The sequence below is a fragment of the Carcharhinus amblyrhynchos genome, chromosome 20 (genome assembly GCF_965287045.1).
Source record: "Carcharhinus amblyrhynchos chromosome 20, sCarAmb.v2.hapA, whole genome shotgun sequence".
Taxonomy (NCBI): Eukaryota; Metazoa; Chordata; class Chondrichthyes; order Carcharhiniformes; family Carcharhinidae; genus Carcharhinus; species Carcharhinus amblyrhynchos.
Genome location: NC_137343.1, coordinates 49,945,514 through 50,089,692, shown reverse-complemented (window position 1 = coordinate 50,089,692; position 144,179 = coordinate 49,945,514). Strand labels below are relative to the sequence as shown.

Below are 144,179 nucleotides of genomic sequence, written 5' to 3'. Positions count from 1 at the left end.
GTATGGATATGATTGAGGGTTATAGATAGGCCTGGTAGGTATGGATATGATTGAGGGTTATAGATAGGCCTGGTAGGTATGGATATGATTGAGGGTTATAGATAGGCCTGGTAGGTATGGATATGATTGAGGGTTATAGATAGGCCTGGTAGGTAGGGATATGATTGAGGGTTATAGATAGGCCTGGTAGGTATGGATATGATTGAGGGTTATAGATAGGCCTGGTAGGTATGGATATGATTGAGGGTTATAGATAGGCCTGGTAGGTATGGATATGATTGAGGGTTATAGATAGGCCTGGTAGGTATGGATATGATTGAGGGTTATAGATAGGCCTGGTAGGTAGGGATATGATTGAGGGTTATAGATAGGCCTGGTAAGTATGGATATGATTGAGGGTTATAGATAGGCCTGGTAGGTATGGATATGATTGAGGGTTATAGATAGGCCTGGTAGGTATGGATATGATTGAGGGTTATAGATAGGCCTGGTAGGTAGGGATATGATTGAGGGTTATAGATAGGCCTGGTAGGTAGGGATATGATTGAGGGTTACAGATAGGCCTGGTAGGTATGGATATGATTGAGGGTTATAGATAGGCCTGGTAGGTATGGATATGATTGTGGGTCATAGATAGGCCTGGTAGGTATGGATATGATTGAGGGTTATAGATAGGCCTGGTAGGTATGGATATGATTGAGGGTTATAGATAGGCCTGGTAGGTAGGGATATGATTGAGGGTTATAGATAGGCCTGGTAAGTATGGATATGATTGAGGGTTATAGATAGGCCTGGTAGGTATGGATATGATTGAGGGTTATAGATAGGTCTGGTAGGTATGGATATGATTGAGGGTTATAGATAGGCCTGGTAGGTAGGGATATGATTGAGGGTTATAGATAGGCCTGGTAGGTAGGGATATGATTGAGGGTTACAGATAGGCCTGGTAGGTATGGATATGATTGAGGGTCATAGATAGGCCTGGTAGGTATGGATATGATTGAGGGTTATAGATAGGCCTGGTAGGTAGGGATATGATTGAGGGTTATAGATAGGTCTGGTAGGTATGGATATGATTGAGGGTTATAGATAGGCCTGGTAGGTAGGGATATGATTGAGGGTTATAGATAGGCCTGGTAGGTATGGATATGATTGAGGGTTATAGATAGGCCTGGTAGGTAGGGATATGATTGAGGGTTATAGATAGGCCTGGTAGGTATGGATATGATTGAGGGTTATAGATAGGCCTGGTAGGTATGGATATGATTGAGGGTTATAGATAGGCCTGGTAGGTATGGATATGATTGAGGGTTATAGATAGGTCTGGTAGGTAGGGATATGATTGAGGGTTATAGATAGGCCTGGTAGGTATGGATATGATTGAGGGTTATAGATAGGCCTGGTAGGTATGGATATGATTGAGGGTTATAGATAGGCCTGGTAGGTATGGATATGATTGAGGGTTATAGATAGGCCTGGTAAGTATGGATATGATTGAGGGTTATAGATAGGCCTGGTAGGTATGGATATGATTGAGGGTTATAGATAGGCCTGGTAGCTATGGATATGATTAAGGGTTATAGATAGGCCTGGTAGGTAGGGATATGATTGAGGGTTATAGATAGGCCTGGTAGGTAGGGATATGATTGAGGGTTATAGATAGGCCTGGTAGGTATGGATATGATTGAGGGTTATAGATAGGCCTGGTAGGTATGGATATGATTGAGGGTTATAGATAGGCCTGGTAGGTATGGATATGATTGAGGGTTATAGATAGGCCTGGTAGGTAGGGATATGATTGAGGGTTATAGATAGGCCTGGTAGGTAGGGATATGATTGAGGGTTATAGATAGGCCTGGTAGGTATGGATATGATTGAGGGTTATAGATAGGCCTGGTAGGTATGGATATGATTGAGGGTTATAGATAGGCCTGGTAGGTATGGATATGATTGAGGGTTATAGATAGGCCTGGTAAGTATGGATATGATTGAGGGTTATAGATAGGCCTGGTAGGTATGGATATGATTGAGGGTTATAGATAGGCCTGGTAGCTATGGATATGATTGAGGGTTATAGATAGGCCTGGTAGGTAGGGATATGATTGAGGGTTATAGATAGGCCTGGTAGGTAGGGATATGATTGAGGGTTATAGATAGGCCTGGTAGGTATGGATATGATTGAGGGTTATAGATAGGCCTGGTAGGTATGGATATGATTGAGGGTTATAGATAGGCCTGGTAGGTATGGATATGATTGAGGGTTATAGATAGGCCTGGTAGGTATGGATATGATTGAGGGTTATAGATAGGCCTGGTAGGTAGGGATATGATTGAGGGTTATAGATAGGCCTGGTAGGTATGGATATGATTGAGGGTTATAGATAGGCCTGGTAGGTATGGATATGATTGAGGGTTATAGATAGGCCTGGTAGGTATGGATATGATTGAGGGTTATAGATAGGCCTGGTAGGTATGGATATGATTGAGGGTTATAGATAGGCCTGGTAGGTAGGGATATGATTGAGGGTTATAGATAGGCCTGGTAAGTATGGATATGATTGAGGGTTATAGATAGGCCTGGTAGGTATGGATATGATTGAGGGTTATAGATAGGCCTGGTAGGTATGGATATGATTGAGGGTTATAGATAGGCCTGGTAGGTAGGGATATGATTGAGGGTTATAGAAAGGCCTGGTAGGTAGGGATATGATTGAGGGTTACAGATAGGCCTGGTAGGTATGGATATGATTGAGGGTTATAGATAGGCCTGGTAGGTATGGATATGATTGTGGGTCATAGATAGGCCTGGTAGGTATGGATATGATTGAGGGTTATAGATAGGCCTGGTAGGTATGGATATGATTGAGGGTTATAGATAGGCCTGGTAGGTAGGGATATGATTGAGGGTTATAGATAGGCCTGGTAAGTATGGATATGATTGAGGGTTATAGATAGGCCTGGTAGGTATGGATATGATTGAGGGTTATAGATAGGTCTGGTAGGTATGGATATGATTGAGGGTTATAGATAGGCCTGGTAGGTAGGGATATGATTGAGGGTTATAGATAGGCCTGGTAGGTAGGGATATGATTGAGGGTTACAGATAGGCCTGGTAGGTATGGATATGATTGAGGGTCATAGATAGGCCTGGTAGGTATGGATATGATTGAGGGTTATAGATAGGCCTGGTAGGTAGGGATATGATTGAGGGTTATAGATAGGTCTGGTAGGTATGGATATGATTGAGGGTTATAGATAGGCCTGGTAGGTAGGGATATGATTGAGGGTTATAGATAGGCCTGGTAGGTATGGATATGATTGAGGGTTATAGATAGGCCTGGTAGGTAGGGATATGATTGAGGGTTATAGATAGGCCTGGTAGGTATGGATATGATTGAGGGTTATAGATAGGCCTGGTAGGTATGGATATGATTGAGGGTTATAGATAGGCCTGGTAGGTATGGATATGATTGAGGGTTATAGATAGGTCTGGTAGGTAGGGATATGATTGAGGGTTATAGATAGGCCTGGTAGGTATGGATATGATTGAGGGTTATAGATAGGCCTGGTAGGTATGGATATGATTGAGGGTTATAGATAGGCCTGGTAGGTATGGATATGATTGAGGGTTATAGATAGGCCTGGTAAGTATGGATATGATTGAGGGTTATAGATAGGCCTGGTAGGTATGGATATGATTGAGGGTTATAGATAGGCCTGGTAGCTATGGATATGATTAAGGGTTATAGATAGGCCTGGTAGGTAGGGATATGATTGAGGGTTATAGATAGGCCTGGTAGGTAGGGATATGATTGAGGGTTATAGATAGGCCTGGTAGGTATGGATATGATTGAGGGTTATAGATAGGCCTGGTAGGTATGGATATGATTGAGGGTTATAGATAGGCCTGGTAGGTATGGATATGATTGAGGGTTATAGATAGGCCTGGTAGGTAGGGATATGATTGAGGGTTATAGATAGGCCTGGTAGGTAGGGATATGATTGAGGGTTATAGATAGGCCTGGTAGGTATGGATATGATTGAGGGTTATAGATAGGCCTGGTAGGTATGGATATGATTGAGGGTTATAGATAGGCCTGGTAGGTATGGATATGATTGAGGGTTATAGATAGGCCTGGTAGGTATGGATATGATTGAGGGTTATAGATAGGCCTGGTAGGTAGGGATATGATTGAGGGTTATAGATAGGCCTGGTAAGTATGGATATGATTGAGGGTTATAGATAGGCCTGGTAGGTATGGATATGATTGAGGGTTATAGATAGGTCTGGTAGGTATGGATATGATTGAGGGTTATAGATAGGTCTGGTAGGTATGGATATGATTGAGGGTTATAGATAGGCCTGGTAGGTATGGATATGATTGAGGGTTATAGATAGGCCTGGTAGGATTGGACATGATTGAGGGTTATAGATAGGTCTGGTAGGTAGGGATATGATTGAGGGTTATAGATAGGCCTGGTAGGTAGGGATATGATTGAGGGTTATAGATAGGCCTGGTAGGTAGGGATATGATTGAGGGTTACAGATAGGCCTGGTAGGTATGGATATGATTGAGGGTCATAGATAGGCCTGGTAGGTATGGATATGATTGAGGGTTATAGATAGGCCTGGTAGGTAGGGATATGATTGAGGGTTATAGATAGGTCTGGTAGGTATGGATATGATTGAGGGTTATAGATAGGCCTGGTAGGTAGGGATATGATTGAGGGTTATAGATAGGCCTGGTAGGTATGGATATGATTGAGGGTTATAGATAGGCCTGGTAGGTAGGGATATGATTGAGGGTTATAGATAGGCCTGGTAGGTATGGATATGATTGAGGGTTATAGATAGGCCTGGTAGGTATGGATATGATTGAGGGTTATAGATAGGCCTGGTAGGTATGGATATGATTGAGGGTTATAGATAGGTCTGGTAGGTAGGGATATGATTGAGGGTTATAGATAGGCCTGGTAGGTATGGATATGATTGAGGGTTATAGATAGGCCTGGTAGGTATGGATATGATTGAGGGTTATAGATAGGCCTGGTAGGTATGGATATGATTGAGGGTTATAGATAGGCCTGGTAAGTATGGATATGATTGAGGGTTATAGATAGGCCTGGTAGGTATGGATATGATTGAGGGTTATAGATAGGCCTGGTAGCTATGGATATGATTAAGGGTTATAGATAGGCCTGGTAGGTAGGGATATGATTGAGGGTTATAGATAGGCCTGGTAGGTAGGGATATGATTGAGGGTTATAGATAGGCCTGGTAGGTATGGATATGATTGAGGGTTATAGATAGGCCTGGTAGGTATGGATATGATTGAGGGTTATAGATAGGCCTGGTAGGTATGGATATGATTGAGGGTTATAGATAGGCCTGGTAGGTAGGGATATGATTGAGGGTTATAGATAGGCCTGGTAGGTAGGGATATGATTGAGGGTTATAGATAGGCCTGGTAGGTATGGATATGATTGAGGGTTATAGATAGGCCTGGTAGGTATGGATATGATTGAGGGTTATAGATAGGCCTGGTAGGTATGGATATGATTGAGGGTTATAGATAGGCCTGGTAAGTATGGATATGATTGAGGGTTATAGATAGGCCTGGTAGGTATGGATATGATTGAGGGTTATAGATAGGCCTGGTAGCTATGGATATGATTGAGGGTTATAGATAGGCCTGGTAGGTAGGGATATGATTGAGGGTTATAGATAGGCCTGGTAGGTAGGGATATGATTGAGGGTTATAGATAGGCCTGGTAGGTATGGATATGATTGAGGGTTATAGATAGGCCTGGTAGGTATGGATATGATTGAGGGTTATAGATAGGCCTGGTAGGTATGGATATGATTGAGGGTTATAGATAGGCCTGGTAGGTATGGATATGATTGAGGGTTATAGATAGGCCTGGTAGGTAGGGATATGATTGAGGGTTATAGATAGGCCTGGTAGGTATGGATATGATTGAGGGTTATAGATAGGCCTGGTAGGTATGGATATGATTGAGGGTTATAGATAGGCCTGGTAGGTATGGATATGATTGAGGGTTATAGATAGGCCTGGTAGGTATGGATATGATTGAGGGTTATAGATAGGCCTGGTAGGTAGGGATATGATTGAGGGTTATAGATAGGCCTGGTAAGTATGGATATGATTGAGGGTTATAGATAGGCCTGGTAGGTATGGATATGATTGAGGGTTATAGATAGGCCTGGTAGGTATGGATATGATTGAGGGTTATAGATAGGCCTGGTAGGTAGGGATATGATTGAGGGTTATAGATAGGCCTGGTAGGTAGGGATATGATTGAGGGTTACAGATAGGCCTGGTAGGTATGGATATGATTGAGGGTTATAGATAGGCCTGGTAGGTATGGATATGATTGTGGGTCATAGATAGGCCTGGTAGGTATGGATATGATTGAGGGTTATAGATAGGCCTGGTAGGTATGGATATGATTGAGGGTTATAGATAGGCCTGGTAGGTAGGGATATGATTGAGGGTTATAGATAGGCCTGGTAAGTATGGATATGATTGAGGGTTATAGATAGGCCTGGTAGGTATGGATATGATTGAGGGTTATAGATAGGTCTGGTAGGTATGGATATGATTGAGGGTTATAGATAGGCCTGGTAGGTAGGGATATGATTGAGGGTTATAGATAGGCCTGGTAGGTAGGGATATGATTGAGGGTTACAGATAGGCCTGGTAGGTATGGATATGATTGAGGGTCATAGATAGGCCTGGTAGGTATGGATATGATTGAGGGTTATAGATAGGCCTGGTAGGTAGGGATATGATTGAGGGTTATAGATAGGTCTGGTAGGTATGGATATGATTGAGGGTTATAGATAGGCCTGGTAGGTAGGGATATGATTGAGGGTTATAGATAGGCCTGGTAGGTATGGATATGATTGAGGGTTATAGATAGGCCTGGTAGGTAGGGATATGATTGAGGGTTATAGATAGGCCTGGTAGGTATGGATATGATTGAGGGTTATAGATAGGCCTGGTAGGTATGGATATGATTGAGGGTTATAGATAGGCCTGGTAGGTATGGATATGATTGAGGGTTATAGATAGGTCTGGTAGGTAGGGATATGATTGAGGGTTATAGATAGGCCTGGTAGGTATGGATATGATTGAGGGTTATAGATAGGCCTGGTAGGTATGGATATGATTGAGGGTTATAGATAGGCCTGGTAGGTATGGATATGATTGAGGGTTATAGATAGGCCTGGTAAGTATGGATATGATTGAGGGTTATAGATAGGCCTGGTAGGTATGGATATGATTGAGGGTTATAGATAGGCCTGGTAGCTATGGATATGATTAAGGGTTATAGATAGGCCTGGTAGGTAGGGATATGATTGAGGGTTATAGATAGGCCTGGTAGGTAGGGATATGATTGAGGGTTATAGATAGGCCTGGTAGGTATGGATATGATTGAGGGTTATAGATAGGCCTGGTAGGTATGGATATGATTGAGGGTTATAGATAGGCCTGGTAGGTATGGATATGATTGAGGGTTATAGATAGGCCTGGTAGGTAGGGATATGATTGAGGGTTATAGATAGGCCTGGTAGGTAGGGATATGATTGAGGGTTATAGATAGGCCTGGTAGGTATGGATATGATTGAGGGTTATAGATAGGCCTGGTAGGTATGGATATGATTGAGGGTTATAGATAGGCCTGGTAGGTATGGATATGATTGAGGGTTATAGATAGGCCTGGTAGGTATGGATATGATTGAGGGTTATAGATAGGCCTGGTAGGTAGGGATATGATTGAGGGTTATAGATAGGCCTGGTAAGTATGGATATGATTGAGGGTTATAGATAGGCCTGGTAGGTATGGATATGATTGAGGGTTATAGATAGGTCTGGTAGGTATGGATATGATTGAGGGTTATAGATAGGTCTGGTAGGTATGGATATGATTGAGGGTTATAGATAGGCCTGGTAGGTATGGATATGATTGAGGGTTATAGATAGGCCTGGTAGGATTGGACATGATTGAGGGTTATAGATAGGTCTGGTAGGTAGGGATATGATTGAGGGTTATAGATAGGCCTGGTAGGTAGGGATATGATTGAGGGTTATAGATAGGCCTGGTAGGTAGGGATATGATTGAGGGTTATAGATAGGCCTGGTAGGTAGGGATATGATTGAGGGTTATAGATAGGCCTGGTAGGTATGGATATGATTGAGGGTTATAGATAGGCCTGGTAGGTATGGATATGATTGAGGGTTATAGATAGGTCTGGTAGGTATGGATATGATTGAGGGTTATAGATAGGCCTGGTAGGTATGGATATGATTGAGGGTTATAGATAGGCCTGGTAGGATTGGACATGATTGAGGGTTATAGATAGGTCTGGTAGGTAGGGATATGATTGAGGGTTATAGATAGGCCTGGTAGGTAGGGATATGATTGAGGGTTATAGATAGGCCTGGTAGGTATGGATATGATTGAGGGTTATAGATAGGCCTGGTAGGTATGGATATGATTGAGGGTTATAGATAGGCCTGGTAGGTATGGATATGATTGAGGGTTATAGATAGGCCTGGTAGGTAGGGATATGATTGAGGGTTATAGATAGGCCTGGTAAGTATGGATATGATTGAGGGTTATAGATAGGCCTGGTAGGTATGGATATGATTGAGGGTTATAGATAGGCCTGGTAGGTAGGGATATGATTGAGGGTTATAGATAGGCCTGGTAGGTATGGATATGATTGAGGGCTATAGATAGGCCTGGTAGGTATGGATATGATTGAGGGTTATAGATAGGCCTGGTAGGTATGGATATGATTGGCGTACTTGTAGGCCGAAGGGCCTGTTTGTGCTGTAGCGTTCTATGTAACTCCTGTTCAATAATTCCATTTCCGTGTTTTGCCTGAAGTTTCTCTCTATTCCCAGGCTATAACCTCACTTCCGAGAGCGTTTCCTCCCCTCAGCAGAAAGCCTTGACGTATCATCGAATCATTGAAGCTTTTAAATTTGCGTACGCGAAGAGAAGCATGCTGGGAGATCCACAGTTTGTCAACATCACTGAGGTAAAGTAAGAGTTCAAATAACGCTCCAGCCCATCAAGAGCTGTTTCCTTGTCCCGTGACTGGGAGTAACTCAACGGGAACCAATCCCAATTCCCATTTCAATTCTGACCAGTTGGGAAGAACCAAGAGAAGGACGGCACCGGGACAGGCCGTTCGGCCCCGCCAAGCCTCCATGATACCCGCCGAAACTAAAACCGTACGCACTTACGGAGTCCATACCCTTCCCTTCCCATCCTATTCATGGATTTGTCTCTTAAGTGCCTCTATCGTACCTGCTCCCAACCCCCTTCCCCTGGCAACACATTCTAGACACTCACCACCCTCCGTGTAAAAAAACTCGTCTCGCACATCACCCCTAAACTTCTCCCCACACACCTTAAACCCCTAGTACTTGACTTTTCTAACCAAGGAAAGAATATTTGACTATCCATTCTCCCTGGGTTTTAACATAGAACATAGAGAGTTCCACACAAAGTTTCTCTCAGAGTGTGGTGAGTCTCTGGAACTCTCTTCCTGAGAAAGGTGGTGGAATCCGAGGCTTTGAACATGTTAAAGCAGAATCATAGAAACCCTACAGAGCAGAAAGAGGCCATTCAGCCCATCGAGTCTGCACCCAACACAATCCCACCCAGGCCCTACCCCCATATCCCTACATATTTACCCACGAATCCCTCTAACCTACACATCCCAGGACACTAAGGGACAATTTCTTAGCCTGGCCAATCAACCTAACCCGCACATCTTTGGACTGTGGGAGGAAACCGGAGCACCCGGAGGAAACCCACGCAGACACGAGGAGAATGTGCAAACTCCACACACGGACAGTGACCCGAGCCGGGAATCGAACCCAGGACCCTGGAGCGGTGAAGCAGCAGTGCGAACAAAGAACAACACAGCGCGGGAAACAGGCCCTTTGGCCCAACGAGCCTGCGCTGCCATCTTAAGAGCGCCCTCCTCTACCCATGACCTTTCCCTACGTCTATTGGGGAAGATTGAGGGAAGACTAATTTAGGGACAATTTGTTACACCAATCAGCCTAAGAGCACATCTTTGGGGTGTGGGAGGAAACCGGAGCGCCCGGAGAAAACCCACGCAGACACGGGGAGAATGCGCAAACTCCCGCAGACACCACTGTGCCGTCCTGTAGAAGTGGAGAGAGTCTCGGGAAGCAAAGAGGGTGATATCTTATTGGGGATAGGCAGGATGGAGATCTGAGATTACTGTCAGATGAGCTGTGTTCTGACTAAATCGGTTAGACAGTAAGCCCACCCTGCCAGTGTCGCTCCGCGGGACCCTCCTCCTGGTCTCTCTTTGGGCACAGTGTTTGAAAATACGGCGGGAAAAGCCGGCAACCGGCTCCCTCCTGCTCCTGCCCAAGTTCCCACTTTGCTGTAACGTGGTTAAAATTCCATCCCCGATCCCAGAGGCAGAAGGTTAATGCTTCACCCATTCCACTGATCATGTTGTTCTCTCTCTCATTGACAGCTCGTCGCCAATATGACCTCAAACAACTTTGCGACGCAACTTTGGAAAAAGATCAGAGACGATAAGACGCATTCTATGCAGTATTACGAGCCTGATTTCTACAGCACTGATAATCACGGGACTTCCCATGTGTCCCTGGTCGCAGAGGACGGCAGCGCAGTCTCAGTAACCAGCACCATTAACTTACAGTAAGAGCTTCTAATCATTCATCAGTAATGACAACATCTCCTTCACATCTTTCTCCTCACGTCCCTCCTTGCTGCACCTCAGTGTCGGGGGGGGGACAGTGGGGTGGTTTGTGAGTGTTTCGGTGTTTGTCATGACGTGGGGATGCTGGTATCGGACTGGGGTAAACACAGTAAGAAGTCTGACCACACCAGGTTAAAGTCCGACCGATCTATTTGAGAGTAAACGCACATTCGCCTGATGAAGGGGCAATCCCCGAAAGCTTGTGAGTCTAGAACATAGAACATTCTGTTCTAAAGATAGAACATAGAACATTACAGCACAGAACAGGCCCTTCAGCCCACAATGTTGCGCCGACCAGTTAAAAAACAATGACCCACTAACCTAAACCAATCCCTTTCCATCCATAAACCTATCCACGGATCTCTTAAACACCCCCAAACTAGGCGCATTTACAACTGCAGCAGGCAGGGCATTCCAGTCCCTCACCACCCTCTGGGTAAAGAACCTACCCCTGACATCCGTCCTATAACTACCCCCCCTTAATTTAAAGCCATGCCCCCTCGTGCTAGCTTTCTCCATCCGAGGAAAAAGGCTATCACTGTCCACCCTGTCTAAACCTCTAATCATCTTATATGTTTCAATAAGATCCCCTCTTAGCCGCCTTCTTTCCAATGAAAACAACCCCAAATCCCTCAGTCTCTCCTCATAGGACCTCCCCTCCATACCAGGCAACATCCTGGTAAACCTCCTCTGCACCCTCTCCAAAGCCTCCACATCCTTCCTATAATGTGGGGACCAGAACTGCACACAATACTCCAAGTGCGGCCGCACCAGAGTTTTGTACAGTTGCAACATGACGCTGCGACTCCTAAATTCAATCCCCCTACCAATAAACGCCAAGACACCGTAGGCCTTCTTAACAACCCTATCTACTTGATTCCCAACTTTCAGGGATCTATGTACACATACCCCTAGATCCCTCTGCTCATCCACACTATTCAAAGTCCTCCCGTTAGCCCTATACTCGACACATCTGTTATTCCTACCAAAGTGAATTACCTCACACTTCTCCGCATTAAACTCCATCCGCCACCTCTCGGCCCAGCTCTGCAACCTGTCCAAGTCACCCTGCAAACTATGACACCCTTCCTCACTATCTACCACACCTCCGACTTTGGTGTCATCAGCAAATTTACTAATCCACCCAACTATACCCTCATCCAGATCATTAATAAAAATCACAAACAGCAGTGGCCCCAAAACAGATCCCTGAGGCACACCACTCCTAACCGAACTCCATGGGGGGGGATAAGGGCTGGGTGGGGTTGTCGTAGGTGCAGGCTCAATGGGCTGAATGGCCTCTTTCTGCACTGTAGGGTTCTGTGGTGAGGATAAGAACACCTCAGGTGAGGGGGCGAGGCTGAGACGGCGCGGCCTTCATGAATAACCTCTGCCAGTACGGGATTTGAACCCACACTGTTAGCATTGCTCTGCATCACTAACCAGCTGCCCAGCCAACTGAGCTAAACCACTCCCCCCCCGTTGGGTAACAGAACATTCCAGCGCAGTACAGGCCCTTCAGCCCTCGATGTTGTGCCGACCAGTGGAACCAATCTAATGACCCTCTCACCTAAACTATTCCAATGTTATCCATGTCCCTATCCACTGACCATTTGAACACCCTTAAAGTTGGCGAGTCCACAACTGCTGCAGGCAGGGCATTCCATGCCCTTACTACCCTCTGAGTAGAGAACCTACCTCTGACATCCGTCCTATAATTATCACCCCTCAATTTAAAGCTATGTCCCCTCGTGTTAGCCATCACCATCCGAGGAAAAAGGCTCTCACTGTCCACCCTATCTAACCCTCTGATCATCTTGTATGCCTCAATTAGGTCACCTCGTAACCTTCTTCTCTCTAACGAAAATAACCTCAAGTCCCTCAGCCTTTCCTCATAAGACCTTCCCACCATACCAGGCAACATCCTGGTAAACCCCCTCTGCACCCTTTCCAAAGCCTCCACATCTTTCTTATAATGCGGCGACCAAGAACCGTACTTTACAATTGGTTGGACTTAATCCTGGTGTTGTCAAACTTCTTATTGTGGACGTTTCCACAGCTTCCTTCAGCTACAATAGGAGGCGCACTAATGGACATTGTGGACAAGGGAGATAACTCCATGAGAATAAAAGGAAACGATAATTGCAGAGACACTTGTCAGTCATCATAACGTCAACTCCAACTGTATTTCAGCATTGTTCAGGTGGATGGAATATCTGGGGCTTGTGAAAGGTGTGATAGGAATGAAATTAGTTTCATATCATAATCCTGATAGGATCTCACCTCGCTCCCTCTCCTGTCTAAACTCCGACCCAGTGGCTGGAATTCTCCCATCTCACCCACGGCTGGGTTCTCTCGTCCGGCTGCTGTGAATGGGGATCTGGTGGGGTGTTGTGAGAGCAGAGGACTCCAGTACATCTCTCATCTTTGTGCGTACGATCCCCACCCACTCAGCCTTTCCATAGAACCTCCCTTTCTAGCTTGCATTGCCTTTTCTCGCGGACCCTACTTAATCTCTCCAAACGTGAGCTACGATAGATAGAAAGCAGAATAAAATGTGAAAATTGGCGTGGCTGTGTTACTGGGGAGTTGAGTTCAGGAACAGGACAAACTAGGACGGGGTCCTGTCTCTCGATGGTTGTGCTGGAATGCTCCCCTCCCCCCCCCCCCCAACAAGCCAGTCTCCAGTTTTTATTTAGCTGGCCTGCTTTCTCAAGCTAATCATTTTCATTCTGCAAGGAACTTGGTGGAACACAGTTGGGTCGAAATGTCTTTCCCAGTACTGTAACACATTGCATTCTCTACCAAAGTTTCTCTTCTCCGAGAAAGAAGTTCTCCAACCTCTGGAAGTTGGAAATCTAAAACTTAAAAAAAAATCTCTGCAGGTTAGTCAGCATCCTCTCCACTCCCCTTTAGAATTGTGCTCTTTGTTTTATATTGCCTCTCTGTGTTTCTCCCACCAAACTGACTCACTTCTCTGAATGAAACTTCATCTGTCGCTTGTCTGCCAACTAGTTCTTCTGAACTCTCCACACACACATGGATCACATTCCGTCAAAGTTTTGTACTTTCCACGAACTTTTGAACCTGCCTGCTGTAAGCCGAGTCATTAATAAATCTGGGAAAACAACGATTCCTGGGAACACATCGCAAATCTTTTTCCAGTCATTACTCTCCGCTTCCAGTTTTGTGTCCATGTGGCTCCTGTTCCATGAGTTATAATTTAGGTCACAAGAATGTGATCCAGCACTTTATCAAACGCCTCTCAGATATCCACTTACATATCCACACAATCCTCAATATCTTCTCTGGTAACACATCAAAATTTCCAGCAATTTGTTAACTAGGATTTTCCATTGACAAATCATTGAATCATAGAAACCCTACAGTGTAGAAGGAGGCCCATCGAGTCTGCACCGAACACAATCCCACCCAGGCCCTAACCCCATAACCCCACATATTCACTGTGCTAACCCACTGACACTAAGGGGCAATTTAGTATGGCTAATCCGCCTATCCTTCGGACGGTGGAAGGAAACTGGAGCACCCGGAGGCAGATACGGGGAGAATGTGCAGACTCCACGCATGATGTGGGACTGGGGTAAACACAGCGAGAAGTCTGACAACACCAGGTTAAAGTCCAACTGATTTATTTGATAGTAAACTCACAAGCTTTCGGGGTTTGACCCTTCGTCAGGTGAATGGAGAGTTCTGGCCTTCACAACACACAACATAAGAACATAAGAAATAGGAGCAGGAGTCGGCCATCTAGCCCTTCGAGCCTGCCCCGCCATTCAATAAGATCATGGCTGATCTGTCGTGGATCAGTTCCACATTCCCGCTTTCTCCCCTTAATTCCCCTGTCTATCAGAAACCTATCTACCCGTGACTTCAATATATTTAGCGAGGCAGCCCCCACCACTTCAACGGGCAGAGAATTCCAGAGATTCACCACCCTTTGAGTGAAGAAGTTCCTCCTCAACTCCGTTCTAAACTGCTCCCCCCCCTCCTTATCTTGAGGCTGTGCCCTCTAGTCCTACTGTCTTTTCTAAGCGGGAAGAATCTCTCTACCTCTACCCTATCCATCCCCTTCATTATCTTAAAAGTCTCTATAAGATCCCCCCTCAGCCTTCTAAATGACAGCACAGAGTCGCTGAACAGAGACTGATAGCCAAGTTCCACACACATGAGGACGGTCTCAACAGGGATCTTGGGTTCATGTCGCACTATCTGTAACCCCCGTGACTTGCCTGGGTTTGCAAAACCTCACTTACTGTACTGTCTGGAGACAATACACATCTCTTTAACCTGTGATCAGTGCTCCTTCCACTCACATTGTCTGTAGATGGGTTTTTGATAAGAGAGGGGATTAAGGGTTATGGGGAGAGGGTGGGAATGTGGAACTGAGCCACGACAGATCAGCCATGATCTTATTGAATGGCGGGGCAGGCTCGAAGGGCTAGATGGACTACTCCTGCTCCTATTTCTTATGTTCTTATCTTTACGACTTGAATAGCAGGTTAGGTGTAAAGATTTGCATTCTAATCAGTAATCTGTAAACTGTCTGTGCTGTTATATGCTCTGTCTGAGGCCAGAACTCTCCATTCACCTGACAAAGAGGGGAAACCTTGAAAGCTTGTGAGTTTACTACCAAATAAATGGGTTGGACTTTAACCTGGTGTTGTCAGACTTTTTACTGTGTTTACCCCACACAGACAGAGACCCAAGGCCAGAATCGAACCCGGGTCCCTGGCCCTGTGAGGCAGCAGTGCTAACCCACTGTGCTCCCACGCTACCCATCCATGCTGGCTTTTCGTAGTTGACTTGCATTTTCCCAAGTGACTGTTAATTTTGTTCCAAATTATGGTTTCCAAAAAGTTCCCCGCCATTGAGGTTACGCTGACTCGCCAGTTGCTGCTGGGCTCATCTGCAATCCCTTTATTTATTGAACCAGGGAGTAGCTTTGCCACTCTCCAGCACCAGCTGAATGTGAGGGAGATTGGAAAGTTGGGACCAGTGGGAATATAGAACATAGAACATAGAACATAGAACATTACAGCGCAGAACAGGCCCTTCGGCCCACAATGTTGCGCGGACCAGTTAAAAAACAATGACCCACTAACCTAAACCAATCCCTTTTCGTCCATAAACCTATCCACGGATCTCTTAAACGCCCCCAAACTAGGCGCATTTACAACTGCAGCAGGCAGGGCATTCCAATCCCTCACCACCCTCTGGGTAAAGAACCTACCCCTGACATCCGTCCTATAACTACCCCCCCTTAATTTAAAGCTATGCCCCCTCGTGCTAGCTTTCTCCATCCGAGGAAAAAGGCTATCACTATTCACCCTATCTAAACCTCTAATCATCTTATATGTTTCAATAAGATCCCCTCTTAGCCGCCTTCTTTCTAACGAAAACAACCCCAAATCCCTCAGTCTCTCCTCATAGGACCTCCCCTCCATACCAGGCAACATCCTAGTAAACCTCCTCTGCACCCTCTCCAAAGCCTTCACATCCTTCCTGTAATGTGGGGACCAGAACTGCACACAGTACTCCAAGTGCGGCCGCACCAGAGTTGTGTACAGTTGCAACATGACGCTGCGACTCCTAAATTCAATCCCCCTACCAATAAACGCCAAGACACCGTATGCCTTCTTAACAACCCTATCTACTTGATTCCCAACTTTCAGGGATCTATGTACACATACACCTAGATCCCTCTGCTCCTCCACACTATTCAGAGTCCTCCCGTTAGCCCTATACTCGACACATCTGTTATTCCTGCCAAAGTGAATTACCTCACACTTCTCCGCATTAAACTCCATCCGCCACCTCTCGGCCCAGCTCTGCAACCTGTCTAAGTCACCCTGCAAACTATGACACCCTTCCTCACAATCTACCACACCTCCGACTTTGGTGTCATCAGCAAATTTACTAATTTCTTATTTATTAATTTACTAATCCATGGAATGGTGCGAGTTAACGTGCATTATTGGAATGAACCTGTGAAGTGTCAATGTGAAGAATCCGCTCTGGTGGCTGGGATGTTGGCCAGCCAGAAGCTCCAGTGCCTAATTTGGGTACACTGACGATCGCCCCTCAGAACCAATGGTTGGAAACTGACAGATTAACGTCTGAACATTATTCAGGACAGCTGCACGTGGAGGCTCCCACCGATTTAGAGAATCACCTCCTGAACTCCGTACCAATGATTAGAATTTGTGTGAGAGTGATAAGTGGAGTATAGTGTCAGCGAATGTGAGGTTATCCACTTTGGCGGGAATAATAGTCGGAGGGATTACTGTTTAAAGGGCGAAAAACTGCAGCATGCTACGGTGCAGAGGGATCTGGGGGTCCTAGTGCATGAGTCGCAAAAACCCAGTCTGCAGGTGCAGCAGGTGGTCAGGAAGGCGAATGGGATGCTGGCCTTCATAGCGAGGGGGATTGAATATAAAAGTAGGGAGGTCTTGCTGCAACTGTACAGGGCACTGGTGAGGCCGCAGCTGGAGTACTGTGTGCAGTTTTGGTCGCCGCACTTGCGCAAGGATATATTGGCCTTGGAGGGAGTGCAGAGGAGGTTCACTAGGCTGATACCGGAGATGAGGGGGTTGGATTATGAAGAGAGGCTGAATAGACTGGGTCTGTACTCGTTGGAGTTGAGAAGGGTGAGGGGGGGATCTTATAGAGACGTATAAGATAATGAAGGGATGGATAGGGTAGAGGTAGAGAGATTCTTCCCGCTCAGAAAGAACAGCAGGACTAGAGGGCACAGCCTCAAGATAAGAGGGGGGGGGGCAGTTTAGATCGGAGTGAGGAGGAACTTCTTCACTCAAAGGGTGGTGAATCTCTGGAATTCTCTGCCCGTTGAAGTGGTGGAGGCTGCCTCGCTAAATATATTTAAGTCACGGGTAGATAGGTTTCTGATAAACAGGGGAATTAAGGGGAGAAAGCGGGAAAGTGGAACTGATCCACTTCAGATCAGCCATGATCTTATTGAATGGCGGGGCAGGCTCGAAGGGCTAGATGGCCGACTCCTGCTCCTATTTCTTATGTTCTTGTGATATTTGGTGCCAATCTGTCACGGGGGGGGTGGCTCTTTATGCAGAACATAAACATAAGAACATAAGAAATAGGAGCAGGAGTCGGCCATCTAGCCCTTCGAGCCTGCCCCGCCATTCAGTAAGATCATGGCTGATCTGTCGTGGCTCAGTTCCACTTTCCTGCTTTCTCCCCTTAATCCCCTGTCTATCAGAAACCTATCTACCCGTGACTTAAATATATTTAGCGAGGCAGCCTCCACCACTTCAACGGGCAGAGAATTCCAGAGATTCACCACCCTTTGAGTGAAGAAGTTCCTCCTCAACTCTGATCTAAACCGCCCCCCCCTTTATCTTGAGGCTGTGCCCTCTAGTCCTGCTTAACTAGAAGGTGGTTGCTCCTATCTCTACACAGGGTGGTGGGAATGAAGGGTGTTTGCTGTAATCGGGTCTATTTTGTTGTTTTTGCAGCTTTGGTTCGAAGGTGAGGTCCAACACCACTGGGATCATCTTCAATGATGAAATGGATGACTTTTCCTCACCAGGAGTCGTGAATGAGTTTGAAGTCCCACCTTCCCCAGCCAACTTCATCCAGCCAGGTATGGCTCTGTTTGGATTCAACTGATACAGAACGGAAGAGACCATTTCAACAGAGACCGTGACATACCTGCCGTTCACGCTGCCAAGTAATAGAACCCTACAGTGCAGAAAGAGGCCATTCAGCCCATCAAGTCTGCACCCAACACAATCCCACCCAGACCCTACCCCCATATCCCTACATATTATACCCACTAATCCCTCTAACCTACACATCCCTGGACACTAAGGGGCAATTTCTTTCTTAGCACGGCCAATCAACCTAACCCGCACATCTTTGGACTGTGGGAGGAAACCGGAGTACCCGGAGGAAACCCACGCAGACACGAGGAGAATGTGCAAACTCCACACACACAGACAGTGACCCGAGCCGGGAATCGAACCCAGGACCCTGGAGCTGTGAAACAGCAGTGCTAACCGCTGTGTTAGGAGAAAACCCACGCAGACACGGGGAGAATGTGCAAACTCCACACACAGACAGTGACCCGAGCCGGGAATCGAACCCAGGACCCCGGAGCTGTGAAACAGCAGTGCTAACCCACTGTGCTACCGTGCTGCCCCACTGACCTACACATCCCTGGACACTAAGGGGCAATTTCTTAGCACGGCCAATCAACCTAACCCGCACATCTTTGGACTGTGGGAGGAAACCGGAGCACCCGGAGGAAACCCACCCAGACACGGGGAGAATGTGCAAACTCCACACACAGACAGTGACCCGAGCCGGGAATCGAACCCAGGACCCTGGAGCTGTGAAGCAGCAGTGCTAACCCACTGTGCTACCATGCCTCCCACAAGGACCCATGTTCAATTCTGGGCTTGGGTCACTTTCTGTGTGGAGTTTGCACATTCTCCCCGTGTCTGCGTGGGTTTCCTCCAGGTGCTCCGGTTTCCTCCCACAGTCCAAAGATGTGTGGGTTAGGTTGATTGGCCGTGCTAAGAAATTGCCCCTTAGTGTCCAGGGATGTGTAGGTTAGAGGGATTAGTGGGTATAATATGTAGGGATACGGGCCTGGGTGGGATTGTGATGGGTGCAGACTCAAGGAACAACACACAGCACGGGAAACAGGCCCTTTGGCCCAACGAGCCTGACTCGATGGGCTGAAGGGCCTCTTTCTGCGCTGTAGGGTTCTATGGGCACCTAAGGCAGGCCTGGTGATGGCCTGCCAGTGGTGGGGAGGTTCCTTGGCAACCCTACGGTGAAGAGTTGTTGTCTTGGGGGGAGGGCGTTGCTGGTTACAACAACTGAGGGGCAAGGAGGGCTAATACCAGCGAGTGGGGGGGGGGGGGGGGGTCTGAACTGGTAAGTCGGATGGGGGGACATGGGGCGGTGTTAAGCATTGTCTGAAAGTTGGAGTGCTCCGAAAAACCTCACCCCGATCTCTGAGATTTCAGCCCCGCTGGTGTGTTTAGGACCCCACTCCAGAAAGAGACCCTAAGTGCGTGTGAGATGGTAACAGCAAGCTTTCTCTCACCAGGTAAGACCCCCCTATCTTCTATGTGCCCCGCCATTATACTGGATCGAAACAAGGCAGTGAAGATGGTCGTGGGAGCCTCAGGGGGAACAAAAATCACCACAGCAACTGCTCTGGTAGGTACTGCCAGGAGAAAGGGACCAACGCACTGTAATACCAGGGGAGAGAAGTGCCAGGAGATTGTTTAGTCGGGAAGCCTAACATCCTGTCTGATTTATTCCTCTTGTGTTTCTAGGTGATCATGAATGCGCTGTGGTTCAATTATGACATTCGGAGAGCTGTGACTGAACCCAGGGTTCACAACCAACTGTTCCCCAACGTGACCCACGTAGAGGAGGATGTGGAGAAGGTTGGTGCCTGTCCGCGCACGCCTGGATATTCTTTCCGTAGGGACCCGTCCGTCAGAATTCACCCTCGGCCTTCTCCCCACAACCCCAACACCGCCCTGCAATGGAGAATGGAGATGTGACGAGTGCGGTGGATAGAGGGGAACCAGTGGATGTGGTCTTTCTCGATTTTCAGAAGGCGTTTGATAAGGTGCCGCACAAACGGTTGTTACAGAAGGTCAGGGGACATGGAGTTGGGGGTAGGGTGTTAGTGTGGATAGGGGATTGGCTGTCAAATAGGAGGCAGAGAGTGGGGGTCAATGGGTGCTATTCGGATTGGCGGATGGTGACTAGTGGAGTGACCCAGGGGTCGGTGCTGGGGCCTCAGCTATTTACCATTTATATAGATGATCTGGAGGAGGGAACCGAGTGTATGGTGTCGAAATTTGCTGATGACACAAAGATGAGTGGAAAAGCAAATTGTGCGGAGGGTGTAGAAAGTCTGCAGAGGGATCTAGATAGGCTGAGCGAGTGGGCGAGGACCTGGCAGATGGAATACAATGTTAGCAAGTGTGAGGTTATCCACTTTGGCAGGAATAATAGTAGGAGGGATTACTATTTAAAGGGCGAAAAGCTGCAGCATGCTACGGTGCAGAGGGACCTGGGGGTCCTTGTGCATGAGTCGCAAAAACCCAGCCTGCAGGTGCAGCAGGTGGTCAGGAAGGCGAATGGGATGCTGGCCTTCATAGCGAGGGGGATTGAATATAAAAGCAGGGAGGTCTTGCTGCAACTGTACAGGGCACTGGTGAGGCCGCAGCTGGAGTACTGTGTGCAGTTTTGGTCGCCACACTTGCGCAAGGATATTTTGGCCTTGGAGGGAGTGCAGAGGAGGTTCACTAGGCTGATACCGGAGATGAGGGGGTTGGACTATGAAGAGAGACTAAATAGACTGGGTCTGTACTCGTTGGAGTTTAGAAGGATGAGGGGGGATCTTATAGAGACGTATAAGATAATGAAGGGGATGGATAGGGTAGAGGTAGAGAGATTCTTCCCGCTCAGAAAGGACAGTAGGACTAGAGGGCACAGCCTCAAGATAAGGGGGGGAGCAGTTTAGATCGGAGTTGAGGAGGAACTTCTTCACTCAAAGGGTGGTGAATCTCTGGAATTCTCTGCCCGTTGAAGTGGTGGAGGCTACCTCGCTAAATATATTTAAGTCACGGGTAGATAGGTTTCTGATAGACAGGGGAATTAAGGGGAGAAAGCGGGAAAGTGGAACTGATCCACTTCAGATCAGCCATGATCTTATTGAATGGCGGGGCAGGCTCGAAGGGCTAGATGGCCTACTCCTGCTCCTATTTCTTACGTTCTTACTTTAACCTGGTGTTGTGAGACTTCTTACTGTGCCTACCCTAGTCCAACGCCGGCAAACCCACACCATGACTACATTGTTGCTGTGAATGTGTGCATGAGAGCTCTCACCTTCTATCAATTTGTCCATGATCGAGAGTGCAGTGGGATAGTAATTGGTCCGATTGCGTTTGTGATCATACCTGGCATCCTTCCACGGAAGAATCAGTTGCCCGAACAGCTTGGCTAGGTGTGAAGCTAGACGTAGTATTAGACTGGGATATTGCCAGGGCCAATGTATTCAGGCCTTTAGTCGTTACTTGCTATCACACAGGGTGAATCAAATTGGCTGAAGACTGGTATAAAGAACAGCACAGCCCAGGAAACAGGCCCTTTGGCCCTACAAGCCCGCACCGCCCACTTTAACACACAGCCAGTGCCTCATTCCAATCCCTCCCCCACCTACGACACCTACTGACCACTTTGGATGGGTCGCTGTGAATATTTGTCTTTAGCACAATGTGCCAAGCTTCCCAATCACTGAGGACGGGGATTGAGATGGATCCTCCTCCTTCGATGAGTTGTTTAATTACCCAGCAGGAGGAGGCGCGTGTAGCTGTATTGTAACAATCCAGAGATCCAGGGTTCGAATCCCACCAATGGCAGATGGTGAATTCAATACAACTCGATAAATAAAAGTCTAAGGGTGATCATGAAACCATTATCAACTGGGATAGAAACCTAACTGGATCGGTAATGTCCTTTCGGAGGTCATCCCTTGCCTGGTCTGGCCTATATGTGACTCTAGAGCCAGAGCAACACGGTCCACTCTTAAATGTCTTTAGGGTTGGACAGTAAGTACTTGCTCTGTCACATCCCATGATGGAGACGGCAGGACTGCAGAGATCTTGGAACATGCAACTCTGTCTCCAACGTGTTTCTCCCACTGTTTAACATGCGTGTAGTGTGTTGCATACTTCACTTATTTTTAGATATGCCTGGCACTGCTCCTGGTATTCCCTTCTCCTTGAAGCAGGGTTGGTGATCACGGCTATTTCCCAGGGCTGAAATGCCAGGTTGTGCTTGAGCACAGTTTTATGGTTGAACTGATCCACAGTGCGTCACAGATACCCATATTAAACTGCTGGAACCGTTCCGAACCTATTCCATTAATATAACGATAACATCCCACAGTGAACGCAATCTTCAGAGTGAAGACAAGACTTGGTCTTTACAGGAATTACGTAGAACACTACAGCACAAAACAGGCCCTTCGGCCCACAAGTTGCACTGATCCTATCCCTACCTACCAGGCCTATCTATAACCCTCAATCCCATTCAATCCCATGTTCTCATCCAGAAGTCTTTTAAAAGACCCCAGCGAGTTCGCCTCCACCACCGATTCCACTCACCCTCTGAGTGAAAAACTTACCCCTAACATCTCCTCTGTACCTGCTCCCCAGCACCTTAAACCTGTGTCCTCTCGTAGCGACCATTTCAGCCCTGGGAAATAGCCTCCGAGAATCCACCCTATCTATTCCTCTCAACATCTTATAAAAGGTCACTCCTATCAATATGATCTCACTAATACCTTGTGCAGTGGCAGCAACACTTCCATATTTTTATACTCTATTCCTTTAGTAAAAGTGCCAAAATTCCACCTGCTTCCCTTCTTACCTGCTGTACCTGCATACTTGTGACTCTTACACAAGGACATCCAGATCCCTCTGCACTGAAGCACTCAGAGGTTTCTCTCCGTTTAGATAATAAGTTGACTATTTTCCCTACCAAAACAGATAATCTCACACTTATCCACATTAAGCCCCATCTTCCACATTTTGGTCAATCCACCAATGTATCCATTTGTAAATTCCTTTTCTCATTATCACAATTTCGATCCGCCTTGTTGTCCAACGAGGGGCACACACGCGGTGAGTCGTACGAGGGCTGCTCTTGGATGTTTCGAGAGTAGCCTAGTGCTTCACGTCGTTAGTGTACGCTTAAACTGGACCAGCAGATGGGCAACACCACAGCTCAGTGACTATCACTGTTTTCTGTGTAGATACATGGATTTGGGCCGGTGTCTGCGGGAGTTTGCGCATTCTCCCCGTGTCTGCGTGGGTTTTCTCCGGGTGCTCCGGTTTCCTCCCACACCCCAAAAACGTGCTCTTAGGCTGATTGGTGTAACAAATTGTCCCTAAATTAGTCTCCCCTCAATGTGGAATGCCATAAGCATAGATAAGGGTCACGGGTGGAGGGGGAACTCATAATGTTAAAATGGCGACGCAGGCCGAGGGTCTGTTTCCCGTTGCTGTGTTGCTCTCTGTACAACTTAGTTTTGGGTTTTTGTGTCAATTCAAGTTTCGCTGTGGAATTTATTATCCCTGTGTCCAGGTTATTAATACAGATTGTAAATAGTTGGTGCCTGAGGACTGAACCGTAAGACATGGCTCTAGTTACATCTTACCAACCAGAAAAAAACCCATGTGTTCCAACTCTCCGCCTTCTGTCACTTAGTGTGGGTAGTGGGTCAGACCTCAAACAGTGACGGGACAGAGTGCAGGAATGAGATAGAGAACAAAGAACAAAGAACAAAAACAGCCCGGGAAACAGGCCCTTCGGCCCAACGAGCCCGCGCCGCCATCTCAACACCACCAGGCCCCCCTCTCCACCCACGATCCCTGTCTAATGTTTTATGGCCATCCAGATTGAGGGAATCTGATTTAGGGACAATTTATTCCTGCCAATCAGCCTAACAGCACATCTTTGGGGTGTGGGAGGAAACCGGAGCACCCGGAGAAAACCCACGCAGTCACGGGGAGAATGCGCAAACTCCCACAGACACCGGCCCAAATCCATGTGTCTGCACAGCAATCGGCGATAGTCACTGAGCTGTCGTCTTGCCCAGTATCTGGTCCAGTTTAGGCACACACTAATGACATGAAGCACTAGGCCAATCTCGAACAACCAAGAGCAGCCCCAGTACGACCCATCGCGTGTATGCCCCTCGTTGGACAACAAGGCGGACCGACTTAAAACCTGTGAATGAAGGAGAAAAAACATTATTATCATACCATATCCATTTACATTACCAGGGACACTCCAATGCTAATGAACCTTATTTAAAACAATCTCCTATATCCACCCATCTCCAACCCACTCATGTGCCTGTCTAAGTTACTCTTAAACAACTCCAGCATGTTTGCCTCCACCACCTTACTTGGCAGAGCATTCCATACCCCCACTATCCTCTGTGTGAAAAACCTCCCTCTAATATCTGTGTTATACCTCTCCCCCCTCACCTTAAGCCCATGGCCCCTCGTACTGTGTGTCTCTATCATAGGAAATAGCTTACCTCTGTTTACTCTATCTATACCCTTCATAATCTTATATACCTCTATTAGATCCCCCCTCAGTCGCTGTCTTCCTGGTGAACTGGTGCGGCAACAATAATCTCTCCCACAATGTCAACAAAACGAAGGAAATTGTCACCGACTTCAGGAAACGTAAAGGAGAACATGTTTGCCTACACCAATGGGGACAAAGTAGAAATGGTCGAGATCTTCAAGTTTTTAGGTGTCCAGATCACCAACAACCTGTCCTGGTCCCCCCCCAGTGCCAACACTATAGTTAAGAAAGCCCCACCAACATCCTCTACTTTCTCAGGGGATTAAGGAAATTTGGCATGTCCGCTACAACTCCCACCAATGTTAACTGATGCCCTATAGAAAGCGTTCTTTCTGGTTGTATCACAGCTCGGTTATGGGCCCCTGCTCTGCCCAAGACCACAAGAAACGACAAAAGGTCATGAACGTAGCCCCAATCCATCACACAAACCAGCCTCCCATCCATTGACTCTGTCTACACTTCCCACTGCTTTGGAAAAGCAGCCAGCCTAATTAAGGACCCCCCCACGCACTCCGGACATTCTCCCTTCCACCTTCTTCCGTCGGGAAAAAGATACAAAAGTCTGAGGTCACGTACCGACCGACTCAAGAACAGCTTCTTCCCTGCTGCTATTAGACTTTTGGATGGCCTTACCCTCGCATTAAGTTGATCTTTCTCTCCACCCTCGCAATGACTGTAACACTACATTCTGCACCCTCTCCTTCCCTTCTCTGTGTCCTCTCAAGAAACAATTTTCACTGTATGCCAATACATGTGACAATAATAAATCAAATCAAATGTAGCCAGTCCAAGCTAATTAATTGCTCCCTGACCCTGTGTAATCTTACCTTGTGTATTATATACACTGTGTCGTAGTCCCTTTAACATTTTGGATAAGTACAGCCCACATCTCTTGCTTCTACGAATACCAGTGTTCCAGCAGCTAAGGTGCATTTTCTGGGCAAACCTGGGAAAAGATTTATGTTTCTTTTCCACTGTGAATGTGACAAACCCTGCTGAGCTAGGTTGTCCACCAGATTGGCAGGTTAAAGCGATCAACTCCACAATCGCCCAGGGCTGGAGTGTTTCCCCGAATTTAATTTCTTTAATGCTTTATTCGCTGGTCGAACTTCTCCGGCTGTAGCATGTTACATCATCGTGCTCAGTGCCAGTATTCCCAACCTAGGATCAGGTCTAGAACGTAGAAAAACTACAGCACAAACAGGCCCTCCAGCCCACAAGTTGTGCTGATCATATCCCTACCTACCAAGCCTATCTATGACCCTCAATCCCATGTACTCGTCCAGAAGACTTTGCCCACCACCGACGGCAGCCGACTCCACTCACCCACCCCCCCTCTTGAGTGAAAAAAGTACCCCTGACATCTCCTCCGAGATATTAGAACCAAGGAGAAAAATCTGGCAGGAATTTTTCACCCAGAGATAGAAGTAGAGGGGGGCGATTCTCCCAGAATTGGTGGGAAATCTGTCTCTAAGTCCCGACTTTTGTCAGTTCAGCTTCTCGCCTGAGTCTCTGCGCACTGCAGAGGTCCCAGTTGGTATATCATTCAACACCCAGGGCATTATACCCGGATGTTTGCACCAGAGTTTGACGGTTCTGGGGTCAGTGCGCTGGTCAGCCATCCCAGCCCAGCCTGCCCCAATGTCCACGCCACCCTCCTTACCCCAGCAGATCGCCTCCTCCCCCACGAAACGCCCTCTAGGGGTCAGACCACCCCCCGACCCCCCCAGTGGCAGTATCCCCCCCCTCCCCCCCAGGCCCCACCTACAGTAGGCCCCGCCTCCTTGGTACCGTCCAATGACCGCTGGCCAGTGCCAAGGTGCCCTCTGGGCTTGGGCAGTTTGCCCCTTGGGCAGTGCCGGGGTCACAGGTTGGCACTGCCAGGGTGCCCACGCTCAGGGGGCACCCACTGCCGTCTGACCCCCTGGGGGGGGGGGGCCCGATTGCCCCCTGTTCATTCTGGCGGGGTCTCCCATTAGCTCCCCGACTATGGGGAGCTGGAGTCAACTCTACCGGATTGGAGAACTCCTGGCGGGATGGGAGATTCAATCAGGACTGTAAAGTTCCCGATAATGAACGAATAAACGTGGTCTGACTGTTCACCGGCTCCGGGAGATGCGCACGCGTTCCCAGCTCGTGCGCAAATCCCGGTTCAAAACCGGCGACGTGCATCTCCCACCCCGACCCGCCGGGAAATTCGGGGACCGTGATGGGAGAATCGCAGCCAAAAGAGAAAATGCTGGAAAATCTCAGCGGGTCTGGCAACATCGGCAAGGACAGAAAAGAGCTGAGTTCAGATGCCCCTTTTGTCAAAACGGGGTGAAAAGCTTTGACAAAGGGTCATCTGGACTCGAAACGTCAGCTCTTTTCTCTCCTTACAGATGCTGCCAGACCCGCTGAGATTTTCCAGCATTTTCTCCTTTGGCTTCAGGTTCCAGCGCCCGCAGGAATTTGCTTTTATAGAAATAGAATTCTCTTGTCCGAAAAGGCTTTGAACATTGATTGACTTTGAGTGCCAAGGGATATGGACCAAAGACAGATGAATTGGGGGCCAGGATCTCTGACCTTCTGGGCTGGGATTCTCCAGTCCTGCTGCAGACTTGGCTGTGAGCCACATTCTCCGTTCTCTCTGGCAGCAGGGCGGGAAGGGCTGGAGAATTGTGGCTGCAATTGCGGTTTGGATCAACTACTATCGAATGGTGCGGCCGCACTTGGAGTATTGCGTACAGTTTTGGTCGCCGCATTATAAGAAAGATGTGGAGGCATTGGAAAGGGTGCAGAGGAGGTTTACCAGGATGTTGCCTGGTATGGTGGGAAGGTCTTACGAGGAAAGGCTGAGGGACTTGAGGTTATTTTCGTTAGAGAGAAGAAGGTTGAGAGGTGACCAATTGAGGCATACAAGATGATCAGAGGGTTAGATAGGGTGGAGAGTGAGAGCCCTTTCCCTCGGATGGTGTTGGCTAACACGAGGGGACATAGCTTTAAATTAAGGGGTGGTAATTATAGGACGGATGTCAGAGGTAGGCTCTTTACTCAGAGGGTAGTAACGGCGTGGAATGCCCTGCCTGCAGCAGTTGTGGACTCACCAACTTTAAGGGCGTTCAAATGGTCAGTGGATAGGCACATGGATAACATTGGAATAGTTTAGGTTAGAGGGTCATTAGATTGGTTCCACTGGTCGGCACAACATCGAGGGCCGAAGGGCCTGTACTGAGCTGTTTGTTTGGTTGTCTCGGTGGAATCTCCCTCTCCCTAAGTATCCTGATTTTGACAATAGATCCACAGTCGCTACCCCTTTTCTTTCTGTCCGGTTTTGCAGGCAGTTCAAGAAGGCTTGCAGGAGAGGCATCACACCCTGAAGGTGATGACGGTCAAGCTGACGTCAGCGGTCCAAGCCATCGTCCGAGACAAGGGGAAGTGGTTCGCTGAATCGGATTACCGGAAAGGTGGCAAACCCATCGGTTACTGAAGCGCGATCCTCGGCGCCGTTCATGCCACGACCCCCACTGGAGGGCTTGGTGGCCTGCCAAGTCTGCGTTCGCTGTAGCAGGGGGTGGAAAAATCTCACCGGCATGAACGGCTATTACATTCTGGGCCCTGTGCAATTGTTAACTGTGATTGTGTGGAGATCTTTACCTGTAACTGGACTCTATTGAGGTTTATGAATTAACCAGACTCTGTGAACAGAATCAATGAACAAATCCTTCTCACCCAGTTCTTCCAATGCACTGAAGTTAGATTGGCGATATGTTTACTCGTCAAATGCCACTCTCCTATTGACGTTCCTACTTTCTCCGACTATAGTTTAGGAATTCCCAGGGCGGGATTGAGAGCTAAAGAAATTCAAACTCACATCGGAAGTGAGCTTTCCATCTCAAGTCAAGTTAGTTCCATTCCTTCCTTCTACTGGTTTGCTGGACTTTCGGTGGGAGAAATACCTAATAGTAGGTACAAATTTACCCATATTCGGATCATCGCATCCCTACAGTGCAGGAGGAGGACATTTAAGAACCTAAGAAATAGGAGCAGGAGTCGGCCATCTAGCCCTTCGAGCCTGCCCCGCCATTCAATAAGATCATGGCTGATCTGAAGTGGATCAGTTCCACTTTCCCGCTTTCTCCCCTTAATTCCCCTGTCTATCAGAAACCTATCTACCTGTGACTTCAATATATTTAGCGAGGCAGCCTCCACCACTTCAACGGGTAGAGAATTCCAGAGATTCACCACCCTTTGAGTGAAGAATTTCCTCCTCAACTCCATTCTAAACTGCACACCCCCTTATCTTGAGGCTGTGCCCTCTAGTCCTGGAAGTCCACACTGACCACAACCCCACCCAAAGCCCTCACCCATAATCCCATCTATTTACCCTGCTAATTCCGCCCCCCTGATACTAAGGCACAATTCAGCACGGCCAATCCACCCAACCTTTTGGACTGTGGGAGGAAGCCGGAGCACCCGGAGGAAACCCACGCAGGCACGGGGAGAATGTGCAGCCTCTGCAGTGACCCGAGTCGGGAACTGAACCCGGGTCCCAGGTGCTGTGAGGCAGCAGTGCTGAGCGCTGTGCCAGTCTCCCCTTGAGTTCCCACCGGTTAGTCTGTCGGAGTTAGAGTCACACAGGAGATGCTGTGGCGACGTTCTCCCACTGTCCCTCTGCTGTAGCATCCACTCAATGTTCTCCAGTCAATTCTATCCAGTGATCTCCAGTTGTATTTCTGAATGATTTGACAATGTCTCCCCTCAGGATCCTTGGGCACGTCTGGATTTTTCTTCTCCTTTTGATTCTTTTAACAAAGTGTAATCCTTACGATTATTTTTATGTCCTGTTTGCCAATTTATTAACTTTATTGCGCTATTGTATTATGGAAATAGCAATAAATTATGAAACCCAGTTGTAATTGTTTTCAGTTCATTCGATATTGATGTCGCTGGCTAGACCAGCGTTTATTACCCATCCCTCGTTGCCCTTGAGAAGGTGGCGATGAGGTGCAGTGTAGGTGCACCCACTGTGCTGTTAGGGAGGGAGTAGCGAGTTTTGACCCAGGAACAGTGATGGAACATTGATGTTCCAAGTCAGGATGGTGAGTGACTTGACGGGGAGTTATAGGACGGACATTCCAACCTATTTTCTGGCTCACTTGTTCTACTTTTGAGCTTCTGGGGATTCCCTTGAATGTTTGTATAAGATGTGCATGTTATTGATATTTTTCTCTTTTAATCCACAGGGGATTTGATCCGCCTTGTTGTCCAACGAGGGGCATACACACGGTGGGTCGTACGAGGGCTGCTCTTGGATGTTTCGAGAGTTGCCTAGTGCTTCATGTCGTTAGTGTGTGCTTAAACTGGACCAGATACTGGGCAAGACGACAGCTCAGTGACTATCACTGTTTGCTGTGCAGATACATGGATTTGGGCCGGTGTCTGTGGGAGTTTGCGCATTCTCCCCGTGCTTGCGTGGGTTTTCTCCGGGTGCTCCGGTTTCCTCCCACACTCCAAAGATGAGCTCTTAGGCTGATTGGTGTAACAAATTGCCCTTAAATTAGTCTCCCCTCAATCTGGTTTCCAATGTGGAGCGCCATAAGCGTAGACATGGGTAGCAGAGGGGACTCACAATGTTAAGATGGCGGCGCGGGCTCGTTGGGCGAAGGGCCTGTTTCCCGTGCTGTGTTGTTCCTTGTTCTTTGAGACGTACCGGTGTACACAAGACTGCGTTATACTGCGTGTTTTATATATTCTTTAATCCTTCAGTGTGGTGGATCTGAATGGATACCGTCTCGGGCTCGCTAATTTGATTGAAATTTTGTTTAAATTGAATTGAAATTATTTACCCACCCACGCGAGGCTGATCTTGGCAGATCTCCAATGTCGATAAGGTTGCGGAGAAGTGAGGAATCGACTCAAACCTGTTTTCTCGGCCTCCTCATTATCTCACGGGGTACGATGGTAAGGCCTCAGCCCATTTCACAAAACACCTTACTTGCTAATCTTGACGCGGTCTTTCCTTTTCCGCTCCCTGACCTACCCTCTTCCAGCCCCTGCCCTGCCCAAATTCCTGGAAACATGCCCGCAAGTGCAAAAGCAAGATAGTTGCATCTGTCAGCAGTGTGGAGGCTTCGTCAAAAAGTTGCCCAAAAGTATTTGCTCCTGAAAAGAGTGGCATTTCTGTGCGTGGCTCGTGTGTTTTTGCCACGGCTGGCTGTATTAAACAGTGGAGAGGGCGGTGGTTCTTGGAGGGGCACCAGCTTTACACTGTGTACAGAGCTCGCTGTCCTTGTTTCTGGTGGGAGAACAAATTATGATTGAACAACTGCTTTCACGGGGGGGGTTGTCCCTGCTGGAGTAGAGAACATAAGACTCGACTTTGCTAGACTACTATTTACAAAGCACTTATCCACTTAGGAGCAGGAGTCGGCCATCTAGCCCTTCGAGCCTGCCCCGCCATTCAATAAGATCATGGCTGATCTGTTGTGGCTCAGTTCCACTTTCCCGCCCTCTCCCCATAACCCTTAATCCCCTCTCTTATCAAAAACCCATCAACCCGCATCTTAAAAATATTTAGCGAGGCAGCCTCCACCACTTCAACAGGCAGAGAATTCCAGAGATTCACCACCCTTTGAGTGAAGAAGTTCCTCCTCAACTCCGTTCTAAACCGCCCCCCCTTTATCTTGAGGCTGTGCCCTCTAGTCCTACTGTCCTTTCTGAGCAGGAAGAGTCTCTCCACCTCTATCCTATCCATCCCATTCATCATCTTATACGTCTCAATGAGATCTCCCCTCATTTTTCTAAACTCTAACGAGTACAAGCCTAGTTTATTCAGCCTCTCCTCATAGCTCAACCCCCTCAACTCCGGCATCAGCCTAGTAAACCTCCTCTGCACTCCCTCCAAGGCCAAAATATCCTTGCGCAAGTGCGGCGACCAAAACTGCACACAGTACTCCAGCTGCGGCCTCACCAATGCCCTATACAGCTGCAGCAAGACCTCCCTACTCTTATATTCAATCCCCCTCGCTATGAAGGCCAGCATCCCATTCGCCTTCCTGACCACCTGCTGCACCTGCAAGCTGGGTTTTTGCGACTCATGCACAAGGACCCCCAGGTCCCTCTGCACCGTCGCCTGCTGCAGTTTTTTGCCACGTAAGTAATAATCTTTCCTACCATCTGGATTAAATTCCATCTGCCATTTCTCCACCCAATTTACCAGCCTATCTATATCCTGTTGTATTCCCCGACAATGTTCATCGCTATCCACAACTCCAGCCATCTTTGTGTCATCCGCAAACTTGCTGATCACACCAGTTACACCTTCTTCCAAATCATTTATATATATCACAAACAGCAGAGGTCCCAGTACGGAGCCCTGCGGAACACCGCTGGTCACAGACCTCCAGCTGGAAAAAGACCCTTCCACTGCTACCCTCTGTCTCCTGTAGCCAAGTCAGTTCTCTACCCGTCTAGCCACCTCTCCCTGTATCCCACGAGCCTTAACCTTCTTCATAGTCTGCAGGGAGACTTAGACAGGTTGCAGAGCTGGGCCGAGAGGTGGCGGATGGAATTTAATGCGGAGAAGTGTGAGGTAATTCACTTTGGTAGGAGCAACAGATGTGTCGAGTATAGGGCTAACGGGAGGACTTTGAATAGTGTGGATGAACAGAGGGATCTAGGTGTGTGTGTACATAGATCCCTGAAAGTTGGGAATCAAGTAGATAAGGTTGTCAAGAAGGCATACGGTGTCTTGGCGTTTATTGGTAGGGGGATTGAATTTAGGAGTCGCAGTGAAAAGGGATTGGTATAGGCTAGTGGGTCATTGTTTTTGTAACTGGTCGGCGCAACATCGTGGGCCGAAGGGCCTGTTCTGCGCTGTAATGTTCTATGTTCTATGTTCTATGTTCTAACCTGCCTGGTCAAACCAAAGGAGATCAGTATTAGTAGAGAGTTTAGTGCTTTCGATTTTGACTCAGAGTACTATCATATTCTCGCTTTGAACTTTGAACTTTTTGCTGTTTCTCCAAGTCCCATTTTCAAGCGAGTTCTTTCTAACCTTGCTCGAGCCGTCTCGATCCCGTCTTAAGCTTCGCAAGTTGTCCCTGACCCTTCAACCAAGTTACACAGCCTCGGAACTTGCTCAGCTCACTTCCCAGCGGATTAAGAATCATCCTTTGGCAAACTGCTCACTTGCCTTTTTTCCAACTGCTACATCTGGTGTTGAATTCCCGATGAGCATTTCCACATCAGAGTCTTTGGTCGCTGACTCAGAGAGATTAACTTGCATTATCCGCATTTTTGGTGACCATTCAGAGTATCAGATTCTGTGAGTTGTTCTTCGTATGGTCGCTTCCTGACTTGGGTACATCAGTAATGTTACCTCAATCAGTTCTTAACTTGATAAAGCCGATTTTAGAGACTGACATCATCGTTTCCCTGGAGAACTGAGAAATCCTCACTCTGCTGCTTAACGTCCAAGAGGAGCCCCCCCTTGCCCAAGAAGCCTAACTCCAGGAAGGCTGCCTCTACTGGAAGATGTCTTCCACTGCCTGCAGAAGTGGCCCAGGTCTCTGTGTACCTGCTTCACCTTGTGGTCGCCAATTGTAAAGAGAATCGGCCGTAAAGGATGAAGCGGTGGTTAACACGACTGCGTCAGGTTCGATTCCCGGCTCGGCTCACTGTCTGCGTGGAGTTTGCACATTCCCCCCGTGTCGGCGTGGGTGTCCTCCCACAGTCCAAAGGTGTGCAGATTAGGGGGATTGGCCGTGGAAAGCTGCCCTCAGTGTCAGGGGGATTTGCAGGGTAAATACGTGGGGATGGGGCTTGAGTGGAATTATGGTCAGTACAGACGTGATGGGCCAAATGGTCTCCTTCTGCATTGCAAGGATTCTATGAACTCAACAACTCCAACTGGCTGGAACTGAGCTCCAATGGGAAACAAATCTTCACTGGACTCCAAGATTCACTAATATTCATTTTGTGCGGATTTTTTCACTGCTATTATCGAGATAAAACTTTTAGTTTTCTACTTCCCCTCATTGTGTGGGTATGTGTAGTGGAGGGAGGCGTTGTGAACACTTCCTTTGGGGGTTTTGAATATGAATAAACTAACCACCTGAGTTTATCTTTGCGATAACGCCAGGAGTTGCATTAGCCTCCCTGGAGTCATCATAGAATATGAGCTCCCTGATGACTGGTCCTGCTTTATAAAGCAGTAACACAATACAGTAATGGACCCACTCAGGGGCCTGCTTTATAAAGGGCTTGCCATACGAGCTCCACCTTATCAGCCCTTTATAAAGCAGGCCCGTGAGTGGGTCCATTATTGCATTGCCCCAGCTCAGATCTGGTTACATTCATCACAGGATTGTAGTTTTTCTTTGCCGTTCCATCACAGCTGACTCCTGGATCACTGAGGGTTGGGGAAAAACAGGCACAGACTAAAAATGATTCAAAATATAGAACAGCACAGCACTGTACAGGCCCTTCGGCCCTCGATGTTGTGCCGAGCTACGTCCGAACCCAAGCTATCCCACTCCCTATCATTCTGGTGTGCTCCATGTGCCTATCCAATAAGCGCTTGGAAGTTCCTAAAGTGTCCGACTCCACTCCACAACTCTACTTAAAGAGTTAATGAGAGGAAAGAAGTTCTGTTTACCTGTTCCTCCTGTCCATAACAACCTGTCGGTCACTAATGTTCACACAGAGGGTTGTGGGGGTATGGAATGCCCTGCCAAGTAAGGTGGTGGAGGCAGGCACGCTGGAGTTGTTTAAGAGTTACTTAGATAGGCGCATGAGCGGGATGGAGATGGAGGGATATAGGAGATGGTTTTAAATAAGGATCAGGAGCCTCGGGACGTCCCTGGGAATCAATTGATTCTTATGGACCTTCCAACATATTTTCTGGCTCACTTGTTTTACTTCTGAGCTTCTGGGGATTCCCTTGAATGTTTGTATAAGATGTGCATGTTATTGATGTTTTTCTCTTTTAATCCACAGGTGATTCGATCCGCCTTGTTGTCCAACAAGGGGCATACACGCGGTGGGTCGTGCGAGGGCTGCTCTTGGATGTTTTGAGAGTTGCCTAGTGCTTCACATCGTTAGTGTACGCTTAAACTGGACCAGATGCTGGGCAAGACGACAGCTCAGTGACTATCACTGTTTGCTCTTCACTCTTCCTTTGGGGGTTTTGAATGTGAATAAACTAACCACCTGAGTTTATCTTCGCGATAACTCCAGGAGTTGCATTAACCTCCCAGGAGTCATCGTAGAATATGAGCTCCCTGATGACTGGTCCTGCTTTATAAAGCAGTAACACAATACAGTAATGGAAGACTGTGCAGACAGGTGGATTTGGGCCGGTGTCTGTGGGAGTTTGCGCATTCTCCCCGTGACTGCGTGGGTTTTCTCCGGGTGCTCCGGTTTCCTCCCAAGAGATGTGCTCTTAGGCTGATTGGTGTAACAAATTGTCCCTAAATTAGTCTCCCCTCAATGTGGATGGCCATAAGCGTAGACAAGGGTCATGGGTGGAGAGGGGGACTCAATGTTAAGATGGCGGCGCGGGCCGAGGGTCTGTTTCCTGTTGTTCTTTGTGCTTAATGTTACATAGTGACTGAGAATCACTCAATAAGTACAGAAATTTATAGACAAAAAATTCTTTATTGAATTTGAAAAAATATACAAAATATTCATGGTCCAAACTGGAACGGTATAACCAGCTTTGACAATAATAAGGACCACTCTAAACATTCACAGCGGTAACAAAGATTTAGACAATCACGGCACGATTGGGTGTTAGATAGTCACAGTAATTATAAAGTCACAGGGCTAACTAGACATCTAGTCAGTCTGGGTGACGAAATACGTAGGTAATAAAAGTGACTATAAGTGTAGAAGCTACGTTGATTTTTTTAACCAAAATTATCCACAATGTGCAATTTATGGCAGGATTTTTTGGCTTAGCGAGCCTGTTAACGGGATTTTGTGGTCTATCCACTACCCACCCCGCCACCCCATCCCCACCATCAGCAGAACATCCCGCACAGCGAGAACAGTCAGAGATCTGGCCATCGTACAATTGAACTTAACTCTGTACTTTTGACATTCATTTCAGGTGTGTGAAATGAATGTGGGAGGCCAGACGCTCCCGCCCTCTTCAGTCTAATCATTGGTCCCTGTACATGAGCGCTGTCACCATGTAGAGAGTATGAAATGGACCTTAGCTCTCATCAATGTCCAAGCTACAGCGCGAGTGGCATGGTAGCACAGTGGGTTAGCACTGCTGCTTCACAGCTCCGGGATCCTGGGTTCGATTCCTGGCTTGGGTCACTTGTCTGTGTGTGGAGTTTGCATATTCTCCTCGTGTCTGCGTGGGTTTGCTCCCACAGTCCAAAGATGTGCGGGTTAGGTTGATTGGCTAAGAAATTGCCCCTTAGTGTCTAAGGATGCACAGGTTAGAGGGGATTAGTGGATGATATGGGGGTAGGGCCTGGGTGCAGACTCGATGGGCCAAAGGGCCTCTTTCTGCACTGTGGGGTTTCTATGAATAATGCATTTTACCTGAGAATCACCACTACTTCACTTCCAGCTAAGCTGTCGCACTTCTTGGCTTTTTTTACCCCTTCAGAGTAACCCAACCACAACTTTTTGAGATTTGGTTAATTCCGGATGAAAAATAACCTCACCTCAGCTCTCTCTCCTCCGCCGAAGGGATAACTCAGTCAGTTATTTGATGGAAGCCGGTTGAGATAGAACGTCATCGCTCCGAAACGTTGACCCGGATTTTCAACAGAATCGTGGGAGATTTTGCGGCGTATCCAAAATGGTCGGCGGAGCCAGATCCGGAACATTCCTGCACTCATTTCCAACAAAGGGGGCAGGATATGATTCATATCTGAGGGAACCAGGAAAGTGGATGAAGGGAATGCGGTGGATGTTGTTTACATGGACTTCAGTAAGGCCTTTGACAAGGTCCTGCATGGGAGGTTAGTTAGGAGGGTTCAGTCGCTGGGTACAGATGGAGAAGTAATAAATTGGACTAGACATTGGCTCAGTGGAAGAAACCAGCGAGTGTTAGTGGAGAATTGCTTCTCTGAGTGGAAGCCTGTGACTAATGGTGTGCCACAGGGATCAGTGCTGGGTCCATTGTTGTTTGTCATCTATATCAATGATCTGGATAATAATGTGGTAAATTGGATCAGCAAATTTGCTGATGATACAAAGATTGGAGGTGTAGTGAGGAAGGTTTTCAAAGTTTGCTGAGGGATTTGGACCAACTAGAAAAATGGGCAGAAAAATGGCAAATGGAGCTTAACGCAGACAAGTGTGAGGTATTGCACATTGGAAGGACAAACCAAAATAGAACATACAAGATAAATGGTAGTCGTTAGCGTGTGCCTAAACTGGACCAGATACTGGGCAAGACGACAGCTCAGTGACTATCGCTGATTGCTGTGCAGATACATGGATTTGGGCCGGTGTCTGTGGGAGTTTGCGCATTCTCCCCGTGCTTGCGTGGGTTTTCTCCGGGTGCTCCGGTTTCCTCCCACACCCCAAAGATTAGGCTGATTGGAGGTAATAAATTGTCCCTAAATCAGTTTCCCTCAATCTGGACGGCCATAAGACATTAGACAGGGGGGAGAGGGGGACTGGTGGTGTTGAGATGGCGGCGCGGGCTCGTTGGGCTGAAGGGCCTGTTTCCCGGGCTGATTTTGTTCTTTGCTCTTTGACTCTGATAGTGCGATGGCAGTGTTATCACAGTGGAAGTGCAGTTCACTTCCGAACAATACTGAGGGGCAGAGAAACCTCGGGGTTTCCACAAACGGCCACAGGCAAAGTTGATGAGGCGATTGGAAAGTTGCTTTGGTTTTTCTAAGTGGAGGCGCGTGCTAGAAAAGCAAAATGACGACACTACAACATGTATAGATCACTGGTTCAGTGGGCTTCAGCTCGGGTACTGTGGATAGTCTTGGGCATCAGGCTTCAGGAGAGCTGGAAAGGCCTGAGACGAGGGCTTTCGCGGACGTTCTCAGACGTCCTGAGGGCTTCAGTTACGGAGCGAGATTGGGCCCGTTCTCCTTGGATCGGTCGTGGCTGAGAGATGACCTCGCAGGGACGGTGAGGAGTAAAACGAAAACCTCTTCCCTCAAACCCTGAGGTCGTAGGTTCTAAAGATGTCGTAGAGGTGGGACGTTTTTGGCCCCCCCTCAGTGAGGGTTGGGGAAACGCTACCCGAAAAAGGTGGCAGAAAGTTACGGGAGAAAATGGGCCGTGGGGTTTGCTTTCAAAGGGCGAACGTGCGCTGTGTCTCTTGGGGGACAAAGATGTGGGGGTCCTCGTTCATTAACTACAAATAGGAACCGCTCAGGAAAAAAAACAGACACAACGAATAGTTACTTGATTTGAGGAGACCAGGATCCGATTAAAAAAATCATCTACACTATTAACGCTAGGCGAATTTATACAAATATAAATGAGAGATGAATGAGAGAATGTATCCATCGGGTTAGGTTGATTGGCCGTGCTAAGAAATTGCCCCTTAGTGTCCTGGGATGGGTAGGTTAGAGGGATTAGTGGGTATGATACGTAGGGATATGGGCCTGGGTGGGATTGTGTTCAGTGCTGGGGCGAAGACCTCTCTCTGTACTGTAGGGTTCTATCACTCATTGGCCCACACTATCCCTAACCCTAACCCTGGCGCACGGAAGATTGGGATCGAAAACAAACTAAATACGCACGCGCCTATTCAGGTCTTGCTGAGCGGCGGGGCAGGCTCGAGGGGCCTACTCCTGCTCCCATTCCTTACGACGCTCTTACGGCACTCAGGAACAAAGTAACTCCCACTGGTATACACAACATTAAGGCGTAGTTTACAGCGCAGGGAACAGTAACGTCTCTCTTTTGGCAGTCTTACATTGTGCGTGTCCTGTCGGAACGTGGTCCCCGTTTCTCTCAAGTTCATTTCCTGGCCACATGTTCCAAAACCCTTCCACGTCGCAGCGACATCAGTGCAAACACTAGGGGCGGACACCCAAGAAACGAAGGCAGTTCGGGTTCAGTCTGATGAAGTACACCGAGGCTGGTGGTTGGACAGTGGACGTGGCGCTGGGGAGAGCGGGTTGTGAGGTTCGCCTTCCGAATCAACCGGAAGAAATGGTCAAACGTTCTCGCCTTGTCTGGGTACGAAAAACTGGATGAAAAGGCAAATGTTCTGTCTCCACTGAGTTTTTGTACAAGTCAGCCAAATCCGATGGGAACTCCACATTGCAGTACTAATATCCGGCAGATTTCCCTCTCTTCCTGGCATCGGACACTGCTTCAACACAACCGCTACTTCGATATATTCCTTGAACAACAGACGGTAGCGGAATGGGCAAACCCTTAACATGACCTCTTTCCTTCATCTCATTCTGAACCTCCTGTCCAGAGAGAAAAAAAAAATCATAGAACACTACGTCACAAACAGGCCCTTCGGCCCACAAGTTGCGCCGATCGTATCCATACCTACCAGGCCTATCTATAACCCCCAATCCCATTAAATCCCACGTACTCATCCAGAAGACCCCAGTGAGTTCGCCTCCACCACCACGGACGGCAGCCGATTCCACTCACCTTTTGAGCGATAAACTTACCCCTGATGCCCCCACTCCGATATAGAAACCCTACAATACAGAAAGAGGCCCTCCGAGTCTTGCACCAAACACAATCCCACCCAGGCCCATATTCCTACATATTATACCCACTAATCCCCTCTAACCTACACATCCCTGGACACTAAGGGGCAATTTCTTAGCCAATCAACCTAACCCGCACATCTTTGGGCTGTGGGAGGAAACCCACGCAGACACGAGGAGAATGTGCAAACTCCGCACACACAGACAGTGGCCCGAGCCGGGAATCGAACCCAGGACCCGTGAAGCAGCAGTGCTAACCCACTGTGCTACCGTGCCACGCAATTTCATTGGGTATCTTGCCAGGTCACCTCAGGAGCTAGACAAGTGACACATGTAGGGTGACACAGAGTCTCAAGGCCCATTTCCCTGGGTGGAAAATGACAGTGTCTACACCGTTCCCGGAAGGACATTAGTTAAGGAACCGTTTTGGTTTCAGAGGGCAGTCAGACAGGTTTCACAGGTCACTCCATGCTGCCTGACTGGACTAAAACCCCCCTATCCTTCTGGGGACCATATCCCTCTATCCCCATCCTATTCATATATTTGAATATATGTGGCGAAAAACTGCAGCAGGCGACGGTGCAGAGGGACCTGGGCGTCCTTGTACATGAGTCGCAAAAACCCAGCCTGCAGGTGCAGCAGGTGGTCAGGAAGGCGAATGGGATGCTGGCCTTCATAGCGAGGGGGATTGAATATAAAAGTAGGGAGGTCTTGCTGCGGCTGTATAGGGCATTGGTGAGGCCGCAGCTGGAGTACTGTGTGCAGTTTTGGGCGCCGCACTTACGCAAGGATATTTTGGCCTTGGAGGGAGTGCAGAGGAGGTTTACTAGGCTGATACCGGAGTTGAGGGGGTTGAGCTATGAGGAGAGGCTGAATAAACTAGGCTTGTACTCGTTAGAGTTTAGAAGAATGAGGGGAGATCTCATTGAGACGTATAAGATGATGAATGGGATGGATAGGATAGAGGTGGAGAGGCTCTTCCCGCTCAAAAAAGACAGTAGGACTAGGGGGCACAGCCTCAAGATAAAGGGGGGGGCGGTTTAGAACGGAGTTGAGGAGGAACTTCTTCACTCAAAGGGTGGTGAATCTCTGGAATTCTCTGCCCGTTGAAGTGGTGGAGGCTGCCTCGCTAAATATTTTTAAGACGCGGGTTGATGGGTTTTTGATAAGAGAGGGGATTAAGGGTTATGGGGAGAGGGCGGGAAAGTGGAACTGAGCCACGACAGATCAGCCATGATCTTATTGAATGGCGGGGCAGGCTCGAAGGGCTAGATGGCCTACTCCTGCTCCTATTTCTTATGTTCTTATGATGAGCAACACCAGTCCATTCCCCTCTCCCAATACTTGCTGTTTACTAGGACACCCAGATCCCTCTGTACCTCTGAGTTCCACAGTCTAAATAAATAAAACAACCATTCTTCCTGCCAAAGTGGACAAAGTGCGCATTCGCCCACATCCCACTCCACTTATCCCTGCTCACTTAGCCTTATCCATTTCCCGCTGCAGAATCCTCGCGATGGAGACTTTGTCTCATCAAAGCAAATCTCTCTTCGTTCGAATCATTGAGATGGGTTTCAACTTGCTAAGGCTCACTTAGAGGTGAAGCTTGTTGGAATGATCACAGGCACTTGGGAGGGGCTTTGAAGGGTGGGGGCTGGACGGTTCCCCCCCCACCCCCCTCAAGGTGAAGTCAGTATAGAGCACCCCACCCCAGTCCCCACTGCGATGAAGTTACCCGCACATTTTTGAACTGCGGGAGGAAATTCTATGAAGCTAGGGGACGATGTAAGGGACGAGGGAATAGAGGGTGATAGTGATAGGCTTAAGAAAACACGGTGGCACAGTGGGTTAGCACGGCTGCTTCACAGCTCCAGGGTCCTGGGTTCGATTCCCGGCTCGGGTCACTGTCTGTGTGTGTGGAGTTTGCACATTCTCCTCGTGTCTGCGTGGGTTTCCTCCCACAGTCCAAAGATGTGTGGGTTAGGTTGATTGGCTAAGAAATTGGCCCTTAGTGTCCAGGGATGTGTAGGTTAGAGGGATTAGTGGGTATAGTATAGGGGTAGGGCCTGGGTGGGATTGTGTTGGGTGCAGACTCGATGGGCCAAATAGCCTCTTTCTGCACTGTAGGGTTTCTATGATCTAACGCACAGGGTCCGTAATTCATCGTTTCCTTCCATTGAGACCACGGGCAATATTTGCGGTCACAAAACTCAAGAAATATATTGTCCAAAACTCAGAGGTATATTGTAATCTTCAGTTCCTGGAACTTACTTCATCAAATCCATTTTCAAACCGCAACACATTCGAACCGTTGACGTAAAGTCTCTGTTTCTGAATGGCACCAGTCATGTCAAGTCCAAACCACAGCTTGTTCATAATGACCTGTGTCCAAAAGAAATGAGGTCAAACTTCACTTTATCCCCAGAAGCTTCACACAGAGAGACAGAGAGAGAGACAGAGAGAGACATGTAAGATAATGAAGGGGATGGATAGGGTAGAGGTAGAGAGATTCTTCCCGCTTAGAAAGGATAGCAGGACTAGAGGGCACAGCCTCAAGATAAGGGGGGTGGCAGTTTAGATCGGAGTTGAGGAGGAACTTCTTCACTCAAATCTCTGGAATTCTCTGCCCGTTGAAGTGGTGGAGGCTGCCTCGCTAAATATATTGAAGTCACGGGTAGATAGGTTTCTGATAGACAGGGGAATTAAGGGGAGAAAGCGGGAAAGTGGAACTGATCAGTTTAAACTGATTCAGAGGGGGGGTGGGATCCTGGGTAGAGGGGGTGAAAGTGAGGGGGGCATAGATGGGGACTGCAATGCACGGCATTGTGAGGGTGGGGTGGAGCAGGGTTTGAAATGTATATACTTTAACGCGAGGAGTATTCGCAATAAAGTGGATGAACTTGCAGCGTGGATCAGTACCTGGGACTTTGATGTTGTGGCCATTTCAGAGACATGGATAGAGCAGGGTCAGGAATGGATGTTGCAGGTTCCGGGGTACAAATGCTTTAGTCGGAGCAGAGAAGGAGGTAGAAGGGGGGGTGGGGTAGCATTATTAGTCAAGGACTGTATCACAGTGTCAGAGAGGAAGTTTGATGAGGACTTGTCTGTTGAGGTAGTATGGGCTGAGATTAGAAATAGGAGTGGAGAGGTCACCCTGTTGGGACTCTTTTATAGACCTCCTAAAAGTTCTAGAGAGGTTGAGGAAAGGATTGCGGAGACGATCCTGGTTAGGAGTGAAAGTAATAGGGTAATTGTTATGGGGGACTTTAACTTTACTAATATTGATTGGAATAGCTATAGCTCTAGCTCGTTAGAGGGGTCAGTTTTTGTTCAAAGTGTGCAGGAAGGCTTTTTGACTCAGTATGTAGATAGGCCAACTAGAGGTGAGGCTATATTGGATTTGGTGCTGGGTAATGAGCCAGACCAGGTGCTAGACTTGGAAGTTGGGGTGCATTTTGGTGATAGTGACCACAATTCGGTTACGTTCACCTTAGTGATGGAAAGGGATAGGCATGAACCTCGGGTCAGTAGTTTTAGCTGGGGGAAGGGTAATTATGAGGCCATTAGGAGAGAATTAGGAAGCATAGGTTGGACTAGGAGATTACAGGGACTAGGAACGTCTGAAATGTGGAGTTTTTTCAAGGAGCAGCTACTGCGGGTCTGTGATAGGTATGTCCCTGTCAGGCAAGGAGGAATTGGTAGGGCTAGGGAACCGTGGTGTACTAAAAAAGTTGATTTGTTGGTTAGGAAGAAGAAGGAGGCTTATGTTCGGATGAGACGTGAGGGCTCGGGTAGTGCACTAGAAAACTTTAGATTGGCTAGGAGGGAGTTGAAGAGGGAGTTAAGAAGGGCTAAAAGAGGACATGAGAAGACTTTGGCTGATAGGATTAAGGAGAATCCTAAGGCGTTCTATAGGTATGTCAAGAACAGAAGGTTGGTTAGGGCAAGATTAGGGCCAGTTACAGACAGTAGGGGGAAGTTGTGTGTGGAACCAGAAGAGATTGGAGAGGCATTGAACCATTATTTCTCTTCGGTGTTCACGCAGGACGATATGAATGTAGCTGAGGAGGTCACTGGGGTGAAGGGGTGTAAAATAGAAAGTATTGCAGTTGATACAGAGGATGTGTTGGATATTCTAGAAGGGTTGAAAATAGATAAGTCCCCTGGTCCAGACGGGATTTACCCTAGGATTCTATAGGAGGCAAGAGAGGTGATTGCAGAGCCACTGGCTCTGATCTTCAGGTCGTCGTTGGTCTCTGGTATAGTACCGGAAGATTGGAGGATAGCGAATGTTGTCCCATTGTATAAGAAGGGGAACAGAGACTTCCCTGGGAATTATAGACCGGTGAGTCTTACTTCTGTAGTGGGCAAGGTTTTAGAAAGAATTATTAGGGATAGGATTTATAGTTATTTGGAGAGTAATGAATTGATTAGAGATAGTCAGCATGGTTTTGTAGCGGGAAGGTCGTGCCTTACTAACCTTATTGAGTTCTTTGAGAATGTGACCAAAGAGGTGGATAGGGGTAAGGCAGTAGACGTGGTATATATGGATTTTAGTAAGGCGTTTGATAAGGTTCACCATGGTAGGCTTCTGCAGAAAATGCAGATGTATGGGATTGGTGGTAATTTAGGTACTTGGATCAGGAATTGGTTAGCAGATAGGAGACAGAGGGTGGTGGTTGATGGTAATTATTCATCATGGAGTTCGGTTACGAGTGGTGTGCCTCAGGGATCTGTTTTGGGGCCACTGCTGTTTGTAATCTTTATTAAATACCAGGGGGACACTTAAATCCCAGGGGGACTAGTATCTTGGCGGGAAGACTGGCTAAGGCTACCGGGGGGACTTTAAACTAGAAAGGATGGGGGGAGGGAACTGTGATGGGGAGACTGGGACGGAGGAGGTTCGCTCCCAGGTAGGGGAGGACTGCAGGCAGTATGGGAGGGAGGTTAGACAGGCGGTGGAGATGGGAAATGCCCAGACTGAGGGGCTGAAATGTATATATTTTAATGCAAGGAGTATAGTGAATAAGGTAGATGAGCTTAGGGCGTGGATAGCTGTTTGGGATTGTGATGTGGTGGCCATTACGGAGACTTGGATGTCTCAGGGACAGGACTGGGCACTTCAGGTGCCAGGCTTCAGGTGCTTCAGGAAGGACAGGGAGGGTGGCAGAAGGGGTGGTGGAGTGGCACTGTTGATCAGGGATAGTGTCATGGCTGCAGAGAAAGAGGATGTCGTGGAGGGATTGTCTACAGAATCTCTGTGGGTGGAAGTTACAAACAGCAAAGGGTCAAAAACTTTGCTGGGTGTAATCTATAGGCCGCCCAATAGTGACAGGGAAGTTGAAGTGCAAATAGGGAAACAGATTCTGGAGAGATGTTTTAATAACAGAGTTGTCATGATGGGAGACTTCAATTTCCCAAACATCGACTGGAATATCCCTAGGGTAAGGGGTTTGGATGGGGAGGAGTTTGTTAGGTGTGTTCAGGAAGGTTTCCTGACACAGTATGTGGATAAGCCTACGAGGGGAGAGGCTGTACTTGACCTGGTACTGGCGAATGAACCAGGGCAGGTGATGGATCTTTCGGTAGGAGAGCATCTTGGAAATGGTGACCATAATTCTATCTCCTTCACAATTGCGTTGGAACGAGATAGGATCAGGCAGGCTAGGAAGGTGTTTGTCTGGGGTAAGGGGAGATACGAAGAAGTCAGGAAGTTACTTGGACAAATAAACTGGAAGGAGGCGTTCTTAGGGAAAAGTACCGAAGGAAGGTGGCAGATATTCAAGGAATGTGTGTCTGGAGCTCTGAATGACAACGTTCCGATGAGACAAGGGGGTTTTGGTGGGTCGAGGGAACCGTGGTGCACAAAGGATGTGTTGAACCTAGTCAGGAAGAAAAGGAAGGTGTACAAGAGGTTCAGGGAATTAGGAGAGGTTAAAGATCTTGAGGAGTATAAGGACTGTAGGAGGGAACTTAAAAGGGAAATTAGGAGAGCCAGAAGGGGTCATGAGAAGACCTTGGCGGGTAAGATTAAGGAGAATCCCAAGGCCTTCTATAAATATGTGAAAGGTAAAAGGATAAGAAGAGAAGGGATAGGACCTATAAAAGGTGAGGGGGGAAAGGTCTGTGTGGAACCAGAAGAAATGGCGGAGGTGCTTAACGAGTACTTCGCCTCAGTATTCACAGTGGAAGCTGATCTGGGAGATTTTGTTATGGATTTCCAGCAGATGGAAAGGATTGAGTACGTGAATATTAAGGAGGAGGATGTGTTGGAACTTTTGAATTCTATCAAGGTAGATAAGTCGCCGGGACCAGATGGGATGTACCCCAGGATACTGTGGGAGGCGAGGGAAGAGATTGCAGAGCCCCTGGCGATGATCTTTGCGTCGTCAATGGAGACGGGAGAGGTTCCGGAGGATTGGAGGATTGCGGATGTAGTTCCTATTTTCAAGAAAGGGAACAGAGATAGCCCGGGAAATTACCGACCGGTGAGTCTGACCTCAGTGGTTGGTAAGCTGATGGAGAGGCTTCTGAGGGACAAGATTTACGAACATTTGGAGAGGTTTGGCATGATCAGGAATAGTCAGCATGGATTTGTCAAGGGCAGGTCGTGCCTTACGAGCCTAGTTGAGTTCTTCGATAATGTGACTGAACACATTGACGAAGGAAGTGCCGTGGACGTAGTGTACATGGACTTCAGCAAGGCGTTTGATAAGGTCCCCCATGCAAGACTTCTTGAGAAGGTGAGAGGGCATGGGATCCAAGGGCCTTTGGCCTTGTGGATTCAGAACTGGCTTGCCTGCAGAAGGCAGAGAGTGGTTGTGGATGGGTCTTTTTCTGAATGGAGGTCAGTCACCAGCGGAGTGCCTCAAGGATCTGTTCTGGGACCCTTGTTGTTTGTCATTTTCATAAATGACCTGGATGAGGAAGTGGAGGGATGGGTAAGTAAGTTCGCTGATGACACGAAGGTCGGTGGTGTTGTGGATGATCTGGAAGGATGGCAAAAGTTGCAGCAGGACATAGATAGGATGCAGGACTGGGCGGAGAAGTGGCAGATGGACTTCAACGCGGATAAATGTGTAGTCGTCCATTTTGGCAGAACCAACGGGATGAACGAGTACACTATCAAGGGCAGAAGTCTGAGTAGTGTTGAGGAGCAGAAGGATCTTGGGGTCCGGGTCCACAGGACTCTTAAATCGGCCTCGCAGGTGGAGGAGGTGGTCAAGAAGGTGTATGGTGTACTGGCCTTCATTAATCGAGGGATTGAGTTTAGGAGTCGGGAGGTAATGCTGGAACTTTATAAGACCCTTGTCAGGCCTCATTTAGAGTATTGTGCGCAGTTCTGGTCGCCTCACTATAGGAAAGATGTAGAAGCTATTGAAAGGGTACAGAGGAGATTTACAAGGATGTTGCCTGGACTGGGAGGCATGCCTTATGAAGATAGGTTGAGGGAGCTGGGACTCTTTTCCCTGGAGAGACGAAGGTTGAGAGGCGACCTGATAGAGGTTTATAAAATGTTGAGAGGAATAGATAGGGTGGATTCTCAGAGGCTATTTCCCAGGGCTGAAATGGTCGCTACGAGAGGACACAGATTTAAGGTGCTGGGGAGGGAAGTTCAGAAGTGATGTTAGGGGTAAGTTTTTCACTCAGAGGGTGGTGAGTGAGTGGAATCGGCTGCCGTCAGTGGTGGTGGAGGCGAACTCGCTGGGGTCTTTTAAAAGACTCCTGGATGAGTATATGGGGTTTAATGAGATTGAGGGTTATAGATAGGTCTGTAGGTTGGTCGGTGATGATGTGATCGGCGCAACTTGTGGGCCGAAGGGCCTGTTTGTGCTGTAGTGTTCTATGTTCTATGTTCTAATGATCTGGATGAGGGTATAGTTGGGTGGATTAGTAAGTTTGCTGATGACACCAAAGTCGGAGGTGTGGTAGATTGTGAGGAAGGGTGTCGAAGTTTGCAGGGTGACTTAGACAGGTTGCAGAGCTGGGCCGCGAGGTGGCGGATGGAGTTTAATGCGGAGAAGTGTGAGGTAATCCATTTCGGTAGGAATAACAGATGTGTCGAGTATAGGGCTAACGGGAGGACTTTGAATAGTGTGGATGAGCAGAGGGATCTAGGTGTATGTGTACATAGATCCCTGAAAGTTGGGAATCAAGTAGATAAGGTTGTTAAGAAGGCATACGGTGTCTTGGCGTTTATTGGTAGGGGGATTGAATTTAGGAGTCGCAGCGTCATGTTGCAACTGTACACAACTCTGGTGCGGCCGCACTTGGAGTACTGTGTGCAGTTCTGGTCCCCACATTACAGGAAGGATGTGGAGGCTTTGGAGAGGGTGCAGAGGAGGTTTACCAGGATGTTGCCTGGTATGGAGGGGAGGTCCTATGAGGAGAGACTGAGGGATTTGGGGTTGTTTTCGTTGGAAAGAAGGCGGCTAAGAGGGGATCTTATAGAAACATATAAGATGATTAGAGGTTTAGATAGGGTGGATAGTGATAGCCTTTTTCCTCGGATGGAGAAATCTAGCACGAGGGGGCATGGCTTTAAATTAAGGGGGGGTAGTTATAGGACGGATGTCAGGGGTAGGTTCTTTACCCAGAGGGTGGTGAGGGATTGGAATGTTCTGCCTGCTGCAGTTGTAAATGCGCCTAGTTTGGGGGCGTTTAAGAGATCCGTGGATAGGTTTATGGACGGAAAGGGATTGGTTTAGATTAGTGGGTCATTGTTTTTTTTTAAAAATAAGACTGGTCGGCGCAACATTGTGGGCCGAAGGGCCTGTTCCGCGCTGTAATGTTCTATGTTCTATGTTCTATGATCCACTTCAGATCAGCCATGATCTTATTGAATGGCGGGGCAGGCTCGAAGGGCTAGATGGCCGACTCCTGCTCCTGTTTCTTATGTTCTTATGAGAGAGAGAGAGGGTGCACAGCAACACCAACAGAAAGCAAAGGGACAAAGATCCAGCATGTATCTGACACTAATGATGACAGTTGTGTGAATCTCAATGATCCTGATGTGAAATAAAAGCTTTTTTAGCAAGAGAGATTTCTAGAAAGATGAGAGCTTACAATTTTGATTGGAGTATTCCGAGTTCTCTCAGATGGTCCCCTTGTAGAAAGGACATTAAAATGACCGACTGCTGTCAGCTCGGGTTGAGCAAGATGGAGTTGGAGAAACAGGAACATAAGAAATAGGAGCAGGAGTCGGCCATCTAGCCCTTCGAGCCTGCCCCGCCATTCAATAAGATCATGGCTGATCTGAAGTGGATCAGTTCCACTTTCCTGCTTTCTCCCCTTAATTCCCCTGTCTATCAGAAACCTATCTACCCGTGTCTTAAATATATTTAGCGAGGCAGCCTCCACCACTACAACAGGCAGAGAATTCCAGAGATTCACCACCCTTTGAGTGAAGAAGTTCCTCCTCAATTCCGATCTAAACTGTCCCCCCCTTATCTTGAGGCTGTGCCCTCTAGTCCTGCTGTCCTTTCTAAGCAGGAAGAATCTCTCTACCTCTACCCTAGCCATCCCCTTCATTATCTTATACGTCTCTGTAAGATCCCCCCTCATCCTTCTAAACTCCAACGAGTACAGACCCAGTCTATTTAGTCTCTCTTCATAGTCCAACCCCCTCATCTCCGGTATCAGCCTAGTGAACCTCCTCTGCACTCCCTCCAAGGCCAATATATCCTTGCGCAAGTGCGGCGACCAAAACTGCACACAGTACTCCAGCTGCGGCCTCACCAGTGCCCTGTACAGTTGCAGCAAGACCTCCCTACTTTTATGTTCTATCCCCCTCGCTATAAAGGCCAGCAACGGTAGGACTCTGAATAGTGTGGATGAACAGAGGGATCTAGGTGTATGTGTACATAGATCCCTGAAAGTTGGGAATCAAGTAGATAAGGTTGTTAGGAAGGCATACGGTGTCTTGGCATTTATTGGTAGGGGGATTGAATTTAGGAGTCGCAGTGTCATGTTGCAACTGTACACAACTCTGGTGCGGCCGCACTTGGAGTATTGTGTGCAGTTCTGGTCCCCACATTACAGGAAGGATGTGGAGGCTTTGGAGAGGGTGCAGAGGAGGTTTACCAGGATGTTGCCTGGTATGGAGGGGAGGTCCTATGAGGAGAGACTGAGGGATTTGGGGTTGTTTTTGCTGGAAAGAAGGCGGCTAAGAGGGGATCTTATTGAAACATATAAGATGATTAGAGGTTTAGATAGGGTGGATAGTGATAGCCTTTTTCCTCAGATGGAGAAAGCTAGCACGAGGGGGCATGGCTTTAAATTAAGGGGGGGTAGTTATAGGACGGATGTCAGGGGTAGGTTCTTTACCCAGAGGGTGGTGAGGGATTGGAATGCCCTGCCTGCTGCAGTTGTAAATGCGCGTAGTTTGGGGGCGTTTAAGAGATCCGTGGATAGGTTTATGGATGGAAAGGGATTGGTTTAGGTTAGAGGGTCATCCAGAGGGTCATTGTTTTTTAACTGGTCGGTGCAACATCGTGGGCCGAAGGGCCTGTTCTGCGCTGTAATGTTCTATGTTCTATGGTCTATCCCATTCGCCTTCCTGACCACCTGCTGCACCTGCAGGCTGGGTTTTTGCGACTCATGCACAAGGACCCCCAGGTCCCTCTGCACCGTAGCATGCTGCAGCTTTTCGCCCTTCAAATAGTAATCCCTCCCACTATTATTCCTGCCAAAGTGGATAACCTCACACTTGCTAACATTGTACTCCATCTGCCAGGTCCTCGCCCACTCGCTCAGCCAATCTAGATCCCTCTGCAGACTCTCCACACCCTCCGCACAATTTGCTTTTCCACTTATCTTCGCATCGCCGGCAAATTTCGTCGGCCTACCCCTTACGGCCAGGGGTGGGGTGTGTTTTGGTGACACAGACAGACGCGGTATGAAAGGTGATTGGTGAGACCGCCTCTTACCTGTGCCACAGCACTGATGATCATACTCCCACCGGACGCTCCCACCACCATCAGCGACTCTTTGCTCTTTGATATTAAAATGGACGGGGTCATGGAGGACGGTGGCTGTTGCCCTGCAACTGAGAAAGACCAGGCGTTAGAACGCAGACTTACCTCCCAGCTTCACCGTAACAGTGTGAGGGAGGCAGGCTCGAAATAGAATTCTCTACGGAGCGACGGGCTATTTGACCTCACAACCGGATCTCATTCCATCGTTTCCCACACGCACTGGCCATAAGGTGTGGAGATGCCAGCGTTGGACTGGGCACTGTCTGAGGCCAGAGCTCTCCATTCACCCAACGAAGAGGGAAACCTCGAAAGCTTTTGTGAGTTTACTATCAGATAAATCGGTTGGACTTAAACCTGGTGTTGTCCAGCTTCTCGCAAGGTGTCAATACAGACAGGATAAGAACATAAGAACATAAGAAATAGGAGCAGGAGTAGGCCATCTAGCCCTTTGAGCCTGCCCCACCATTCAATAAGATCATGGCTGATCTGTCGTGGCTCAGTTCCACTTTCCCGCCCTCTCCCCATAACCCTTAATCCCCTCTCTCATCAAAAACCCATCAACCCGCTTCTTGAAAATATTTAGCGAGGCAGCCTCCACCACTTCAACGGGCAGAGAATTCCAGAGATTCACCACCCTTTGAGTGAAGAAGTTCCTCCTCAACTCTGTTCTAAACCGTCCCCCCCTTTATCTTGAGGCTGTGCCCCCTAGTCCTACTGTCCTTTCTGAGCGGGAAGAGTCTCTCCACCTCTATCCTATCCATCCCATTCATCATCTTATACGTCTCAATGAGATCTCCCCTCATTCTTCTAAACTCTAACGAGTACAAGCCTAGGATCCAAAATCCAGGCTCCAGTATCCTGAATGCCATTCCCTAACTCATAACCTTTTCCAGTAATCCAGTAACTGGGGCTGTATCTAAAGCGTTAAACTCAAAAAGGACACAATTCATTCTACTTTGCTTTGACAAAGGGTCACCTGAACTCCAAAACGTCAACTCTTTTCTCTCCAGACTGTGTGTAGTTTTGGTTGCCGCACTTGTGCAAGGATATTTTGGCCTTGGAGGGAGTGCAGAGGAGGTTCACTAGGCTGATACCGGAGATGAGGGGGTTGGACTATGAAGAGAGACTAAATAGACTGGGTCTGTACTCGTTGGAGTTTAGAAGAATGAGGGGAGATCTCATTGAGACGTATAAGATGATGAATGGGATGGATAGGATAGAGGTGGAGAGACTCTTCCCGCTCAGAAAGGACAGCAGGACTAGAGGGCACAGCCTCAAGATAAGGGGGGTTGCAGTTTAGAATGGAGTTGAGGAGGAACTTCTTCACTCAAAGGGTGGTGAATCTCTGGAATTCTCTGCCCGTTGAAGTGGTGGAGGCTGCCTCGCTAAATATATTTAGATAGGTTTCTGATAGACAGGGGGATTAAGGGTTATGGGGAGAGGGCGGGAAAGTGGAACTGATCCACTTCAGGTCAGCCATGATCTTATTGAATGGCGGGGCAGGCTCGAAGGGCTAGATGGCCGACTCCTGCTCCTATTTCTTATGTTCTCTCCTTACAGATGCTGCCAGACCCGCTGAGATTTTCCAGCATTTTCTCTGTTGGTTACAGATTCCAGCAGTAATTTTGCTTTTATTGTTCTACTAATGACTGCATTCGTGACGAATATTACCTAACATATTGAGAAAATGACTCTGTTGCGAAATATTTGATCCCTAACATTTTTTGGTGACCTCGATAATAGCTGGAAATTTACGCTCACAGGTTGCAAGAAGATTCTCTCCCCAGTATTAAGAACATAAGAACATAAGAAATAGGAGCAGGAGTCGGCCATCTAGCCCTTCGAGCCTGCCCCGCCATTCAATAAGATCATGGCTGATCTGTCGTGGCTCAGTTCCACTTTCCCGCCCTCTCCCCATAACCCTTAATCCCCTCTCTTATCAAAAACCCATCAACCCGCGTCTTAAAAATATTTAGCGAGGCAGCCTCCACCACTTCAACGGGCAGAGAATTCCAGAGATTCACCACTCTTTGAGTGAAGAAGTTCCTCCTCAACTCCGTTCTAAACCACCCCCCCCTTATCTTGAGGCTGTGCCCCCTAGTCCTACTGTCTTTTTTGAGCGGGAAGAGTCTCTCCACCTCTATCCTATCCATCCCATTCATCATCTTATACGTCTCAATGAGATCTCCCCTCATTCTTCTAAACTCTAACGAGTACAAGCCTAGTTTATTCAGCCTCTCCTCATAGCTCAACCCCCTCAACTCCGGTATCAGCCTAGTAAACCTCCTCTGCACTCCCTCCAGGGCCAAAATATCCTTGCGCAAGTGCGGCGACCAAAACTGCACACAGTACTCCAGCTGCGGCCTCACCAATGCCCTATACAGCTGCAGCAAGACCTCCCTACTTTTATATTCAATCCCCCTCGCTATGAAGGCCAGCATCCCATTCGCCTTCCTGACCACCTGCTGCACCTGCAGGCTGGGTTTTTGCGACTCATGCACAAGGACCCCGAGGTCCCTCTGCAGGCTTCGTTCAGTTTTTTTATCGGTATTTACCTGCTTTGAAATCTGGAAATGTGCCATCTGCTGCACAGAAATCTGCCAACTGATTATTCAAAATGACCCCCGTACTGTTGGAAAATATCATGGAGCCAAATCTGTAGAAATAAAAATACACCTTAGCTCAAACCTTAACCTTCGAGTCACAGAATCCTACAGCGCAGAATGAGGCCATTCAGCCCATTAGCCTGCGTTGAGCACAATCCCAACCAGATCCCCATAACCCCATGCATCTACCTTCTTCGTCGAACACTGAGAGGCAATTTAGCACGGCCAATCCATCTATGGGAGGAAACCGGAGCCCACGCAGACACGGGGAGAATGCGCAGACTGTAAGCCAAGCCGGGAATCGAACCCAGGCCCCGTGAGGCAGCAGTGCTAACCCCCTCCCCCCCCCACCCCAAAAGCCAACGTTCCAATTTCATCCCCAAACTGCCCACGCCAAATTCAATTTCTATAACAGCTGGTTCCATCTCCCGTCCTTTCTCATATCCATTAGGTAGAGGGTTGGTTTAGCTCTGGTGGAGCAACGTTAACGGCGCAGGTTCAATTCCCGCACCCGGCTGAGGTCATCTGCCAGCTTTGCAGTGCCAACTTGTGCCAGCAGGCAGCGCCGTTGCTGTAAAGTTCATTGAGGAGATGTCACATTTATATTTAAAGTGGGGGGGTGGGGTGGGGCATCGTGTGGTGGGGAGCCCGTTAATATGTATTTAAATGAGGAGAAAATCACGGGAATGAGAACTTGCCGGCGAGAATCCTTAAAAGGATGGTCACTTCACATTTGGCAAATGGAATTTATTGTTGGCAAGTGTGAGGTTGTCCACTTTGGTAGGAATAATGGTAGGAAGGACTATTACTTACGGGGTGAAAAACTGCAGCATGCGACGGTGCAGAGGGACCTCGGGGTCCTTGTGCACGAGTCGCAAAAACCCAGCCTGCAGGTGCAGCAGGTGGTCAGGAAGGCGAATGGGATGCTGGCCTTCATAGCGAGGGGGATTGAATATAAAAGTAGGGAGGTCTTGCTGCGGCTGTATAGGGCATTGGTGAGGCCGCAGCTGGAGTACTGTGTGCAGTTTTGGGCGCCGTACTTACGCAAGGATATTTTGGCCTTGGAGGGAGTGCAGAGGAGGTTTACTAGGCTGATACCGGAGTTGAGGGGGTTGAGCTATGAGGAGAGGCTGAATAAACTAGGCTTGTACTTGTTAGAGTTTAGAGGGGAGATCTCATTGAGACGTATAAGATGATGAATGGGATGGATAGGATAGAGGTGGAGAGACTCTTCCCGCTCAGAAAGGACAGTAGGACTAGGGGGCACAGCCTCAAGATAAAGGGGGGTGCGGTTTAGAACTGAGTTGAGGAGGAACTTCTTCACTCAAAGGGTGGTGAATCTCTGGAATTCTCTACCCGTTGAAGTGGTGGAGGCTGCCTCGCTAAATATTTTTAAGACGGGGGTTGATGGGTTTTTGATAAGAGAGGGGATTAAGGGTTATGGGGAGAGGGCGGGAAAGTGGAACTGAGCCACGACAGATCAGCCATGATCTTATTGAATGGCGGGGCAGGCTCGAAGGGCTAGATGGCCTACTCCTGCTCCTATTTCTTAAGTTCACAAAAACGTCTGGAAAAGGATGAATGTTTCCTCAGATGGATCCGGGAAACGTTCCAGTTTGTTTCACAGTGGCCCACTGCTTTTTTAATCCACGCTCAGGGCCAGTATCTGCTGCCAAGCCTCGTTGGGCCTTGAACTAAGTGTTTTGCTAAAACATTTCGGTGGTCAGTTGAGAGTTGGCCAACTCCAGAGAGTTGGCTCTGGAGTCCCGTGTAGGCCGGACCTAGGGTAAGGACGGCAGGTTTCCTCCCCTAAAGGAACACCAGTGAGCCACGATTTGAGGGCCAACGGGAACGGAAAGTGAGCGATCGCCCCCACGGGGGGGGGGGGTGAAGTCCTCTCTCAGGCAGGATATCTCCGGCAGTCATGTCCTCAAGACTTGAGCGCTGTTCCAGGCGGCCTCAGGTCAGGCTGCTGGACGTTGGCCTGGAAAGGACGCCCCCTTCCGCTGAGAAGGGCTTTAGGGTTTCGCTGTACAGACTGGTGCTTGCTTTCCCACCACTCAGTTACCACAAGGGCAACAAGTGCCTAGAGTATCGCTGCGCAGTTACACCGGGTCAGGTCTCCAGCTTGGGTCAACGTCTGTGGGGGTTTGCACATTCATAGAATCATAGAGCCCTACAGTACAGAAAGAGGCCCTTCGGCCCATCGAGTCTGCACTATCCCACCCAGGCCCTACCCCCTTATCCCTACATATTATACCCACCAATCCCTCTAACCTACACATCCCTGGACACTAAGGGGCAATTTCTTAGCACGGCCAATCAACCTAACCTACACATCTTTGGACTGTGGGAGGAAACCGGAGTACCCGGAGGAAACCCACGCAGACACGAGGAGAATGTGCAAACTCCACACAGACAGTGACCCCGAGCCGGGAATCGAACCCAGGACCCTGGAGCTGTGAAGCAGCAGTGCGAACCCACAGTGCCACCGATTCTCCCCGTGCTTGCGTGGGTTTTCTCCGGTTTCCACCCACAACCCAAAAACGTGCTTTCCGGCTGATTGGTGTTAATAAATTGTCCCTAAATTGGACCTCCCTTAATCTTAAATTCCCGAAATTTGCAACCCCCTTTATTGTGGAGTTCCACTCGAGGTAGACAAAAAAGTTCGACCATCGACGAAAGACTTGAATAAGGCACTCACTGAGTGATAGAATGGGCGGCACGGGCTTGGAGGCCCTGTTTCCTGTGCTACGCAGATCTTTGTAACGTGTGTGCAGGCTTGCGCTGTCTCCTGGAGAGACACAGCGGCAGTCTGACCTTCCGCCAGCCCGCACTGTAGCAGTGAGGGTGCAGAAGGCGGGGGCAGGTCCGTCGCAGTGACACCGAGGACGCAACGCTGGGGGTAGTCCCCCAGAAACAGGGGGGACGGGGATTAGAAACGGGTGGCGAGCTGGTCATTTTCCATTGCAGGGAGCTGGGACTCAGCGGTTGGCAACCAAACACAGGGATCGAGCTGGGACACGGGTTCGGGGCTCGGTGTGGTAGTATAATGGTTGCTGAGCTCGATTAATGCCTCGTTACATTCCAAACTCGTGGAAATTTGGTATGTTTATTGGCGTCAAGCTTGACTTAGTGGGGGATCTTATAAGATAATGAAGGGGATGGATAGGGTAGAGGTAGAGAGATTCTTCCCGCTTAGAAAGGACAGCAGGACTAGAGGGCACAGCCTCAAGATAAGGGGGGGGGACAGTTTAGATCGGAGTTGAGGAGGAACTTCACCTTTGGTTAGGTGTCGCCGCTCGATTCCTGCGTTTGGATGCCAGCCACTGAGTACCCGTCCCAGCGAAGGGTTTTCCTGCTCTGTAACAAGCGTGTGCTTACGTTGTGACACGTGACAGGAGATTCCCCGTACTTACAAGTAATTAATTGAACTGGTGACTGCCACTGCGTTGCCGTCTTTGTCGATCGCAGAAACGTGGCTGGTGCCGTACTTGTCAGGTGCCTGGGGCCCTGTGTGGTAGTATTCTGGTTCGTGGGCACGATTGTCAATGCGCTGTTGTATCAACTTCGCAAACTCATCCGACAGCAGATCAGTTTCCTGAATTAGAAGAGAGATCACAAGTCACGTCTGGGATCGCTGCACTATCCCTCCCCGCTCTAAACTGGTAAGGGGATCGAAGGTTACGGGGAGAAGGTGGGAGAATGGGATTGAGTGATTGAATGGCCTAATCCTGCGCCTATACCTTTTACTGAGGACATGACTCACTTGTCTTCATAAGAACATAAGAAATAGGAGCAGGAGTAGGCCATCTAGCCCTTCGAGCCTGCCCCGCCATTCAATAAGATCATGGCTGATCTGTCGTGGCTCAGTTCCACATTCCCGCCCTCTCCCCATAACCCTTAATCCCCTCGCTTATCAAAAACCCATCAACCCGCTTCTTAAAAATATTTAGCGAGGCAGCCTCCACCACTTCAACGGGCAGAGAATTCCAGAGATTCACCACCCTTTGAGTGAAGAAGTTCCTCCTCAACTCCGTTCTAAACCCCCCCCCTTTATCTTGAGGCTGTGCCCCCTAGTCCTACTGTCTTTTTTGAGCGGGAAGAGTCTCTCCACCTCTATCCTATCCATCCCATTCATCATCTTATACGTCTCAATGAGATCTCCCCTCATTCTTCTAAACTCTAACGAGTACAAGCCCAGTTTATTCAGCCTCTCCTCATAGCTCAACCCCCTCAACTCCGGTATCAGCCTAGTAAACCTCCTCTGCACTCCCTCCAGGGCTAAAATATCCTTGTGCAAGTGCAGCGACCAAAACTGCACACAGTACTCCAGCTGCGGCCTCACCAATGCCCTATACAGCTGCAGCAAGACCTCCCTACTTTTATATTCAATCCCCCTCGCTTGTCTTACTTCTGGGGATTCCGTAAGTGTCTAAGTTTTGCATGTTTATTGATGTCTTTTCTTTCAATCCACAGGAGATTTGGTCCACCCTGTTGTCCAACGAGGGGCATACACGCAGTGGGTCGTACGAAGGCTGCTCTTGGGTGTTGCTACGAGAGTTGCCTAGTGCTTCACGTCGTTTGTGTACGCTTAAACTGGACCAACTGACGGGCAACACGACAGCTCAGTGACTATCACTGATTGCTGTGCAGATACATGGATTTGGGCCGGTGTCTGCGGGAGTTTGCACATTCTCCCCGTGTCTGCGTGGGTTTCCTCCGGGTGCTCCGGTTTCCTCCCACACCCCAAAGATGTGCTCTTAGGCTGATTGGTGTAACAAATTGTCCCTAAATTAGTCTCCCCTCAATCTTCCCCCGGTAGGCGTAGACAAGGGTCATGGGTAGAGGAGGGCGCTCATGATGTTAAGATGGCGGCGCGGGCTCGTTGGGCCGAAGGGCCTGTTTCCCGTGCTGTGTTGTTCTTTGTATAGAACATTCCAGCGCAGTACAGGCCCTTCGGCCCTCGATGTTGCGCCGACCAGTGGAACCAATCTAATGACCCTCTAACCTAAACTATTCCAATGTTATCCAAATGCCTATCCACTGAGCATTTGAACGCCCTTAAAGTTGGCAAGTCCACAACTGCTGCAGGCAGGGCATTCCACGCCCTTACTACCCTCTGAGTAAAGAACCTACCTCTGACATCCGTCCTATAATTACCACCTTTAATTTAAAGCTATGTCCCCTTGTGAATGATATATCACAGGGTGCTGTACTGAGACATATAGTGCGTCAGCGAGGTCTCTGTTATTGATAAAGCTGTCCACTTTGGTATCTTTTCTCGCCCAGTTTCCTACGTCTTACACACACTTTCCACACTCACCTGGTGAAGGGGCAGCGCTCCGAAAGCTAGTGCTAAATAAACCTGTTGGACTTCAACCTGGTGAGATTCTTTCTGTGCCAGTCCAACGCTGGCATCGCACTTCAAATGCACATCAAGAAATGGGCAGGGATATTTCCAAATAGTGCTCAAGGCTTTCCAGGAAAGCAGGCAGTACAGTTCCCCTCGTAATGGGGGTCTGGTGGGCTGATGCAGTGATTAAATGCACCGGTGCCTGGTGACACCAGGACTGACGAGGGGAGTGTTCTATTCGGTGGAAGTGTCGGGCATCTCATGACCGTGTGGTCTGGTCGCTGCTTCTGCATCAAGAACGCAGGAAAGGGGGAGCAGGAGGAGGCCACTCGGCCCATCACAACCTACTCAACCTTCCAAAGCCATCACGGCTGGCTTTTGGCTTCCAACTCCACTCTCCCTTAATTTCCCCCGTGCAAGTTCAGCGTGGATACAACTGGACAGACCCATAGGATCCCAACACTGCACAAAGAGGCCATTCAGCCCATTGAATCTGCATTGACTCCACCCAGGCCCTCCCCCGCTCTATCCTTGTAACCATTTACCATGGACAATCCACCTACATATTTTTGGACACTCAGGGGCAACGCGGCCTGGTCAATCCACCTGACCGACGCATCCCTCGGATTGTGGGAAGAAACCGGAGGAAACCCACGCTGACACGGGGAGAACATGCAGACTCCAGTGGGCCCCAGGCCGGAATTAAGCGGACGCGATTTTGTTAGTGACTGACACAGAAAAACGGCAACTGGTAACGAAGGGGTTCATCATCTCGCCTCTGGAACTCTACTCCAGATAGGACGTGCACCGCAGGCCGTTACTGAGCAGGAGGCCGAAATGGAAGACCGATTATACATTGATAACGTCCCTTGCCGGTGCTGGTGAAGAGAGTGTAAAGAGGGGAACACTAACGTCTGAGCGATGCCTCCGAGCGATCGTTCTACTCAGCTGTCCATTCCCAAATTTCAAGGCTTCTATGATTCGGTGGTACGTCTGGGCCTTCTGCCTTTGCCCCATGGACTCTGGAATGAACTTAAAACCTGTCGCAATCAGAACAAAAGTCTATTACTGTTCAATTCTCTCAGAGGGAGACGCTGATCTACTTAACCACTGGGAGGAACCGCTCGTCAATTTGCTAAAAAGAACTTCGTGCCCCTAAACAGCCCTCAGAGTAGGTGGGACATGTTGACGCCAGGTTTATAATCACCCCCCCACCCCACTGTTTGTGTGCACAGGTCGGAGGAACAAGTGTGCCCAATCACCAGGGAATCTCAGTGATGATCACTAGGTTCAGAAGGTTTACTAGGCTGATACCAGAGATGAGGGGGTTGGACTATGAAGAGAGACTAAATAGACTGGGTCTGTACTCGTTGGAGTTTAGAAGGATGAGGGGGGATCTTATAGAGACGTATAAGATAATGAAGGGGATGGATAGGGTAGAGGTAGAGAGATTCTTCCCGCTTAGAAAGGACAGTAGGACTAGAGGGCACAGCCTCAAGATAAGGGGGGGCAGTTTAGAACAGAGTTGAGGAGGAACTTCTTCACTCAAAGGGTGGTGAATCTCTGGAATTCTCTGCCCGTTGAAGTGGTGGAGGCTGCCTCGCTGAATATATTTGAGTCACGGGTAGATAGGTTTCTGATAGACAGGGGAATTAAGGGGAGAAAGCGGGAAAGTGGAACTGATCCACTTCAGATCAGCCATGATCTTATTGAATGGCGGGGCAGGCTCGAAGGGCTAGATGGCCGACTCCTGCTCCTATTTCTTATGTTCTTATTATATTCGAATCCCAAAAATTAATGGGAGCAGCACGGGTGAGATACAGGGTAAAGCTGTGACCCCACTCTCCCTGTTAAACACCCTGGGACAGGTGCTGTTATATAAGGAGTACACAGATAAAGACCAAAGAACAAAGATCCAGCAAAGCTATGCAGTGGGGGTCATGTGTACAATTTCCCCGTCCCGCACCCCCCTGGGAATCATGGGTGTGGGCATGGGGTGGGTTTGCACAGGTCCATTGACCTGAGGTGGGATTTTCTGGTCTTGGGTCAAACCTGACTGGGAAATCCCTACCCAATGTATCTCATTATCGCACACACAGATATAAAGGAGCGTTTTTCCTCCTGACTATCCATGTACACGGCCTCTCCGCGCCATTCATTGGAATCCCTTAGTCCCAACACCGTCAATGGGATTTTCCCACTGACTGCAGCCCCCACCACTGGGAATCCGTAGGCGGGGGAGGGGGGTCTGCGCTGATACAGGGCCAGAAAGAAGCCCTTCAGCCCATCGAGTCTACACCGAACACAATCCCACCCAGGCCCTACCCCCATATCCCTACATATTATACCCACTAATCCCTCTAACCTACACATCCCTGGACAGTAAGGGGCAGTTTCTTAGCCTGGCCAATCAACCTAACCCACACATCTTTGGACTGTGGGAGGAAACCGGAGCACCCAGAGGAAACCCACGCAGACACGAGGAGAATGTGCAAACTCCACACACAGACAGTGACCCGAGCCAGGAATCGAACCCAGGTCCCTGGAGCTGTGAAGCAGCAGTGCTAACCCACTGTGCTACCGTGCTGCCCCATTATACACCTGGAAAATTCCAGCCACGTATCTCTGGGGGTTTCAGCGATCCTTCCCATCAGGTAGCTAACTGGAGAAATGAGATAGGGAAACACAGACAGCCAGATGCCAGACAGAAACACCAACAGGTAAGAGTGAGGAGACAGGGAGGTGGGTGCGGTTCCTGGTCTAAGGTCAGACCTACCTTTCAATACGTTCAGGACCAAACCGAGAATGGCGCCCCTCGAGGGCAGGGGTGGAGTGTACATGGTGTAATCACCCAGTGAAACAGTCAACGGCTCCATCACTGAAACTCTGTAATTCTTCAAATCTTGTAATGTTATAGAGCTACCTGCACACAAGGAGAGGACAAAGATCTCAGCTCCCTCTGAACATCCAGTGTTTGACCAGAAAGATCAGTCCAGCTCGCCGAAGACCAGGGGGTCAGCTACAGAAAGTGTCCCAGATGATAGCCTGGGGGACGTTGGCACCTGACCTCCCAATGGTTGTAACCTTTCAAAAGTCCCAACATGTGGGACTCCCTCGGAGCTTCCAACGTCCGATGGCCATTTGGGACCCTCCCAGAAATTTTCCAGCTTTGAGTGAGGTTTTTTTCTCTTTAGCAGGTTCCCGTTCCTCAGGGAATATGGAGCAGGGTGACAGTCACGTCCCACTCCTGGCTTTACCCAACAATTGTGCCACTGCGCTCCCCCTGCTACACCTTCCCCTATCGATTCCCACCAATGTCCCCAGCCCTGACAGTCCCGAGAGCCTCCAACACCCTCCTGACAACCTCCCCCCCTGACATTTCGACGACTCGACAAGCCCTCCCACCCCTCAGTGTCGTCCCCCCCTCAACAACCTGAGCCCACTCTCCCACCTGACCCAGCTGGCATCCCACTAGCCCAGCCTCCCCTACCCACACACCTCACTCACTGGCACTCACCAACGCGGTGAAAAGCCATTTAAATGCCCCTCGATTTTACACTGTGCGAGTGTGAATGAAGACATCACGACTTCCCCACAAGATCCTGAGCTACGAGGGAACCTCTGAGAACAAGTGGCTGTAACACTATATCCCACACCCTCTCCTCTCCCCTCCTACATACTCTACAAACAGTATGCTTTGCCTGCGTAGGACATAAGGAACAATAACTTCTCACATGTGACAATCAATTCAAATCGTTTCTGGTTCTAAATTCCAGGTCAGAAATATAAAGCACTGTGGAAACAAATAATCCAATGGCCATTGGCCTTGGGGTTTCACTCCTATTTATTGGATTGGGAGCACTGGGGGGCACAGTGGGTTAACACTGCAGTCTCACGGCGCCAGGGACCCGGGTTCGATTCCCGGGGGGCACAGTGGGTTAACACTGCAGTCTCACGGTGCCAGGGACCCGCGTTCGATTCCCGGGGGGCACAGTGGGTAAGCACTGCTGCCTCACAGTACCAGGGACCCGGGTTCGATTCCCAGGGGGCACAGTGACACAGTGGGTTAGCACTGCTGCCTCACAGCGCCAGAGAACCGGGTTCGATTCACCAGCGGCACGGTGACACAGTGGGTTAACACTGCTGTCTCACAGTGCCAGGGACCCGGGTTCGATTCCCGGGGGCACGGTGACACAGTGGGTTAGCGCTGCTGCCTCACAGCGCCAGGGACCCGGGTTCGATTCCCAGGGGCACGGTGACACAGTGGGTGAGCACTGCTGCCTCACAGCGCCAGGGACCCGGGTTCGATTCCCGGGGGCACGGTGACACAGTGGGTTAGCACTGCTGCCTCACAGCGCCAGGGACCTGGGTTCGATTCCCGGGGGCACGGTGGGTTAGCACTGCTGCCTCACAGCACCAGGGACCCGGGTTCGATTCCCAGGGGGCACAGTGGGTTAGCACTGCTGCCTCACAGCGCCAGAGAACCGGGTTCGATTCACCAGCGGCACGGTGACACAGTGGGTTAACACTGCTGTCTCACAGTGCCAGGGACCCGGGTTCGATTCCCGGGGGCACGGTGACACAGTGGGTTAGCACTGCTGTCTCACAGTGCCAGGGACCCGGGTTCGATTCCCGGGGGCACGGTGACACAGTGGGTTAGCACTGCTGTCTCACAGTGCCAGGGACCCGGGTTCGATTCCCAGGGGCACGGTGACACAGTGGGTTAGCACTGCTGCCTCACAGTGCCAGGGACCCGGGTTCGATTCCCGGTGACACAGTGGGTTAGCACTGCTGTCTCACAGTGCCAGGGACCCGGGTTCGATTCCCGGGGGCACGGTGACACAGTGGGTTAGCACTGCTGTCTCACAGTGCCAGGGACCCGGGTTCGATTCCCAGGGGCACGGTGACACAGTGGGTTAGCACTGCTGCCTCGCAGCGCCAGGGACCCAGGTTCGATTCCCGGGGGCACGGTGACACAGTGGGTTAGCACTGCTGTCTCACAGCGCCAGGGACCCAGGTTCGATTCCCGGGGGCACGGTGACACAGTGGGTTAACACTGCTGTCTCACAGTGCCAGGGACCCAGGTTCGATTCCCGGGGGCACGGTGACACAGTGGGTTAACACTGCTGTCTCACAGCGCCAGGGACCCGGGTTCGATTCCCGGGGGCACGGTGACACAGTGGGTTAGCACTGCTGTCTCACAGTGCCAGGGACCCGGGTTCGATTCCCGGGGGCACGGTGACACAGTGGGTTAGCACTGCTGTCTCACAGCGCCAGGGACCCAGGTTCGATTCCTGGGGGGCACGGTGACACAGTGGGTTAGCACTGCTGCCTCACAGCGCCAGGGACCCGGGTTCGATTCCTGGGGGGCACGGTGACACAGTGGGTTAGCACTGCTGCCTCACAGCACCAGGGACCCGGGTTCGATTCCCGGGGGCATGGTGACACAGTGGGTTAGCACTGCTGTCTCACAGGGCCAGTGACCCGGGTTTGATTCCTGGGGGGGGCACGGTGACACAGTGGGTTAGCACTGCTGCCTCACAGCGCCAGGGACCCAGGTTCGATTCCCGGGGGGCACGGTGACACAGTGGGTTAACACTGCTGTCTCACAGGGCCAGTGACCCGGGTTTGATTCCTGGGGGGCACGGTGACACAGTGGGTTAGCACTGCTGTCTCACAGCGCCTGAGAACCGGGTTCGATTCCCGGGGGCACGGTGACACAGTGGGTTAACACTGCTGTCTCACAGCGCCAGGGACCCGGGTTCGATTCCTGGGGGGCACGGTGACACAGTGGGTTAGCACTGCTGCCTCACAGCGCCAGGGACCTGGGCTCGAGTCACTGCCTGTGCAGAGTCTGCAAGTTCTCCCCGTGTCTGCGTGGGCTCCTTCCGGGTGCTCCGGTTTCCTCCGAAAATGGGCGGGTTAGGTGGATTGGCCGTGCTAAATTGCCCGTTAGCGTCCAAAGACGTGGCAGTCAGATGAATTAGCCATGGGGAATGTGGGAGGTTACGGGGATAGAGCGGAACGGAGGCCCTCTTTGTTAGAGAGCTGGTGCTGCCTTGATGTTCTGTAGGGATCCGAAGATGTGGGATAAATGAGCCAGGCACCATCCAACTCGTGCTCATTGCCAACTGGCCAGGAGGAAGTGGAGTGCCACAGAGCTTGATGCGAATGGAGCACTGTCTATAAAACTCTGCAGCAAGCAAGGAGATGGATTGCCCACTCTGAGCACTGGCTTTGTAACGCCAACCATGGTTGATTGTCGGAAAAGCCCATCTGGTTCATTAATGTTCTTTAGCGAAGGAAATCTGCCTTCCTTACCCAGTCTGGCCTGAGTCACTCCAGGTCCACAGCAGTGTGGTGGACTCTCAACTACACTTGGGGACGAGAGATGGGCAATAAATACTGGCCAGCCAGCGGTGCCCATGCCCCAAGATTGAATAGATTTTAAAGAAAACCCTCTGGGAATGGGGTAGACAAGCCGAGTGTAGCAGGTGGAGTGACTGCAACGCGGTGTACTGGATATACACAGTGTGAGGTTCAGAGGAGATGGTAAATAACTGCGAAACAAGAACTGTTTCAAACTGCTGATGATGTGACCCCGAGCTATCCACAGAGACTGGCATTACAGGAACTGAGCCGCAGGTAGAACTCCTACAGCATAGGACAAGGCCATTTGGCCCATCGAGTCTGCAATCCCACCCAGGCCATATCCCCGTAACCCCACATATTTACCCTCCTAAGGGGCAATTCAGCACGGCCAGCCAACTTAATCCATGCATCGTTTGGAGGAAACCCACACAGACGCGGGGAGAACATGCAGATTCCGCACAGGTAGTGACCCAAGCCTGGGATCGAACCCGGGTCCCTGGCACTGTGAGACAGCAGTGCTAACCCACTGTGTCACCGTGCCCCCGGGAATCGAACCTGGGTCCCTGGCGCCATGAGACAGCAGTGTTAACCCACTGTGTCACCGTGCCCCCCCCCCGGTAATCGAACCCGGGTCCCTGGCGCTGTGAGACAGCAGTGCTAACCCACTGTGTCACCGTGCCCCCAGGAATCGAACCCGGGTCTCTGGTGCTGTGAGACAGCAGTGTTAACCCACTGTGCCACCGTGCCCCCGGGGAATCGAACCCGGGTCCCTGGCGCTGTGAGACAGCAGCGCTAACCCACTGTGTCACCGTGCCCCCGGGGAATCGAACCCGGGTCCCTGGTGCTGTGAGACAGCAGTGTTAACTCACTGTGTCACCGTGCCCCCCCGGGAATCGAACCCGGTTCCCTGACGCTGTGAGACAGCAGTGCTAACCCACTGTGTCACCGTGCCCCCTGGGAATCGAACCCGGGTCCCTGGCACTGTGAGGCAGCAGTGCTAACCCACTGTGTCACCGTGCCCCCCCCCGGGAATCGAACCCGGGTCCCTGGCGCTGTGAGACAGCAGTGCTAACCCACTGTGTCACCGTGCCCCTGGGAATCGAACCCGGACCCCTGGCGCTGTGAGACAGCAGTGCTAACCCACTGTGCCACACTCTCAGTCCAGAGATTCTGAGTAGAAAATCCATCCTCACTGTGTTTAATCATCGCTGCCACTTTTCATACCCCACTGGTTTTATTGCATGAGACCACACAAGGGAAATACCTGAACTATCCACACCTTGTATGTCTCTGATGAGATCCTGTGCGATTTTGCCTCTGTAGAAAGTTTCAGGTCCTTGTTCTGCGATGGTTTTCAGTGTTTTAGCGAGCTGAGGGTACGTCACATTCTGACGTAGATCATCACCTTTGAAAAATAGTGGACTAAAGGGAAGACAAGCTTGTTTAATATAAATCCCTGAACCATTTCGAAACAAAACTTAACAGTTTGATATTGCGTTTCCCTCGCCTTCCCTCGGAGTTAGAGGCTCGGCTCCCTCCCGCTGTTATTTGGAATAAACTGATCAAACCTTTCCATCTTTCTCAATACATCATTCCAACAGCTTCCCATCTCCAATCACATTCCTGGGCTGGGATTCTCCAGCCTCGCTGGAATTCTCCGCCCTCGCTGGGATTCTCCGCCCTCGCTGGGATTCTCCAGCTTTGCTGGGATTCTCCGACCACGCTGGGATTCTCCGACCTCACTGGGATTCACCGGCTTCGCTGGGATTCCCCGGCTTCGCTGGGATTCTCCGACCTCACTGGGATTCTCCAGCCTCGCTGGGATTCTCCAGCTTTGCTGGGATTCTCCGACCTCGCTGGGATTCTCTGACCTCGCTGGGATTCTCCGACCTCACTGGGATTCTCCAGCTTCGCTGGGATTCTCCGGTTTTGCTGGGGTTCTCCAGCCTCACTGGGATTCTCCGGTTTTGCTGGGATTCTCCAGCCTCGCTGGGATTCTCCGACCTCGCTGGGATTCTCCAACATCGCTGGGATTCTCCAGCCTCGCTGGGATTCTCCAACATCGCTGGGATTCTCCAGCCTCGCTGGGATTCTCCAACATCGCTGGGATTCTCCAGCCTCGCTGGGATTCTCCAACATCGCTGGGATTCTCCGACCTCGCTGGGATTCTCCAGTTTTGCTGGGATTCTCCGGCCTCACTGGGATTCTCCAGCCTCGCTGGGATTCTCCGACCTCGCTGGGATTCTCCAACATCGCTGGGATTCTCCAGCCTCGCTGGGATTCTCCGACCTCGCTGGGATTCTCCAACATCGCTGGGATTCTCCGGCCTCACTGGGATTCTCCGGTCTCGCTGGGATTCTCCGACCTCGCTGGGATTCTCCGGTCTCGCTGGGATTCTCCGACCTCACTGGGATTCTCCGGTTTTGCTGGGATTCTCCGGCATCGCTGGGATTCTCCAGCCTCGCTGGGATTCTCCGACCTCACTGGGATTCTCCGGCCTCACTGGGATTCTCCAGCCTCACTGGGATTCTCCGACCTCACTGGGATTCTCCGGCCTCGCTGGGATTCTCCGGCATCGCTGGGATTCTCCAGCCTCGCTGGGATTCTCCGGCCTCACTGGGATTCTCCAGCCTCACTGGGATTCTCCGACCTCACTGGGATTCTCCGGCATCGCTGGGATTCTCCGGCCTCACTGGGATTCTCCGGCCTCACTGGGATTCTCCAGCCTCACTGGGATTCTCCAGCCTCACTGGGATTCTCCAGCCTCACTGGGATTCTCCAGCCTCGCTGGGATTCTCCGGCCTCACTGGGATTCTCCAGCCTCACTGGGATTCTCCAACCTCACTGGAATTTTCCAGCCTCACTTTGATTCTCCAGCTTTGCTGGGATTCTCCGGTTTTGCTGGGATTCTCCGACCTCACTGGGATTCTCCGACCTCACTGGGATTCTCCGGCCTCACTGGGATTCTCCGGTTTTGCTGGGATTCTCCGGCCTCACCGGGATTCTCTGGCCTCACTGGGATTCTCCGGCCTCGCTGGGATTCTCCGGCCTCTCGGGGATTCTCTGGCCTCAATGGGATTCTCCAGCCTCGCTGGGATTCTCCGGTTTTGCTGGGATTCTCCGGCCTCACCGGGATTCTCTGGCCTCACTGGGATTCTCCGGCCTCGCTGGGATTCTCCGGCCTCTCGGGGATTCTCTGGCCTCAATGGGATTCTCCAGCCTCGCTGGGATTCTCCGGCCTCGCTGGGATTCTCCGGTTTTGCTGGGATTCTCCGGCCTCACTGGGATTCTCCGGTTTTGCTGGGATTCTCCGGCCTCACTGGGATTCTCCGGTTTTGCTGGGATTCTCCGGCCTCACTGGGATTCTCCAGCCTCACTGGGATTCTCCGGCCTCGCTGGAATTTTCCAGCGTCACTTGGATTCTCCAGCCTTGCTGGGATTCTCCGGCATCGCTGGGATTCTCCAGCCTTGCTGGGATTCTCCGGCATCGCTGGGATTCTCCAGCCTCGGATTCTCCGACCTCACTGGGATTCTCCGGCCTCACTGGGATTCTCCAGCCTCACTGGGATTCTCCGGTTTTGCTGGGATTCTCCGACCTCACTGGGATTCTCCAGCCTCGCTGGGATTCTCCAGCCTCGGATTCTCCGACCTCACTGGGATTCTCCGACCTCACTGGGATTCTCCGGCCTCGCTGGGATTCACCAGTTTTGCTGGGATTCTCCGACCTCACTGGGATTCTCCAGCCTCGCTGGGATTCTCCGACCTCACTGGGATTCTCCGACCTCACTGGGATTCTCCGGCCTCGCTGGGATTCTCCAGCCTCGCTGGGATTCTCCGGCCTCGTTGGGATTCTCCGGCATCGCTGGGATTCTCCGACCTCACTGGGATTCTCCAGCCTCGCTGGGATTCTCCAGCCTCGGATTCTCCGACCTCACTGGGATTCTCCGACCTCACTGGGATTCTCCAGCCTCGCTGGGATTCTCCGGTTTTGCTGGGATTCTCCGGCCTCACTGGGATTCTCCAGCCTCACTGGGATTCTCCGGCCTCGCTGGGATTCTCCAGCCTCACTGGGATTCTCCGGCCTCGCTGGGATTCTCCAGCCTCGCTGGGATTCTCCGGTTTTGCTGGGATTCTCCGGCCTCACTGGGATTCTCCAGCCTCACTGGGATTCTCCGGCCTCGCTGGGATTCTCCAGCCTCACTGGGATTCTCCGGCCTCGCTGGGATTCTCCAGCCTCACTGGGATTCTCCGGCCTCGCTGGGATTCTCCGGCCTCGCTGGGATTCTCCAGCCTCGCTGGGATTCTCCGGCCTCGCTGGGATTCTCCGGCCTCGCTGGGATTCTCCAGCCTCACTGGGATTCTCCAGCCTCACTGGGATTCTCCGGCCTCGCTGGGATTCTCCGGCCTCGCTGGGATTCTCCGGCCTCGCTGGGATTCTCCAGCCTCACTGGGATTCTCCGGCCTCGCTGGGATTCTCCAGCCTCACTGGGATTCTCCGGCCTCGCTGGGATTCTCCGACCTCGCTGGGATTCTCCAGCCTCACTGGGATTCTCCAGCCTCACTGGGATTCTCCGGCCTCGCTGGGATTCTCCGGCCTCGCTGGGATTCTCCGGCCTCGCTGGGATTCTCCAGCCTCGCTGGGATTCTCCGGCCTCGCTGGGATTCTCCAGCCTCGCTGGGATTCTCCGGCCTCGCTGGGATTCTCCAGCCTCACTGGGATTCTCCGGCCTCGCTGGGATTCTCCGGCCTCGCTGGGATTCTCCAGCCTCGCTGGGATTCTCCGGCCTCGCTGGGATTCTCCGGCCTCGCTGGGATTCTCCGGCCTCGCTGGGATTCTCCAGCCTCACTGGGATTCTCCAGCCTCACTGGGATTCTCCGGCCTCGCTGGGATTCTCCGGCCTCGCTGGGATTCTCCGGCCTCGCTGGGATTCTCCAGCCTCACTGGGATTCTCCGGCCTCGCTGGGATTCTCCAGCCTCACTGGGATTCTCCGGCCTCGCTGGGATTCTCCGGCCTCGCTGGGATTCTCCAGCCTCACTGGGATTCTCCAGCCTCACTGGGATTCTCCGGCCTCGCTGGGATTCTCCGACCTCGCTGGGATTCTCTCTCAATATCTTCCTGTTTAGTGAGTGCAGCCTTGCTTTGTTTACCTTCCTCACACTTTTCTGGATTCCATTTGTCACTTTTCCACTCACTCAACCAAACTATTGATGATTTTGGAGTTGACAGCTATCCTCTTCACTATCAGGTACACGGCCAATTTCTGTATCATCTGCAAATTTCCCAATCATGCCTCCACAATTACGTCTCACTCATTAATATATACAACCAGCAGCAAGGGCCCCGAGGCTGAGCCCTGAGAAACACCACTGCAAACTGGCTGCCATTTCCAAAACCATAAGAACATAAGAAACAGGAGCAGGAGTCGGCCATCTAGCCCTTCGAGCCTGCCCCGCCATTCAATAAGATCATGGCTGATCTGAAGTGGATCAGTTCCACTTTCCCGCTTTCTCCCCTTAATTCCCCTGTCTATCAGAAACCTATCTACCCGTGACTTAAATATATTCAGCGAGGCAGCCTCCACCACTTCAACGGGCAGAGAATTCCAGAGATTCACCACCCTTTGAGTGAAGAAGTTCCTCCTCAACTCCGATCTAAACCGCCCCCCCAGCTTATCTTGAGGCTGTGCCCTCTAGTCCTGCTGTCCTTTCTAAGCAGGAAGAATCTCTCTACCTCTACCCTATCCATCCCCTTCATTATCTTATACGTCTCTATAAGATCCCCCCTCATCCTTCTAAACTCCAACGAGTACAGACCCAGTCTATTTAGTCTCTCTTCATAGTCCAACCCCCTCAACTCTGGCATCAGCCTAGTAAACCTCCTCTGCACTCCCTCCAAGGCCAAAATATCCTTGCGTAAGTGCGGCGCCCAAAACTGCACACAGTACTCCAGCTGCGGCCTCACCAATGCCCTATACAGCCGCAGCAAGACCTCCCTACTTTTATATTCAATCCCCCTCGCTATGAAGGCCAGCATCCCATTCGCCTTCCTGACCACCTGCTGCACCTGCAGACTGGGTTTTTGCGACTCGTGCACAAGGACCCCCAGGTCCCTCTGCACTTTGTTATGGTAAAGGTGCTACAGAAATGTAAATTGCTGTAAGGAGTCTGGCCAAAAGACTGGAATGTTGCAGGATCACGAGGCCCTCACCCAATGCTGATTTTCAAATTAAACCCTGCTCACGCTACCCAGCGCCAGCCCTTATCCTTACCCGAGTGCCGAATTCTTTAATCGACGATACATGTGTGGATGTAAAGAGAGGTTTCTTAAAAACTCTGGGAATGGGAATCCATGTTCTGCAAGTTTAATTGAAGGTTCAAACAAGGATTTCCAGGGCAACTTGCCAAATTTCTGGTGTGCTTCCTTGTAACCTCGCAGTTCTCCAGGTACAGCAATCCACTGGGGACCTGAATCTGGGGCAGAGTTAACACAGACACATGTCAGCCTAATACTCTATACAGCAGATACACAGCCTAATACTCTATACAGCAGATACACAGCCTAATGCTCTATACAGCAGATACACAGCCTAATGTTCCATACAGCAGATACACAGCCTAATGCTCCATACAGCAGATACACAGCCTAATGCTCCATACAGCAGATACACAGCCTAATGCTCCATACAGCAGATACACAGCCTAATGCTCCATACAGCAGATACATAGCCTAATACTCTATACAGCAGATATACAGCCTAATGCTCCATACAGCAGATACACAGCCTAATGCTCCATACAGCAGATACACAGCCTAATACTCTATACAGCAGATATACAGCCTAATACTCTATACAGCAGATACACAGCCTAATGCTCTATACAGCAGATACACAGCCTAATGCTCTATACAGCAGATACACAGCCTAATACTCTATACAGTGGATACACAGCCTAATGCTCTATACAGCAGATACACAGCCTAATGCTCTATACAGCAGATACACAGCCTAATACTCTATACAGTGGATACACAGCCTAATGCTCTATACAGCAGATACACAGCCTAATGCTCCATACAGCAGATACACAGCCTAATACTCTTTACAGCAGATACACAGCCTACTACTCTATGCAGCAGATACACAGCCTAATGCTCCACACAGCAGATACACAGCCTAATACTCTTTACAGCAGATACACAGCCTAATGCTCCATACAGCAGATACACAGCCTAATGCTCCACACAGCAGATACACAGCCTAATACTCTTTACAGCAGATACACAGCCTAATGCTCCATACAGCAGATACACAGCCCAATGCTCCATACAGCAGATACACAGCCTAATACTCTATACAGCAGATACACAGCCTAATGCTCCACACAGCAGATACACAGCCTAATACTCCATACAGCAGATACATAGCCTAATACTCCATACAGCAGATACACAGCCTAATACTCCATACAGCAGATACAGACTAATGCTCCATACAGCAGATACACAGCCTAATGCTCCACACAGCAGATACACAGCCTAATGCTCCATACAGCAGATACACAGCCTAATACTCCATACAGCAGATACAGACTAATGCTCCATACAGCAGATACACAGCCTAATGCTCCATACAGCAGATACACAGCCTAATGCTCCATACAGTAGATATACAGCCTAATGCTCCACACAGCAGATACACAGCCTAATACTCTTTACAGCAGATACACAGCCTAATGCTCCATACAGCAGATACACAGCCTAATGCTCCATACAGCAGATACACAGCCTAATACTCTATACAGCAGATACACAGCCTAATGCTCCATACAGCAGATACACAGCCTAATGCTCCATACAGCAGATACACAGCCTAATACTCTATACAGCAGATACACAGCCTAATGCTCCACACAGCAGATACACAGCCTAATACTCTTTACAGCAGATACACAGCCTAATGCTCCATACAGCAGATACACAGCCTAATGCTCCATACAGTAGATACACAGCCTAATACTCTATACAGCAGATACACAGTCTAATGCTCCATACAGCAGATACACAGCCTAATGCTCCATACAGCAGATACACAGCCTAATGCTCCATACAGCAGATACACAGCCTAATGCTCTATACAGCAGATATACAGCCTAATACTCTATACAGCAGATACACAGCCTAATGCTCCATATAGCAGATACACAGCCTAATACTCCATATAGCAGATACACGGCTGAACACTCCAGCACCCTGGGGTATATAACTGTGTTACTTGCATTATATAAATGCGATTTGGCATTGTTATTGTGAGAAAGCATGAGGGACCGCCGTCCTCCAAATTTCCCTGCCTCCCCTCCCAAAACAGGCCCCCCCCCTGCCCCCTGCCCCCCACTCCCTGTCTCTGCCCATCTTAGTAATTACGTGTATTTAGCTTAGCTTAGACTGCCCGGCACAATCATCCATCCCGGCAGCACACCGCTTGGACGCACAGTCAAGATGCCTGCGTTCTGGCCCAACCAGCAACTCAGCACCGCTATCACAGAATCACAGAACCCTACTGTGCAGAACGAGGCCCTTCGGCCCATCGAGTCTGTACCGAACACAATCCCACCCAGGCCCTACCCCCATATTATACCCACTAATCCCTCTCACCTACACATCCCTGGACACTAAGGGGCAATTTCTTAGCCAATCAACCTAACCCGCACATCTTTGGACTGTGGGAGGAAACCCACGCAGACACGAGGAGAATGTGCAAACTCCACACACAGACAGTGACCCGAGCTGGGAATCAAACCCAGGACCCTGGAGCTGTGAAACAGCAGTGCTAACCCACTGTGCTACCCAGTGTTGCCCCACGGTGCAAAGCTATGTGGTCCCCCCCCGCCCCAACCACAACCCTCCAGTCTCACTCTCCACTGCGCCACTGGGACATCCATCCTTTCATCATCGCTGCCTCGAAAATACTTCCCACTGAATTGGGGCGGCAGTTGGCACTGCTGCGCCAGGAACCCGGATTCGATTCGCAGCCTCGGGGTCACTGCCTGTGTGTGTGGAGTTTGCACATTCTCCCCGTGTCTGCGTGGGTTTCCTCCGGGTGCTCCGGTTTCCTCCCACAATCCAAAGACGTTTTGCCGTGATAAATTACCCCTAGCTTAGCACCCACTCTGAGCCTGCACGCCCAATGATGTGGAGATGCCGGCGTTGGACTGGGGTAAACACAGTAAGAAGCCTGGCAACACCAGGTTTAAGTCCAACCCATTTATTTGACAGTAAACTCACAAGCTTTCAGGCTTTGTCCCTTCATCAGGTGAATGGAGAGTTCTGGCCTCAGACAGAGCATATAAAGCACAGTTTACAGGTTACTGATTAGAATGCGAATCTTTACACCTAACCTGCTGTTCAAGTCTTAAAGAATTTGCATTCTAATCAGTAATCTGTAAACTGTCTGTGCTGTTATATGCTCTGTCTGAGGCCAGAACTCTCCATTCACCTGACGAAGAGGGAAACCTCGAAAGCTTGTGAGTTTACTATCAAATAAATCGATTGGACTTAAACCTGCATGCCCAGCCCTGTGTTATTGTTACGAATTAGATCGGAGTTGAGGAGGAACTTCTTCACTCAAAGGGTGGTGAATCTCTGGAATTCTCTGCCCGTTGAAGTGGTGGAGGCTGCCTCGCTAAATATTTTTAAGACGTGGGTTGATGGGTTTTTGATAAGAGAGGGGATTAAGGGTTATGGGGGGAGGGCGGGAATGTGGAACTGAGCCACGACAGATCAGCCATGATCTTATTGAATGGCGGGGCAGGCTCGAAGGGCTAGATGGCCTACTCCTGCTCCTATTTCTTATGTTCTTATGTTCACAGACAGTTTACAGGTTACTGATTAGAATGCGAATCTTTACACCTAACCTGCTGTTCAAGTCTTAAAGAATTTGCATTCTAATCAGTAATCTGTAAACTGTCTGTGCTTTATATGCTCTGTCTGAGGCCAGAACTCTCCATTCACCTGACGAAGAGGGAAACCTCGAAAGCTTGTGAGTTTACTATCAAATAAATCGGTTGGACTTAAACCTGCATGCCCAGCCCTGTGTTATTTCCCCGTGTTACTGTCACGAATTAGATCAGAGTTGAGGGGGAGCTTCTTCACTCAAAGGGTGGTGAATCTCTGGAATTCTCTGCCCGTTGAAGTGGTGGAGGCTGCCTCGCTAAATATTTTTAAGACGCGGGTTGATGGGTTTTTGATAAGAGAGGGGATTAAGGGTTATGGGGAGAGGGCGGGAAAGTGGAACTGAACCACGACAGATCAGCCATGATCTTATTGAATGGCGGGACAGGCTCGAAGGGCTAGATGGCCGACTCCTGCTCCTATTTCTTATGTAACGCTGTTTCCACAGCTGGACACAATGAATCCTGGGCTGTCTCTGACTCCAAAGCATTCCTCTTTTTCAGTGACACAGGTGAATGGGTACTGTCTGGGACCATCTGGTTCAGACAAGGTCTCCTCTGTCCCTTAACTGGATGGCAAGTGGTAATTATCCTGTGCCTTTGTTCAAGCTTCCAAAGCCTTTGAGAGTGTCAGCTGCACTGTGGTTGTAATGACACTAAAATAATACGTCATAAATATAAATTACTGCCTATGCTGGAATCTGAAAGGGAAAATGCTAGTAAATCTCAGCAGGTCTGGTAGCATTCTGTAGAATAAATATATCTTGTGGGGGGGAGGTGGGGGTGAATGTGATTGAGGAAGAGGGAGATGTGAGATATCGGTCACCGCTCTTCCAGCCCCTCTGCAGACAGGACACACAGCACAGAAATCGGCCGTTCAGTTCCACAGCCTCACGCAGATCCTTACGTTCCACTGCAGCTCCTGACCAAGCTACCTCTGTCATCTCCCTGTAAGTCAGCGGTCCTCAGTTCTGAACTTTCTCACGAGTGGAAAAAGGGAACCGCGCTTTCCCCGAACGCCCCCATCAAAATCTGACGGAGGGGGGGGGGGTCACCGTTCCGCCTTCTCCCTCCAAGAGGAAAGATACACAGCCTGTTCCTCCTCTGCTGCTGACGTGCATTCTCACGCGCGTCTGTTCCCACCCTTTCCAACCTTTCCTGACCCTGCACCCCGATTCTTTCCGTAATATATCAAACACACTGTGCGGACGAACAAAAGTTCAACACAAACTTGGGCATAACTTTTTGACCCGCAAATAATGCCTGGTTTGCTTCGTTATGACCTTGTTAATCTGTGTCGCTACCTTTAATGATTTGTGTATTTGCATTCCCTCTGTCTTACACCTCATTTCGATCCTTATTTGTGAAACAATCTGCAATTCTGTATTTTTCTGAATGTCATGTCTGCATGTTGAAATTAGTTCGACAATTATACGCCCATTCTGTAAGTTTGCCAATGTCTTCTTGGAAATTGAACTCTTCTGGGTATCAACTAATTATCTTTTGGCAACACACACACACACACACACACACACAGTTTGGGGACATCTGCAAACTTAAAGAATAGATTCCAAAGTCGATATCGTTAATGCAAATTGTTAATACAGATTGTGGTCCCAGTAACTAATTCTTGTGCTTCCCACACTTTGTAACTCTATAGAACTATTCTTTACCCCCTGCCTTGGAACCATAGAACATTACAGCTCAGAACCAGGCCTTTTGGCCCTTCTTCTCTGTGCCAAACCATTTTTCAGCCTAGTCCCACTGACCTGCACCCGGACCATATCCCCCCACACCCCTCTCATCCATCAACCCATCCAAATTTTTCTTAAATGTTAAACCCAAAGGTTTCTTTGGAGGAAACCAATGCCCTGCCAACCCCCTGCACCACCCATTAACCTCCTCCCCTTCCCTTTCCTACCCGTGACCCCCTCCCTCCCGACTTAGAATCCTACAGTGGACATTCAGCCCATCGAGTCTGCACTGACCACAATCCCACCCAGCTCCTATCCCCATAACCCCGTGTATTTACTCTAGCTGGTCCCCCTGACACTGAGGGACGATTTGTCCACCTAACCTGCACATCTTTGGAGGAAACCAGAGCGCCCAGAGGAAACCCACGCACACACGGGGAGAACATGCGGACTCCACACTGACAGTGACCCAGGGGTGGGATTGAACCCGGGTCCCTGGCGCTGAGACGCAGCAGTGCTAACCCACTGTGCCATGGTGCTCCCCAGGAATCGAACCCCAGTCCCTGGCGCTGTGAGGCAGGAGCGTTAACCCACAGTGCCACCGTGCCCCCGGGAATCGAACCCCAGTCCCTGACGCTGTGAGGCAGGAGCGCTAACCCACTGTGTCACCGTGCCCCCCAGGAATCGAACGCCAGTCCCTGGCGCTGTGAGGCAGCAGCGTTAACCCACTATGCCACTGTGCCCCCCCGGGAATCGAACCCCAGACCTTGGCGCTGTGAGACAGCAGTGCTAACCCACTGTGCCACCGTGCCCCCGGGAATCGAACCCGGGTCCCTGACGCTGTGAGGCAGCAGTGCTAACCCACTGTGTCGCCGTGACCCCCCGGGAATTGAACCCCAGTCCCTGACGCTGTGAGGCAGCAGTGCTAACCACTGTGCCCCCCAGGAATTGAACCCCAGTCCCTGGCGCTGTGAGACAGCAGCGCAAACCCACTATGCCACCGTGCCCCCCCGGGAATCGAACCCGGGGCCCTGGCGCTGTGAGGCAGCAGCGTTAACCACTGTGTCACCGTGCCCCCGGGAATCGAACCCGGGGCCCTGGCGCTGTGAGGCAGCAGCGCTAACCCACTGTGTCACCGTGCCCCCTGGGAATCGAACCCGGGTCCCTGACGCTGTGAGGCAGCAGCGTTAACCCACTGTGCCACTGTGCCCCCCCGGGAATCGAACCCCAGTCCCTGACGCTGTGAGGCAGCAGCGCTAACCCACTGTGTCACCGTGCCCCCTGGGAATCGAACCCGGGTCCCTGACGCTGTGAGGCAGCAGCGTTAACCCACTGTGCCACTGTGCCCCCCAGGAATCGAACCCGGGTCCCTGACGCTGTGAGACAGCAGCGTTAACCCACAGTGCCACTGTGCCCCCCAGGAATCGAACCCGGGTCCCTGACGCTGTGAGACAGCAGCGTTAACCCACTGTGTCACCGTGCCCCCTGGGAATCGAACCCGGGTCCCTGACGCTGTGAGGCAGCAGCGTTAACCCACAGTGCCACTGTGCCCCCCAGGAATCGAACCCGGGTCCCTGACGCTGTGAGACAGCAGCGTTAACCCACTGTGCCACCGTGCCCCCGGGAATCGAACCCGGGGCCCTGGCGCTGTGAGGCAGCAGCGTTAACCCACTGTGTCGCCGTGCCCCCCGGGAATCGAACCCCAGACCCTGGCGCTGTGAGGCAGCAGTGCTAACCCACTGTGTCACCGTGCCCCCCGGGAATCGAACCCCAGACCCTGGCGCTGTGAGACAGCAGTGCTAACCCACTGTGTCACCGTGCTGCCGGGGAATCGAACCCGGGTCCCTGGCGCTGTGAGACAGCAGCGCTAACCCACTGTGCCACCCTTCCCAGTACTTTCCTGACGGTGGGAGTGGGTGAGGTGATGGTGTGGGCAGGATTTGTTTTGGGGGGGTGGGAATCCTCCACCTTGGATCAGCTTCATGCCCGTGTTATCCGTAGATTTCTGATGGCAGCCTTCTTTTACCTGGTTTTGGAAAAGGACCACACCCGCTCATGACCTCTGCCTTCAGATTCCAAGGGGCAGCTTCTCTGGCATTAATCACCGTCACACGCCCTGAGGGAGAGACAGACCGAGGTTACGCCAAGCAGAGACGGGCTTTGTAGACAGGTTAACTAACCGTCACAGGCTCACGTAGCAGGACGCACGTACAATACTGATGGTTCAGCGATACAACATCGCTACTCAGGGAGTGTGAGCGTCTGCGGGTAATTTGATCACTGTAGTTGGCTAACTGTGTTATATAGCTCAGATTCTGCTTCATCGGAACGCAAGCCGGAACATTTTGGACTCACAGTGAGTTACCACAGCTTGGCTTGGCTTGAGGACTCTCCGAGTATAAGTGAAAGTCAGAAAAGGCAAGAATCTTGCTGAAATGACCGTCCGATGGGCAACACGACAGCTCAGTGACTATCACTGTTTGCTGTGCAGGCACAAGGATTTGGGCCGGTGTCTGTGGGAGTTTGCGCATTCTCCCCGTGTCTGCGTGGGTTTTCTCCGGGTGCTCCGGTTTCCTCCCACAGTCCAAAGATGGCTGATTGGAGGTAATAAATTGTCCCAAAATTGGTTTCCCTCAATGTGGATGGCCACAAAACAGTAGATAAGGGTGGAGGGGGGGAGGTCTGGCATTGTCTTGGTCAATCGTTCCTCAGTTGATGAATCAATGGGGAGAAACATCTTTGGAGGGCACATTCTCCCCGTGTCTGCGTGGGTTTCCTCTGAGCGCTCCGGTTTCCTCCAAAGATGTGCAGGTTAGGTGCTAAATCATCCCTCAGTGTCAGGGGGGCCAGCTAGAGTAAATACACGGGGTTACGGGCTACCCTCATTCTCTGGGAGGGGGTCCCACTGTCTGTTACTGAGTGGCTCAGAATCCCTGGGCCAGTGCGAGTCTATATCTTTACTCAGAGGGTAGTAAGGGCGTGGAATGCCCTGCCTGCAGCAGTTGTGGTAAGGTTGGAGTGTTACGCTAAGGTTATATAAGGCGTTAGTGAGGCTGAATTTAGAGTATTGCGTACAGTTTTGGTTACAGGAAGGATGTAAATAAGGTTGAAAGAGTGCAGAGAAGGTTCACAAGGATGTTACCGGGAAGCTGAGCGAGAGATTGAATAGGTTAGGACTTTATTCCCTGGAGAATGAGGGGAGATTTGATAGATGTGAATAAGGTGAGATGGGTATAGATAGAGTGAATGCAAGCAGGGCTTTTCCCACTGAGGCTCAGGGAGAAAAAAAACCAGAGGGCATGGGTTAAGGGTGAAGAGTTTGAAGGGAATATTAGGGGGGGATTTTTCACGCAGAGAGGGTGGGAGTGTGGAATGAGCTGCCGGATAAATGCACTTTTAACATTTAAGAAAAACTTGGAGGGGTTTACGGATGAGAGGGGTGTGGAGGGATAGGATCCAGGTGCAGGTCAGTGGGACTAGGCAGAAAAATGGTTCGGCACAGACAAGGAGGGCCTGTTTCCGAGCTGTAATTTTCTATGGTCCTATGTAGTTTCCCTCTGAACACATTATAATCTCAAACAATAAATATTCCTCCTAGCTCAGAAAGTGCAGAGGAATGGCTGTGAAACATAGTTTTTTTAATAGACTTCACGCGTTGAGTTTTTTTTTAGGAAATGTCTGAAATATGAGCGAATATGAGCAGGCGCTGATCTCCAGTTCCACCGAATCAACTGTGCGGAGCCTGCACCTTCCCCCCATGTCTGCGTGGGTTTCCTCCGGGTGCTCCCGCTTCTTCCCACACTCCCAAAGCGGGTTAGGTGGATTGGCCGGGCTAAGTTGACCCTTAACGTCAGGGGGATGAGCAGAGCAAATACGTGGGGGGGGGGGAACTTAGCTCACGGACTGGGGTTACCTGTCGATGCATTGTAGATTGTGAAAATTGCTCCACCGCCAATACCAACACTCTGGGGGTTGACGAGAGAGGTGCATAGCAGCGCTGCTATGGCACCGTCAACAGCTGACCCACCCTCCAGCAGAATGTTCCTAGAATAACAAACAGGAGAGAATGTGTCACAAGTCGATAAAAGGCAGAGAAACTCAAGGACAATAGTGTATGTGTAACAGTCGGGGTGGGGTTGGCACTGGGGCAGGACTGGAATGAACTAACCACTTGTAGCAGATCCATTCAGATCTTCCTCCCTACATTTGGCTGAGTCAATCAAACAGAAGGTAACAACACCAGGAAACTCTGCGTGCAGTGTTAACCCACTGATTAAACCCACAGGAACGCTCTGCTATTTTAACGTGATCTTGCTGCAGGCTCATTTCTCCCAAACTTACACGTCACGAAAAGGCGACCAAAAGCTGGAAAATCTCAGCAGGTCTGGCAGTCTCAGGAAGGAGAGAGGAGAGCTGATGTCTCCAGTCCTTATGCCTTTGACAAAGGACTCGAAACGTCCGCCCTGTTAGAATCACAGAAACCCTACAGCGCGGAAAGAGGCCCTTCACCCCATCGAGGCCCTGCACCCAACACAATCCCACCCAGGCCCCTACCCCCATATCCCTACATATTACACCCACTAATCCCTAAGGGCGGCACGGTGGCACAGTGGGTTAGCACTGCTGCTTCATAGCTCCAGGGTCCTGGGTTCGATTCCCGGCTCGGGTCGCTGCCTGTGTGTGGAGTTTGCACATTCTCCTCGTGTCTGCGTGGGTTTCCTCCCCACAGTCCAAAGATGAGTGGGTTAGGTTGATTGGTCATGCTAAGAAATTGCCCCTTAGTGTCCAGGTTAGAGGGATTAGTGGGTATAATATGTAGGGATACAGGGGTAGAGTCTGGGTAGGATTGTATTTGGTGCAGACTCGATGGGCCGAAGGGCCTCTTTCTGCACTGTAGGGTTCTATGATGCTAACCTACCCATCCCTGGACACTAAGGGGCTTTCTTAACTGTAGTTTTGGCATGGGGGGGGACCAGGACAGGTTGTTGGTGATCTGGACACCTAAAAATGTGAAGCTCTCGACCATTTCTACTTTTTCCCCATTGATATATACAGGGGCATGTTCCCCTTTACACTTCCTGAAGTTGATGACAATCTCCTTCATTCTGTTGACATTGAGGGAGAGATTATTGTTGCCACACCAGTTCACCAGATTCTCGATCTCATCCCTGTAACTCTGTCATTGTTTGAGATTCGACCCACTACGGTGATGTCATCAGCAAACTTGAAAATCGAATTGGAGAGGAATTTGGCCCCGTAGGTGTATAAGGAGTATAGTAAGGGGGGCTGAGAACACAGCCTTGTGGGGCACCGGTGTTGAGGGTGATGGTGGAGGAGGTGTTGTTGACTATCCTCACTGATTGTGGTCTGTAGGTTAGGAAGTTCAGGATTCAGAGGGAGGAGCCGAGACCCAGGGCACGGAGTTTGGAGATGAGTTTTGTGGGAATAATAGTGTTGAAGGCTGAGCTGTAGTCAATAAATAGGAGAGTGACATAGGTGTCCTTGTTATCTAGGTGTTGAGTGCAGGGCCAGGGAGATGGTGTCTGCTGTGGACCTGTTGGAGGTGAGCTGTAGTGGATCCAGTTAGTCCAGGAGGCTGGAATCATCTGGAGGGGTAGACCCCGGCAAAACCCATCTACACTGAGGTCAGGACACCACGTTTAAAGAGTAACCCTCCCCCTCAGCCCACCACAGGGGTATCTCGGGCTCCTCTTCCCACCCTGATCGGAGTAGGCCCTTCTCTACACCGTCCCCCCCTCCCCGCCTCACGATCATCGGCCCCCTCTCCCCACGCCCCCTCCCGATTATCAGCAGCTCCCCTCCACAGTCTAAGCCGGCACCCACATCCCCCCCCGCACCCCCAACATCACACCCCCACAGTGGCAATCACCGGTGACCCCCAATGAGTCAACCAACCCGAGGCTGGGCACATTGACAGCTGCCGTAAAGCTGGATGGGGGGGGTCATATGGGGCGGCACAGTGGGTTCGCACTGCTGCTTCACAGCCCCAGGGTATTGGGTTCGATTCCCGGCTCGGGTCACTGTCTGTGTGTGGAGTTTGCACATTCTCCTCGTGTCTGCGTAGGTTTTCTCCCACAGTCCAAAGATGTGCGGGTTAGGTTGATTGGCCATGCTAAGAAATTGCCCCTTAGTGTCCAGGGATGTGTAGGTTAGAGGGATTAGTGGGTATAATATGTAGGGATATGGGGGTAGGGCCTGTGGCCAGTGCAGACTCGATGGGCCGAAGGGCCTCTTTCTGCACTGTAGGATTCTATGATTGAAATATTTTCCAAATTAGACATGAGCCATGCCTGTTTGCAACTGGAGCTGGAAGCCAGGATGTGTATCACTTAGATACTCATAAAGGGCGATATGAGTACACACTCTCGCCCTCTCGGGTGTCGTTGGTTTGTGCCATTTCCAGAGGAGAACATCCTTCAATGATGGGGGTGCGAGGGTACCTGGATTGCCAGTCTATCTACACGACAGGTTAATCTCAGCAGATAGGAGCCCCTATCTTCCAGTGCACAGCGGGGAGTTTCCTCACTTCCATGAGTATGAACACAGGTTGGCACATCTGCCTGGCACCCTCCTACCCGTCCTCATACAGGCTGGCTGAGTGTGATCACAAGCTGCAGGTACAACCACCCTTGGGTTAGCGGGTAAAATATGTAGGGGTCTGGGGCTAGAGCCTGGCTTTGAGGTCACGTACTGACCGACACAAGAACAGTTTCTTCCCTGCTGCTGTCAGACTTTTGAATGGACCTGCCTACTCTTAGCTGGCCTTTCTCTACACCCTAGCTAATGCCGTAACACCACATTATGCACTCTCTCTATGAATGGTATGCATTGTATAGCATTCAAGAAACAATACTTTTCACTGTACGTTAATACATGTGGCAATAATAAATCAAATCCAGGAACTGGCAAATGGAATTTAATGTTGGCAAGTGCGAGGTGGTCCACTTTGGTAGGAATAATGGTAGGAAGGATTATTACTTACGGGGCAAAAAACTGCAGCAGGCGACGGTGCAGAGGGACCTCGGGGTCCTTGTGCATGAGTCGCAAAAACCCAGCTTGCAGGTGCAGCAGGTGGTCAGGAAGGCAAATGGGATGCTGGCCTTCATAGCGAGGGGGATTGAATATAAAAGTAGGGAGGTCTTGCTGCAGCTGTATAGGGCATTGGTGAGGCCGCAGCTGGAGTACTGTGTGCAGTTTTGGGCGCCGTACTTACGCAAGGATATTTTGGCCTTGGAGGGAGTGCAGAGGAGGTTTACTAGGCTGATACCGGAGTTGAGGGGGTTGAGCTATGAGGAGAGGCTGAATAAATTAGGCTTGTACTCGTTAGAGTTTAGAAGAATGAGGGGAGATCTCATTGAGACGTATAAGATGTTGAATGGGATGGATAGGATAGAGGTGGAGAGACTCTTCCCGCTCAGAAAGGACAGTAGGACTAGGGGGCACAGCCTCAAGATAAAGGGGGGGCGGTTTAGAACAGAGTTGAGGAGGAACTTCTTCACTCAAAGGGTGGTGAATCTCTGGAATTCTCTGCCCGTTGAAGTGGTGGAGGCTGCCTCGCTAAATATATTTAAGACGCGGATTGATGGGTTTTTGATAAGAGAGGGGATTAAGGGTTATGGGGAGAGGGCGGGAATGTGGAACTGAGCCACAACAGATCAGCCATGATCTTATTGAATGGTGGGGCAGGCTCGAAGGGCCGGATGGCCGACTCCTGCTCCTATTTCTTATGTTCTTATGTTTATGTTCTTAAAATATTCTCCCTGTGTCTGCGTGGGATTTCCTCTGGGTTCTCTGGTTTCCTCCCGCATGAGGTGCCGGTTAGGGTGCATTGGCCGTGCTAAATTCTCCCTCAGTGTAGCCAAACAGGCACCAAAGCCATGGCAACGAGGGGATCTTCACAGTAACCTCAGTGTTAATGTAAACCTACTTACAACTGATAAATAAACTTTACTTTAAATAGCAGCTCTCAAATTCCTTCCGAACAAGATTGTGTTCGACTCCAGAGTCAGGATTGTTTAATCCAGGTTAGCACTCGCACTGAGAGTGGGGGGGGACGTACACTGTTAGAGGTGCTGTGTTTTTTGAGTTAAGACTCTTCCCCCCTGCAAGACGGCTGAGGACATTTGCAACGAATAAATGGACTGTTATCCCTGGGACTTGTTTATCCCTCAATCAATGGGACTAAAGAGAATTATCTGCTCATTACAGCTTGTGGGACATTTTGTGTGAAATTTGGCTGAACTAAGACAAAATATCCGGAATTAAGAATCTACTGATGACCATGAAACCATGGTCGATTGTTGGAAAAATTCATCGGGTTTACTAATGTCCTTTAGGGAAGGAAATCTGCTGTCCTTACCCGGTCTGGCCTACATGACACTCCAGATTCACAGCAATGTGGTTGACGCTCAACTGTATTCTTCCCCTCAATCCCCTTCCCCACTCCTCTCTGCAGACATCACTGCGCCAGAGGCAGTGGGATCTTCAGGTCCTGCTGCTATCAATGGGCTTTCCAGACGTGGGCACCACTCCCCACCCGTCTCCCGGAACCAGGAGACCCCTGGTGGGGGGTTCGGTACCAGCAGGACTGGGATTCTCCCTGGTGGGAATGGCTGGGCCTACAGTAACTAGGCTTCAGCACAGTGCTGGATTCCTTGAGGCCTGAGATGCACCGCTTAAATATCAATTATTTCTCTGGCTGATTTGGTCAGAGAGGGGGGACCACTGAAAGAAAATCACACATTCTCATGGCTAATGGGATGCTGGCCTTCATAGCGAGGGGGATTGAATATAAGAACATAAGAACATAAGAAATAGGAGCAGGAGTCGGCCATCTAGCCCTTCGAGCCTGCCCCGCCATTCAATAAGATCATGGCTGATCTGTCGTGGCTCAGTTCCACATTCCCGCCCTCTCCCCATAACCCTTAATCCCCTCTCTTATCAAAAACCCATCAACCCGCTTCTTAAAAATATTTAGCGAGGCAGCCTCCACCACTTCAACGGGCAGAGAATTCCAGAGATTCACCACCCTTTGAGTGAAGAAGTTCCTCCTCAACTCCGTTCTAAACCGCCCCCCCTTTATCTTGAGGCTGTGCCCCCTAGTCCTACTGTCTTTTTTGAGCGGGAAGAGTCTCTCCACCTCTATCCTATCCATCCCATTCATCATCTTATACGTCTCAATGAGATCTCCCCTCATTCTTCTAAACTCCAACGAGTACAAGCCTAGTTTATTCAGCCTCTCCTCATAGCTCAACCCCCTCAACTCCGGCATCAGCCTAGTAAACCTCCTCTGCACTCCCTCTAAGGCCAAAATATCCTTGCGCAGGTGCGGCGCCCAAAACTGCACGCAGTACTCCAGCTGCGGCCTCACCAATGCCCTATACAGCTGCAGCAAGACCTCCCTACTTTTATATTCAATCCCCCTCGCTATGAAGGCCAGCATCCCATTCGCCTTCCTGACCACCTGCTGCACCTGCAAGCTGGGTTTTTGCGACTCATGCACAAGGACCCCGAGGTCCCTCTGCACCGTCGCCTGCTGCAGTTTTTCGCCACGTAAGTAATAGTCCTTCCTACCATTCTTCCTACCAAAGTGGACCACCTCACACTTGCCAACATTAAATTCCATTTGCCATTTCCTGGCCCATTCGCCCAGCCTATCTAGATCCTTCTGCAGACTCTCCGCACCCTCCGCACAATTTGCCTTTCCCCCAATCTTGGTGGTATAAAAGTAGGGAGGTCTTGCTGCAGCTGTATAGGGCATTGGTGAGGCCGCAGCTGGAGTACTGTGTGCAGTTTTGGTCGCCGTACTTGCGCAAGGATATTTTGGCCTTGGAGGGAGTGCAGAGGAGGTTTACTAGGCTGATACCGGAGTTGAGGGGGTTGAGCTATGAGGAGAGGCTGAATAAACTAGGCTTGTACTCGTTAGAGTTTAGAAGAATGAGGGGAGATCTCATTGAGACGTATAAGATGATGAATGGGATGGATAGGATAGAGGTGGAGAGACTCTTCCCGCTCAGAAAGGACAGTAGGACTAGGGGGCACAGCCTCAAGATAAAGGGGGGGCGGTTTAGAACGGAGTTGAGGAGGAACTTCTTCACTCAAAGGGTGGTGAATCTCTGGAATTCTCTGCCCGTTGAAGTGGTGGAGGCTACCTCGCTAAATATTTTTAAGACGCGGGTTGATGGGTTTTTGATAAGAGAGGGGATTAAGGGTTATGGGGAGAGGGCGGGAATGTGGAACTGAGCCACGACAGATCAGCCATGATCTTATTGAATGGCGGGGCAGGCTCGAAGGGCTAGATGGCCTACTCCTGCTCCTATTTCTTATGTTCTTATGGAGGGGACCCTTGCTCCATCAGACTACCAGTGACTTGCTCTTGGATAGAAAGGCATCGGTGCGCTGCCACGGACCCAGACTGACGGCAATTAATGCCCCTCGGAAAGATGAACCCAAGAAACACAAAACTGACCTCGAACCGTTGGAGGGTGTAAATAGACAGCCTGACCTGAGCAGGCGGCAGAGTTGGCGATTCTCGCAGCAGTTGACGCAAGCCTACTTGTGACACGAGTAAATAAAACTTAAATATTTATCTCAGGCACCACATCACTGTTATTTATCAAATGCCTCCTGAAGCCTTGCTCCCTGTGGTAATGAAACGGGGTGGCTCGCTGACGAGATGAAGTCAATAACTTGAGCGTCTTAAGTTAAGCGTTCCTGAATGGAAGGCTGGGACCAGCGGTGTTCCACACGGATCAGTTCCGGATCTTTGTTGCTCGTAGTGTATACAAATGACTTGGAGGAAAATGGTCTGTTTTGTAAGTTGGCAGAAAGATTGGTGGAGTTGCGGAGAGTGAAGAGGATTTTCAGTGTGACTGGTTGGAGACTTGGGCAGGGAAATTGGGGGTATAGGACATTGAACATTACAGCGCAGTACAGGCCATTTGGCCCTCGATGTTGTGCCGGCCAGTGGAACCAATCTAATGACCCTCTAACCTAAACTATTCCAATATTATCCATATGCCTATCCACTGACCATTGGAACACCCTTAAAGTTAATCCAGATGAGCGTTAAATAATGTATTTTGGAAGGTCCAATGCATATAGGAATTAATAGTCGAACCCTGAGGAGTATTGATAGAGATCTGGGCGCACATGTCCCCCGATTACTGAAAGTTGCAACACAGGTGGATAAGATATCAAGAGACAGTAAGAAGTCACCGGATTAAAGTCCAACACATTTATTCGGAATCACGAGAACACTGCCCCTTCATCAGATGACTCACAAATAAACCTGTTGGACTTTAACTGGGTGTTGCGAAACTTCTCACGGTGCCCACCCCAGTCCAACATGGTAGTCAAGAAGGCATGCTAGCCTTCATCGGTAGGGACACTGAATGTAAAAATTGGCAAGGTAGCTCAGAACCTTAGTTAGGTTTCATTTGGAATATTGTGTTCAATTCTGGCCGCCACACTAACAGAAGGATGTGGAGGCTTTGGAGAGGGCGTACAGGAAAGATTTACCAGGATGTTGCCTGGTCTGGAGGGCACTAGCTCTGAGGAGAGGTTGGAGAAACTTGGTTTGTTCTCACTGGGATCTCAGAGGTTGAGGGGCAACCTACATAAGAACATAAGAACATAAGAAATAGGAGCAGGAGTAGGCCATCTAGCCCTTCGAGCCTGCCCCGCCATTCAATAAGATCATGGCTGATCTGTCGTGGCTCAGTTCCACTTTCCCGCCCTCTCCCCATAACCCTTAATCCCCTCGCTTATCAAAAACCCATCAACCCGCGTCTTAAAAATATTTAGCGAGGCAGCCTCCACCACTTCAACGGGCAGAGAATTCCAGAGATTCACCACCCTTTGAGTGAAGAAGTTCCTCCTCAACTCCGTTCTAAACCGCACCCCCTTTATCTTGAGGCTGTGCCCCCTAGTCCTACTGTCCTTTCTGAGCGGGAAGAGCCTCTCCACCTCTATCCTATCCATCCCATTCATCATCTTATACGTCTCAATGAGATCTCCCCTCATTCTTCTAAACTCTAACGAGTACAAGCCTAGTTTATTCAGCCTCTCCTCATAGTTCAATCCCCTCAACTCCGGAATCAGCCTAGTAAACCTCCTCTGCACTCCCTCCAAGGCCAAAATATCCTTGCGTAAGTACGGCGCCCAAAACTGCACACAGTACTCCAGCTGTGGCCTCACCAATGCCCTATACAGCTGCAGCAAGACCTCCCTACTTTTATATTCAATCCCCCTCGCTATGAAGGCCAGCATCCCATTTGCCTTCCTGACCACCTGCTGCACCTGCAAGCTGGGTTTTTGCGACTCATGCACAAGGACCCCGAGGTCCCTCTGCACCGTCGCCTGCTGCAGTTTTTCGCCATGTAAGTAATAGTCCTTCCTACCATTCTTCCTACCAAAGTGGACCACCTCACACTTGCCAACATTAAATTCCATTTGCCATTTCCTGGCCCATTCGCCCAGCCTATCTAGATCCTTCTGCAGACTCTCCACACCCTCCGCACAATTTGCCGTTCCACCAATCTTGGTGTCATCAGCAAATTTCGTCACCCTACACTCGGTTCCCTCCTCCAGATCATCTATATAAATGGTAAAAAGCTGAGGCCCCAGCACCGACCCCTGGGGCACTCCACTAGTCACCAACCGCCAATCCATGAACAGGATGGGAATGGAAGGGTACGGACTCTGTAAGTACACACGCTTTGAGTTTCAATATCGTCCCGACAATTTTTATCCCCCCGTCCTGGGGGTGAACTTTCGTCTGGAGATGCTCTGGGGCAATCCCAGGGAGCTAACAACACGAAGGATATTTTCTAAACGCACCGACTCCCAGACTGAGCATCTTACCCAAGCCCCACCTTCCTCCTGCACTCTTATAACCCTGCACATTTAGCGTGGCTGATCCACAGCTTTGGACTGTGGGAGGAAACCGGAGCACCCGGAGGAAACCCACGCAGGCACGAGGAGAATGTGCAAACTCCACACAGACAGTGACCCGAGCCGGGAATCGAACCCAGGACCCTGGGGCTGTGAGGTAGCAGTGCTAACCACTCAATTTACATTCAAGTCCAACAGTTTGCGATGGGGTGTGGGTACTGTTTAATGTAGGAAACACAGCAGCCAAACTGCTTCCTATACTCGGCAATTTGTCAATGATCAGACCCCACTTGGAGTACTGTGTGCAGTTCTGGTCGCCTCACTACAGGAAGGATGTGGAAGCTATTGAGAGGGTACAGAGGAGATTTACAAGGATGTTGCCTGGATTGGGAGGCATGCCTTATGAAGATAGGTTGAGGGAGCTGGGTCTCTTCTCCCTGGAGAGACGAAGGTTGAGAGGCGACCTGATAGAGGTTTATAAAATGTTGAGAGGAATAGATAGGGTGGATTCTCGGAGGCTATTTCCCAGGGCTAAAATGGTTCCTACGAGAGGACACAGGTTTAAGGTGCTGGGGAGCAGGTACAGAGGAGATGTTAGGGGTAAGTTATTCACTCAGAGGGTGATGAGTGAGTGGAATCGGCTGCCGTTGGTGGTGGTGGAGGCGAACTCGCTGGGGTCTTTTAAGAGACTTCTGGATGAGTATATGGGATCTAATGGGATTGAGGGTTATAGATAGGCCTGGTAGGTAGGGATATGATCGGCGCAACTAGTGGGCCGAAGGGCCTGTTTGTGCTGTAGTGTTCTGGGTGGTCCTTAACATCCACAAGAAAGTGTGGGCACCCCACCCATTAGACAATGTGGGCACCCCACCCATTAGAGAGAGTGGGCACCCCACCCATTAGAGAGTGTGGGCACCCCACCCATTAGAGAGTGTGGGCACAACACTCATTAGAGAGAGTGGGCACCCCACCCATTAGAGAGTGTGGGCACCCCACTCATTAGAGAGTGTGGGCACCCCACTCATTAGAGTGGGCACCCCACCCATTAGAGAGTGTGGGCACCCCACCCATTAGAGAGAGTGGGCACCCCACCCATTAGAGAGTATGGGCACCCCACCCATTAGAGAGTGTGGGCACCCCACTCATTACAGAGTGTGGGCACCCCACTCATTACAGAGTGTGGGCACCCCACTCATTAGAGTGGGCACCCCACCCATTAGAGAGTGTGGGCACCCCACTCATTAGAGTGGGCACCCCACCCATTAGAGAGTGTGGGCACCCCACCCATTAGAGAGAGTGGGCACCCCACCCATTAGAGAGTGTGGGCACCCCACCCATTAGAGAATGTGGGCACCTCACCCATTAGAGAGTGTGGGCACCTCACCCATTAGAGAGTGTGGGCACCCCACCCATTAGAGAATGTGGGCACCTCACCCATTAGAGAGAGTGTGGGCACCCCACCCATTAGAGAGTGTGGGCACCTCACCCATTAGAGAGAGTGGGCACCTCACCCATTAGAGAGAGTGGGCACCCCACCCATTAGAGAGTGTGGGCACCCCACCCATTAGACAGTGTGGGCACCCCACCCATTAGAGAGAGTGGGCACCCCACCTATTAGAGAGTGTGGGCACCCCACCCATTAGAGAGAGTGGGCACCCCACCCATTAGACAATGTGGGCACCCCACCCATTAGAGAGAGTGGGCACCCCACCCATTAGAGAGTGTGGGCACCCCACCCATTAGAGAGTGTGGGCACCCCACCCATTAGAGAGTGTGAGCACCCCACTCATTAGAGAGAGTGGGCACCCCACCCATTAGAGAGTGAGTGTGGGCACCCCACCTATTAGAGAGTGTGGGCACCCCACCCATTAGAGAGAGTGGGCACCTCACCCAGGAGATGCCCCTCTGACAATGTGGCAGAGCCCAAGCCCCGTATCGGGAATGCTGGCCTGTATTTCTCCACAGGGTGTGATCTCCGCCGGGTTCATTTTCCTGTAAACGTTCCTGCCCACCAACTCTCTATTCGATATCTGTAGCTAGAAATCCCCGCTTAAAGCAGCCAAGTTTTTATCTGACTGCTCTCAGTGACACTGTTCCTCATTTTTCTGAATTACACACCCTGCCTTTCACCTTCAAATTGAAATTCCTTGTCCAGGGGACAATTCTCGCATTTCAATCAGGTTGGATAATGCTTGTTCCAAAACTAATTAATCTGACTGCAGTGCTAAGCTCAGCTTCCCTCAGCTAGTCTCGAGCGAGCTGAGTTGTGGGGCGCAGTAAGGGATTTGGAGAAGGTCTCGTGAGGAAAGGCTGAGGGACTTGAGGTTATTTTCGTTAGAGAGAAGAAGGTTACGAGGTGACCTAATTGAGGCATACAAGATGATCAAAGGGTTAGATAGGGTGGACAGTGAGAGCCTTTTTCCTCGGATGGTGAGGGCTAACACGAGGGGACATAGCTTTAAATTAAGGGGTGATAATTATAGGAGGGATGTCAGAGGTAGGTTCTTTACTCAGAGGGCATGGAATGCCCTGCCTGCAGCAGTTGTGGACTCGCCAACTTTAAGGGCGTTCAAATGGTCAGTGGATAGGCACATGGATATTTACCCCACTAATTTCTCTAACGCTGGGGTTAATTTATCCGGGCCAATCCACCTAACCCGCACATCTTTGGACAGTGGGAGGAAACCGGAGCGCCCGGAGGAAACCCACGCCGACACGAGGAGAATGTGCAGCCTCCACACAGAGGGTGAGCCAAAGCCGGGAATCGAACCCGGGTCCCCGGCACTGTGAGGCAGCAGTGCTAACCCACTGTGCCACCATACTGCCCCACTGATCCTCAGGTTCAAGTGCCACCAGTTGGATCACCCCACGTCAAAGGGGATACAAGCCTATTGCCATCTGGGACTTTATCTCCTACTAAGTTGCCCAAGTGTCACCCATTCATCAAACGAGAGAGTGAACACCAGCTGGCTGTTCAACTGTGGAGGGTGTCGCAGGCAAACCCATTCTGTTCCCGATTACTGTCCAAACACTTGCCACTTTGGTAGGAGCAACAGATGTGTCGAGTATAGGGCTAACGGGAGGACTTTGAATAGTGTGGATGAACAGAGGGATCTAGGTGTATGTGTACATAGATCCCTGAAAGTTGGGAATCAAGTAGATAAGGTTGTTAAGAAGGCATACAGTGTCTTGGCGTTTATTGGTAGGGGGATTGAATTTAGGAGTCGCAGCGTCATGTTGCAACTGTACACAACTCTGGCGCGGCCGCACTTGGAGTACTGTGTGCAGTTCTGGTCCCCACATTACAGGAAGGATGTGGAGGCTTTGGAGAGGGTGCAGAGGAGGTTTACCAGGATGTTGCCTGGTATGGAGGGGAGGTCCTATGAGGAGAGACTGAGGGATTTGGGGTTGTTTTCGTTAGAAAGAAGGCGGCTAAGAGGGGATCTTATTGAAACATATAAGATGATTAGAGGTTTAGATAGGGTGGACAGTGATAGCCTTTTTCCTCAGATGGAGAAAGCTAGCACGAGGGGGCATGGCTTTAAATTAAGGGGGGGTAGTTATAGGATGGATGTCAGGGGTAGGTTCTTTACCCAGAGGGTGGTGAGGGATTGGAATGCCCTGCCTGCTGCGGTTGTAAATGTGCCTAGTTTGGGGGCGTTTAAGAGATCCGTGGATAGGTTTATGGACGAAAAGGGATTGGTTTAGGTTAGAGGGTCATTGTTTTTTAACTGGTCGGCGCAACATCGTGGGCCGAAGGGCCTGTTCTGCGCTGTAATGTTCTATGTTCTATGTGAGGGAAAGTGGACAAGGTTGGGGAACAGGGGGCGAGCTTTAAAGAGAATGAAAGACTTGAATTTATAAATATAAGAAATAGGAGCAGGAGTCGGCCATCCAGCCCTTCGAGCCTGCCCCGCCATTCAATAAGATCATGGCTGATCTGAAGTGGATCAGTTCGAGGCAACTACTGTGGACGCTGGAATCGGAAACAAAAATGGAAGATGCTGGAAAACCTCAGCGGGTCTGACGACAGCATCTGTGGGGGGAGAATAGAGCCAACGTTTCGAGTCAGGGTGACCCTTGGTCAGAGCTCTCCACCGATGAGGTTTTCTGTTTTTGTACTGAATTTACATAGCACCTCAGTACATCCCTAAATGCCTTCCAGCCAAAGGCATACCCTCTGAGATGCGGTCAATCTTATCATGTAGGCCACACAGCAAGATCCCATAAAGAGCACCCGATCCACCCATAAACAGGTCCCATAAACTGTCCACCCTATCCAATCCTTTGGGGTAAACTGTGGGGGGGGCGCGGGGGAACCTCACCTACTCATCTCTGAAATAACGCCATCCACCCAGGGAGTTAGACAGACTCTCAGTTAAACAGTTATTCAGCGGGTGTCACCTCCAGCAGGGCTGCACCCCCTCAGCGCTCCGTTGGGGCGACAGCCCGCATTACGTGCTGCACAGATCCCCAAACTCCCGACTCCGAGCCAGGAATACAACACCATGAATCATTCCAGCCAATACTCAGTATCAGTGGTTCCAGCGGGATCTGGTATTTCCACTAATGTCGTCACTGAAAGTGGCAATGCAGGTGGAGAAGGTAGTCAGGAAGGCGTACGGCATGCTTGCCTTCATCGACCGGGGTATTGAGTTTAAAAATCGGCAAGTTATGTTGTAGCTTTATAGAATCTTAGGCCGCACTCGGAATATAGTGTTCAATTCTGCTCGCCACACTACCAGAAGGGTGTGGAGGCTTTGGAGAGGTACAGAAAAGATTTATCATAGAACCCTACAGTGCAGAAAGAGGCCCTTCAAGTCTGCACCAAACACAATCCCACTCAGGCCCTACCCCCATATCCCACCCACTAATCCCTCTAACCTACACATCCCTGGACACTAATCCCTCTAACCTACACATCCCTGGACACTAATCCCTCTAACCTACACATCCCTAGACACTAATCCCTCTAACCTGCACATCCCTGGACACTAATCCCTCTAACCTACACATCCCTGGACACTAATCCCTCTAACCTACACATCCCTGGACACTAATCCCTCTAACCTACACATCCCTGGACACTAATCCCTCTAACCTACACATCCCTGGACACTAATCCCTCTAACCTACACATTCCTGGACACTAATCCCTCTAACCTACACATCCCTGGACACTAATCCCTCTAACCTACACATCCCTGGACACTAATCCCTCTAACCTACACATCCCTGGACACTAATCCCTCTAACCTACACATCCCTGGACACTAATCCCTCTAACCTACACATCCCTGGACACTAATCCCTCTAACCTACACATCCCTGGACACTAATCCCTCTAACCTACACATCCCTGGACACTAAGGGGCAATTTCTTAGCACGGCCAATCAACCTAACCCACACGTCTTTGGACTGTGGGAGGAAACCGGAGTACCGGGAGGAAACCCACGCAGACACGAGGAGAATGTGCAAACTCCACACACAGACAGTGACCCGAGCCGGGAATCGAACCCAGGACCCTGGAGCTGTGAAGCGGCAATGCTAACCCACTGTACCACCGTGCCACCCACCAGGATGTTGCCCCTGGTATGGAGGGCATTGGCTATGAGGAGGGGTTGGAGAAACTTGGTTTGTTCTCACTGGAGGTTGAGGGGAGCCCTGATAGAAGTCTACAAGATTATGAGGGACGTGGACAGAGTGGATAGTCAGAAGCTTTTTGGAAGAGCCAATTACTAGGGGGTGTAGGTTTAAGGTGTGAGGGGCAAGGTTTAGAGGAGATGTACGAGGCAGATGTTTTTACACAGAGGGGGGTGGGTGCCTGGAACTCGTTGCCGGGGGAGGTAGTGGAAGCGGATACGGTCGTGACTTTTAAGGGGAGTCTTGACAAATCCATGAATAGGATGGGAATAGAGGGATATGGTCCCCGGAAGGGTAGGGGGTTTTAGTTCAGTTGGGCAGCATGGTGGGTGCAGGCTTGGAGGGCCAAAGGGCAAAGCTGGCGGGGGGAAGGATTCACGTTGAAAAGAGTTTAGCTTTGGGGAATCAGGGTTAGTCTGTGCCAGGCCTGAAGGCTGGCCTTGCATTGACCCAGCTGGCTCACTCACTGCGGCTGTCTAATTCCCGATTACTCCCAGTTCCTGGAATTCTAGCTGGAGTTAAAATCACAGCAGCTGGAAGAAGGCACTCCACATGACTTAACAACCCATTACGTTCCAAATTACAGCTCCGAGCCGGGTTTCAGAGAGATACGGTTAGCGCTTTCGAAACGTTCCCCTGAATGGACAGGTCCCAGCCCAATCTGAGACACAGTCACGCCGTTACTCCACTGTAGCTTGTATAACACCCGTCTGACTGACGGTTGGGTGTTACAGAACTGCCAAAGTGAGAGTGTGATTGACCAAACGTCAACTGTTTTGGTTCCCTCACACTGGGAAGCAGCTGAGAGAGGATATGATGATAGGGCAAGGTGGAGAATGTTGAGAGAAAGCGGATCTGGGTGATGATTGCCGAGTGCCTGTGGGTGGTAGACGCAGGCAGTAGCTGTAGCAGGAAGCCCCGTCGCGTAATTCGGGGCTGGCCAATGATGGCGATCCCCATCGCCCCAACAAGTCATCCAACTGGAATTCTCCACCCAATTCTGGGTCTGCTGACTTGGTGCCAGGGATCCGCTGGTCATTTCTGGTCCCCGCCAGCCCTGGGCCTCAGTGCCCCCCCTCAGCTCCGGGTCCCGGTGCCCCCCCTCAGCTCCGGGTCCCGGTGCCCCCCCTCAGCTCCGGGTCCCGGTGCCCCCCCTCAGCCCCGGGTCCCAGTGTCCCCCCTCAGCTCCGGGTCCCTGTGCCCCCCCTCAGCTCCGGGTCCCGGTGCCCCCACTCAGCTCCGGGTCCCGGTGCCCCCCCTCAGCTCCGGGCCCCAGTGCCCCCCTCAGCTCCGGGTCCCGGTGCCCCCCCTCAGCTCCGGGTCCCGGTGCCCCCCCTCAGCTCCGGGTCCCGGTGCCCCCCCTCAGCTCCGGGTCCCGGTGCCCCCCCTCAGCTCCGGGTCCCGGTGCCCCCCCTCAGCTCCGGGTCCCAGTGCCCCCCCTCAGCCCCGGGTCCCGGTGCCCCCCCTCAGCTCTGGATCCCAGTGCCCCCCCTCAGCTCCGGGTCCCAGTGCCCCCCCTCAGCTCCGGGTCCCGGTGCCCCCCCTCAGCTCCGGGTCCCAGTGTCCCCCTCAGCTCTGGATCCCGGTGCCCCCCCTCAGCTCTGGGTCCCAGTGCCCCCCCTCAGCTCCGGGTCCCAGTGCCCCCCCTCAGCCCCGGGTCCCGGTGCCCCCCCTCAGCTCCGGGTCCCAGTGCCCCCCCTCAGCTCCGGGTCCCAGTTCCCCCCCCCCCCCAGCTCCGGGTCCTGGTGCCCCCCCTCAGCCCCGGGTCCCAGTTCCCCCCCCCCCTCAGCTCTGGATCCCGGTGCCCCCCCTCAGCTCCGGGTCCCGGTGCCCCCCCTCAGCTCCGGGTCCCAGTGCCCCCCCTCAGCTCCGGGTCCCAGTGCCCCCCCTCAGCTCCGGGTCCCGGTGCCCCCCTCAGCCCTAGGCCCTGGTGTCCCCCCCCCCCCACCCCCCCCAGCCCCAGGCCGTGATGTCCCCCCAGTCCTGGGCCCCAGTGTCCCCCACACCCCAGGCTCCACTGCCCCCTCAGCCCCCCCGGTCCTGGCTGAGGGGATGCCTCAGAAAGCAATGAGGGAAGTTATAAATTAGCCTTCTGGCGAATGGCAGTGAGCCCCCCCCCCTCTCAGAGATCACAGTTGGGATCTGATCAGATCCTGTATCATTGGGCCCTTGGCCAATGCAATTGCACCAATAGCCAGCTGCTGTTGGCTTTCCAACCCTGTCTCACCAGCCCCATCACCCCATGTGGGTGTCGAGTGTACATCCCACAGTCACTTTATAAGACCCTTGTCAGACCCCACTTGGAGTACTGTGCGCAGTTCTGGTCGCCTCACTACAGGAAGGATGTGGAAGCTATTGAGAGGGTGCAGAGGAGATTTACAAGGATGTTGCCTGGATTGGGAGGCATGCCTTATGAGGATAGGTTGAGGGAGCTGGGACTCTTCTCCCTGGAGAGACGAAGGTTGAGAGGTGACCTGATAGAGGTTTATAAGATGTTGAGAGGAATAGATAGGGTGGATTCTCGGAGGCTATTTCCCAGGGCTGAAATGGTCGCTACGAGAGGACACAGGTTTAAGGTGCTGGGGAGCAGGTACAGAGGAGATGTCAGGGGTAAGTTTTTCACTCAGAGGGTGGTGAGTGAGTGGAATCGGTGGTGGTGGAGGCGAACTCACTGGGGTCTTTTAAAAGACTTCTGGATGAGTATATGGGATTTAATGGGATTGAGGGTTATAGATAGGCCTGGTAGGTAGGGATATGATTGAGGGTTATAGATAGGCCTGGTAGGTAGGGATATGATTGAGGGTTATAGATAGGCCTGGTAGGTATGGATATGATTGAGGGTTATAGATAGGCCTGGTAGGTATGGATATGATTGAGGGTTATAGATAGGCCTGGTAGGTATGGATATGATTGAGGGTTATAGATAGGCCTGGTAGGTATGGATATGATTGAGGGTTATAGATAGGCCTGGTAGGTATGGATATGATTGAGGGTTATAGATAGGCCTGGTAGGTATGGATATGATTGAGGGTTATAGATAGGCCTGGTAGGTATGGATATGATTGAGGGTTATAGATAGGCCTGGTAGGTATGGATATGATTGAGGGTTATAGATAGGCCTGGTAGGTATGGATATGATTGAGGGTTATAGATAGGCCTGGTAGGTATGGATATGATTGAGGGTTATAGATAGGCCTGGTAGGTATGGATATGATTGAGGGTTATAGATAGGCCTGGTAGGTAGGGATATGATTGAGGGTTATAGATAGGCCTGGTAGGTATGGATATGATTGAGGGTTATAGATAGGCCTGGTAGGTATGGATATGATTGAGGGTTATAGATAGGCCTGGTAGGTAGGGATATGATTGAGGGTTATAGATAGGCCTGGTAGGTATGGATATGATTGAGGGTTATAGATAGGCCTGGTAGGTAGGGATATGATTGAGGGTTATAGATAGGCCTGGTAGGTATGGATATGATTGAGGGTTATAGATAGGCCTGGTAGGTATGGATATGATTGAGGGTTATAGATAGGCCTGGTAGGTAGGGATATGATTGAGGGTTATAGATAGGCCTGGTAGGTATGGATATGATTGAGGGTTATAGATAGGCCTGGTAGGTATGGATATGATTGAGGGTTATAGATAGGCCTGGTAGGTATGGATATGATTGGGGTAACTTGTGGGCCGAAGGGCCTGTTTGTGCTGTAGTGTTCTATGTTCTAAAAAGTCTGAGGTGATGCATTTCGGGAGCAGTAAAAAGGCGAGGGAATACACAGCGAATGGTAGGACGCTCAGAAATACATAGGAACAGAGGGGCTTTGTCCATAGATCCCTGAAGGCAGCAAGACAGGTTGGCTAAGAAGGAATCTGAGATAATTGCCTTTATTAACCGAGGCATAGAATATAAGAGCAGGGAGGTTGTGATGGATAAAACGCTCAGTTGGCCAAGGTGTGCAGTTCTGGTCCCTACACTATAGGAAGGGTATGAGTGCACTGGGGAAGGGGCAGAGAAGGTTCACCAGGGTGTTATCTGGGCTGGCGAGGCTGGATAGGCTGGGATTGTTTTCCAAAGAGCAAAGGCTGACGTGTACAAAATGATGAGGGATAGAGAGAAGTAACTGTCCCCCTTGGTAGCGTGGTCAATAACCAGGGGGCACTGATTAAAGATTAGGGGGCTGGAGATTTGGAGGGAGAAAAACCTCATCCAGAGGGTGGTGGGAATCTGGAACCCTCTCCCTGAAAGGGTGGTAGAGGCAGGAACCCTCGCTACGTTTAAGAAGCGCTTAGATGAACCCTGGACGCCTCAGCTCACAGGGCTACAGACCAAAGTGCTGGGAAATGGGATTGGAATGGATAGGTGCCTGATGGCCAGCACAGAGACAATGGGCTGAAGGGCCTGTTTGTGTGCTGAACTTGATTATTTCCCACTGTTTGTGGGAGTTTGCTGATTATAAATCTGCTTCCTGCGCTATCACTACAAAAATACTTGTGTTTTTTTTTAGCGGCGCCTTGGGGACTTCCTGAGCGATGAAAGGTGCTGAATAAAAATCCAACTTATTTTTGTCATGAACCTAAAAAAAAAGTTCATAGAAGTCCCTACAGTGCAGAAAGAGGCCTTTCGGCCCATCAAGTCTGCACCGATCATAAACCCACCCAGGCCCTACCCCCCCAATATTATACCCACTAATCCCTCTAACCTACACATCCCTGGACACTAAGGGGCAATTTAGCACGGCCAATCAACCTAACCCACACATCTTTGGACTGTGGGAGGAACCTGGAGGAAATCCACGTAGACACAAGGAGAATGTGTAGAGTATAGGGCTAACGGGAGGACTCTGAGTGTGGATGAACAGAGGGATCTAGGTGTATGTGTACATAGATCCCTGAAAGTTGGGAATCAAGTAGATAGGGTTGTTAGGAAGGCATACGGTGTCTTGGCGTTTATTGGTAGGGGGATTGAATTTAGGAGCCACAACGTCATGTTGCAACTGTACACAACTCTGGTGCGGCCGCACTTGGAGTACTGAGTGCCGTTCTGGTCCCCACATTATAGGAAGTATGTGGAGGCTTTGGAGAGGGTGCAGAGGAGGTTTACCAGGATGTTGCCTGGTATGGAGGGGAGGTCCTATGAGGAGAGACTGAGGGATTTGGGGTTGTTTTCGCTGGAAAGAAGGCGGCTAAGAGGGGATCTTATTGAAACATATAAGATGATTAGAGGTTTAGATAGGGTGGACAGTGATAGCCTTTTTCCTCGGATGGAGAAAGCTAGCACGAGGGGGCATGGCTTTAAATTAAGGGGGGGTAGTTATAGGACGGATGTCAGGGGTAGGTTCTTTACCCAGAGGGTGGTGAGGGACTGGAATGCCCTGCCTGCTGCGGTTGTAAATGCGCCTAGTTTGGGGGCGTTTAAGAGATCCGTGGATAGGTTTATGGATGAAAAGGGATTGGTTTAGGTTAGTGGGTCATTGTTTTTAAACTGGTCGGCGCAACATCGTGGGCCGAAGGGCCTGTTCTGCGCTGTAACGTTCTATGTTCTAATGTGCAAACTCCGCACACAGACAGTGACCCGAGCCGGGAATCGAACCCAGGACCCTGGAGCTGTGAAGCAGCAGTGCTAACCCGCTGTGCTACCGGGTAAACAGGATTGTTATGACGAGAGGCAGAAAGTTCCTCCCTGCGTGTTTTATGAGGGTAATGACCCTTATCTGGCAGACTTGACAGTCTATTTCCTGTGCTGTGCTGGAAGGTCACACTACGGAAGCAACTGGTTCACTAATATAGAAAATTAAAGCTCGTTTCCCCCCACGGCTGTCCACATAGAATTATAGAACCCTACAGTGCAGAAAGAGACCCTTCGAGTCTGCACCGAACACAATCCCACCCAGGCCCTATCCCCATATCCCTACATATTATACCCACTAATCCCTCTAACCTACACATCCCTGGATACTAAGGGGAAATTTCTTAGCACGGCCAATCAACCTAACCTGCACATCTTTGGACTGTGGGAGGAAACCCACACAGACACGAGGAGAATGTGCAAACTCCACACACAGACAGTGACCCGAGGCAGGAATCGAACCCAGGACCCTGGGGCTGTGAAGCAGCAGTGCTAACCCACTGTGCTACCATGCCGCCCACCTCTGTCACACACTAAGGATGCTAAGAGGAAGGCTCTATTGCGGGGAGGAAGGCTGACAGAATAAAGATTGTCTTTATGAGACGAACAATCCAGACGTGGACAATGAAGGGATCAGCTCAGGAAAGAACTGCTGACCTTCTCATTTCTTTTCCATCCTTGTTGAGAATGTTCCAGGTTGGATAATTGTAGGATGGCACAATGCTTAGCACCGCGCCAGGGTCCCAGGTTCAATTCCAGGCTCGGGTCACTGTCTGTGTGAAGTTTGCACATCTAGGAAGGACGTAAATAAGGTTGAAAGAGTGCAGAATAGGTTCACAAGGGTGTTGCCGAGAAGCTGAGAGAGAGATTGAATAGGTTAGGACTTTATTCCCTGGAGAATGAGGGGAGATTTGATAGATGTGAATAAGGTGAGATGGGTATAGATAGAGTGAATGCAAGCAGGGCTTTTTCCACTGAGGCTAGGGGAGAAAAAAAGGGCATGGGTTAAGGGTGAAAAGTTTGAAGGGAATATTAGGGGGGGATTCTTCACGCAGAGAGTGGTGGGAGTGTGGAATGAGCTGCTGGATAAATGCGGGGTCACTTTTAACATTTAAGAAAAACTTGGACGGGTTTATGGATGAGAGGGGTGTGGAGGGATATGGTCCAGGTGCAGGTCAGTGGGACTAGGCAGAAAAATGGTTCGGCACAGACAAGAAGGGCCAAAAGGCCTGGTTCTGAGCTGCAATTTTCTATGGTTCTCCCCGTGTCTGTGTGGGTTTCCTCCGGGTGCTCCAGTTTCCTCCCACGGTCCAAAGATGTGTAGGTTAGGGTGGATTGGCCATGCTAAATTGCCCTTTGTGTCTAAAGATGTGTAGGTTAGATAGATTGGCCATGCTAAATTGTCCCTTTGTGTCTAAAGATGTGCAGGTTAGGTGGATTGGCCATGCTAAATTGCTCCTTAGTGTCCAAAGATGTGCAGGTTAGGGTGGATTGGCCATGCTAAATTGTGTGCTAAATAATAGTGTGAGGTGGTCCACTTTGGTAGGAATAATGGTAGGAAGGATTATTACTTACGTGGCGAAAAACTGCAGTAGGCGACGGTGCAGAGGGACCTCGGGGTCCTTGTGCATGAGTCGCAAAAACCCAGCCTGCAGGTGCAGCAGGTGGTCAGGAAGGCGAATGGGATGCTGGCCTTCATAGCGAGGGGGATTGAATATAAAAGTAGGGAGGTCTTGCTGCAGCTGTATAGGGCATTGGTGAGGCCGCAGCTGGAGTACTGTGTGCAGTTTTGGGCGCCGCACCTGCGCAAAGATATTTTGGCCTTGGAGGGAGTGCAGAGGAGGTTTACTAGGCTGATACCGGAGTTGAGGGGGTTGAGCTATGAGGAGAGGCTGAATAAACTAGGCTTGTACTCGTTAGAGTTTAGAAGAATGAGGGGAGATCTCATTGAGACGTATAAGATGATGAATGGGATGGATAGGATAGAGGTGGAGAGACTCTTCCCGCTCAGAAAGGACAGTAGGACTAGGGGGCACAGCCTTAAGATAAAAGGGGGGCGGTTTAGATCGGAGTTGAGGAGGAACTTCTTCACTCAAAGGGTGGTGAATCTCTGGAATTCTCTGCCCGTTGAAGTGGTGGAGGCTGCCTCGCTGAATATATTTAAGTCACGGGTAGATAGGTTTCTGATAGACAGGGGAATTAAGGGTTATGGGGAGAAAGCGGGAAAGTGGAACTGATCCACTTCAGATCAGCCATGATCTTATTGAATGGCGGGGCAGGCTCGAAGGGCTAGATGGCCTACTCCTGCTCCTATTTTTATAAGGAATTTATAATTTATAATTTATATTTATAAGGCGTTTGATAAGGTTCACCATGGTAGGCTTCTGCAGAAAATGCAGATGTATGGGATTGGGGGTAATCTAGGTACTTGGATCAGGAATTGGTTAGCAGATAGGAGACAGAGGGTGGTGGTTGATGGTAATTATTCATCATGGAGTTCGGTTACGAGTGGTGTGCCTCAGGGATCTGTTTTGGGGCCACTGCTGTTTGTAATCTTTATTAATGATCTGGATGAGGGTATAGTTGGGTGGATTAGTAAGTTTGCTGATGACACCAAAGTCGGAGGTGTGGTAGATTGTGAGGAAGGGTGTCGAAGTTTGCAGGGAGACTTGGACAGGTTGCAGAGCTGGGCCGCGAGGTGGCGGATGGAGTTTAATGCGGAGAAGTGTGAGGTAATCCATTTCGGTAGGAATAACAGATGTGTCGAGTATAGGGCTAACGGGAGGACTCTGAATAGAGTGGAGGAGCAGAGGGATCTAGGTGTATGTGTACATAGATCCCTGAAAGTTGGGAATCAAGTAGATAAGGTTGTTAAGAAGGCGTACGGTGTCTTGGCGTTTATTGGTAGGGGAATTGAATTTAGGAGTCGCAGTGTCATGTTGCAACTGTACACAACTCTGGTGCGGCCGCACTTGGAGTACTGTGTGCAGTTCTGGTTCCCACATTATAGGAAGGATGTGGAGGCTTTGGAGAGGGTGCAGAGGAGGTTTACCAGGATGTTGCCTGGTATGGAGGGGAGGTCCTATGAGGAGAGACTGAGGGATTTGGGGTTGTTTTCACTGGAAAGAAGGCGGCTAAGAGGGGATCTTATTGAAACATATAAGATGATTAGAGGTTTCGATAGGGTGGATAGTGATAGCCTGTTTCCTCGGATGGAGAAATCTAGCACGAGGGGGCATGGCTTTAAATTAAGGGGGGGTAGTTATAGGACGGATGTCAGGGGTAGGTTCTTTACCCAGAGGGTGGTGAGGGATTGGAATGCCCTGCCTGCTGCAGTTGTAAATGCGCCTAGTTTGGGGGCGTTTAAGAGATCCGTGGATAGGTTTATGGACGAAAAGGGATTGGTTTAGATTAGTGGGTCAATGTTTTTTTTAAAATAAGACTGGTCGGCGCAACATTGTGGGCCGAAGGGCCTGTTCCGCGCTGTAATGTTCTATGTTCTATGTTCTATTTCTTATGTTCTTATGTTCTTATATGTGGGGTTACAGGGATAAGACTTAGGTGGGTCTGTGTTACTGCAGATTCAATGGGCAGAATGGGCCTCCTTCTGCACTGTAGGATTCTATTCTAACCTCACCCAAGAATGCTGCTTCATTTAACAAACTCTCACTGCTCTCACACCCCCTGCTACAGGAGGATAAACTACATAAAATGTGACGCTGTGATGTAGTCCCACAAATTCTGCAGGATTTAATTCTAGCATGGTTTTTTTTTTCCCTGATGTCTGGCTGGACGTGTCCCACAGTCACTGGATTCCTGTTAGTCACTACTGATAGTTGGAAAATGCAACAGCCAGCTGAGTCGTAGCAGTTTCCAGAAACAGCAGTGTGGCGATGCCTGGAAAACCCATTCTTTCACACTGATGTTGGAGTGGAAATCAGCATCAGATCGTAACGGGGCTCCCCATTTTACACCCAGACTTCCCAACTGGGGCCTCTGAAGAAAGGTGAAGTCATTCAGGGGAAGCCGAGCCACGCTGCCTTTTCTTTTTAAATCTGCCTAGCTGTCATGTAAGAACATAAGAAATAGGAGCAGGAGTAGGCCATCTAGCCCCTCGAGCCTGCCCCGCCATTCAATAAGATCATGGCTGATCTGAAGTGGATCAGTTCCACTTTCCCGCTTTCTCCCCTTAATTCCCCTGTCTATCAGAAACCTATCTACCCGTGACTTAAATATATTTAGCGAGGCAGCCTCCACCACTTCAACGGGCAGAGAATTCCAGAGATTCACCACCCTTTGAGTGAAGAAGTTCCTCCTCAACTCCGTTCTAAACTGCTCCCCCCCTTATCTTGAGGCTGTGCCCTCTAGTCCTACTGTCCTTTCTAAGCGGGAAGAATCTCTCTACCTCTACCCTATCCACCCCCTTCATTATCTTATACATCTCTATAAGATCCCCCCTCATCCTTCTAAACTCCAACGAGTACAGACCCAGTCTATTTAGTCTCTCTTCATAGTCCAACCCCCTCATCTCTGGTATCAGCCTAGTGAACCTCCTCTGCACTCCCTCCAAGGCCAATATATCCTTGCGCAAGTGCGGCGACCAAAACTGCGCACAGTACTCCAGCTGCGGCCTCACCAGTGCCCTGTACAGTTGCAGCAAGACCTCCCTGCTTTTATATTCAATCCCCCTTGCTATGAAGGCCAGCATCCCATTCGCCTTCCTGATCACCTGGTCCAGAAGCTTAAAAATCCTAAAGCCACTTTGGGAAGCTACAGGGAGAGAGTAAGTGCGTGATGAGTGAGTGATTGGGGCTTGGGTGGTAAGTGAGAGGCACTGTGATAAATTCTTTACAACTGAGGTGTATCCTCAAGAATTCACTGCAGACACTGGGGAACGTAGGTATTTACTGCAGTCTTACTCGCTCCACACTCGAACCAACAACCGCCCTTTCTGGGCGGTTCCTGGGCAGATCACCCCCACACCCAGAGTCACCTGGCCTATTCCCTTCAAGAGATGAAACCCCAACACACATAACAGGGCAGGGCTACGTTCGTGGCCAAGAGTCCCTGGGGAGGGAGTAAGTGGTGTCTACGTGGGCCGCTCTTGGATGTTTCAAGAGTGGCCTAGTACTTCGCGTCATTTGTGTACGCTTAAACCTGGACCAGCAGATGGGCACCACAACAGCTCAGTGACTATCACTGCTAGCTGTGCAGATACATGGATTTGGGCCGGTGTCTGCGGGAGTTTGCGCATTCTCCCCGTGTCTGCGTGGGTTTCCTCCGGGTGCTCCGGTTTCCTCCCACACCCCAAAGATGTGCTCTTAGGCTGATTGGTGTAACAAATTGTCCCTACACTATTCTCCCCTGAATCTGGTTACAATAGGGGTACCACACGGGGCAAGGTAGGTGTAGGAAAATGCTTTGTTAAGATGGCAGCGCGGGCTCGTTGGGCCGAAGGGCCTGTTTCTCGCGCTGTGTTATTCTTTGTTTTTTGCCTTCCATGCCCGCTGGGCACCGCAGGGGCTGGTGTGTGTTATAGACCCTGATAATCACATTTTGATTTAATGTTTTAAGTTTCCTTTGGGCTTTGGTTTCTGTTCGGGCTGTTTCCGCCCCCCCCCCTCCCCTTCCTCTATTGGGGGCTGCCTCCCTTAATTTGTCCCTAAGTTAATTTGAGTTTGTTTTACTCGCTGGGTACACGAAGGAACTACATAACAGGGCAGAGGGTGGTGTGGGGAGGGTGATAGTTAATGTGGGAGTGGGGTGTGGGGGGTGTGGAGGGCTCCAGTGTGTGAAATGTCAGGAGTATAGTTACTAAGGAGCTAGAACTGGTTCTAATCCTAACTTTTCCTGGGTAACTGTTCTGCTGGATACGCCTGAAGCATCTACAAAGCCTCCAACTTTTAACTCACGGGGTGCAATCTTACCGGCCGCTCCCGGAGAATTTAACGCCTAACCGAATCTCCGTTCACTGCGGTGGGTTGGGAAAATCCTGCCGGCGCGGAGAGTAATATTCCAGCCACACAGTTTCAGAAGGTTTTAAATGCAACATAACTGCCCAATGGACGTCAAACCTCCTCAGGCAATTTTCATGCAGTCAGCGAACTTGGAAATGCAAACTGCTTTAAGCTCTCAGAAGGTTTGCCTGAATTTGTTAAAATTTTGCCTGAATTTGTTAAAGTTTTGCCTGAGTTTGTTAAAATTTTACCTGAATTTGTTAAAGTTTTGCCTGAATTAAAATTTTGCTTGAATTTGTTGAAGGTTTACCTGAATTTGTTAAAATTTTGCCTGAATTTGTTAAAGTTTTGCCTGAATTTGTTAAAATTTTACCTGAATTTGTTAAAGTTTTGCCTGAATTAAAATTTTGCTTGAATTTGTTGAAGGTTTACCTGAATTTGTTAAAGTTTTGCCTGAATTTGTTAAAGTTTTGCCTGAATTAAAATTTTGCTTGAATTTGTTGAAGGTTTACCTGAATGTGTTAAAATTTTGCCTGAATTTGTTAAAATTTTACCTGAATTTGTTAAAGTTTTGTCTGAATTTGTTAAAGTTTTGCCTGAATTTGTTAGAGTTTTGCCTGAATTTGTTAGAGTTTTGCCTGAATTAAAATTTTGCTTGAATTTGTTGAAGGTTTACCTGAATTTGTTAAAGTTTTGCCTGAATTTGTTAAAGTTTTGCCTGAATTTGTTAAAGTTTTGCCTGAATTAAAATTTTGCTTGAATTTGTTGAAGGTTTACCTGAATGTGTTAAAATTTTGCCTGAATTTGTTAAAATTTTACCTGAATTTGTTAAAGTTTTGTCTGAATTTGTTAAAGTTTTGCCTGAATTTGTTAGAGTTTTGCCTGAATTTGTTAGAGTTTTGCCTGAATTAAAATTTTGCTTGAATTTGTTGAAGGTTTACCTGAATTTGTTAAAATTTTGCCTGAATTTGTTAAAGTTTTGCCTGAATTTGTTAAAAGTTTGCCTGAATTTTAAAGTTTTGCCTGAATTTGTTAAAGTTTTGCCTGAATTTGTTAAAAGTTTGCCTGAATTTGTTAAAGTTTTGCCTGAATTTGTCAAAGTTTTGCCTGAATTTATTAAACTCCAGTTACAGTAAAGGAACTTTCCCACACTAATCAGTCTTTCACTGACACCCCACTGTGTTCACTGACTCTCCATGGTAATCATTCCTAAACTTTGTAGAATTGTGAAACTAATTGCTTGCAGCAATTATTAAATAAACCCAGTTTACCTCCCACTGGGCAAGAGGGCAGATTTCATTCTCTAAAGGACATTAATGATCCAGCTGGGTTTTTTCCGACAATGGTTTCATGGTCATCAGTAGATTCTTAATTCCAGATTCAATTTAAATCTCACTATCGGCTGTGCTGGAATTTGAACCTGGGTCCCCAGAGCATTACCCTGGGTCTCTGGATTACTGGTCCAGTGACTGTACCACTGCCATTAAGGGGAAGTAGGCGAGGGTGATGGGAGAAGGGTCAAAAGGAACATGAACAGCGTTATGTGTGCCTTGGGTTGAATCACCTGTTCTCGCACCGTACAGAACGAGAGAATTGCTACAGTGCAGGAAGAAACCATTCAGCCCACGTGTCTGTCCCAGCTCTCCAAATAAGCAAGTCAACTACTGCTGCTCTCCGACCCTCTGTCCCCTAACACCGTACATTCTCTGCTCCTCTTCTACTCCATTCTCAAAGATACAAAGTCAATGCTCAGGCTGGACTGGAGTGAATCCTTAAGAACATAAGAAATAGGAGCAGGAGTCGGCCATCTAGCCCTTCGAGCCTGCCCCGCCATTCAATAAGATCATGGCTGATCTGAAGTGGATCAGTTCCACTTTCCTGCTTTCTCCCCTTAATTCCCCTGTCTATCAGAAACCTATATACCCGTGACTTCAATATATTTAGCGAGGCAGCCTCCACCACTTCAACGGGCAGAGAATTCCAGAGATTCACCACCCTTTGAGTAAAGAAGTTCCTCCTCAACTCCGTTCTAAACTGCTCCCCCACTTATCTTGAGGCTGTGCCCTCTAGTCCTGCTGTCCTTTCTAAGCGGGAAGAATCTCCCTACCTCTATCCTATCCATCCCCTTCATTATCTTATACGTCTCTATAAGATCCCCTCTCATCCTTCTAAACTCCAACGAGTACAGACCCAGTCTATTTAGTCCCTCTTCATAGTCCAACGCCCTCATCTCCGGTATCAGCCTAGTAAACCTCCTCTGCACTCCCTCCAAGGCCAAAATATCCTTGCGCAAGTGCGGCGACCAAAACTGCACACATCCTCGCTTGCTCCAAAAACCAAATTCCAATCAAATCTAATTCACAGTCGTCTCAAGAGAGATAAACAAGATCCAAGCTGACAGGATGAGGCACTGAACCCCTTCTTGGGCTTGGTCTGTTGGTTGATCTTGGCCTAAAGGCTGAAAAGTGATAGCCTCACCATTCTAATGAGATAGAGCAAATTCAGGCAAACCTTTAACAAATTCAGGCAAAATTTTAACAAATTCAGGCAAACCTTTAGCAAATTCAGGCAAACCTTTAACAAATTCAGGCAAAATTTTAACAAATTCAGGCAAACCTTTAGCAAATTCAGGCAAACCTTTAACAAATTCAGGCAAAATTTTAACAAATTCAGGCAAAATTTTAGCAAATTCAGGCAAACCTTTAACAAATTCAGGCAAAATTTTAACAAATTCAGGCAAACCTTTAGCAAATTCAGGCAAACCTTTAACAAATTCAGGCAAAATTTTAACAAATTCAGGCAAACCTTTAGCAAATTCAGGCAAACCTTCAACAAATTCAAGCAAAAGTTTAACAAATTCAGTCGCGTCGCATTTTAAATACCTGTCTTAGGCCCTTCCAAATGCCTTGATCTGAACCGGCCCTCCGGGACACGTAGGTGTCCCAGGCATTAACCATTGCGTAACCAATCCTCCCGAAAAAATTCCCATGACTGTTTCAGGGAGAATTCAGGAAGATTTCCCTGCTGCTCCCATCAGCAATATTCTTCAATCTATATTACTAAAGCATTAGTCACTGCTGTATTGCTACTGAGGGAGTTTACTGTATGCAAATTGGCTGCCCTGATTCCTGTATCACAACAGTGACTCCACACCGGGAGTATGTCATTAATTGTTTCAGGATATTCAGGGGCTGGGAAAAGTGTTTTGTAAATACGAGACTCTTTTACTCCGTCACTGTATAACACATACCCACAAACTCATAGCTACACACTTAATTATACAGACACACACGTGCTACACGGTAGCACAGCGGGTTAGCACTGCTGCTTCACAGCTCCAGGGGACCTGGGTTCGATTCCTGGCTTGGGTCACTGTCTGTGTGGAGTTTGCACATTCTCCTCGTGTCTGCATGGGTTTCCTCCGGTTTAAGAACATAAGAAATAGGAGCAGGAGTAGGTCTTTGAGCCTGCCCCGCCATTCAATAAGATCATGGCTGATCTGAAGTGGATCAGTTCCACTTTCCCGCTTTCTCCCCTTAATTCCCCTGTCTATCAGAAACCTATCTACCCGTGACTTCAATATATTTAGCGAGGCAGCCTCCACCACTTCAACGGGCAGAGAATTCCAGAGATTCACCACCCTTTGAGTGAAGAAGTTCCTCCTCAACTCTGATCTAAACTGCCCCCCCCTTATCTTGAGGCTGTGCCCTCTAGTCCTGCTGTCCTTTCTAAGCAGGAAGAATCTCTCTACCTCTATCCTATCCATCTCCTTCATTATCTTATACGTCTCTATAAGATCCCCCCTCAGCCTTCTAAACTCCAACGAGTACAGACCCAGTCTATTTAGTCTCTCTTCATAGTCCAACCCCCTCAACTCTGGTATCAGCCTAGTGAATCTCCTCTGCACTCCCTCCAAGGCCAAAATATCCTTGCGCAAGTGCGGCGACCAAAACTGCACACAGTACTCCAGCTGCGGCCTCACCAGTGCCCTGTAGTACCTTGGAGCGTTCTCCAAGGGGGCCTTCACGACACACGACAGCGCAGAGTCGCTGAGCAGAGACTGATAGCCAAGTTCCACACACATGAGGACGGTCTCAACCGGGACCTTGGGTTCATGTCGCACTATCTGTAACCCCCAGGACTTGCCTGGGTTTGCAAAACCTCACTTACTGTACTGTCTGGAGACAATACACATCTCTTTAACCTGTGATCAGTGCTTCTTCCACTCACATTGTCAGCCACTTTAAGACTTGAATAGCAGGTTAGGTGTAAAGATTCACATTCTAATCAGTAACCTGTAAACTGTCTGTGCTGTTATATGCTCTGTCTGAGGCCAGAACTCTCCATTCACCTGACGAAGAGGGGAATCCTCGAAAGCTTGTGAGTTTACTACCAAATAAATCGGTTGGACTTAAACCTGGTGTTGTCAGACTTCTTACAAGGTTATATAAGGCATTGGTGAGGCTGAATTTAGAGTATTGCGTACAGTTTTGGTTACAGGAAGGATGTAAATAAGGTTGAAAGAGTGCAGAGAAGGTTCACAAGGATGTTACCGGGAAGCTGAGTTACAGAGAGATTGAATAGGTTAGGACTTTATTCCCTGGAGAATGAGGGGAGATTTGATAGATGTGAATAAGGTGAGATGGGTATAGATAGAGTGAATGCAAGCAGGCTTTTCCCACTGAGGCTAGGGGAGAAAATAAACCAGAGGGCATGGGTTAAGGGGAAAAGTTTAAAGGGAATATTAGGGGGGGGTTCTTCACACAGAGAGTGGTGGGAATGTCGGATAAATGCGGGGTCACTTTTAACATTTAAGAAAATCTTGGACAGGTTCATGGATGAGAGGGGTGTGGAGGGATATGGTTCAAGTGCAGGTCAGTGGGACTAGGCAGAAAAATGGTTCGGCACAGACAAGAAGGGCCTGCTTCTGAGCTGTAATGTTCTATGTGGTTTGCACGCGTAGATTCAAAATAACAACAACAGGTTTATTGAGGAGCTGTCACCCGTACAGAACATGAAATGAAACTGTGAAACACCCCAATGACATCACCACCAAATTATCTGACCGGCTCTTAAAGCAATCATACAACCACTTAAACACGTAGCAGCTGTTAACATTTAAAGTTATGTGTCAGCCTGGTTCAGTAGGGATACCCTTGTTTCTTGTTAGTCAGCTCTAGGTACAAATCTAAACCCAGGAAGATGAACACAAAGTTCAATTGATACTTCAGTGCAGTTCTGAGGGAGTGCTACATTGTTGATTTGCTACCTTTCCAATGAGACATTGGCAGTCTGCCGTACCAAATCCATTCAGATTGACACCCGAGTAACAAGTTGAAAATCGATTCCTACATTACAGGTGCAAAGTTCATAGAATCATAGAGCCCTACACTGCAGAAAGAGGCCCTTCGGCCCATCGAGTCTGCACCAAACACAATCCCACCCAGGCCCTACTCCCATATCCCCACATATTACGCCCACTAATCTACGCATCCCTGGACACTAAGGGGCAATTTCTTAGCACGGCCAATCAACCTAACCCACACATCTTTGGACTGTGGGAGGAAACCGGAGCACCCGGAGGAAACCCACGCAGACACGGGGAGAATGTGCAAACTCCACACACACACAGTGACCCGAGCCAGGAATCGAACCCAGGACCCTGGAGCTGTGAAGCAGCAGTGCTAACCCACTGTGCTACCGTCTCGCCCAGCGAAAGGAGGCAAGTTTAAAGGGAATGTTAAGGGGGGGGGCAGGGGGCTCCTTCACGCAGAACTGAAGTTCCCCAGTGACGTGATGGATGAACAAAAGCTCTCAAAAACACATTCCTCTCGCAGTTTGTTTTTGGTACAACAGGCACATGGTCCACATGGGCATCAAAGATCAAGGCAGAATCTTTATGAGGCAACCAAAATGTAGAAAAGGAGGACTTTGAGAAAATGTTTGTAAGAGACGGGGGTAAGGGGATAAAAATTTCGGAAAATAAGACTCAGTTCACTCAAGGTTTTGCCCTTTCTTGAGGGCCTGGCCTCCATCAGGCAGGCTTACAGGACTCAGTTCTATGACCCCCCCCTGCCCCATTCCTGTTGCCATCAATCTGGAAGGGTGTGGAAACAGGAAATAGCTCATGACCCTATTAGCAGTTATCCCAATGTTATTGGCTCCAAAGTAGAGTTGAACATTCCAGATGATTTTGACAAAGTCAAGCCAACTTCTAAAGGCAGTATGGATGACACTAGCTTCAGGAGTGTTGCTATCTCTGGGGGAACCTTTCTCTGGTGATGGAGTGGGTAAGTTCAAAAGGTGTTGTGAACTTGACATTTCATAATGAAGTCTTATATGATAAGTTAAATATGACTTTATTGCAGTGAGGCAGTAACCATTAAATTGAGTAACATTGTGAAAGTGGAGAAGTCTTCCGATGCATTAGAGTACATTACCCATGGAGAAAGTGTTTGACTGCATTGGTCAATATTGAAATTCAGATTTGATTCTGTCTGTCCCTTATTCTGTCACCTTTTGATTGAGTAATAGCTCAGACATCTTTTTGACTACTTCAAAGCTTGAACACAAGGTTAAATACTTTGAATTACGTCAAATGCTTTAATGTATACAGCTCTGGAGGTTTTGTTGACAAAGTTGCACAATTGAACTTTATTATAGTAGCTTGGTTGAGCTCTGACTTCACTAATGATTCCATTCAGCAAGGAATGATGACAGAGTCATTCCATAAATTATTACAACTGCTGAGCTACAACATCACTAATTGATTCCACTCAGCAGGGATTGTTGACACAGCCATCAGGGGGACTGTGAATTTATTTATATTGATAGTTTGATGAGTTCCTTCTAAGATAGTGGCATTTTAAGATGGGTTTGAATGACAATATTTTGACTTTTAATAGGATAACATTTTTTTGAATTACTGTACATTTATTTTTACAGTTTTACAAACATCTTAAAGGGTTTCCAAGTGTTATTAGAGTGCTCAGGAGTTCTGTCATTGACACTGAGTGAATGGGCTTAAGGGAATCGGGGGAAATGAAGGCTATATGGGGATTTGGGTGGGTGGAAAAGAGTTGGGGGGGTGTTGGGTAAGTGTTAGGGGGCCTCACACCCATTTTCTGAACTGGGTCATTGTTCCAGGAAATGAAGACACCCCTTTTTAACCCGGCATCCACCCCACCACACGGCCCATTCCCGCCATCCCGCTATGCAGTTACAAGGAATGGCCAGCAGGAGGCAGGTTCACAACTGGAGTAAAAGGGCTCCAATCGCAGCTCCCGTCTCCAAGATGGAAATCAGGCCCCACTCCTATCCCCACGGAGAGAGACCTCAGGGGGCCAGATCAAAGAAGAGCAGGAGATATCCCCGTGATAGCCTGGCTAATTGAGAGAATCATAAATAGATTGTGGAATGAGAAACTCAGAAAGAGGCCATTTAGCTGATAGTGCCTGGGTTGACTTGTTCAAAAAGTTAGCTAATGGCTCTGTGTTTGCTCAGTGCGATCGATCCTTTCCCTTCAGGCACTTTTACCCAATTCTATCTGGAAAATTACTATTACAGTTGATCACAGCCCATTCTGGGAGACACAAGTGTTTCCTTGTTTCACTTCTGGGTGTTTTTTCTTGCCAATGAACTTGAATCCGTGCCCTCTGATTACCGACTGCTCTGCCAATGGAAAGTTTCTCTTTATTTATTCTGTCAAGGGCAATTTCTTCACCCAGAGGGTGGTGAGTGTCTGGAAAGGAGCGGCTAGAGTTACTGGTAGAGGCGGGTACAATTTTCTCTTTCAAAAAGTGGGTACCCTGGGATATGGGCCAAATGTGGGCAACTAGGGCTAGCTTGTGGTTAAAAATAAAGGGCAGCGTAGACAATTAGGGCTGAAGAACATAAGAAATAGGAGCAGGAGTTGGCCATCTAGCCCTTCGAGCCTGCCCCGCCATTCAATAAGATCATGGCTGATCTGAAGTGGATCAGTTCCACTTTCCCGCTTTCTCCCCTTAATTCCCCTGTCTATCAGAAACCTATCTACCCGTGACTTCAATATATTTAGCGAGGTAGCCTCCACCACTTCAACGGGCAGAGAATTCCAGAGATTCACCACCCTTTGAGTGAAGAAGTTCCTCCTCAACTCCGTTCTAAACCGCCCCCTCTTTATCTTGAGGCTGTGCCCCCTAGTCCTACTGTCCTTTCTGAGCGGGAAGAGTCTCTCCACCTCTATCCTATCCATCCCATTCATCATCTTATATGTCTCAATGAGATCTCCCCTCATTCTTCTAAACTCTAACGAGAACAAGCCTAGTTTATTCAGCCTCTCCTCATAGCTCAACCCCCTCAACTCCGGTATCAGCCTAGTAAACCTCCTCTGCACTCCCTCCAAGGCCAAAATATCCTTGCGTAAGTACGGCGACCAAAACTGCACACAGTACTCCAGCTGCGGCCTCACCAATGCCCTGTACAGCTGCAGCAAGACCTCCCTACTTTTATATTCAATCCCCTTCACTATGAAGGCCAGCATCCCATTCGCCTTCCTGACCACCTGCTGCACCTGCAAGCTGGGTTTTTGCGACTCATGCACAAGGACGCCCAGGTCCCTCTGCACCGTCGCCTGCTGCAGTTTTTCGCCACGTAAGTAATAGTTATCTTGAGGCTGTGCCCTCGAGGGCCTGTTTCCACGCTGTAGATCTCTATGTCTCTATAAGCCACTGTTGTTAACCTGTGTTCCTGCTTAAATCTGGTGTCATTCCAAGTTCTGTTGTCTGTGTGCTTGTTTACACTGATATGCTGACGGCAGGGAGATCTGTGGGGATGTGAGCTGTGAGCAGGACACAAAGAGACTACATTCGAGTAATAGGAATGAAAAAAAACCAGAATCTTTTTTCGAAAGTTCAGAGTGACTTTGATGTACTCTTAAAAAGAACACGGCAAGTTAGATAGAGCAAGCAATTATAAAAGCAAACAGCATGTTGGCATTTTTTGCAAGGGGAGTGGAGTAGAATGAGTGTGGAGCTTTTCGGTGTCCAGATCACCAACAACCTGTCCTGGGCACCCCCATGCTGACACTATACTTAAGAAAGCCCCACCAACGCCTCTACTTTCTTAGCAAACTAAAGAAATTTGTCATGTCAGCTACGACTTAACATAGAACATAGAACACTACAGCACAAACAGGCCCTTCGGCCCACAAGTTGCACTGATCATATCCCTACCTACCAAGCCATAGACCTATCTGTAACTCCCAATCCCATTAGATCCCATATACTCATCCAGAAGTCTCTTAAAAGACCCCAGCGAGTTCGCCTCCACCACTGCCAATGGCAGCCGATTCCACTCACTCACCACCCTCTGAGTGAAAAACTTACCCCTAACATCTCCTCTGTACCTGCTCCCCAGCACCTTAAACCTGTGTCCTCTCGTAGCGACCATTTCAGCCCTGGGAAATAGCCTCTGAGAATCCACCCTATCTATTCCTCTCAACATTTTATAAACCTCTATCAGGTCACCTCTCATCCTTCGTCTCTCCAGGGAGAAGAGACCCAGCTCCCTCAACCTATCCTCATAAGGCATGTCTCCCAATCCAGGCAACATCCTTGTAAATCTCCTCTGCACCCTCTCAATAGCTTCCACATCCTTCCTGTAGTGAGGCGACCAGAACTGCGCACAGTATTCCAAGTGGGGTCTGACAAGGGTCTTATAAAGTTGCAGCATTACCTCCCGACTCCTAAACTCAATCCCTCGATTAATGAAGGCCAGTACACCATACGCCTTCTTGACCACATCCTCCACCTGCGAGGCCAATTTGAGCGTCCTATGTACCCAGACCCCACTAAAGGCTCTCACCAACTTTTACAGATGTACCATAGAAAGCATTCTTTCCGGTTGTATCACAGCTTGGTATGGGCTCCTGCTCTGCCCAACACCGCAAGGAACTCCAAAGGGATGCGGATGAAGCCCAGTCCATCAGGCAAGCCAGCCTCCCATCCATTGTCTACACTTCCCCCTGCCTTGGCAAAGCAGCCAACATAATCACACACCCCGGACATCCTCTCTTCCAAATTCTTCCGTCGGAAAAGCCTGAGGAACCAACTCACAGGATGTTTTGATGTTAGTTCTCAGAGGGGGGACCAATCTCCGCTTTATAACAATACCAATAGATGGAGCAATGGCAAGGACTATGCAATGATATCACATCGAGAGAGAGACAAAGACAGTATCTTCTCAATGTTAAGCAGGATAATTCACCATTAATGGAAGAAGTCTTGGTAGTGTCGACGAGCAGAGAGATCTCGGGGTACATGTGCATAGCTCCCTGAAAGTTGGCACCCAGGTTGATAAGGTTGTTAAGAAGGCATACGGTGTGTTAGCTTTTATTGGTAGAGGGATTGAATTTCGGAGCCGTGAGGTCATGTTACAGCTGTACAAAACTCTGGTGCGGCCGCACTTGGAGTATTGTGTACAGTTCTGGTCGCCGCATTATAAGAAAGATGTGGAGGCATTGGAAAGGGTGCAGAGGAGGTTTACCAGGATGTTGCCTGGTATGGTGGGAAGGTCTTATGAGGAAAGGCTGAGGGACTTGAGGTTATTTTTGTTAGAGAGAAGAAGGTTACGAGGTGACCTAATTGAGGCATACAAGATGATCAGAGGGTCAGATAGGGTGGACAGTGAGAGCCTTTTTCCTCGGATGGTGATGGCTAACACGAGGGGACATAGCTTTAAATTAAGGGGTGGTAATTATAGGACGGATGTCAGAGGTAGGTTCTTTACTCAGAGGGTAGTAAGGGCGTGGAATGCCCTGCCTGCAGCAGTTGTGGACTCGCCAACTTTAAGGGCGTTCAAATGGTCAGTGGATAGGGACATGGATAACATTGGAATAGTTTAGGGTAGAGGGTCATTAGATTGGTTCCACTGGTCGGCGCAACATTGAGGGCCGAAGGGCCTGTACTGAGCTGTAATGTTCTATATCGCAGAATATTTTGTTGCCCCTGGAAGTTTTTCTGTAAAGTGTTTGTCTGAGGTAGCAAACCACGCTACACAGGATGTGACTCAAAATTCAGAATTTGCCTTGGCATGTTGCATTTTTCTGAATCTTCTTTCAATGCAATTACAGTCTAACATGAACTAACACACTCCGTACATGTTATCGAACAAAAGATTGCATATTCCAGAAATTTTAAATGAAACAAAAACAGGAACATTGCAGGAACATTCAACAGGTGAGGCAATATCATTCCAGCTTCTATCTCCCACAGCCTTTTGTGTGGCACCTTCATAAATGCCTTCTGAAAATCCGATGTCTAATGGTTCCCTTGTATCTACCCAATCGTTGCATCCTCAAAAACTCGAATAAAATTTGTCAAATGTGGTATCCCCTTTGTGCATGCCACCTAGTTTTTAAACTTAGCTAATCCCAACTGCCCGCATTTGGTCCATATCCCTCTATACCCCACCGTACCCATGTAACTATCTAAATGCTTTCTAAATCGTACCCGCCTCTACTACTCCCTCTGACAGCTTGTTCCACCCTCTGGGTGAAAAAATTGCCCCTCTGGACGCTTTTGTATCTCTCCCCTCTCACCTTAAACCTATGCCCTCTAGTTTTAGACTCCCCTACCTTTGGGAAAAGATATTGACTATCTAACTGATCTGTGCCCCTCATTATTTTATAGATTTCTATAAAATCACCCCTCAGCCTCCTACGCTCCAGAGAAAACAGTCCCAGTCTATCCAGCCTCTCCTTATAACTCAATCCATCAAGTCCCAGTAGCATCCTAATAAATCTTTCCTGCACTCTTTCTAGTTTAATAATATCCTTTCCATAATAGGGTGACCAGAACTGCAAACAGTGTGGCCTGACCAATGTCTTGTACAACTTCAACAAGACGTCCCAACTCCTGTATTCAATGTTCTGATCGATGAAACCAAGCATGCCGAATGCCTTCTTCACCACTCTGGACACCTGTGACTCCACTTTCAAGGAGCTATGAACCTACATCCCTAGATCTCTTTGTTCTGTAACTCTCCCCAACACCCTACCATTAACTGAGTAAGTCCTGCCCTGGTTCGATCAACCAAAATGCATCACCTCGCATTTGTCTAAATTAAACTCCATCTGCCGTTCGTCAGCCCACTGGCCCAATTGATCAAGATCCCATTGCAATCGGAGACAACTTTCTTCACTGTCCACTATGCCACTAATCTTGGCGCCATCTGCAAACTTACTAACCATGCCTCCTAAATTCTCATCCAAATCATTAATATAAATGACAAATAACAGTGGACCCAGCACTGATCCCTGTGGCATATTGCTTGTCGCAAGCTTCAGTTAGAAAGACAACCCTCTAAACTACCCTCTGTCTTCTGTCATCAAGCTAATTTTGTATCCAATTGGCTACCTCACCCTGGATCCCACAAGATTTAACATTATGCAACAACCTACCTTGTCAAAGGCCTTACTAAAATCCACGTAGACAATATCAACTGCACTGCCTTTCTTGGTTGCCCTTAAATAAACTCAATCAAAGACATGATTTTCCACTCACAAAGCCATGCTGACTGTCCCCAATCAGTCCTTGTGTCTCTAAATGCCTGTAGATCCTGCCTCTCAAAATATCTTCCAATAATTTATCTAACACAGATGTGAGGCTCACTGCCCTGTAGTTCCCAGGCTTTTCCCTGCAGCGCTTTTTAAACAAAGGCCACCCTCCAATCTTCAGGGACCTCACCCGTGACTATCGATGATTCAAATATCTCTGCTAGGGGACTCGCAATTTCCTCCCTAGCCTCCCACAATATCCTGGGATACACTTCATCAGGTCCTGGGGGTTTATCTACCTGGATGCTCTTTAAGACTTCCAGCACCTCCTTATCTGTAATGTGTACACTCCTCAAGTAGGGACGGCACGGTAGCACAGTGGGTTAGCACTGCTGCTTCACAGCTCCAGGGTCCTGGGTTCAATTCCCGGCTCGGATCACTGCCTGTTTGCACATTCTCCTCGTGTCCATGTGAGTTTCCTCTGGGTGCTCTGGTTTCCTCCCATCCAAAGATGTGTGGGTTAGGATGATTGGCCGTGCTAAAATTGCCCCTTAGCGTCCTGAGATGCGTAGGTTAGTGGGATTCTCTTCTGTCTCCCTCCTGCTTTGGGTCCCAGTTAAACTAGTGGCTCAGGCAAATCTCCCTACCAGCCCCCTCCAGTTCAGGTGTAAACCATCCTTCTTGAACAGGTCAACCCTTCCCCAGAAGAGTCCCAATGATCCACAAACCTAAATCCCTGCCTCCTGCACCAGCTCTCAAGCCACACATTTGTCTGCCTAATCTTCCTATTCCTACTCTTTCCAGCATGAGGCACTGGCGGTTACTACCCTCAAGGTCCTGCACTTTAGCCTTCTGCCTAACTCTCTATATTCACACTTCAGGACCTCATCCTGATACCTATATCGTTGGTACCAATGTGTACAACGACCTCTGGTTGCTCACCCTCCCCACTGAGAATGTCCTGTAATCGCTCAGAGATGTCCTTGACCCGGGAGGCAGCACACCATCCTGGAGTCTCGATTGCGGCCACAGAAGTGCCTGTCCATGCCTCTAACTAGCCAGTCTCCTATTACTACTGCTCACTTGCTCTTTGCCTGATCTTGGTCTATAACAGAACCAGGAGCGGTGCCACTGCTCTGGCTGCTGCTGGTGTCTTCCCCTGATGGGCTATCCCCCTCAACAGTATCCAAATAGGTCTGTGAGGGGAACAGCCACAGGAGACTCCTGCACTACACACCTGCCTCTCCGAGCAATCATCCATCTGACTGAACCCGTGATGTGACAGGATCCTGTAACTAGTGGCTATCACATTCTCTGCCCCCTGTACGCTCCGCAGTTCGGCTGCCGTTCGAACCGTGAGGAGCCGCAGCTGGACACACCTCCTGCAGACCAGGGTGTCAGGGAGGCTAGATTGATTTCCCACATCTGGCAGGAGGAGCATACCGCTGCCATCACTGCCCTTTTACAGATGCTTTTCAAAGTGCATGGCTAAGGCTTCCTTGATAACACCTTCCAAACACAAGACCGCCTCCATCTAGAAGAACCAGGGCAGCGGATAAATGGGAACGTCGCCACCTGCAAGTTCTCCTCCAAGCCACTCACCATCCTGACTTGGAAATATATCGCTGCTCCTTCACAGTCCACTGGGTCAAAGCCCTAGAGTTCTCTCCCTAACGGCACTGTGGGTCAGCCCACACCACTTGGACAGCAGCGATTCAAGAAGGCTGCTCACCACCACCTTCTCAAGGGCAGTCAGGGATGGGCAATAAATGCTGTCCCAGCCAGCGATGCCCCACATCCCACAAATGAATCAAAAAAAAATAAAGGGGTGATCTTTCCAAAGAAACCCAGAAGTGCTGAAGGAGCATGAAAACAGGAGCGATTCATGCCCATTTTTTCAGCTAGCTTTCAGACATGACATAGAACATAGAACATAGAACACTACAGCACAAACAGGCCCTTCGGCCCACGAGTTGCGCCGATCACATCAACTCCTATCTATAACCCCCAATCCCATAAAACCCCATATACTCATCCAGAAGTCTTTTAAAAGACCCCAGCGAGTTCGCCTCCACCACCACTGACGGCAGCCGATTCCATTCACTCACCACCCTCTGAGTGAAAAACTTACCCCTAACATCACTTCTGTACTTTCCTCCCCGCACCTTAAACCTGTGTCCTCTTGTAGCGACCATTTCAACCTGGGGAAATAGCCTCTGAGAATCCACCCTATCTATTCCTCTCAACATTTTATAAACATCTATGGCACTTAGTGCAAAAAAAGGGGGGCAAAGTGTGATTCATGCCAGTAGGTGGAGTTAATGGAGTCCGTGCTCGCCAGAAAGCCAGCTGCTCGGGTTACAGGGCACTATCACGCACGTGCAAATCTCTCTGTTCTGTGCAACAGAACACAGGGAAGTCTGTCAGGTCCACTCGGCCCCCAGGTATCGCCTGCACCCCTCCTCCCCACTGCTAGCCTCCCTGGCTGATCGCACCCCTCCCCACAACACAGGAAACCCCACCATCCATCCCCCCTCCATCACTGACCTCCCGGCCGATGGCCCCCACCCACAGATATTCGCCCCCCCCCCAGCCCCACTGGATATCTGCAGTCAGATCACCCCCAAAATACTTATTCAATGTCTCTGCCATATCCTTATTCCCCGTGATCATTTCTCCAGCCTCTGCCTCTAACTGAACTAGTTTAACTACTCTCCTCCTTTCCAAAGTCTTGTAAAAGCTTTGCTTATGTTCCTGGCTAGTTTCTTTCCATGTCCTATTTTGCAATTTGCTGATTTCTAAAATAGCGGCAAACCTAAGGCTTTCCACTATTCTGTGGAATATTTTAAACCTCTTCTTTTGATCTAACTTTGTCCTAAGTTCTCCAGTAAGCCGTGGGTAGGTCTTCCTCACTGGGTTTTAGTTTATTAGTGGAGTCTATTTTTGTTTAGTATTTGAATTGTTTCTTTAAATATTTCCCAATGTTTATTTATGGTGACAGATTTTGGTCTATTTACCCAATTTACTCTATCATGTCTCTATAATTAGATTTATGTACGCAGTTTTAAATGTTTTGTTGTCACTGTTCCTTCCTTCTCAATGAATGCTTGGTATGGGCTCCTGCTCCGCTCAAGAAACTACAAAAGGTTGTGACTGCAGCCCAATCCGTTAAGCAAACCAGACTCCCATCCATTGGCTCTGCCTCCACTTCCCAGTATAATTAAGGGCCCCCACGTACCCCGGACATTCTCTCTTCTCCTGTCGGGAAAAACACACAAAAGCCTGAGAATCACGTACCGACCGACTCAAGAACAGCTTCTTCCCTGCTGCCGTCAGACTTTTGAATGGACCTGCCTCGTATTAAGTTGATCTTTCTCTAGCTATGACTGTGACGCGACATTCCGCACTCTCTCCTTTCCTTCTCTATGAACGGTATTCTTTGATGGCGCGCAAGGAACAATACTTTTCATTGTATACTAATACGCGTGACAACAATAAATCAAATCAAAATCAGTCGGATTACAAAGAGGCGAGCTACATCATATGCTTTAGTGATGGTTTCCACTTTAATTTACACAATGTTGGTTATGTCAAAGAGACACATATAAAAAAGCTGATATCTGCTAGCGATGTAGATATCAACCGTGGACCATCTTGGAGTTAAAAGACTGTGGTTTCAAACCCCAATGGGGGAAAACTTAACCATAGAACCTTACAGTGCAGAAAGAGTCCCTTCGGCCCATCGAGTCTGCACCGATAACTATCCCACCCAGGCCCTACCCCCATATCCCTACATATTATACCCACTAATCCCTCTAACCTACGCATCCCTGGACACTAAGGGGCAATTTCTTAGCATGGCCAATCAACTTAATCTTTGGACTGTGGGAGGAAACCGGAGTACCCGGGGGAAACCCATGCAGACACGGGGAGAATGTGCAAACTCCACACGCAGACAGTGACCCGAGCCGGGAATCGAACCCAGGAGCTGTGGAGCAGCAGTGCTAACCCACTGTGCTACCGTGCCTCCCCTCCAGTAGAAACTCCAGTTGACACTGCCAGTATTTTAGTCGCACAGTGGGTTGGCACTGCTGCCTCACAGCGCCAGGGACCCAAGTCCCACTCCCGACTTGGGTCACCGTCTGTGTGGAGTCTGCACATTCTCCCTGTGTCTGTGTGGGTTTCCGCCTGTTTCCTCCCACAGTCTGAAAGAAGTGCGGGTTAGGTGGATAGACCCTTAGTGTCCTAGGGTGTCTGATTTAGGGGAATTAGCGGGGTAAATAGCAAGACTCCAAGTAGCCCCATTACACAGCAAGACTCCAGAGTCACCATACACAGACTCCAACCCTTTAGCATGGGCTAGGGTGGTAGACGGGCCTGGAAAAGATGCTCTGTCAGAGGATCAGTGCAGACTCTCTCTGTATTGTACGGTTGAGGGGGTGAGGGATTTGGATGAGGTGATCTGGTCAGTTTGCAGTTTGTGGGATTTTCCTCTGCATATACCGGCTGTTCCACTTTGCGCATCACAGTCCAAACGACACTAGCTGGAAAGATCACCCGATGTTGTAAAAGACGTTACATCATTAACAGTACCATTTCCTGCTCTCAATACCAAGCCACATCAGGCAGGTAGCCTCACCAGGGGAAAGGCTTCTGGAAACGATTATATACACATGTCTGGAGACACTAGCTCATTGAATTCTGCGTCCACGTATGTAATGATTAAACAGTCTGAAAGCGGCTTTATTATGGAGAGGCTGTCTGGAGAATCGCCAGCCCCACACAGCAAAACCCCAATCCCAAACACTCCCCCTAAATACAGATCACAGCACCAACCCCCAGAGCCACTCAGTGGGCAGCATCGAGACCGAGACTGACGCGTGAATTTGCCAGTAAACAAGCTTGTTAAAATACTCCTGGAATGTTCTTAAAGGATTTAGGCATTTTGGATTTTACCCTTCGTTTGAATTCTCAGGAGTTCTCTGAAGATCTTGTCAGCCTCCAATGAATGTCAGGGTGGCGGGGGGGGGAGCTAAAGGGTTGGAGTCTGTGAATGGTGACTCTGGAGTCTTGCTGTGTAATGGGGCTACTTGGAGTCTTGCTGTGTAATGGGGCTACTTGGAGTCTTGCTGTGTAATGGGGCTACTGGAGTCCTGCTGTGTAATGGGGCTACTTGAAGACTTGCTGTGTAATGGGGCTACTGGAGTCTTGCTGTGTAATGGGGCTACTGGAGTCTTGCTGTGTAATGGGGCTACTGGAGTCTTGCTGTGTAATGGGGCTACTTGGAGACTTGCTGTGTAATGGGGCTACTGGAGTCCTGCTGTGTAATGGGGCTACTTGAAAACTTGCTGTGAAATGGGGCTACTGGAGTCTTGCTGTGTAATGGGGCTACTGGAGTCTTGCTGTGTAATGGGGCTACTGGAATATTGCTGTGTAATGGGGTATGGAGTCTTGCTGTGTAATGGGGTATGGGGTCTTGTTGTGTAATGAGGTATGGGGTCTTGCTGTGTAATGGGGTATGGAGTCTTGCTGTGTAATGGGGTAAAGAGTCTTGCTGTGCAATGGGATATGGTCTTGCTGTGTAATGGGGCTATGGAGTCTTGCTGTGTAATGGGGCATGGAGTCTTCCTGTGTAATAGGATATGGGCTCTTGCTGTGTAATGGGTATGGAGCCTTGCTGTGTAATGGGATATGGGCTCTTGCTGTGTAATGGGCTATGGAGTCTTGCTGTGTAATGGGGTATGGGGTCTTCCTGTGTAATATGGTATGGGGTCTTGCTGTATAATGGGTTTGCGGTCTTGCAGTGTGATGGGCTATGGAGTTGCTGAGTACTGGGTATGGAGTCTTGCTGTGTAATGGGGCCAATGGAGTCTTGCTGTGTAATGGGGTATGGGGTCTTGCTGTGTAATGAGGTATGGAGTCTTGCTGTGTAATGGGGTATGGAATCTTGCTGTATAATGGGGTATGGAGTCTTGCTGTGTAATGGGGTATGGTCTTGCTGTGTGATGGGCTATGGAGTCTTGCTGTGCAATGGCGCTATGAAGTCTTGCTGTGTAATGAGGCCACTGGAGTCTTGCTGTGTAATGGGATATGGGGTCTTGCTGTGTAATCGGCTATGGAGTCCTGCTGTGTAATGGGGTATGGAGTCTTGCTGTGTAATGGGATATGGGGTCTTGCTGTGTAATGGGGTATGGTCTTGCTGTGTAATGGGGTATGGAGTCTTGCTGTGTAATGGGGTATGGAGTCTTGCTGTGTAATGGGGTATGGAGTCTTGCTGAGTAATGGGGTATGGAGTCCTGCTGTGTAATGGACTATGGAGTCTTGCTGTGTAATGGGGTATGGTCTTGCTGTGTAATGGGGTATGGAGTCCTGCTGTGTAATGGGGTATGGAGTCTTGCTGTGTAATGGACTATGGAGTCTTGCTGTGTAATCGGGTATGGGGTCTTGCTGTGTAATGGTGTATGGAGTCCTGCTGTGTAATGGGATATGGAGTCTTGCTGTGTAATGGGGCATGGAGTCTTGCTGTGTAATGGGGTATGGATTCTTGCTGTGTAATGGGATATGGAGTCCTGCTGTGTAATGGGGCATGGAGTCTTGCTGTGTAATGGGGTATGGAGTCTTGCTGTGTAATGGGGCATGGAGTCTTGCTGTGTAATGGGGTATGGAGTCCTGCTGTGTAATGGGGTATGGAGTCCTGCTGTGTAATGGGGCATGGAGTCTTGCTGTGTAATGGGGTATGGGGTCTTGCTGTGTAATGGGGCATGGAGTCTTGCTGTGTAATGGGGTATGGGGTCTTGCTGTGTAATGGGGCATGGAGTCTTGCTGTGTAATGGGGTATGGAGTCTTGCTGTGTAATGGAGTATGGAGTCTTGCTGTGTAATGGGGTATGGAGTCTTGCCGTGTAATGGGGTATGGAGTCTTGCTGTGTAATGGGGTATGGAGTCTTGCTGTGTAATGGGGTACGGCTCTTACCTGCCGATCTCTGAGCATCGCTGGGAATCGGCCGCCACCGCAGCTTTGGGGAACACGTTGTCCCCCTGGCACCGCACTCTCCACAGCAGCAGCAGCACCGTGAGGACGGCCAGCAGCACCGCCACCAACAACAGCACCACACAGCAGCAACTCCTCCGGGTCTTCATCCTCCCGTCCCGGGGCTCCGCGCTCTCCTGTCCCGCGGCTCCGCACTCTCCTGTCCCGGGGCTCCGCACCCTCTGTCAGCGCTCTCTACCCGGGGCTCTGCACCCTTCCGTCCCGGGGCTCCGCACCCTCTGTCTCGGGGCTCCACACCCACTGTGTCGGGGCTCCGCACCCTTCGTCAGCGCTCTCTATCCGGAGCTCTGCACCCTCGTGTTCCGGAGCTCTGCACCCTCGTGTCCCGGGGCTCTGCACCCTCCCGTACCGGGGCTCCGTACCCTCTGTGCCGGGCCTCTGTACCCTCTGTCCCGGGGCTCCGTACCCTCTGTCAGTGCTCTCTATCCGGGGCTCCGCACCTTCAAGTCCCGGGGCTCTGCTGTCTGCCTATCGCTCTCTCCCTGTCGCAGTGTTCCTCTCTGCGTGACTGGATCTTTCACTCCGGCTGTCCTGCCTCTCCCTGTGCGTACTTATTTCTGCGTTTCTCTTTTTCCCTCCTTCTCCCTCGCTCTCCTTTTATTTCTGTCTCAGATCCCTCGGTCATAGTGACCGTCCCTCTCAGCTCCAATATTCCTCGCCTCCAGTCGGAGAGGGCGGGGAGAATGTTCTTTTCGCTGGAATTGCTGGTGCAGACTTTGCATTCCCTGCTGACTTACTAACCGTGTTCAGTTCAGTCATTGGGAGCTGAAACCCACTGTTACCCCCGTTGGGTAGCTTTTTTTTCCCCAAAAATATACTTTATTCATAAAAATCTCAAATAAACCATTGCAAATCTACATGTCTTTGAATTGCCTACAGTGCAGAATTAAAACTTTTTACAGAAATTACAATAACATTTCAAAACTTAAAACTAAATACGTGCCTCAAAAATTACTGTGTGCCATTATTGCTCAGATTGGCACACAGTTACTGGCGCTTTAATGGTGCCTGCTCCATTTGTTAGACATGAGAACAGCACAAGTCTCCTCACCTACGAGCTTCACTTTCGCTCTGTCCAGTCCCTTTCTGAGCTCTGAACCTCTGTCCACTCGCTCATCACTGCCTTGGATACCGATCCCTGGAGTTCCTTTCTCAACTCTTTCACCTCCGTTTTTGTTTTATCATTACACCAGGTTGTGTGTATCTTTGGCTAGGCCAGCATTTATTGCCCATTACTAATTGCCCCTGAGATGTTGGTAAGCTGCAGTGCCCGTGGTGTCGGTACACCCACAGTGTTACAAAGAACAACAGAGCACAGGAAACAGGCCCTTCGGCCCCACAAGCCCGCGCTGCCCATTCTAACACTCAGTGAGTGCCTCATTCCCATACTTCTTGTACCCACGTGTCGAGGAAACTCCTAGCTCAGAATAACTCAGGCAGAGACGTTCAGAGTCAGGCGTCAGGAGAGTTTATTGTCATGATACCATGGAGAGTACACCTCAGTCAACACCGAGAGAACTCTGATTTTTTGAACAAACCTGCGCTATTTTTATACAGTGAAACAAACAACTCTGCAAGCAGGTTACAATACTCCCTATTATCCTTACTATCTCTATTACCCCTTAATCATTGTCCCATTAATTAAAACTATGGTCCTAGGACTTATCTATAGTGTCCTTGGTCTAAATCATCCTACAGTCCCTGTCCCTTGTGATTTACCGTAACTAGATAGGGGAGAAGAATGGTGGTTTATTTTTCTATCCTCCTAAAGGCAGATGGCCCGTTATCTGGCCTTTACATAAGAACATAAGAAATAGGAGCAGGAGTAGGCCATCTAGCCCTTCGAGCCTGCCCCGCCATTCAATAAGATCATGGCTGATCTGTCGCTGCTCAGTTCCACTTTCCCGCCCTCTCCCCATAACCCTTAATCCCCTCTCTTATCAAAAACCCATCAACCCGCGTCTTAAAAATATTTAGCGAGGCAGCCTCCACCACTTCAACGGGCAGAGAATTCCAGAGATTCACCACCCTTTGAGTGAAGAAGTTCCTCCTCAACTCCGTTCTAAACCGCCCCCCTTTTATCTTGAGGCTGTGCCCCCTAGTCCTACTGTCTTTTTTGAGCGGGAAGAGTCTCTCCACCTCTATCCTATCCATCCCATTCATCATCTTATACGTCTCAATGAGATCTCCCCTCATTCTTCTAAACTCTAACGAGTACAAGCCCAGTTTATTCAGCCTCTCCTCATAGCTCAACCCCCTCAACTCCGGTATCAGCCTAGTAAACCTCCTCTGCACTCCCTCCAAGGCCAAAATATCTTTGCGCAGGTGCGGCGCCCAAAACTGCACACAGTACTCCAGCTGTGGCCTCACCAATGCCCTATACAGCCGCAGCAAGACCTCCCTACTTTTATATTCAATCCCCCTCGCTATGAAGGCCAGCATCCCATTCGCCTTCCTGACCACCTGCTGCACCTGCAAGCTGGGTTTTTGCGACTCATGCACAAGGACCCCGAGGTCCCTCTGCACCGTCGCCTGCTGCAGTTTTTCGCCCCATAAGTAATAGTCCTTCCTACCATTCTTCCTACCAAAGTGGACCACCTCACACTTGCCAACATTAAATTCCATTTGCCATTTCCTGGCCCATTCGCCCAGCCTATCTAGATCCTTCTGCAGACTCTCCACACCCTCCGCACAATTTGCCGTTCCCCCAATCTTGGTGTCATCAGCAAATTTCGACACCCTACACTCGGTTCCCTCCTCCAGATCATCTATATAAATGGTAAATAGCTGAGGCCCCAGCACCGACCCCTGGGGCACTCCACTAGTCACCATCCGCCAATCCGAATAGCACCCGTTGACCCCCACTCTCTGCCTCCTATTTGACAACCAATCCTCTATCCACGCTAACACCCTACCCCCAACTCCATGTCCCTCGACTTTCTGCAATAACCTCCTGTGAGGCACCTTGTCAAACGCCTTCTGAAAATCCAGAAAGACCACATCCACCGGCTCTCCTCTATCCACCGCCCTAGACACATCCTCATAGAACTCCAGTAAATTTGTCAGACACGACTTCCCTTTAATGAAACCGTGCTGCGTCTGCTCTATCAAGCAATTCCCTTCAAGATGCCTCGCAATTTCCTCCTTGATGACAGATTCTAACATTTTACCTACCACAGACGTTAAACTAACCGGCCTATAATTCCCCGCCTTTTTCCTGGCACCCTTCTTAAACAACGGCGTAACATTAGCCGTTTTCCAATCATCCGGCACTTCCGCGGAATCCAGCGACGTCTGGAAAATAACCACCAAGGCATCCACCATCACCTCCGCCATTTCTTTCAGAACCCTCGGATGCATTCCATCCGGTCCTGGGGACTTGTCCACAATCAGCCCCTCCAGTCTGTCGAGCACCTCCTCTCTAGTAACAGTAATGTCATTAAGACCCTCCAGTCCTACCACCTTTCCATCACTAACACCCGGCAAATTATTCACATCCTCCTCCGTGAAGACAAAAACAAAAAAGTTATTCAATACCTGAGCCATACCCCCATCCCCTTTAGATCTTGAGTGTCTGCTAGGCCCTGTTTTTCTAACCTTGCCTGCTTCAGCTAGTTTCTTGATTTTCGGTATAATGGTGAGTATATAGTATAGTGAATCATTAACCCTTTAGCTACAGCTGCAGCTTTAGCCCCTATTATAGTAGGTCCGTTTAAAACAGACTTACTTTTCTATGCAACCTAATTGCTTATATGAATCTAATTTCTTATGCAACCTAATTGCTTATATGAATCTAATTTCTTTTATAGAACCCTACAGTGCAGAAAGAGGCCCTTCGGCCCATCGAGTCTGCACAATCCCACCCAGACCCTACCCCCATATCCCTACATATTATACCCACTGATCCCTCTAACCTACACATCCCTGGACACTAAGGGGCAATTTCTTAGCACGGCCAATCAACCTAACCCGCACATCTTTGGACTGTGGGAGGAAACCGGAGCAAACCCACACAGACACGAGGAGAATGTGCAAACTCCACACACAGACAGTGACCCGAGCCGGGAATCGAACGCAGGACCCTGGAGCTGTGAAGCAGCAGTGCTGACCCAACTGTGCTACCGTGCCACCCCTACACCTCTGTCTACGCCTCTTGGACTCCACAATAAAGGGGGTGCAAATTTAGAGAATTATATGTGCGCCAGATTAAGGGAGGTCTAATTTAGGGACAATTTGTTACACCAATCAGCCTAAGGTTTTTGGGGTGTGGGAGGAAACCGGAGCACCTGGAGAAAACCCACGCAGACACGGGGAGAATGCGCAAACTCCCACAGACACCGGCCCAAATCCATGTCTCTGCACAGCAAACAGTGATAGTCACTGAGCTGTCGTGTTGTTAGAGAGTGACAGCGAAGAAATGGCCAATAGATTTTTATGATGTGGAGATAGTGGTGTTGGACTGGGATGGTCAACAGTCAGAAGTCTCACAGCACTAGGGTTAAAGCCCAACAGGTTTATTCAGAATCACAAGCTTTCGGAGTGTTGTGTGCTCACCTGATGAAGGAGCATCATTCCGAAAGCTCATGATTCCAAATAAACCTGTTGACATATTTTCAAGTCAAGATGGTCTATGGCTTGGCAACTTGCTTCGCTGCCTGGGTCTTACCAGGCGGTAGGTGTCGGGAGGGTTTGAAGTACATTAAGGAGCTGTGATGAGTAGCTGCAGTGGTTATAGATCATAGAATCATGAACCCTACAGTGCAGAAAGAGGCCCTTCGGCCCATCGAGTCTGCACCGAACACAATCCCACCCAGGCCCTACCCCCATGTCCCTACATATTATACCCACTAATCGTGCCTGTTCTGCGCTGTAATGTTCTATGTTCTATGTTCTAATCCTTCTGACCTACACATCCCTGGACACTAAGGGGCAATTTCTTCGCACGGCCAATCAACCTAACCCGCACATCTTTGGACTGTGGGAGGAAACCGGAGTAAACCCACGCAGACACGGGGAGAATGTGCAAACTCCACACAGACAGACAGTTTTCTCTTTTAATCCACAGGGGATTCGGTCCGCCTTGTTGTCCTACGAGGGGCACACACGCGATGGGTCGTACGAGGGCTGCTCTTGGGTGTTTCGAGTGTAGCCTAGTACTTCACATCGTTAGTGTGTGCTTAAACTGGACCAGATACTGAGCAAGACGACAGCTCAGTGACTATCACTGTTTGCTGTGCAGACACATGGATTTGGGCCGGTGTCTGTGGGAGTTTGCGCATTCTCCCCGTGTCTGCGTGGGTTTTCTCCGGGTGCTCCGGTTTCCTCCCACACCCCAAAGATGTGCTCTTAGGCTGATTGGAGGTAATAAATTGTCCCTAAATTAGTTTTCCCTCAATGTGGAACACCATAAGCATAGATAAGGGTCATGGGTGGAGGGGGGACTGGTGATGTTAAAATGGCAACGTGGGCTCGTTGGGCCAAAGGGCCTGTTTTGTTCTTTGACCTGACAATCGAACCCAGGACCCTAGAGCTGTGAAGCACCAGTGCTAACCACTGTGCTACTGAGTGTATCTTGTAGCTGGTTCACACTGTTGCCCTTGTGTGTTAGCGGTGGAGGCAGTGAATGTTTAAGATGGTGTCAACCAAGTTCTCCTTTGAGATCTCCTCTTACTGTCTGCTATGATACAGCAATGATATGGAGGTACCGGCTTTGGACTGGGGGTAAACACAGTTAGAAGTCTCACCTGGTGTTGTGAGACTTCTTATAATGCAGCGACCCATTGCAACAGCAGCCTGAGTTACCATATACAGGGAAATCCATCGCAGGTGGGCCTGTGTGGGATGCTGTGTCAGCGAGTCTGTGCAGACTGGGTTGTCCCTCCCCACTCTGAAGGATAATATGGGTTCTGTGAATACTTGGGTAACCAAAAGGTATTTTTAAGGGAACATCTGGAGAGAGAGAGAGTTCAGGAAGAGATGGCAACTGAAGGCATGAATGAATGAAACAGGAGATGGCCAGAAGTGGAGGGGTGCAGAGGTCTTTGAGGGCGATAGGGCTGGAGGAGCTGATAGAGAGGGAGAACAGCACTGGCAGTGGACGCGTGTGAGAGACAGGAGAGTGAGGGAGGCTGAATGTCGTTGCAGGGATCCGAGAAAGGTGGGGAATGGGGTGACTTGCTCTCAATAAACTAAACAGACTGGAGGCCTCTGCATAGAACCACCAGCCTCTGTCCCAGTGGGTGAAGGAGACTTTCTATAAGAGTAGCGGGGTTGTTCTTGGGTGTCCTGACCTATATTTTGAAAGAAAAAGGATGGCAGAGTGATTAGCGACTGCTGCCTCTCAGCGCCAGGCACCCCGGGTTCGATTCCCGGCTCGGGTCACTGTCTATGTGGAGTTTGCACATTCTCCCCATGTCTGTGCGGAGACACAGGTTTCCTCCCACAGTCCAAAGACGTGTGGGTTAGATACATTGGCCACGCTAAATTGACTCTTAGTGTCTGGGGAATTAGCAGGGTAGGGTTCCGGAGATAGGGCCTGGGTAGGTTCATTATCAGTGCAGAATTGATGGACCAAATGGCCTCCTTCTGTGCTGTAGGGATTCGATAGGCTTTGAACTTTAGACTGATGAAATGCTGGCATCGTTATTTGAAGTATTTTAACAAGCTTATACAATTCCAGACTTGTGAGAAAGACAGGGGGAATGAACTTAGCTCATGGAGCCAATTTCTCTCATTCTTATCTCTCTCTGGTGAATCCCCCTGAATAAATTGCTAGCTTTCCTCCAAGCCTGTTTTGGCAGATTGTAGCTCCAGGACTGATCCTTCCATTAACGGATCATCTCTGCGGCCTACCATTCACCCTCTCCCACCTCCTCCCTATCCGTTTCACTGTGCCCCATTGGAATGCCACACCCAAAACCAAGCATTGCACCCTCACCTCTGTACTCTGTTCCAGAGTATCCAGTTACAGAGAAACAAGACCCTTATCACCCATGACCTTACTGGGGAATGTTGATGATTGAGTTGGCTTCCTATCCTTACAGATTGAAAAGTCATTAACTGCTCTTCCCCACTGAGTTTTTGTTGTTTCTCTCCCCCAGGGTGGCCCTCGACTTGATCCCATTGCTGAACAGCTCACCAGAGGCTGACGGGAGGGAGAGTGGGGGCCACTTCACTCCATTTAGCACACTCCACCCCACCCCACTCCTCTCCGCCCCACCCCGCTCTGCTCCACCCCACCCCATCCCACTCCATTCCACTCCATCTCACCCCACCCCACTCCGCTCTATTCCGTTCCACTCCACCCCACCTCACTCCACTCCTCCCTGCCCCACCCCATTCTTCCCCACCCCACCCCATCCCACTCCACCCCGCTCCGTTCCACTCCACCCCACCTCACTCCTCCCCACCCCACCCCACCGCACTCCGCTCCACTCCGTCTCACCCGACCCCACCCCCTCCGCTCCACCTCACACCACCCCACCTCACTCCTCCCCACCCCACCCCACCTCACTCCTCCCCACCCCACCCCACCTCACTCCTCCCCACCCCACCCCACCTCACTCCTCCCCACCCCACCCCACCGCACTCCGCTCCACTCCGTCTCACCCCACCCCACCCCCTCCGCTCCACCTCACACCACCCCACCCCACTCCGCCCCACCCCACCCCTCCTTTATAGCGGCCTTTATAGCGAGGGGGATAGAATATAAAAGCAGGGAGGTCTTGCTGCATCTGTACAGGGCACTGGTGAGGCCGCAGCTGGAGTACTGTGTGCAGTTTTGGTCGCCGCACTTGCGTAAGGATATTTTGGCCTTGGAGGGAGTGCAGAGGAGGTTCACTAGGCTGATACCGGAGATGAGGGGGTTGGACTATGAAGAGAGACTAAATAGACTGGGTCTGTACTCGTTGGAGTTTAGAAGGATGAGGGGGGATCTTATAGAGACGTATAAGATAATGAGGGGGATGGATAGGGTAGAGGTAGAGAGATTCTTCCCGCTCAGAAAGGACAGCAGGACTAGAGGGCACAACCTCAAGATAAGGGGGGGAGCAGTTTAGAACGGAGTTGAGGAGGAACTTCTTCACTCAAAGGGTGGTGAATCTCTGGAATTCTCTGCCCGTTGAAGTGGTGGAGGCTGCCTCGCTGAATATATTTAAGTCACGGGTAGATAGGTTTCTGATAGACAGGGGAATTAAGGGGAGAAAGCGGGAAAGTGGAACTGATCCACTTCAGATCAGCCATGATCTTATTGAATGGCGGGGCAGGCTCGAAGGGCTAGATGGCCGACTCCTGCTCCTATTTCTTATGTTCTTATGTACTTCGCTCCACTCCACTCCACCCCACCCCACCTCATTCCACTCCACTCCACTCTGCTCCACTCCACACCAGATTTGGCTGACCAGAAGTCTCTCCTGCTCTCACAGCCTGCTATTAGCTTGGCTCTGACATCCTGGATTGGGAGTTAAACCTGGAGCGACTGGCTCAGAGGCAGCGATGTCTGGGTTATAGTATAGCCCTGCCTGAATGGCTGCAGTGCAGATACAGCCCTGATCTCTAAGTTATGCCCTGAACTTTCACCATAATCCTTCGGGAACCATTCCTCCTCACCACTTTACAGCCTTTAGAGCTTGAGTTACATTTTTGTCATTTATTCTCCCCTCCCCCTGCACCTCCCATTCCAAATTCCTCCCCACTTTGTCCCTTAATGCATTTTTCAATTGTTATCTCCAACTTGTAGCCAGTTCTCTGGACTTAGCCTCCTCGTTCTTGGTCATTGCATGAACGAAAGGCAGTAAATTGTGGAACTGGGCAACTAAATCCTGCTGAGTGAGAATATAGAACACTACAGCACAAACAGGCCCTTCAGCCCACAAGTTGCGTCGATCACATCAATACCTACCAGGCCATAGAACTATCTGTAACTCCCAATCCCATTAAACCCCATGTACTCATCCAGAAGTCTCTTAAAAGACCCCAGCGAGTTCGCCTCCACCACCGACGGCAGCCGATTCCATTCACTCACCACCCTCTGAGTGAAAAACTTACCCCTAACATCTCCTCTGTACCTGCTCCCCAGCACCTTAAACCTGTGTCCTCTCGTAGCGACCATTTCAGCCCTGGGAAATAGCCTCCGAGAATCCACCCTATCTATTCCTCTCAACATTTTATAAACCTCTATCAGGTCGCCTCTCAACCTTCGTCTCTCCAGGGAGAAGAGTCCCAGCTCCCTCAACCTATCTTCATAAGGCATGCCTCCCAATCCAGGCAACATCCTTGTAAATCTCCTCTGCACCCTCTCAATAGCTTCCACATCCTTCCTGTAGTGAGGCGACCAGAACTGCGCACAGTACTCCAAGTGGGGTCTGACAAGGGTCTTATAAAGTTGCAGCATTACCTCCCGACTCCTAAACTCAATCCCAAACTCCTAAACTCAAACTCAAGATTGTGCTTAAGCAAGGCACGTCTTTATTCTATTAATTTAAAGTGAAATTAACATTTTTATTGGAAGTATCTTCCTCCTGTGAGTTTGTATGTGATTAGCGCTGGTCTTAACGCATCAATGTACAAAGAGTGAATGCAGCTGGCGATCTCTTCAGTGGAGGCTGGTTTCGGTAAGCGGTATTATTTTGGTTTCCAGTTCTTCCTTGAGATCATAACAGAGGCTGCAAACTCCTGGGAAAACATGGATACTGCCAAAGTAGGAAGCAGAGTAAGGGTGGTCCATGACAGCTGTATCGTCTGGCAGCTGTGGCCAATGGGATGGTGGGACCATGAAAGGAAAAGCCTCCTTTCACCAGTTTCCAGCCAACTGCCGGACTTTGACCTGAGAGAGGGGAAGGGGGCAGCGGGAAACAGGTTAAGCTTATGTATTAGTAGTCACAAATTAGGTTTATATTAACACTGCAATGTCGCCGCACTCCAGCGCCTGTTCGGGTCAATGCACCCTAACCAGGGCGTCTTCCAGGACTGTGGGAGGAAACTGGAGCACCCGGAGGAAACCCACGCAGACACGGGGAGAACGTGCAGGCTCCCACACAGGCAGCGACTCCAGCCGAAATCCAAACCAAGCCCCTGGCGCCATGCGGCAGCTGTGCCAACCATTGTGCCCAGCCGTTTGCCATTGGGAAGATGCCAGTCGTAGATTCATAGAGAATTACAGCTCGGAAACAGGCCTTTTGGCCCCCCTTGTCTGTGCCAAACCATCTTTCCACTGACCTGCACTTGAACCATATCCCTCCACACGCGATCATTCCGCTCCAAGCTGTGCCCCACGTTGCTAGCGATCGACAAATGTTGCTGTTCTGGACTCTCCTCGGCAAGGCTACTCAGAGGTGGGAACGTCTTGGGTCCATCCCCCTACTTCCTAAAATTTCCCAACTCCTGCCCCCAGAGCCTCCCCCCATGCGATCGATCAGAACATTGAATACAGGAGTTGGGACGTCTTGTTGAAGTTGTACAAGACATTGGTCAGGCCACACTTGGAATATTGTGTACAGTCCTGGTCATCCTATTATAGAAAGGATATTATTAAACTAGAAAGAGTGCAGAAAAGATTTACTAGGATGCTTCTGGGACTTGATGGCTTGAGTAACAAGGAAAGATGGATTGTGACTCTATCGCTGGAGCATTGGAGTCCAAGGGGTGATCTTATAGAGGATTATAAAATAATATAATATAAAATAATATAATAATATTAATATTATATAATATAATATAAAAAAGTAGGGAGGTCTTGCTGCAGCTGTATAGGGCATTGGTGAGGCCGCAGCTGGAGTACTGTGTGCAGTTTTGGGCGCCGCTCCTGCACAAGGATATTTTGGCCCTGGAGGGAGTGCAGAGGAGGTTTACTAGGCTGATACCGGAGTTGAGGGGGTTGAGCTATGAGGAGAGGCTGAATAAACTAGGCTTGTACTCGTTAGAGTTTAGAAGAATGAGGGGAGATCTCATTGAGACGTATAAGATGATGAATGGGATGGATAGGATAGAGGTGGAGAGACGCTTCCCGCTCAGAAAGGACAGTAGGACTAGGGGGCACAGCCTCAAGATAAAGGGGAGGCGGTTTAGAACGGAGTTGAGGAGGAACTTCTTCACTCAAAGGGTGGTGAATCTCTGGAATTCTCTGCCTGTTGAAGTGGTGGAGGCTGCCTCGCTAAATATTTTTAAGAAGCGGGTTGATGGGTTTTTGATAAGAGAGGGGATTAAGGGTTATGGGGAGAGGGCGGGAAAGTGGAACTGAGCCACAACAGATCAGCCATGATCTTATTGAATGGCGGGGCAGGCTCGAAGGGCTAGATGGCCGACTCCTGCTCCTATTTCTTATGTTCTTATGTTCTTATTATAAAATAATGAGGGGCAGAGATCAGCTAGATAGTCAATATCTTTTCCCAAAAGTCGGGGAGTCTAAAACTAGAGGGCATAGGTTTAAGGTGAGAGGGGAGAGAGGGGGTCCAGAGGGGCAATTTTTTCACACAGAGGGTGGTGAGTGTCTGGAACAAGCTGCCAGAGGTAGTAGTAGAGGTGGGTATAATTTTGTCTTTTAGAAAGCATTTAGACTGTTACGTGGGTATGATGGGTGTAGGGAGAAATGGGACAAATGCAGGCAATTGGGATTAGTTTAGGAGTTTAGAAAAAGAGGTGGCATGGACAAGTTGAGCTGAAGGGCCTGTTTCCATGTTGTAAACGCCTATGTCTCTATAATGTCTACCACAAAGACCACATTTCCATCGATGACTCTTTGCTAATCAATCCTAATCTCAATTACCTCCAGACTTAACGATTGAAATACAACGATGAAGGCAAAATACTGGGGATGCTGGAAACTAAGATAGAAAATGCTGGAAAATCTCGACAAGCCTGTCAACATCGGTGGTGGGAGAGTAGAGCCCTTCTCTTCATTTTCTGTTTTTGTAAGTTTTACACTAACCCGACCAACCTTCCCTTTTGGGAGTCTTGAGATCTCCCTGGAATGCACTGCCAAGTAGGGTGGTGGAGGCTGGCACGCTGGAGTCGTTTAAGGCTTACTTAGATTGGCACATGAGCGGACTAGAGATGGAGGGAAACAGGAGACTGTTCTAAATAAAGATCAAAAGCCTTGGGGCGTCCCTGGGAATAAATTGGTTCCTACATATTTTATGGCTCACTTGTCTTACTTCTGAGCTCCTGGGGATTCCATCAATGTCTGTCTAAGTTTTGCATGTTTATTGATGTCTTTTCTTTTAATCCATAGGAGATTCGATCCGCCTTGTTACCCGAACAAGGGGCATACTCGCATTGGGTCGTACGAGGGCTGCTCTTGGATGTTGTTTCGAGAGTTGCCTAGTGCTTCACGTCGTTAGTGTACGCTTAAACTGGACCATCTGATTGGCGACACGACAGCTCAGTGACTATCGCTGTTTGTTGTGCAGATACATGGATTTGGGCCGGTGTCTGCAAGAGTTTGCACATTCTCCCCGTGCCTGCGTGGGTTTTCTCCGGGTGCTCCGGTTTCCTCCCACACCCCAAAAACGTGCTCTTAGGCTGATTGGTGTAACAAATTGTCCCTAAATTAGTCTTCCCTCAATCTGGTTCCCAATAGGTGTAGACAAAAGTGGGGGAGGGCACTCACAATATTAAAACGGCGGGGTGGGCTTGTTGGGCCGAAGGGCCTGTTTCCCCGTGCTGTGTTGTTCTTTGTCCAAAACTCTGACACGTACATTCTGTCCTGCACCATCCAATGTGCTCACTGGTCCTCTCGTCATATCAGACTTGCACAGCCTCTGTGCCTTCCCATGTATTAACATTGTTGTAGATAAAGTAATACCACTGAGACTGTGAGTCTCAAAATAATACCGCTTACCAAAACCAGCCTCCACTGAAGAGATCACCAACTGCATTCACTCTTTGTACATTGACGCGTTGAGTACATTGTGCATGAGTCGCAAAAACCCAGCTTGCAGGTGCAGCAGGTGGTCAGGAAGGCGAATGGGATGCTGGCCTTCATAGCGAGGGGGATTGAATATAAAAGTAGGGAGGTCTTGCTGCAGCTGTATAGGGCATTGGTGAGGCCGCAGCTGGAGTACTGTGTGCAGTTTTGGGCGCCGCACCTGCGCAAGGATATTTTGGCCCTGGAGGGAGTGCAGAGGAGGTTTACTAGGCTGATACCGGAGTTGAGGGGATTGAGCTATGAGGAGAGGCTGAATAAACTAGGCTTGTACTCGTTAGAGTTTAGAAGAATGAGGGGAGATCTCATTGAGACGTATAAGATGATGAATGGGATGGATAGGATAGAGGTGGAGAGACTCTTCCCGCTCAAAAAAGACAGTAGGACTAGGGGGCACAGCCTCAAGATAAAGGGGAGGCGGTTTAGAACGGAGTTGAGGAGGAACTTCTTCACTCAAAGGGTGGTGAATCTCTGGAATTCTCTGCCCGTTGAAGTGGTGGAGGCTGCCTCGCTAAATATATTTAAGACGCGGGTTGATGGGTTCTTGATAAGAGAGGGGATTAAGGGTTATGGGGAGAGGGCGGGAATGTGGAACTGAGCCACAACAGATCAGCCATGATCTTATTAAATGGCGGGGCAGGCTCGAAGGGCTAGATGGCCTACTCCTGCTCCTATTTCTTATGTTCTTAAACTCACAGGAGGAAGATACTTCCAATAAAAATGTTAATTTCACTTTAAAAAGTTTTTATTTCAAAACTCTGGCATTTGTTCCAGAGCTTTGGGAGGACGGGTTCCTCACAATGGACTACCAGACTGCTCCTAGAACACAAAAACAAACGGGTATTTATACACTGTGAGCTCCAGCAGGAATCACAATTCAAAGTTCCCATTCCTGCCAGGTCTCTGGGTCTTCCTTCCTTGGTCATGAGTTGACAAGAGATGACACACGGTCACGATTTAAAATCCCTTCTGCGGCAGCGCCGGGCATCCCTGTCTTTGTAGTTACTTGTGCGATCGCCGCTGTCCCAGCAGGACTCTCCCTGTTAAGAACCGCTATCGGGAGCTGCCATCAGCAGCTGTCAAAAACCAGTACCGTGAACTGCCATCTGTGTAACACTGTCCAACTAACACAAAGAGGTCAGATTTGCAAAGTTGGCAAAATAACAGCCACATCAAACTACCTGTCTTCATAAAAATGAGAGTTAAAGCATTTAATACCTGAACAAATAACTTGTATCACTGCCAGGAGCTGTATAAGCTTGAGAGGATCAGTCATAATGAAAGGTTATGTTTGTGAGATATCCTCGGTACAAAATGTATTAACCCTTTCCCTCCATCAACATTGAAACCCTTATCCTACTTTCTCATTAGTCTAAATCCTATATGGGGCAGCACAGTGACACAGTGGTTAGCGCTGCTGCCTCACAATGCCAGGGACCCAGGTTCGATTCTGACCTCAGGCCGATGTGGAGTTTGCACATTCTCCCCGTGCCTGCATGGGTTTCCTCCGGGTGCTCCCACGCTCCAAAGGTGTGCCGGTTGTTTGGCTGTGCCGAGTTGCCTCTTACGGTCAGAGGGGTAAATATGTGGGGGTTACAGGGAAGGGGGCTGGGTGGGATTGTTGTCAGCGCAGACTCAATGTGCGAAATGGCCCCTTTGTACACTGTCGGGATTCTACGATCCGACCTGTCTCCGATCCTGTGACCATCCTATTCTGTATGGTGTCCCTCCCAACCATCTACTTCACCCATCTGGAAGAAGGTAAGTTTCAGCAGCAGATGGACAGAGATAGACAATGTGGCCTTGATGATGGAGAGAGTGTGAGGGTGGAATTTGGTGCTCATTAGTGGTCAGTGTGACACAGCTAGTCCGTACAGTGTCAGGCTGAGTACTGCAGGGTTAGTATTTGCACTGTTCCCCAACTCAATGTGATTAACATAGCACATTACAGCACAGTACAGGCCCTTCGGCCCTCGATGTTGTGCCGAGCTATGTCCAAACCTAAGATCAAGCTCTTCCACTCCCTATCATTCTGGTGTGCTCCATGTGCCTATCCAATAACCACTTGAAAGTTCCTAAAGTGTCCGACTCCACTATCACAGCAGGCAGTGCATTCCACAGCCCAACCACTCTCTGAGTGAAGAATCTACCTCGGACATCCCTCCTATATCTCCCACCATGAATCTTATAATTACGCCCCCTAGTAACAGCTACATGCACCCCAGGAAATAGTCTCTGGTTAGAATCATAGAAACCCTACAGTGCAGAAAGAGGCCCTTCGAGTCTGCACCCAACACAATCCCACCCATATCCCTACATATTACACCCACTAATCCCTCTAACCTACACATCCCTGGACACCAAGGGACAATTTCTTAGCACGGCCAATCAACCTAACCCACACATCTTTGGACTGCGGGAGGAAACCCACACAGACACGGGGAGAATGTGCAAACTCCACACACACAGACAGTGACCCGAGCCAGGAATCGAACCCAGGACCCTGGGGCTGTGAAACAGCAGTGCTAACCCACTGTGCTACCCCGGTTCTTGGATAAGGATGTGCGTTAACACTGGGGAGGGGGTGGAAGAGTTTTCTCTCAGACCACATCCTATGTCACTCTGCATCGTAAGAAGTCTCACAACACCAGTCCAACAGATTTATTCGGTAGCACAAGCTTTCAGAGCACTGTCCCTTCATCAGCTGAGTGGGAATACTGTGCACAAACAGGGCATGTATAGACACAAAGACACAACCCTCTGCATTACCAGCCAGGAGACATCAGGTTAAGCTAATTAGTAATCAAACTAATTAGTTTGGCAGTAGGAGATAGCTCACATTAATAGGAACATAAAAAACAATCACCTTGGGTTCAATTATCAGGATAAACTAATCCAACAGGACAATCCAATCATAGAATCCCTATGGTGCAGAAGGGGGCACAGCCTCAAGATAAGGGGGGGGCAGTTTAGAACGGAGTTGAGGAGGAACTTCTTCACTCAAAGGGTGGTGAATCTCTGGGATTCTCTGCCTGTTGAAGTGGTGGAGGCTGCCTCGCTAAATATTTTTAAGACGCGGGTCGATGGGTTTTTGATAAGCGAGGGGATTAAGGGTTATGGGGAGAGGGTGGGAATGTGGAACTGAGCCACGACAGATCAGCCATGATCTTATTGAATGGCGGGGCAGGCTCGAAGGGCTAGATAGATAGATAGATAGATAGAACATAACAGCGCAGAACAGGCCCTTCGGCCCACGATGTTGCGCCGACCAATTAAAAAAGCAATGACCGTCTAACCTAAACCAATCCCTTTCCATCCATAAACCTATCCACGGATCTCTTAACGCCCCCAAACTAGGCACATCTACAACTGCAGCAAGCAGGGCATTCCAATCCCTCACCATCCTCTGGGTAAATGGCCTACTCCTGCTCCTATTTCTTATGTTCTTATGTTCAGCCCATCGAGCCTGCGCCAACCACAATCCCACCCAGGCCCTATCCCCGTAACACCACATATTTACCCTGCTTATCTCTCTAACCTACGCATCCCGGGATGCTAAGGGACATTGCAGGATACTGCGAGGCTTGGATAGAGTGACAATGGGGAGGGTGTTTCCACTAGTAGGAAAATCCAGAACCAGAGAGAGCGCAACCTCAGGCTGAAGGGACGATCCTTTAGAACAAAGGTGAGGAGGAATTTCTTCAGCCAGAGAGTGGGGAATCTTTGCCGCAAAGGAGGCCAGGTCACTGAGTATCTTTAAGATCTTTAAGATAGAGATAGATAGGTTCTTGATTAATAAGGGGATGAGGGGTTATTGGGAAAAGTATGAGCTATGATTGAATGGCAGAGCAGACTCGATGGCCCGAGTGGCCTAATTCTACTCTTATCATTCATGGTCTAATTTAGCCTGGCCAACCTGCACGTCTTTCAGACTGTGGGAGGGAACAGAGCACTTGGAGGAAACCCACGCAGACATGGGGAGAATGTGCAGGCTCCACACAGACCGTGACCCGAGCCGGGAATCGAGCCCTGGTCCCTGGCGCTGTGAGGCAGCGGTGCTAACCCACCGCGCTGCACCGATCCACCAGAAGCAACCAGGACAACCACGGAAGGCGAACCTGGAGTCTGCAGGAAGTCCCGTTTGCGTGAGGCTGCTGAACGATCGCAATATCGATAGTTGCTGGTTTCCGAACAATGAACGTGTGCTTAAGCATCATTCTCAGCCTGTACAGCGGGGAATCGCATCAGGGAGGTTTCCCCACATCCCCAAATAGCCTTGAGTTAAACCTGCAGAGAAACAAGAGTTGTAGTGATGGACAGAAGGGGGTATCGTCTGAGACCCAGTAGATTGAAGCAGGGCCCTAGCCCTGCAGTGGGGTAGTGAAGTAAACCAGTGGATAGTGTATAGGGTGTTTCTGACTCAGGACCAGCTAGCTTCCTTCACCACAGCTGAACTCATTCCATTCATCTGATGGTCTGGGTTTACATTCCACTGCATGTTACAGTCCCACATGGCATCCAGATTCCCGATAAGAAGGGAGTGTTTATCATGTAGAGTCAGCCTAGATCTGGCACAATTAAACATTCTTAAGTGGCGAGTAACAAAATACATTACTAACCCCTCCTGATTTCACTGGAATAACCTCTCCTGATTTCATTGGAATAACCCCCTCCTCCAACTTCACTGGAATAACCCCCTCCTCCAACCTCACTGGAATAACCCCCTCCTCCAACTTCACTGGAATAACCCCCTCCTCCAACCTCACTGGAATAACCCCCTCCTCCAACTTCACTGGAATAACCCCCTCCTCCAACCTCACTGGAATAACCCCCTCCTCCAACTTCACTGGAATAACCCCCTCCTCCAACCTCACTGGAATAACCCCCTCCTCCAACCTCACTGGAATAACCCCCTCCTCCAACTTC

At 49.5% G+C, this 144,179-nt stretch overlaps 2 protein-coding genes across 3 annotated transcripts in view; one reads left to right on the top strand and one right to left on the bottom strand.

Moving 5' to 3' along the window:
* LOC145356181 (glutathione hydrolase 1 proenzyme-like) overlaps positions 1-28,498 on the top strand; it is a 101,910-nt gene extending 73,412 nt beyond the window's left edge. The window contains exons 8-13 of the mRNA XM_080208790.1: positions 8,937-9,073; positions 10,559-10,746; positions 18,319-18,446; positions 19,923-20,035; positions 20,155-20,268; positions 28,320-28,498. Coding sequence (XP_080064916.1) covers positions 8,937-9,073; positions 10,559-10,746; positions 18,319-18,446; positions 19,923-20,035; positions 20,155-20,268; positions 28,320-28,469 — 830 coding nt within the window. The 3' untranslated portion in view covers positions 28,470-28,498. The remainder of the gene's footprint in view (positions 1-8,936; positions 9,074-10,558; positions 10,747-18,318; positions 18,447-19,922; positions 20,036-20,154; positions 20,269-28,319) is intronic.
* A 10,264-nt stretch (positions 28,499-38,762) lies between these two features.
* On the bottom strand, positions 38,763-126,986 carry ggt5b (gamma-glutamyltransferase 5b). 2 transcript variants are annotated; one of them, XM_080208587.1, is made up of 12 exons: positions 126,257-126,986; positions 80,521-80,651; positions 78,634-78,723; positions 71,235-71,436; positions 66,229-66,386; positions 61,369-61,515; positions 59,505-59,632; positions 56,656-56,837; positions 53,186-53,286; positions 50,583-50,701; positions 41,926-42,036; positions 38,763-39,399 (listed from the first exon to the last, which is right to left on the bottom strand). In XM_080208587.1, exons 1-12 carry the CDS (start codon positions 126,421-126,423, stop codon positions 39,253-39,255), a joined length of 1,683 nt encoding a protein of 560 aa, XP_080064713.1. In that variant the 5' UTR covers positions 126,424-126,986; the 3' UTR covers positions 38,763-39,252. The 2 variants fall into 2 exon arrangements, with proteins under 2 accessions (XP_080064713.1, XP_080064714.1); XM_080208588.1 differs by having other exon boundaries at positions 66,244-66,386.
* Between the last annotated feature and the right edge of the window lie 17,193 nt (positions 126,987-144,179).

Coding starts and splice junctions, on each gene's coding strand:
- ggt5b (XM_080208587.1), bottom strand. CDS start 126,423: ATGAAGACCCGGAGGAGTTGCTGCTGTGTGGTGCTGTTGTTGGTGGCG. Junction 59,633..61,368: donor GGTCCTGAACGTATTGAAAG/GTAGGTCTGACC, acceptor TGATTGCGACAG/GTTTTAAGTTCATTCCAGAG. Junction 53,287..56,655: donor ACCAGTTCAATTAATTACTT/GTAAGTACGGGG, acceptor TTATTTCTACAG/ATTTGGCTCCATGATATTTT.